This window comes from Schistocerca americana, chromosome 1 (assembly GCF_021461395.2).
Source record: "Schistocerca americana isolate TAMUIC-IGC-003095 chromosome 1, iqSchAmer2.1, whole genome shotgun sequence".
Classification (NCBI taxonomy): Eukaryota; Metazoa; Arthropoda; class Insecta; order Orthoptera; family Acrididae; genus Schistocerca; species Schistocerca americana.
Window position 1 is genome coordinate 1,117,253,067 of NC_060119.1, and position 144,179 is coordinate 1,117,397,245.

A 144,179-nucleotide genomic window follows, 5' to 3' on the forward strand; every position below is an offset into this window, starting at 1 on the left:
GTAATTGTAGAGGTCATTTGTTATTAACATGCATTCTGCATTGAGTTACTAAACATTAAGAAAAAAGGAAAGCTGGAGGTACAACTCTGTGTTAAGTGCACTACCTGCTTGCGTTTCATGCTTACATACAAATTCAAACAACTGCATTTTTCTTTTACTTTGACATTTTGTTCGTTTTGTTAGGTACTGTGCACTCACTGCGTACAATGATCCTGTCTGAATATCTCAGTTTTGTATTGTGGCTATGACTAGTGTTATACTGAGTTAAATCAGTATGATGATTATTATTGGTGGAGGCATTCGACTGAGTGATTACGGAGATTGGCAAATTGTTGTCACTCTGATGTAAATGAGGCTTAAGAATTTGTTTCCTGTGCGAGGCTTTAACAAAGCCCACATGAACTCTAGCAGGGATATTAACATTAGGTTATCAGTGCAGTGTTTACTTTGCCATAAATAATTCTCATTTTTTTTTTAGCACAACATACAAACACAGAAATTTGGTGTGATGTCATTCACAGTTTCACAAGTGCTTTGTTCCAATTGTATTTGAGATTTTAACCCAGTGGGTTAAGGACAACATCTGTTATCCTCAGCAGCGCCAGTTATCCTTTAAGCAGTCAAGACTGAAAATACAGGCACTGGTTAAAATGCACTTTACCAGTAGTGCACTTAGGTGCAATGATCTTAAGTTTTTCAGACAGACAAGATATTAACTTAAATGTACGTAATGAGAATTACTGTTCACTTACAACTCACCATAAACTGGAGTTTGATGTATATGTAAAAATTTAATGGTGTTTAATGGGATCTTATAAATCCCTCTTTAACTTCTGATTCCTTGATAGATTTTTTTTCCTTGCACAAGTGCAAACCACAGTGATATAATCTACGGTGATGGTACAGGTCAGGAAATAAAAGTCATCTGATCATTACATTCACCAAACCAATCCACGACATTTTCAGCCACAAGTTTTGGGATATTATCATATTAGGCAAAGCAACTCCCTGGCAGAAATATTGATGGTGCTGTTTGACAAACATTTTCATCTAAAACAGTTTTGCAGATGTTACCAATTACCTTTCATTTCAATACAACTGCAGGATTCACTGAAAACCTCTTATGACGAGCCAAAATATACCAAAGCTGCTGCATTTCCACAGCTGGAAAAAGACATTCTCAGTTGTATATTGCCTGTATGTACTACTACACACAAAACATTCTGAAATAAGCAACTGTGTGAAAGTAAATGCATTGGTCTGTCTTTTCATGTTTTGATTGGCAGTACTTCAGGTTTTTTACCCCTTGCATTTTATGCTGGCGTTCATAAGTATTACAAGGAATATGGATATAGCAGTTGCACTGTGAATGTTTTATTTACATTGTCACTAAGGCATGGTTTTGTTGCCTCTATATTCTCTTTTCACATGAATTTCAGCAGTGTATTTCATGGCAGACATCATCTTATTCAAGATAACAGTCATTTTAATGCCCTAAGGTCTGTTTAATTTAGTTTAGTTTTTCTTCCAGTTCTGTCTGCAGCCACTGTACTGTCAGGACATGAAAAGTAGTTCTGGCTCTCCATAGTGGAATTGTGAGCATTCTTATCATCAATAACTGACCATTTGCACTCATCTGTAAAACCCAACGTTACAGTAGTTAAAAATATAGGTACTGGCGGCTTATGACATTTTCATAAGTGTCCTACTACATGATAATGTCAGTGTGTTACAGTTAGCTGGAAAAATGATGAGATTATAAAATTACTGTCCCATCATGGTGACAGATGTAAGGCTCCTCTTTTCAGCTGTTTTAATTAACTTTGCAGCTATTGGACTCGAGTATGGGAGCTTTACATAGAGAACGTGCTTCGTTATGAAATAAACCTGACTATGTACCTAGTATGAACATGTCTCTCTTCTACTTTTCAATTATTAAAAATCTGTTCAGTTTTTTTCACTCTGAAATAACAACAGAACAAATTAATATTACTTTGTTTTCTTGGCCTTTTAACACATAACACACTTACTTCCCTTACAATGCCTAAACTCATCAAATCTTGTGTTATCAGTTAAGTTCATTTCACATTTATTCTAAAGTAACCATTTGTGTGTTGCATATCCACATTAATTAAATGGGTAATCACTAATCAGGGAAGCCTTTTCATCTTCATTCCACCATCAATATGTTTTTCCATTTAAGTTATTGATTAAAAAAAACACAATACTATTTGAACCATAAATCTTGTAGCTAATCCCACATGCCTTTCTGTGAAATAAATTTATTACTCAAATATTTGTTTTGTACAAACCATCATAAAATTTCAGCTTTTAACTGTACTTACTAGCAAATTCTTAATAGTATTTATCTGTGACACGGTTGTGCGTGACAGCTACATGCTGAAGTTCAACAATTCACTCGTGACCAATGGTGCTGAGCCATTGTCAGTGTTATACAGCTAGACAGTGCTCCCTCCAAAGAAAAGGCGTGCACAGCGTGGAAAATCCCAGAAGCCAGTGATAAGTAAGGAGTACAGTATCACTAGGTTTTAACATCAAAGATAGCAGTACTCATTACAAGTGCCTCGTTAGGTAATCAGATTCTTTTGTTCGACTGTAGTGGAATTCTGTTGGAATCTATGTTGTTTTTGTCTTTAGTATAGATCCACATAGGAGAGTATCTGTACTTTCTTGAGAGAGAGAGAGAGAGAGAGAGAGAGAGAGAGAGAGAGAGAGAGAGAGAGATTCTGTAACACAAGTTTTAAAGAATTTACTTTAAATACAGAAATTATCCCAATGACTTTTTCTTTCCACCTTCCCCCTCCTGCCGCCAGGATTCAGAGCACCACTGGTGTGCAACAATCAGCCGCTGTTACGCAGCAGTTTCCAATATTATGAAATATTTCATGTCTTTTTTTCCACAGCAGCAGCCACAAAGCAGTTTAAAGAATTTAATTTAATCATAGCATGCATAGCGAAGAGTTTATTTTATTACATTATCGATATTTACAATATTTTAGATGCAAGTTAGATACAGCGGCTTTGGCCTTGAAGGAAAGAATCTTAACAAACTGCCTATTGGCTTCTGTCTCGGGTTCTTCAGCCGATGTTCATGTGATGATTTTACTAACGTTTCGCCAGCATGAATGGTTGGTATTGTCAAAGCTTAACCCTCCATTGCCGCTGGTGAACTGGAGCCGAGCTCGCAGCCGCATACTATATGTATCTGGTGCGCCAACATCCGAGGGCTTCTCCGCAGTCATTTCCAGTGTGGTTCTCCTCTTGCTACCTGCGACGGTCGTTCGCTACAGCACAGGAAGCCAGGATGCATTTTCCTTAAGGCTTTCCTCTTTCCTGTTGAAGCTATTCAGGTATTTTTTTATTTCTACAGCTTCTCTGAACAAGTGGGTGTGATAGTGCTTCTCTACAGCCAGAACTTCTGTGTGAGCGAATTTTTTTACGTGGTTGGTCTCACTCAGTGTGTGCTCTGCCACGGCCGATTTCTTCACCTGCCCCAACCTGCAATGTCGCTTATGTTCTTTGATTGTCCAGTCACTCCGACATAAACTTTTCTGCATGTGCATGGTATGCGGTATATTCCCTACATTGCAACTGGGTCCCTTTTCTCCTTTGCCGATCTAAGACACTCTTTGATCTTACTTGTCAGTTTGAAAATTGTCTTTACACCGTGTTTGCGCAATATAAGGCCGTCACTCTGGGGATGTATGGCAGAAAGGCCGTACCTGACATATCTTTTTCTGATTTCTTACTTTACCGAGTTTTTTGGCTCTGTTACACTTCTAATATAATTTCTGGAGTACGCATTGCTCCTCAGAACACTTTCCAGGTGTTGCATTTTGCATCTGAGGTGCTGCGGCTCACATATTTGTCCTGCTCGAATTACGAGCGTATTAATCATGCCTCTTTTCTGGCTCGGATGGTGGTTTGATAGTTTGTGCAGGTATTGGTCCGTGTGTGTTGACTTTCGATACACACTGTGTTCCAGGTTTTCGCCACCCCTTGTGACCAGCACATCACAAGGGATGGCAAAAACCTGGGACATATAGTCTGCGGCCGCAAGCTCAGCTCCAGTTCACCACCAGCAATGGAGGGTGAAGCTTTGACAATGCCAGCTACTTGTGCTGGCGAAATGTCAGTAAAATCATCATATGAATGTCGGCCTAAGAACCCGAGACAGAAGCCAATAGGTAGTTTGTCAACAAGTGGCCACGAAACCATTAACAATTTTGTAAAGAATCTTAAAATATATAAATTGTTTAGGTGCCTTGTATGATAAAAGTGAATCCACCAACAAAAAGTAAATGCAAAGCCAGTATTTTATTCTCTTTATATATTCTTATCTCATTGGCTTGCCTACAGAAGTCTGATCAGTTATGGTTAGGGTTGGACAGAATATTGGTTCATAGTTTACTTCAGATTTAGGGATGCATGAAAACATGCAAGAAATAAGCAATGTACGAAACGAAAGTGTAGTCAGTACCGCAGCTAGTACTTTGCAGAGAGGTAGTGACAATAATCAGTTACAATTCACCCTATCGATGACTAGCAAGGATGTAGATCAGATAAGTCAGCCGGCACATACACTAATGAGTAGCAGGCTGCAAGAACTGTGGCATGCTGGAAGGGATAAGGAACTTGCCGAACAGATTAACAAGTAGTTTGAAAAAGTTAAAATAGAGATATCTAAAACGAAAAAAGCGTATTGCGAGCTACCAAATTTAGTCAGTAACCTTGTGAGTGATGTACAAAATTTGTAGACTGCCCATGCAGTTATTAAAGATGACATGGAAATGTTGACTAATCGTTAAGAAAATCTAGAGCTTGTGGAGAGGGAAACCACAAGCAAAGAAGGTAGAAACGAAATTTAATGATAACAAAGTTGTGGAACAGATTGACATTAAGTTAAAAGATGCTATACAGCAAGCAAGTAATGTTATAGCTTTCAGTAACGACAATGAAGCTGAAGCGAGCAAACTGATTTAGAACACACCAATGATGTGCCGTGGTACAGCATATTTCCAATTTGGAATGAAAAAGCTCACTTAACATGAAACCTGAAAGTAGCACTGCAATGGTAGCAATACCTACGGCAATGCAGCAAGTGCTTTTGGCACTCATGAACCACCATATGAATATACTACAGGGAGTTTTAGCCCACAAAGAGAACCGCAAATAACTGCTAATGTTATGGGGGCTTCATCTGTACCTAACATGGTGATAGAAGAAAGCCTCATCAAGCATGGATAATTTCAAATGTTCAATACAGAAAAGAAGTCTGTCCGTCGTGTTATATTTATCAATGGGTTTACGAATATACTACCTAATGCTTTGCTAGAGAAACAAAAAATCCAGTTCATTGTTTCCCATATAAAAGATGATGGAGTACTATGGGAAAAGGAGATGATAGATAGGTGTCACACTGTTGACCAATTTGAAAGAGCATTTTTAGCGAAGTACTGGTCGCATTCAATACTAGAAAGACTTAGAATGGAAGTCTACAGCCCTGAGATATACGATCCCAAACAGGGAATTTTATGAAAGTATTTTGAGAAATATATAAATGAGACTGGTACTGGGCCGAACCAATTTCGAATCAAGGTGTGATTAGGATATTGGAATTACGACTACCAAGTCACATCGAAGATAAATTAATAAATGTACCAGAAGATGATCTAGAAATGTATCTTCCTGTGTTAGATGCCACTGACATGGCACAGGAAGACACAAGAGCAAGCAGAGAGCATGGGAATAATCAGTCGTCTCTGAGCAAACACGAAAACCAAAATGCTCAATCTAACCAAGGAAATAATAACGAGAGGAAGTATGAACAACAACAAGGTAATGGTGGATGGCAAAATGGAAATGGTCATGTGCATTTCAACAGAAAATAGTGCTGTAGTGACAGATTTTTAATCCAGGTTATAACAACAACAATAGTAAACAGTGGAAGAGAAATAACAGAAATCAGTGGAATAATAATAACAACAGTAACAGTAATTATCCAGTACAGTGGATCCAGAGCACAGGACGACCACCACCACCACAGAATAATAATCATATATTGACAGTAGGAAATCAGGACAGAACGCAAACCTCAACCAACCACCATGGCCTGATCCAAATCATAATGTAAGAATTGTCGAGGTGAAGAACGAAAGTTGTTCGGACCCCTCGTGGCCATCAAACTAGAATTGACTGCAATAAGCTCCCCATTGTTGGTCGGTGGGCAGAGAGAGTACACACACCTTGACAATAATGACAATATACAAATGCTGAGGTACAATGATGGTATTGAGATGCAGAAAGATGTACTAATGGAACCACATAGATGCAAGAGCACTGGAGCTGAGATAAAGTAAGCAATAGTCAAGGCATGTATAGGCAGCATACCTGTGGAGGAATATATTGACACAGGAGCAATGACCAGTGTACTGAGCTATCATTTTTTTAAAGCCATAAGTAATCAGAAAAACTGCCCACGTATCCAGTGCACAACTGTAAGCCGACTAGAGCCATTTGTGCACAGGTACAAACTACTAAGTAGCATATCAAGGTGCAGGAATTTGGTAAAGAAGCCATGAAATGCTCATTTCTTGTGGTTAAGTGATTAATGGTGACCTGTACCCTGGGGTGTGACTTCTTACATGAGAGAAAGGCAGAATGGACAATTCAGCATAGTGAATGAAGGTAGGAGAATTGTTTGCTTTTTGTGCGAACCAAGGAGATACACGCCAAATACTGTCAGAGTATCCAAGTAAAGTGCAGGGGGCTGCAAATACTACGGATTAGCACCGACTTAACAGTTAGGATTTTTACTACTCTGACACAGTGGAAGATGATGCTCTTGGTACGATAAATCTGATTAAGTCCAAGGCAAAACAATTGGATTATTTAGATATGAAACAATAAAAGCAATCGACTCAGCTATTAAATGGTCATTTATATGTTTTTTTTTTCTGAGAAGCGTAGTGTAATTAAAGGTTATGTCCTTTGACTCATGGAAAAAAGATGCAGTTACCAAAGAAATAAGAAAAATAATACTACTCGGTATAATAGAACCATCTTTGTAGCCATACGTGATTTCCCTAAGTCACTTCAGGCAAATGCCGGGATAGTTCTTTTGAAAGGGCACGGCCGACTCCCCTCTCCGTCCGTCCCTAATCTGATGGGACTGATGACCCTGCTATTTGGTCCCCTCCCCTAAATCAACCAGCAAAACCCGTACCTGTACATAAATTCTTTGTGGTTAAGTATCTAAGCTCGATTTTGATTTAAAATTCAGTTACTGGCAGGTCCCACTTTCTGCCTTTATTTTTGAAGGTAGAAATTATCAGTTAAATGCTTCCCTTTGGCCCCAATGTGAGCTTGGGAATAGTTATAACCCCTTTGGATATAGTGTTAGGACCAGATCTACTTGACAGAGTAACTTCGTACGTGGACGATCTGTTAGTGGCCATCTCTATGTGTAAAGAACATGTTGACATCTTAGAAAGAGTATTCAGAAAATTTGCAGATGCTGGGTTAATAGCCAATCTAGAAAAATCCAAGTTTGTACATTCTAGTTGCTAGATTCCACCCAGAAGCAAGCCCAGTGGAACACATTGTTTTGTACACACTTATGCTTCTAAACAATATATGAGGTGGTCTGAATTGGTACCTGTATTTGAAAGCAAACTTACCACATCCAGTGATGGGTTACACACCCATTGAGCTCGCCTCTAATGTAATTGAATCAAATGAGTGTCTAATGCTATTGCCAAAATTACCAAGGCCAAATAAATCAAGAGATGAAAAAGTAAGAGAAGCTCTAGTCAGTTTGACTAGTTGTGCTCAAAAGAGGAAAGCAAGATATGATAAAAGACTGTGAAAAGGACAATTAACTACCAAGTAGATGACTTATTCTTACTTAGAAACCACCCTATGTCGTCCTTAACAAATAAGAGAAATAATAAGTGGCAAATGCTGTATGCAGGACCTTACAAAATTGTACATATGCCACACAACTGTAGCTATGTGCTGACAAATGTGGAGACAGGTAAGATAAAGGGCTTCTATCCATATAAGGATCTTAAAATGTATAGACAATGTGGAATCTTCATCATTTGACTGAAGCTGTAAGTTCTCATTGATAATTGCATTATTCATTAACTGTTTTGTATCAATTGTCTAGTGTATTTGTGCAGATAAGTTTGCAATGGACAGCTGGTCAACCACATATTACCTTTGAGAGTAGTAGTTATTATTGAGGATTAAGAAGTCAATGAGTGAAAGGGATCTTATGTTTTTTCTTAATTTTCTTTGGTTATTATTTGCAATTCAGATGTAATTCTAGTCCTTTGAAACAGTAGATATAGCAGTTATGTCAGATTTTCATGACTTGCTGTTATAAGTCCTTAAGTTGCAATCATGCTACGAAAGAGACTTTAATGAAATCAGTGGAGGAAATGATCACGTGTATAATGCAGTGGAAATAACAAACACCACGAATGATCTATGATGCTGTGATAATAAAACATGTAGGATCATCCATTTTAATTGTGTCATACTATTTGCACACACAAGTATTTGCTGATTTTTGGCACTGTGATCTAAATTTAACTTCACGATAGGATCTTCAGTTTGCTACTTGAGTACAAAGCAAGGTGGTCTTACAAGGATAAATGAAATCATAAAAATATGATTTAGTTTGAAAATAAGGTAGAAATATTGTAAAGTCAGGCCAGAGTCTTGTTACCAGTCGTAATAATCAACTGATCACACAAAACCTTGACATGGTGTGCTCTAAGTAATAACAAGGAAATACAAATAAGTATGTGCCTAGATGTTCACACACGAGACGTACTAAAAGTGTGAGCTGTGGCATATAAAGGAACATAACATCACAAAGCCATCAATCATGCTAAGCAGACATGAACTTTAAAACAAAGTATGTTGATGAAAGCAATTAAAAAGCTAACATTTGTAGTAACAGTGATGGTGAATTAACTATGGTTATTGAAAATTGAGTGTAATTTTGAACTTTAGCCATACTATGCACAGAAAAATGCCAGACGTTAAGAAGGTGATATGATAGTAGAACCAAAACATTGAATTCAGTGTGTTTGGAATGGACACGAGTTGCAGCACAGCAACAATGTAAATTTCTGCTTCGCTGTCGATTCTAGCTGAAATAAACAGTAAGCAGGTGCACGTGGAAATGTTTGTGGAACCACGTGTAGGATGCAAACCGTCAATGTGAGGAACGCTTATTAAGTGCCTGCATAGTGATGTGCATTATATTTTCACAAACATAACTAATTAATAACTGTTTTACAACCTATTTGTGAACTGATTTATGTAGTACGAATTAAAACAACCACATTTTAGAAAATGAAGGCACTAAATCCTCGCACAAGTGTAAGAGACAGTGACAGAAACTGGGCCTGTGCAGAACAATAAATAGTACATTAATCAAATTCTATCCTGCAGCAAAATAACATCTGTGTGGGGTCATAATTCTATACCATTTTTAAATTTATTTTCATGAACCCATTTGTGAGCAACATTTCAGACTAGTAGCAGCATGTCTGAGAGTTCGCAAACGTGCGTTCCAGCCAGACGTTGGCTCACCGACGACATTGGTTTCCAGCTAATGCACCACCACTCAACTCAGCGTAGACTTATGATGACATTCACTGACTGTAGTGATGCATCAAGACAATGCCATTCAAGAAAATATTTAAACACATCAATGTGCAGAAGCTCAAAGAGAGAATTAGACACTTTCACCATATAAGAACTTTTGGAAACAAATAACAACAAAAAACCTTTAATTTGAAAATATATTGATCACATTTGTGCCTACAGTAATAAATTCTGAATAAACTGCCAACACAGAACAAAAACCGAAATTAAGAAAAATTAAATCTTAACATTGTAAACTGAAAAACTTTTTGTCATGTGCTATGTAGTGTTGAGTTAATATCTTTTGCGTAACATCTTCAATCTGTTTCTGTAAAACTGTTTTAATTTCATGGTGATGTATGGCAAACAAAAGCATAAAATGAAAGAAATGAGTGGCATTGTCAGTCCCTTCCGCCAGGGTTTTCCTGTCGGCCCGCATCGAAATGGAGGAGCATCCAATGAAGATTAGTCCCCAGCATAAAGCATTCAACAAATAACAATGTAGAAATACATAAAGTTTTTAATCATTGTGACTACATAACACCAATGAAATCAACTCTAGACTCAAAGACAGTATCAACTCGAATATGTTTCAAAAGGTGTGTACAAACAATGTGTAATGTATGTGAATTTTTGAACTTGTGAAGACAAGAACTCATATTATTTTTGAAATAAAATGAGACTGAATGCCACTCACACAAACTGTGAATAAGAACAAAGATGAGGTGACTTACCGAACAAAAGCGCTGGCAGGTCGATAGACACACAAACAAACACAAACATACACACAAAATTCAAGCTTTCGCAACAAACTGTTGCCTCATCAGGAAAGAGGGAAGGAGAGGGGAAGACGAAAGGAAGTGGGTTTTAAAGGAGAGGGTAAGGAGTCATTCCAATCCCGGGAGCGGAAAGACTTACCTTAGGGGGAAAAAAGGACAGGTATACACTCGCACACACGCACATATGGATGGATATGTGCGTGTGTGTGAGTGTATACCTGTCCTTTTTTCCCCCTAAGGTAAGTCTTTCCGCTCCCGGGATTGGAATGACTCCTTACCCTCTCCTTTAAAACCCACTTCCTTTTGTCTTCCCCTCTCCTTCCCTCTTTCCTGATCAGGCAACAGTTTGTTGCGAAAGCTTGAATTTTGTGTGTATGTTTGTTTGTGTGTCTATCGACCTGCCAGCGCTTTTGTTCGGTAAGTCACCTCATCTTTGTTTTTATATATAATTTTTCCCACGTGGAATGTTTCCTTCCATTATATTAAACTGTGAATAAGAGTGTTCCTGGACTTCCGGGGGGCGAAATTGTCTTCAAATTTGGACATTAAACACTGTGTAATTTTTGTAACTTACTACTAAAATGTCTGAAATGTACAGTAATTATTTTTCATCTAAGACATAGTCTGAACAATCTACCATCCTTGACAACTGTAATTATAAATAATAATATCATTTCTTGTTCTATAAAAGAAGCAGTTGTAATAGCCGCTATTCTTCTCTCTGTCTTACTTCTGTTTTCACTATTCTTGGAGAAAGAGTCATTTACATTGTAATTGTTAATATATGTATAACATGTTAGCCTTGTTATTATTGGAAGTAACCTTCTGATCCCTCATGTCAATGTTTTATACACTTATAGCTGCCACGCCGCCAGAAAACAAGAACATCGCTGATATATAACAATCAGATGGCATTAATAGGCCATTTTGAATATGTCTTTTTCCACAGCAGCAGCCACAAAGCACTTTAAAGCATTTCATTTATTAATAGCTTGCGTAGCAAAGAGTTTATTTTATTACAGTGTCAGTATTTACAATATTTTAAATCCAAGTTAGATACAGCAGCTTTGGCCCTGACTAGGAACGAAAGACTCTTAAAATATATAAATTGTTTAGGCACCTTGTATGATAAAAGTGAACCCACCAACAAAACGTAAATACGAAGCCAGTATTTTATTCTGTTTGTGTATTCTTATTTCGTTGGCTTGCCTACTGAAGTCTGACCTCTATTATATGCAAGTTTACGTAATGTAGAGGCAAGCTTGGTTTTGGAATATCAATTAACAGACCCGTAAGCACTAATAAAATGAAATAATCACTGAGAGAAGTGTGTGGAATCCCAAGGGAACTACTTTGAGGGTGATTAGGTGTCCAACGTTCCAGATAATCCAGTTTTTTTTCACGGTCAAAGGTCGGATACTTTTCTAACAGACCTCGTATGTATGTAGGTGTAGTTCTTTTAGTTGCATTAATTCGGAATCTGTTTTCTGTTGAACGTGCTTGAGGTGTTGTGCTAGTTAAGTTTCAATGCCCTTAGGCTAACTGGGCACATCTGTTTATTAGTAGCATTCATCATCCACTACAGGCCTTAACAATGTTGGTCTAAGCAACAACAGAGTCCACATTGTGAGTATCTCAAAGAATAAATAAAGTTCTATTTAGAAGCATGATAGTGTGGCTTTGAACTGACAAAAGAAATACCGTCTGCAATGGAATCTGGACATGGTAACCAGAACAACTCACAAAAACTATCTGCAAACCATGTGAAATAGAGACGGTGAGTGAAACTATTACTCGTGATGAAAATAATACAAAACATTATATGAACTTGTAAAAAAAATGATTAATGGAAAATCTCATATTAAGATGTGAAGCAAATACTAACAAAGAGATAGAGGGGCTGGCCAGTACTTACCTCAGCTCAGTACAGCCGATATATTCACAAAACAGAACATACAATAAAAGACACAAAATATAAAACATAATAAAAAATAAAATAATAATAAAAAACACACAATAAAAGACACAAACCACTTCCTAGAACGCCTCAAATCCGTTCCCACTCCCCTCCCACCTGAAACCTTTCTTGTCACTATAGATGCTACATCCCTTTACACAAACATCCCACATACCCATGGTCTCTCTGCCCTTGAACACTACCTCTCCCAATGCCCACCCAAAGATCTTCCAAAAACTTCGTTCCTTATCACACTTACCAACTTCATCCTCACCCATAATTACTCCACTTTTGAAGGCCAGACCTACAAACAAATCAGGGGAACGGCCATGGGAACCTAGATGGCTCCATCCTAAGCCAACCTCTTCATGGGCCGCATGGAGGAGACTTTCCTGAAGACACAACAGCTGCTTCCCCTGGCCTTATATAGGTTTATAGATGACATCTTTGTGGTCTGGACTCATGGTGAAGAAACACTCCTTAATTTCCTCCATAACCTCAACTCCTTTTCAAATCTGAATTTCACCTGGTCCTTCTCCTAAACCCAAGCCACCTTCCTGGATGTTGACCTCCATCTTGTTGAAGCTCACATCCACACCTCTGTCCATATCAAACCCGCAAACAACAGTACACCTTCACTTTGATAGCTGCCACCCATTCCACATCAAACGCTCCCTTCCCTACAGCCTAGGTATTCGTGGCAAACGTATCTGCTCCAGTGACGAAAATCCCTCAACAATTACACCAATAACCTGACTAGTGCTTTCCTCTCCCGCAACTATCCTGCAGACCTTGTCCACAAACAGATCTCCCGAGCAATACATTCCTCCCCATTCAACAACAATGTTCCTACCCCCAGACCACACAAAAGCATCCCCCTTGTCACCCAGTATTATCCTGGCCTCGAATACATCAACAAATTACTCCACCAGGGATATGACTTTCTCAAGTCAAGCCCTGAAATGAGATCATCCCTTGACAATATTCTCCCCACACCACCCAGAGTTGCCTTTCGTCACCCTCCTAACCTCCGTAACATCCTTATCAAACACTACAATATTCCCAGAACACTTTCTCTACCCAACGGTTCCTACCCCTGTAACCGACCCCGCTGCAAAACCTGCCCCATTCATCCCCCCCACAACCACCTACTCCAGTCCCGCTACTGGTAAAACACACACAATTCAAGGCAGGGCCACATGTGAAACCACACATTTATTTATCAGCTGACATGCCTGCACTGCACAGCCTTTTACATCGGTATGACGACAACTAAACTGGCTGAGCGCATGAATGGGCACAGACGAACTGTCCGCCTAGGAGATGTCCAATACCCAGTAGCAGAGCATGCCGTCCAGTATAATTCTAGGGACCTAGGAACCTGCTACAACATACGTGCCATTTGGCTTCTCCCACCCAACACCAGTCCCTCGGAACTGCAGAGATGGGAACTTGCACTCCAACACATCCTTTCATCCCGCCATCCCCCTGGACTGAACCTACGTTAACCAACCTCACTCCCATTTACTCTTCAGTCTTCTCCTTTTTCCCTCTACTCTTTAGCCATTCACACATCTTTTCATCCTACATAGTTGTGTTCATCTTTATACGATATACCTCTTTACTTCTGTATGCATCCTCTTTGGTTTGAAGCTGGCACAGTACTTAACAGTAGAATATCTTTGGCTTCCCTCTGACAACCATGCCTCCATCCTTGCTACCCTTCCTGTTTACCTTTCCCTGTTGCTTCATAACCTGGGTTGTGAGTAACTGAATCCACTTTCCCTTCTTCCCCTCTCTCTTCCCTGATGAAGGAACAAAGTTCCGAAAGCTAGGAATGTAAATTTTATGTTCTGTTTTGTGAATCTATCGGCTGTATTGAGCTGAGGAAAGTACTGGCCAGCCCCTCTATCTCTTTGTTAGTATTTGTTTCACATAAAAAATGATTAAATAGTTAATAAACTCTCAAAAGTCAATGAATGTATAACAATGCAGTTACTGCCATCAGTCTGGATAGACACTGGTAATTTGTGTGTGTGGTCGTGTTTGTATTAGAGTGTGTGTGTGTGTGTGTGTGTGTGTGTGTGTGTGTGTGTTTCTATACATGGTGAGCAGGAATCTGTCCTTTTCACAACACTGTCGTTATTCCATCCTGGATCTTCCATTGTTCAATATAGTAATGTTTGACCCTAATCACAGTGAATGGCTCTGCTGAACTTTCCCCAAATTTAGCAAAACTATTAATGAAATATATGTTGAAGAAAATGTATTCTGGATCGAAATGTTTAATTTGTTTAAATGTCATTTATTATTTGTATTGTAATTCATTAATACTGTATATTTGACATTGTCTGTCCAGGCATGACTGATGAATGATGCAACCTGATAATAAATACTAATAATTTATTATTAGTATGTGATTTTTTTGTGAATCTCAACAGGAAAGGCCACTAGAGATGGTGGGAAGGAATAGACTGTATGCTCTCCAAAGGAACAGTTTCGGTATTTGCCTTAATTGACCGAGGGGAAATCACAGATTGCCTAAATCTATATTGTACAGGACGTGTAAACAGTCTGGATTACAAGAAGTATTCATTGATAATTCATTTATACTCTGGCCTGCTACAACCCTGAGTTCCTACTGTGTCTAAGTGCCTGATAGACAAGTGGCATCAGAATCACACCACTGTCTCTGATACTTTGCTGACAAAACCAGCTACATGCACCACCACAGCTAGTCATTTGGATGCATGAAACGTGTCATGTGGTGGTTGCTGGCCCTTTCTTGGAGTGCAGCACACAGTCTGGTCACACTGTTGTACTCCAGGTCCACTACAGAATGGACTGCTTTGTACTGTCTATTATCTTTTAGCTTTTTACAGAACAGAAGGCTTAGGCCAAATGTCTATAACTGTTCTTCTAGACTGGCCGCCAGTGAACTAAAATGCAAACTACCTTATCTCCATTTTCTTATTCCCTTATTCTATTACCACCTGGACTGGCTGATGCCCTTACAGTTCGGCCCAGACGACCCCTTGTGTATCCAGAGTACATAAATATATATACAAATTTCACATTATTTTACTCTTTTAATCCAAAAACTCCCTTCATATGCCTATCCTATTCCATCCTGATCAGGCTTCGCTTCTATGCCTGTACAGTTTGTCTGTGTGAGAAATTATATACTGGTCCTCGCGAAAGCAAGACAGCTGCCTTAAACACTGCGCCACCTTTGTTGGTGAGCCTCAAAAGAATGAATATCCTTTACCAGTACATACTGGAATATGGATAATGACCATTTTAAACAGCAAATTATCATCCTGAATTGCCTATTAAGATACTGTCAGTCTCACAGGTGGCACTGTGACACCAAAGGCCAATGAACCTTGAACCTATAATCAGTTTCCACAAAGTATAGTGTGTGCCATGTTTTGTGCTTTACTGAGCACCTTACTAATTCTGGTATAGAAAAACTTTTGATAGTTATTACTTAACATCATCATTTTGTAGAAAATATAAAGAAACAGGTTGTGCTGCCATCTACGTGAAAAGCAGTACCACATGTAGAGCAACTGGTGTGCAGAATTAATGTTTAGAATAATATTTGGAAGTGTGAGCCATAGAACTGTCTTCATATCTCACTAGCAACAGTACACATAGCACCTTGAGGGAACTTTAGTCTCTTTTTGAAGCAGTTAGAGGCTCTCATAATATACATACTCAAACACAGAGGAGATCGTCTCATATTCAAACACAGAAGAGATGTGATAGTGCTTGGGGACTTCAATGTAACGTTTCTAACAAATTCTAGAGACAGATCACACCTAGAAAATTTTATGTCCTCATATAATCTTGCTTCTGTAGGTAGCTTCCCAACTACAATCACCTCATGTACAAGCATACTAACTGATAACCTATTTATAGACTTGGCCATATTAGGTGATACAAGTACCAGGAAAGTCCTAAATGATCTAACTGATCATGATAGACAAAGACTCACTACTAACCCATACAAGTATCTATGAGAATGAAAGTGGCCTCCACTGGAAAATAGATGAAACTATCCAGACTTTTCAATCACACCTCCAAGATAGACTGTGTATAATTAGATAATACCAATTCCAAGTGCAATAATTTTCAGAATGAAGTGGCACTTATATCTACCAAAAAAGGATATAGAAGTCTCAAACCAAAAAGCTTACCATAAAGCCCTGGATAACCAATGGCATTAAGATTTCATGCAAAAGGAATTGAGAGCTGTATATCAACTCAAAAATTACGACAACCCCAGCCAGTTAAACCATGATAAAAATATTGTAAAATACCAAGTAAAGTTATTCAGAAGTCACAAAGTTTGTATCTATGCTCCAAAATTAATAAATCTAGTAACAAAATCAAAATTGTATGGGAAGTGATAAGGAGTGAGACTGGTGCAAATTGCCCTAGTAGGACCCAAAACATTGTACTCAACAATACAAAATCAAGAGCTTGTGGCACACATTTTTAATGAGCACTTTTTAAGTGGTACTGAGATAACAGGACACAATGGCTCCTTAGAAAAGGCCATAAATTCTTTACAGCAGATACTTATAGCCCCTAAGCAGTACACGAAGCAAGAAAAACCATCATTTCTTTAAGATGTAAACATGCAACTGGCGCTGACAACATTTCCAGCAAACTGCTAAAAGTCTCCTGTAATCAGATAGTCCTAACTCATATATTCAATACCTCTCTCAGACTAGGTTATCTTCCCTGACAGGATGAAGAATACCATTGTAAAGCCCATCTACAAAAAAGCAATGTCTTAGATGATACGAACTATAGTCCTCTCTCTATTTTGACTGCATTTTCTAAAGTCATCAAAAAATTAATACATTCCATGATAGTCAATCACCTAAAAAGCTTTGCAATAATTGGTAAAAAGCAGTTTGGAATCAGAGGAAGTATCATTGCAATCGAAGCTATATTTCCATTTACCAATAACGTTTTGGAACGTCTTGACAAGAAAACATTACCTGCTGGCATATTTTACAACCTGTCTAAGCCCTTCCACAGTGTCAATTGCAGAATACTTACATACTATGGAATATGAGATCAAACAGGCAACTGGTTCAAATTGTATCTTCAGGGCAAACATCAGGAAATAGTGTTAGATGATTATACCATACAGATAGCACGGCTAAAGGCCGACTGGAGAACAATACATATGGAGTTCCACAAGGTTCTGTCCTTCGTTCCCTGCCATTTCTCATGTATATTAAGGGCCTCCCTCTGTCCTCAAAGAAAACAAGCAACTCTACAGAGTTTGCTGATGACCCAAGTATTGTGATAGACAGTAAAACATCCACTAACCTAGATTTAAATGCCAACCCATTACTTGCAGATGTTCTGAACTGGTTCATAGTAAATTCTCTATCAAACCTCAGCAAAACTAATTAAATTCATTTCCATTCTCAACACAAAAGCCCACAGGAGACAAATATCGCACATGAGAGTCAGGAGATACAGGAGGTACATTGTGCGAAATTCTTAGGCGTCCATAGAGATAACAAGCTTAACTGGGAACATCACATCCAGCAAACCCTGAAAAAGCTTACCTCAGCTGCATTTGCCATCTGGAAAATCAACAAAACCAGAGACATCAATGTCTCAAAATCTGCCTACTTCCATTCACTTATGTGTTATGGAATAATCTTCTGATGCAATTGACCACTGTCGAAAAAAATCTTTGCAAGTCCAAAGAACATTGTGCGAATTTTGTGTAGAGTGCCTCCAAGAACATCATGTTGTAATCTTTTTGAGCAAATAGGGATATTAAACACTACATCAGAAGACCTCTTTTCAATCATTTCATTCATGCTTCACAATTCTCCTCAATATGAAACAAATGAGTCACTGCATCATCGTAACACAAGAAAGAAATGTGACCTGAAAAATTTGCCCCTGGTGCAAAAAGTAGTAAAATACACAAGTGCAAAAATCTTCAACACACTTCCAAGTAGCATTAAGCACCTATGAGGTAATGATATACTATTTACAAGTAAGCTAAAGAGTTTTTGCTTGAAAAACGTTTCTATTCTCTAGATGGACTCTTTAGCATAGAAGACATTTCCCATGTGTTTTGGTGTATTTCTGCTTTAATGTAGCTTGCCACTGTAACTGCATTAATTTGTGATCTGTAACTCAAGAAAGGGCTTTTTTACTTTATAATTAGCTGTTTAGATGATGTATGAATATTGTATCTTAACCCCTGTTTGTAAGCATAATTAGAACTTACTCATTGTGCTTTTTGATTATTACTTTCTAATTTGCATTCTTAATCTGTGTTTGTGGTTGTTAATGATATGAACATAATAATGAATTAAATGTTTTGACTTGATCTACTTACACACACTGCCAAGCAAAATGGATCTATGGAATATGTATCACAATTAAAAAAAAAAAAAAATTAATTTCAAAGATAGGAGGGAAATTCAATTTCTCAACAGCAGAGAAAGTGAAAGAAACAGTATAAAATATGCAACACCATCTTTAACACTTTATTTGGCAGAAAACATAACCTGAAACAAAAATAGCATTGAATTTGGCAATATCAAGGAAGCCTTAGGCTAAAGAGATGGTAAACAAATGCACCATAACAGAGAGCTAACTCTTAATTTCAGTTCATCGGCTTCCTTGGGATCATGTCAGCCAAAACTACTTGCTCACAGAATAAGACACTATCTAAAATCACTGACACACGGCACAAAAAATTCACACAAATGATTATACAATAGTGTATAGAGTGAACTATAAGTTACAGTTTTATGCTCAAAACTAATGTGAGGAACTTACATATGGAATAAAAGCAGCGTTTCACAAGAAAGACTTCAAGCACACATTCGAAATTTGGAATCTGTCACTCAAAATTTTCAGTTGCCTAGAAGTGTATATGAAGCCTCATAATAGTCACACCTTTCTGTAATTATAGTTAAAGAAGTGTTGTCAAAGTGCAAAACATTCTCCATCTAGTGTTCATGAATTATGTCAGTTCCTTTTAATGAGTTGGTATCATTAACCATAAATTCCACAAAGGTATTTCTGTGCAGGGATGGTGTTAGAATTTTTAAACAACAGATTCCAATGTGCTCTGACTATAGTAGATTTTATACATCACACTGGTACTTTCCTGGAGTAGTTGAGTGTGGTCTCCTACACTTTAGCACCTACGAACATGTGCTAGACATAAAACAGTGTACATCAGTTTATATCAAATGCTATTGAATTTAACATGTATGACAATTAAGTACAAAGTAAGAAACCCATATTGTTCTGGCATTGTCCATAAACATTAATGGCTCAAGATAAATGTTCCTTCATGAGTAATTATCATAAATAGTGTTTTGAGATTTCACCATTTTAATGAATTTCCAGTTCAGAAGAATTAACACCTCGGGCCACAATCTTTAAAACTATACAAGATCCCATATTTTACTTCATAATACAGTGCTGGCACTTTTGTGAGATTAAACCACATTTTAGTTGTTTAAATACTGTTTTCACTGTGGATCAGCACATATTTTGCTCTGTTTCTGGCATTTTCTTGGAATCAATGTTGATCAAAATTATGTATTCTTTCTGGAGCTGTATGCATCCACACACAGAATGAGCCACTAGAGATGGTCAAGAGGATCAACTGATGAATTCTCGGTTCTTGGCAAGAGCGACAAAAGTTGAACAAAAACTCTTAAAACACCAGTCTTAATTAACATACACCAAATGTGATAAAACACGTAATTGTTAACTATATCTTCAAGATGCTGTTTTAACTTCTACAAAATCATCACAATCTGAGAAAGTCATGACTCAACGTCCATGGAATGAGCGAATTTAACACCCTTTTTGCATAAAAGAAAACTGACTAATCTGTTTACCCATTCACATCATGTGTCAGTAAGAACGCAACCCTGTTCCAGCTCCTTAACTCCTTCATTTTCATTCTCTTTTCTCCTCCCTCAACTCCTCCACTTAAGATCGTACCATAAGCCAGGGTTACTTTAGCCCTTTGCAGGTAACTTTGGCCTACTTGTCAAAAAAAGTTTTAATTTTTTCCCTGCAAAAGTCAAATCATTAGCACATAATAAACAAGATAGTACACATTCACAATTTGCAACGGATGATCTAGACGGCTGTGAGCTTCATGATTTGAAACTGAGCTGGACTTGTAAGTTGAGGGTAAAATTTTTTGCAGTTGTTAGTCTTAAAAAAACATCTAATGAAGATAGCACACCAGTGAAGCTAAAAATTAGGTGAATGTAATTCTGCATTCTGCCTTTATTACGTAATAAGTTGAGAAACTGCCATTTGTGTGAAATAGAATTTAGATAACATAATTAATCATTCTGTAAAATGGTTCACATTTTTGCAAAATATCAGGTTACTTTAGTCTGGGCCAAAGTAACCCCAGCAATTGTTGTGGTTAAATATCTGTATCTCATAGACAGTTCCGTAACTGTGTCTTTCCATAGCAAACACTCCAACCTACAACAGTACCTCCATTTTGACAGCTGTGGCGTTCCCCTGCTTTATTTCTTCGTTGATAGTCCTCGGTGTCGGCGTACTGCGTTGTTATACTGGGTGAAAAATGGGGGTGGAAGTTCAAATGGCTCCGAGCACTATGGGACTCAACTTCTGAGGTCATTAGTCCCCTAGAACTTAGAACTAATTAAACCTAACTAACCTAAGGACATCACAAACATCCATGCCCAAGGCAGGATTCGAACCTGCGACCGTAGCGGTCTTGCGGTTCCAGACTGCAGCGCCTTTAATCGCACGGCCACTTCGGCCGGCCGGTGGAAGTTCAATGCTGACTACTTTAAATAATGACTTTCACACTTCACAACCCCCCCCCCCCCTCCCACCAATATTACACAGTTAATATGGCCTGTTCACTATTAGTTAACTTTTGATAACCTCATTAATATTTTTCAGGCAAACATCAGCATACTGCTACTGTAGTTTGCTGTTGAATATCTATGAGCAGTAAATTCTAACCACACAGTCCACCACTTCTCAAATAAACTGAACAGACACTGTCATTGTTTTAAAACACAGCCTATTTATGTTACACTAATTCCACTTTTAAGTTAAGGCATTATTGTTACTCAACTAATATAGACTTCCCATCTGAAAATCTGCCGTGGACTGACTGACTTGGGACCAAAAATCGGGCCTTTATATATCCTCACAATAACAGGCACTGAAACTACACATTGTTTGATGTTTAAGTTATAGAAATTACAATTAAAACATAACTCATTCAATTAACTGAATAATTCGAAAAATTCCTTCTTTTTAACAGTTTCTTCTACCACAAAGATCAGGCCGAATTACTTGTTTAAATAATGAAATTAACAGATACAGTTACGGAAACAATACTTTTGACAAATCTGGTAATTATTTTGGAATTAATTAAGGGCTGGTTTTGTTAACATGTTTTCGAGTAGAGCCAAATAAATACTTAAAGAATCCTAATAGCTATTCTTCCTAATTTTTATAATTATTAAAGAATTAATATCTGTTTATATGTCAATATCGCTGGGTATCTATATCTTATATGTCAACAATAGAATTTAAGTCATGAAACAATTACTGATTTCACCCAAAAATGATATGTTGCAAAAGATATTTATTAGGAAATTAATTACATATGCAAAGGGGATTCACTACAAGGGGGGTTTGGGTACCCCCTTCCAGCACAAGTTTCTTGGAACTAAGCAGATGGAAATTGCTTCTCCAACACATCCTGCACTCTCACGACCCCCCATGGCCCAAACTCTAAAAACACGAATCCACTGCCTCATCTTGTCTTTTCTCTTCTCTCTCCTCTCCACACCACGCCTTTTTCACCCATACTCTTCCTGCCCCCTGTCCTTGATATGGGTGTTCTCCCTTCCCTCCCATTTCCAACTCTCTTCCTTCTCTCCCTCTTCACCTTTCTCTCCACCCCCTCCCCCTCCAGCCTTTTCTTACATCTGCTTTTCTTGCACCCTCTGTACATTTTTTCAACTTGTTGTACAGCTGTGAAGTCATCTGCCCAAGACATGCCTCATTCCCGCCACCCCTTATTTGCATCCTTCCCTGCCACCTCCATCAGCTCAGATAACAGCTTTCAATAATCAAGTATCAATAATTAGTCTTTTCAAGGACACAGGAGTGTGCTTTTGGCTGGGAGTCTGGTTGGGCATGTGAATATGTTTACTATTGCCAGCAAAACAGCTAGTTCTCAAAAGCTAAGATGAATGTTGTTTTCTGATATGTGTTATTGTGCTCCACATATTGACCTGTTGTAGGGATGTGGTTGCCTTTCCCTTATTTTACATATTTCTCATAGCTAATACTGTTCTGTTTACCTCTCCTTTAAGACCTTAAACATTGCAATTCACCCACAGGATATGAAAAGACCATTGATCATGAAGCTATGTGAATTATAAACCAGAAATTTTGGAAGAATGCCTTGAAAATGTAAGATCAAGGCACAGTGAAGAGCTGCTGCTGCATACTCAGTTCTACGCAGTACAATCAAATGTAAATTAAAAGGACTTCATCAGAAACACAATGGATTTCCTACAGTATTTAATGATGCAGAGGAACAAAGTTTCATCCATCACTTAATACAGCTAAGTGAATGTACTGATCCAATTACTAAATTTGACTTTCGAATGACAGTGAAGGAGTAACTAAGAAGAAAAGGTGCAACTACTGACCCATTTAAAAACAATTTGCAAGGTTACGAACAGTGTAAATCATTTCTGAAAAAAACATAGTGAACTTACCACTAGACTTAGCAAAAACATTACGAAAGTTACAGCCATATTTTATGAAAATGACCTGAACAAATATTTGACCCATCTAGAAATTACACTTTCAGATGTTCCTGCTGGCAACATATGGAACTTTGATGAAACTAATCTGAGTGGGAATCCAGGTGTTCAAAGTGTTATATAAAAGGGAAACTGCAACCATAGAAAATCTGCTATCTCTATCACGTTTGGTGGCAGTGCAGTTGGAGAAAAGCTTTGTCTACTACAAAGCTGAACATTTGTAGAATACCTGGATGGAACACGGCCCCGGGAAGCGCGGTACAATTGTACCAGATATGGACGGTTGATAGTGTAGTGTTTGAAGACTGGTTTAAATCACTTGCACTGCCTTGGTTACGTTGTTTACAAGGACGAAGGTTTCAACTGGAGATAACTTTTCATCTCATGTAAGTGTATCAGTTACAAATTTGTGTCAAGAACATTAACATCAAATTTGTCTTCCGTCAAATTCTACTCACCTGACACAGCAACTTGATGCTGTATTCTTTTCTTCCATGAAGCGGGAATGAAGAAAGATTCTCAGGTCATGGAAAGACTCCTGCGACAATGTTCCTTCTCAGTTCTTACGAAAGATGTGATTATTTCTGTGCTATCAAACCTGGTATCTGCAGTTGAAGAAGATTTGAAAGCTGGTTGTAAGAAATGTAAAATTTATTCCTTAGACCCGGTGTGGGTAACCTTTGGTGCCCCACAGGTCTGATTCACATACTTACTTAAGCTCACGGGGAACCTCATCATTTGATGTGATACCAGTGTTCCAATTGTATAAAGTCAAAACAATAGTGGCCGTGGTGTTAATTTTTGTGGGGTATCACACCAATATGAATAGAACCTCCTTTCCTGACGTGCCACACTAACAAGTCACATCTCAAAACACAAGTTTTTACAAGTGCATTAATTTTATGTTTCACCCTGCGGCCTGCAGGCCTGGTTGCTCACCCATGCCATTGACAATACTCAGTTTTTGTCCTGAGTACGAAGATTTCATATTGTTGACAGTTTTGTTGTGGGAGACACATTTTTTAAGACATTTAACAGTAAACATAAAAGTGTATCGGGGGCGCATCAATAAGAAATTACAGAAGCAAAACTGATGCAACTACAGGGAAAAGATCACACCAGAAGACATAGTACAGCCCTGTCATAGCAGAGATGTAGCTGATACCATCAAAAGAAAAAGAGGAAGACCGTTCCAGATTGTTTTTAATGGCACAAGTCTTTGACAACACTACAAAAATGTACTTGAAATTTTTCTCTGCCACTATCCTTTGTGTTCTTGACACATGTAAACAGGCAGGTAAAAATTGGGCCAATGTAACCCCAGTTTACAGTGCCTAATGTTGTAGCCCATATAAGCACCAAAAATAATAATAAAGTTGCGAAGAAAAATGTTCAACATGTGAGGTCTGCAATGTTTACCAGAATTTTGATTGTATTATGTACTGCCATACCACTAAGATGGTAATAAACAGCCTATGTAAAAGAAGTGTATATACAACTTCACTTATGTTGCTAAAACAAAGAAAATTAAGAGTACATTAAAAGCAATTATGGTCTCAAAGCAAAATTACTGTAAGAAACATCTACAAAATGCATTATTAGTAGAGGAAATACAACCATGGAAAACGAAATGTGAGAATTTAAGTCATCAGAATAGGCAAAATAACACTAACTGTAAGTAAAGTCTATTCCACTAATTTTCCAGAGAAAAGTGAACATAATCACACAAAAAATACTAATATTCCTGGCAAAACAAACTGCTGCAAATCACTCACTCTGCTTCCCTGAAAGATGCAATAAGACATTAAGTGACATATGTGTTACAGAAAAGCCATTTAGACTCAATAAGAAAACTAAAAAAGGAAACTATATTATTGTCCAACAGCCACAGGTGTCACTTTTAACAGATGTAACTCATCAACCATGAGCCAATTTGCCTCTAGAAGAGGTTCCCAAAGAAGTTAATAACCATGTCAGAAATTCAATCTCAAAGACACTATCATTATCCTAGTTGAGACTAATTACACTGACCAAAATATAATTAAATTCAAGGCTGCTGTGGATAAGCTGCCATCAGTGATACATCATGTAAAACTAATTATGTGCATCACGTCATAATGACTTGATGAACTGCAAAATAAGAAACTCATATATAAAGTTAATAGGTCTGTTATAGATTCATTACAAAAAATGTTCATGTTACTGTTGTAAACAGTCTTTTTTTGTAAAGGTCGGGGACTATACCACAGTAGAAAATGACAGAATAAATTAAAGCAGAAACAATGAGTCCATAGTTACAATGCTTTCAAAGAGAAAAGCTGTGGAAACCCATCTTCTCTTCCATATCCAATGGTGATCACTGCCATATTAAAATATCTGTAGTGAAAGACACCAGTGTCTATGAAGCCAATGGAATAGTCTCATCGTGCTGCACAACTCCATGCACCATAAGAATAACAACTCAAACTCAAATTTACCTTCCAATTTGGATTGTGCTAAGACATATTTATCCGCTACAACCTGTATTTTATTGCAGGTTTCTACACCTCCCACTCAGAACTTGCAAGAAAATTCCGAAGACAAATCTGTCAGAAAGCCCAAAATAGATGCCGACAAGATTTTTACAACCGACATCAAACCAATCGAGGATCCATCGGCGTGGCTCATGCCTCCATGAAGAGGTTAGTAAATAATTCACTAAAGCCAACACAATGCAAATTTGTAATACCTTGCTAGCTGAACAGGTCTCCTCCTATTGTGTAATAGTTTTATATTATTCTTGTATTTCAATGTTTGATTTTAAAAAAATTAGGTAGTTGAGCTTGTGTCTCACTAAGAGAAAATATTGTTTTGTGTTAACGAACACTGGTTAAATGAGAACAGACTACAGATTTATCTGGCTAATATTAGTAAGCCTATCATGTTTTTGTAGAGTCTCATAATGGAGGTACCTCCGTTTATTTCAGTAGTGATCTTGAAACAAAATGTACTATCCTTAATGATAGTAATAACTGCACTGAAAGTGTATATGAGTTAACTGCTTTAATACGAGTACTGGTAGTCTTCAAACTGGTGGTAATGTGAGAGCTCCCAGAAAATAATATTTTTCATTTAGAAAAATGAAGCAAATACAATTTTCATTTTTTTGAGATTTCAATATGGACATAAAGATTGTAACCACAAAGCACATGCTCATGCTAGATGACCTCAGATCACTTACTATCATATCATGAGAGACTAGTCTAAAATCATTGCCAACAAATCCCACGTAGAAACATGAATCACTCATATACACATGGATTGTTAATGGTGAAATTATTAAAGCTCTCATATCACAGCTATATACAATAAAAGTGTCCTTACTTCCTACGTACTATTTCCAAAACTGTTGAAAGCTTCATTAATATTTAACAGTTTTGTCAACTTTTAAACATATTAAATAAGTGTTGTCCAAAAGCAAGTGTAAAAGTATGCATTGGTGGTTCCCACAAGACATGGAAACAGAGAACTTTGATAACTAACTTTTACAACAGATCACAGTACAGACTACAGTGAAACAGAAAAACTTCATTACCTTCAATCAATGATAATACACAAATCAGAAATCAAAGAAAGGTAAAAGAAAAAAAGGATTGCAAACAATAACTACATAGACTTAATATTACACAAAAGAATATGAATCACGTATTTATTAACTCTGTAATGTAACACTTATTCACCAAAAAGAATGAAAGTTTTAAATCTAACTTAAAAGAATGGGTGGACTTTTTCAATGTTTGCAACATGTTGCAAACACAAGAACTGCTATCCACAGTTGTGTTGGTACAGATCAATGGAAACATTGCTTATGGTCTGGTACCATTAAATGTCACTATATATGGTGTTAATGTTTGTTCATGTTCGGACATATTTGTGTCGCAGGGTATATTGCCTAATACAGTGGGCAAGGCAACAGGTATCACACACTATCTGGCCAAGGAGTGCCTCTGTAACGTACAAAGTTCAGGCTATAAAAAATAAAAGTTAAAGCATGACACCATCCAGAACATAGCTGTTGTGCTTAACTCCAGAAAAGAAACTGAGTTATCTGTTATTCTTTTATTTTTAAGGACATGAATCGCCCAGGTCATAATAACCAAGGTATTTTCTACAACCATCCTGGCCCAGGCCTGTTCATGAGGCAGCTAGGCAAGCTTGCCACATGGAAAGTGAGTGCTTGTGATAAGAATGGGACAGTAAGACATCATTATGTAGTGCAGGGAATGTGCAAACTGTGCACATTCTTCAGAGGAACGACCATATGTTAGGATCCTGTAGCTGTACATGCAAGCAAATATACTTATGGCGCAATACTTAAAGTGGAGAGTAACTCATTTTAAATCAATGTAAAGCAGTATGATGGCTGGATTAGGAACCTCAAAGTGAATGCCTGACAAACAAACATAAATTTACAGTTTGTCAGTGTAGGATGCCTAGCTGCTGCAGTTAGAATTTACAGATCTAAAGTGTGACAGACAGGTGTCTGATAAGTTTCACAATAAAGTCGGTTTCATAAACTGGTATAAAAATTTACCCCAACTAAATCTGCATGACTTTACAAGTTTGCAGTTATGAATGTGTCAATCTTTGGAGCTACATAAATTTTTCCACATTGAAGAGAACAAAATCTACCTACAGAATCTCACAGACAGGCTTCAACCTGAAAGGTTATCTTCAAATAAGTAGCGCTCAGAAAATTGTACCAGAAACTAACACTTTAATGAAAGGCAAGATAAATAGTATTCTATGTTTTATGTATACTGTAAGAATAAAATATTTACAAAATAAAAGCTTATGTCTGTTTAAACTTTGTCTGAAGAGGACATTCACCATGAGGCAGTATCAGCAGTAAGAAATGCCAAGCTTAGGCTGACCCATATTCTTTGCTTCATCAATTAAAAGAAATGTATGTTTCATTTGTCACTTCTCATCAATTCAACAGTCCTACTCCATAAATTTAGCACAGAAGGTATTAATTAGCCACCAAGAAGAGATACTCCCATGCAGAACTGACTGTAGTGGCTGCAGAACAGACTCATTGACAACAATTTTTTGTGCCGAGCTTACTCGTTCTGATCTCCTTTCCCTTCCCCCACTGTTAGTCATCAGCACCTGTCTGGCTGTTCACTGCTATGGCATGAACACAATACAGTTCACATGAGCAGATCACAGCCCCCTCGACAATCAGTGGCTAAAAATTATTTTTCTCAGTCAGAATTGTACCTTAGTGGATATGGATTCATGATGGAAAAGTGTCATCTCTCAGGAATACATACAATAGTGTCTTTGTCCCTCATGGTAAAAATCAATTAGGCAACTGGTTGAGGATTCTCATTTTTCTGAATTAGTTCAGTTACAGAAGCATCATCAAATACACATGAAATTGTTCCTCGGTAGGAAACATCATCATACAAAAAGTTTTAGTTAATGTCAACAAAGCATACAGCACAATGTTAAATGACCCTATGCAACTGTAAAATTCACTCCTACTAACAACAGAGCGTAGGACAGTATATGTTGTTGTGGTCTTCAGTCCTGAGACTGGTTTGATGCAGCTCTCCATGCTAATCTATCCTGTGCAAGCTCCTCCATCTCCCAGTACCTACTGCAACCTACATCCTTCTGAATCTGCTTAGTGTATTCATCTCTTGGTCTCCCTCTACGATTTTTACCCTCCACGCTGCCCTCCAATGCTAAATTTGTGATCCCTTGATGCCTCAGGACATGTCCTACCAACCGATCCCTTTTTCTAGTCAAGTTGTGCCACAAACTTCTCTTCTCCCCAATCCTATTCAATACCTCCTCATTAGTTACATGATCTAACCACCCATTCTTCAACATTCTTCTGTAGCACCACATTTCGAAAGCTTCTATTCTCTTCTTGTCCAAACTATTAATTGTCCATGTTTCACTTCCATACATGGCTACACTCCATACAAATACTTTCAGAAATGACTTCCTGACACTTAAATCTATACTCGATGTTAACAAATTTCTCTTCTTCAGAAACGCTTTCCTTGCCACTGCCAGTCTACACTTTATATCCTCTCTACTTCGACCATCATCAGTTATTTTGCTCCCCAAATAGCAAAACTCCTTTACTACTTTAAGTGTCTCATTTCCTAATCTAATTCCCTCAGCATCACCCGACTTAATTCGACTACATTCCATTATCCTTGTTTTGCTTTTGTTGATGTTCATCTTATATCCTCCTTTCAAGACACTGTCCATTCCATTCAACTGCTCTTCCAAGTCCTTTGCTGTCTCTGACAGAATTACAATGTCATCGACGAACCTCAAAATTTTTATTTCTTCTCCCTGGATTTTAATACCTACTCCAAATTTTTCTTTTGTTTCCTTTACTGCTTGATCAATATACAGATTGAATAACATCGGGGAGAGGCTACAACCCTGTCTCACTCCCTTCCCAACAACTGCTTCCTTTTCATGTCCCTCGACTCTTATAACTGCCATCTGGTTTCTGTACAAATTGTAAATAGCCTTTCGCTCCCTGTATTTTACCCCAGCCACCTTTAGAATTTGAAAGAGAGTATTCCAGTCAACATTGTCAAAAGCTTTCTCTAAGTCTACAAATGCTAGAAACGTAGGTTTACCTTTCCTTAATCTTTCTTCTAAGATAAGTAGTAAGGTCAGTATTGCCTCACGTGTTCCAACATTTCTACGGAATCCAAACTGATCTTCACCGAGGTCGGCTTCTACCAGTTTTTCCATTCGTCTGTAAATAATTCGTGTTAGTATTTTGCAGCTGTGACTTATTAAACTGATAGTTCGGTAATTTTGACATCTGTCAACACCTGCTTTCTTTGGGATTGGAATTATTATATTCTTCTTGAAGTCTGAGGGTATTTCGCCCGTCTAGTACATTTTGCTCACCAGATGGTAGAGTTTTGTCAGGACTGGCTCTCCCAAGGCCATCAGTAGTTCTAATGGAATGTTGTCTACTCCCGGGGCCTTATTTCGACACAGGTCTTTCAGTGCTCTGTCAAACTCTTCACGTAGTATCGTATCTCCGATTTCATCTTCATCTACATCCTCTTCCATTTCCATAATATTGTCCTCAAGTACATCGCCCTTGTATATACCCTCTATATACTCCTTCCACCTTTCTGCTTTCCCCTCTTTGCTTAGAACTGGGTTTCCATCGGAGCTCTTGATATTCATAAAGGTGGCTCTCTTTTCTCCAAAGGTCTCTTTAATTTTCCTGTAGGCTGTATCTATCTTACCCGTAGTGAGATAAGCCTCCACATCCTTACATTTGTCCTCTAGCCATGTTTGCTTAGCCATTTTGCACTTCCTGTTGATCTCATTTTTGAGACGTTTGTATTCCTTTTTGCCTGCTTCATTTACTGCATTTTTATATTTTCTCCTTTCATCAATTAAATTCAATATTTCTTCTGTTACCCAAGGATTTCTACTAGCCCTCGTCTTTTTACCTACTTGATCCTCTGCTGCCTTCACTACTTCATCCCTCAGAGCTACCAATTCATCTTCTACTGTATTTCTTTCCCCCATTCCTGTCAATTGTTCCCTTATGCTCTCCCTGAAACTCTGTACAATCTCTGGTTTAGCCAATTTATCCAGGTCCCATCTCCTTAAATTCCCACCTTTTTGCAATTTCTTCAGTTTTAATCTACAGTTCATAACCAATAGATTGTGGTCAGAGTCCACATCTGCCCCTGGAAATGTCCTACAATTTAAAACCTCGTTCCTAAATGTCTGTCTTACCATTATATAATCTATCTGATACTTTTTGGTATCACCAGGATTCTTCCATGTATACAACCTTCTTTTATGATTTTTGAACCAAGTGTAGGCTATGATTAAGTTATGCTCTGTGCAAAATTCTAACAGACGGCTTCCTCTTTCATTTCTTAGCCCCAATCCATATTCACCTACTATGTTTCCTTCTCTCCCTTTTCCTACTGTCGAATTCCAGTCACCCATGACTATTAAATTTTCGTCTCCCTTCACTACCTGAATAATTTCTTTTATCTCATCATACATTTCTTCAGTTTCTTCGTCATCTGCAGAGCTAGTTGGCATATAAACTTGTACTACTGTAGTAGGCATGGGCTCCGTGTCTATCTTGGCCACTATAATACATTCACTATGTTGTTCGTAGTAGCTTACCCGCACTCCTATTTTTTTATTCATTATTAAACCTACTCCTGCATTACCTCTATTTGATTTTGTATTTATAACCCTGTAATCACCTGACCAAAAGTCTTGTTCCTCCTGCCACCGAACTTCACTAATTCCCACTATATCTAACTTTAACCTATCCATTTCCCTTTTTAAATTTTCTAACCTACCTGCCCGATTAAGGAATCTGACATTCCACGCTCCGATCCGTAGAATGCCAGTTTTCTTTCTCCTGATAACGATGTCCTCCTGAGTTGTCCCCGCCCGGAGATCGGAATGGGGGACTATTTTACCTCCGGAATATTTTACCCGAGAGGACGCCATCATCATTTAACCATACAGTAAAGCTGCATGCCCTCGGGAAAAATTACAGCTGTAGTTTCCCCTTGCTTTCAGCTGTTCGCAGTACCACAACAGCAAGGCCGTTTTGGTTAGTGTTACAAGGCCAGATCAGTCAATCATCAAGACTGTTGCCCCTGCAACTACTGAAAAGGCTGCTGCCCCTCTTCAGGAACCACACTTTTGTCTGGCCTCTCAACAGATACCCCTCCGTTGTGGTTGCACCTACGGTACGGCTATCTGTATCGTTGAGGCACGCAAGCCTCCCCACCAACGGCAAGGTCCATGGTTCATGGGGGGAGGACAGTATAGTTCCCATCAATTACTCCCACACAATGGGAGATTTGGAGTAACTGGCTGAAAACACTTGCTTGTACAAATAATTATTGTAAGGAAGCCACGTCAAGTTGCAGACAGGCACAATTAAAAGACATTCACATATATATCTTCCGCCTCCCCCCCTCCCCCCCAATACGACCTTCAACTCCATCATCTCGGACCGTAATGCAACATCACATGGGATACAAGCAGTAATCTGGAGGGGTCAGGGAATGGGAACAGGCAGTAGCATGCAGGTTGGGAAAGAGACGAAGGCTGTCTGGTGGAGGAGCAGGGACTAAGGGACTAGACTGCCAACAGGAGCAGCATCACGATGTTTTGGAGCAGGGAGGATGGGGGGGGGGGGGGGGGGGGAAGGAGAGGAGCAGGGAAAGATGGCTAGATGCATTGGGAAAGGACTGCAAATAAACAGGGTGAAGGATGAGAATGGGGGGGGGGGGGGGGGGGGATGACAGGAGAGAGGGAATGGAAACTGTTTGGTGGTGGGTGTGGGGGCAGTACGTTACTGTAGGTTGAGGCTCGGATAATTACGAGAATGGAGAATGTGTTGTAAGGATAACTCACATCTGTGCAGTTCAGGAAGCTGGTGGGGGAGGGAAGGATCCAGATTACTCAGGTAGTGAAGCAGCCATTGAAATCAAGTGTGTTATGTTCAGCTGAATGTTGCACTACAGGGTGGTCTACTGTGCTCTTCCCCACAGTTTGATGGTGGCTTTTCATCCGAGTTGACTGCTGGTTGGTAGGTTGGTTGGTTTAAAGGCGGAAGAAGGGGCCAAACTACGAGGTCATCGGTTTCTTGTTCCTAATAAAACAATGCCGCAAGTGTGAGAATAAAACGGACGAAACATATAACACAAAAAGGAAAGAAAAGAAAAGCCACAAGAATGAAGGGAAGGCAACAAAGACTAAAAGGAAGAAGAGAGGACAAGAAAACAACAGAGAGACACTGGAACAAGAAGAGAGTAAAACACAAAAGCAGATTACAGTGGCTGGGCAACCACGAGAATAAAAAGGGAAAGCCAGCCACTCTGCAACACATTAAAACCTCCACCCTAAAAGCACTAGGATGGAGGGCACAGAGGGGCAAATGACAAGCGCTAAAACCTACGCAGAAGTATAAAACCCACTCTCACGGATAAAGCATAAAACTAAAGCTGCCATGGCGGCATGGTCACCCAACACCGAAGGCAGGGTGCTGGGAAAGTTAAAAGTCTGCCACAGAGCAGCTAAAAGTGGGCAGTCCAGCAAGAGGTGGACAACTGTCATTTGGGAGCCACAGCGACACTGAGGTGGGTCCTCGCGACAGAGTAGGTAACCATGCGTTAGCCACATATGGCCAATGCGGAGCTGGCACAGGACAACTGATTCCCTGCGAGAGGCCTGAATGTAAGACTTCCACATATTCATAGTCTCCTCAATGACACGCAGTTTGTTGTGCGTGCTGTTATGCCATTCCGTCTCCCAAAGCCAGAAAACCCTGCGGTGTAAGACAGAACGCAGGTCAGCTTCGGAGATGCCTATCTCCAGAAGCGGTTTCCATGTCGCCTGTTTGGCCAGCCTGTCAGCAAGTTCATTGCCAGGGATTCCAATGTGTCCTGGGGTCCACACAAACACCACGCAATGGCGGGACTTTTCCAAGGCATAGATGGACTCCTGAATGGACGCTACCAGAGGGTGGTGAGGGTAGCACTGGTCGATAGCTTGTAGGCTGCTCAATGAGTCAGTACCCATGAGAAATGACTCACCAGGGCATGAGCGGATGCACTCAAGAGCACGAGATATGGCCAGCAGCTCTGCAGTGAAAACACTGCAGCCAATTGGCAAGGAGTGCTGCTCAATATGTCCTCCATGAACATATGCAAAGCCTATGTGACCATCAGCCATTGAACGTTGGTGTAAACCACTTCAGAGCCCTGGAACATGTCAAGAATCGAGAGGGAGTGACAGCAGAGAGTGGCAGGGTTAACGGAGTCCTTAGGGCCATGCAAAAGGTCCAGACAAAGCTGTGGCCCAAGCGTACACCATGGAGGCGTACATGAACAGACCGAAAGTAGAGGTGATACAGGGAAGGACTCTAGTTCGGAGAGAAGGGACAGCACGCGAACCGCAATCGTTAGCCCCGATCTGGGCCGCCGATGTGGGAGATGGACCGCTGTGATCGAGAAAAGGAGACGGTAATTCGGACGCTCATGGGAACTATGAATGTGTGCTGTATAACTGGCGAGCAGTTGCGCACGTCTGATCTGCAGCAGAGGGACACCAGCCACCACCAGTACGCTGGTCGCCGGACTCGTCCTAAAAGCTCCTGTCGCTTATCAAACCCCACAGTGGTGCACAGGGCTGAGTAAACGCAATACTGAAGGCACTGCCAAACCATAAAACACACTCTCATAGTCAACTTGGGATTTGACAAGGGCTCTGTAGAGCTGCAGCAGCATAGAGCGATTTGCACCCCAATTGGTGTTGCTCAGGCAATGGAGGGCATTGAGGTGCTGCCAGCACTTCTGCTTAAGATGACAAAGATGAGGGAGCCAAGTCAATCGACCGTCGAAAACCAGTCCTAGGAATTGCTATGTCTCCACTACAGTGATGGATCGCCATGAAGGTAAAGTTCTGGATCCGGATGAATGTTACAACGCCGACAGAAGTGAATGACACACGACTTTGCGGCTGAAAACTGGAAGCTGTGGGCTAGAGCCCATGACTGCACCTTGTGAATGGCTCCATGGAGGCACCGCTCAGCAACAACAGTACTGGAGCAGCAGTACGAAATGCAGAAGTCGTCTGCATACAGAGAAGGTGAGACGAAGGGCCCGACAGCTGCTGCTAGATGGTTAATGGCCACTAAAAATAGAGATACACTCAATACAGAGCCCTGCAGGACTCCATTCTCCTGGATATGGATGGAACTATGGGAGTCACCAACTTGGACATGGAAAGTATGGAGCGACAGGAAGTTTTGGATAAAAATCAGGAGTGTTCCCCTGAGACTACACTCATACAATATGGCAAGGATATGACGTCGCCAAGTCAGGTCGTATGCTTTACGCAAGTCAAAAAAGACAGCAATCAGGTGTTGCCATCTGGAAAAGGCTGTTCAGATGGCGGACTCGATGGACACAAGATTATCAGTGGTAGAGTGACCCTGGCAGAAGCAGCCCTGATGTGGAGCCAGCAAGCCACGTGACTCCAGGACCCAACAACTTCAGACATACCATACATTCCAGCAGCTTACAAAGAATGTTGGTGACGCTGATGGGCCGGTAGCTATCCACATCAAGCGGGTCTTTAACGGGTTTGAGCACCAGAATGTTGGTGCTTCCCCCCATTGCGATGGAAAGACGCCATTGTACCAGATCCGGTTGAAGATGATGAGAAGATGTCGCTTGTAGTCAGATGAGAGATGTTTAATCATCTGGCTGTGGATGCGATCAGGCCCAGGAGCTGTGTCGGGGCACTGTGCAAGGGCACTGAGGAGCTCCCACTCTGTAGATGGGGTGTTATAGGGTTCACTGCAGCGTGTAGTGAATGAGAGGACGTTCCCTTCCAGCTGTCGTTTGAGTGTGCAAAAGGCTTGGTGGGGGGGGGGGGGGGTAATTCTTCGACGCAGAGGCTCGAGCAAACTGCTCGGCAATTGTGTTTGCTTCGGTACATAACTCATATCTCGCTATTTATGGTAACACCGGGGACAGCTGTTGGGGCCTGGTACCCGAAAAAAAGTTTGATCTTTGCCCAGACTTGGGAAGGTTGACGTGTGACACCCAATGGTGGAGACGTATCTCTCCCAACACTCCTCCTTCCATTGTCTGATAAGGTAGCAAACACAGGCACATAGCCATTTAAAGGCTATGAGGGGATCCAGGGAAGGGTGCCGCTTATGCCGCTATAGACCTGGCCCACACTCCTTAATTGCTTCAGCGACTTCCGGCAACCACCAGGGGACCACCTTACACCTCTGGCACCCTAAGGAGCGAGGGATCGCGTATTCTGCCGCAGAAACAATTGTGCTAATGTCCTGCTCAACCATCACACCGAAGTTACCATGTGGGGGAGATTCAGCGGTGACAGCAGGGGTGAAAGTTCCCCAGTCCGCCTTGTTCAAAGCCCATCTGGGCAGGCGTCCGTGCGCCTGACGCTGGGACAGTGACAGGAAGATGGGAAGATGGGGAAGTGGTCACTACCACATGTGCTCTCCAGTGGATAGATGGGAGAAGTCCTGGGCTGCAAATTGATAAATCAGTCGCCGAGTAACTAACATGAGCCACACTGAAATGTGTGGTGGCCCCGGTATTTAAGAGGCAGAGGTCAAATTGCAACCGTGAAGTTTCGACATCTCTGTCTCGGCCAGTAAGCATGGTACCACCCCACAAGGGGTTATGGGCATTAAAATCTCCCAGAAGTAGGAAAGGTTTAGGGAGTTGATCAATCAATGCAGCTAATACAAAAATGGTTCAAATGGCTCTGAGCACTATGGGACTTAACATCTGAGGTCATCAGTCCCCTAGAACTTAGAACTACTTAAACCTAACTAACCTAAGGACATCATACATATCCATGCCCGAGGTAGGATTCGAACCAGCGACCGTAGCGGTCGCACGGTTCCAGACCAAAGCGCCTAGAACCGCTTGGCCACACCGGCCGGCGCAGCTAATACATTCAGGGGTACTGTACCATCTGGAGGGGAATATAGATTGCTGACAGTTATTTCCTGTGTCGTCCTTATTCTGACAGCCACATCTTCAAGAGGGGTTTGAAGGGGCATATGTTCACTACAGACCGAGTTTAGGACATAAACGCAAATTCCACCCGACACTCGATTGTAGTCGCTATGGTTCCTGTAACATCCCTTATAGCCGCGGAGGGCAAGGGTCCGCATTGCTGGGAACCAGGTTTCCTGGAGGGCAATGCAGATAGCAGGTGTAAAGCTTAACAGTTGTCGTAGCTCAGCCAGGCGGTGGAAAAAACCGCCGCAATTCCACTAGAGGATGACATCGTGAGACTGGGAAGGCATGGAACATTCAATGAGGCAGTTTATGCCTCAGAGTCACCTGCTGCCACCGATTTATTGCCTGAGCAGTCTATATCCATTGTGTCTGAGGGTCCGACGAGATCTAGGTCCTCAGTGGACACCAAAATCTTCACCCCATCTTCAGCCACAGAGCTTGTAGGTAGTGGTGGTGTGGGTGTGATCACAATTTCCTTGGTCTTAGGAGTTTTCTTTTTGGATTTCTCTCGCTGCTCCTTGGTTTTCCCTGGCTTGGAGGACTTCACTGGCTCAGTCTCCGGGACTGAGAATGAGCATGAGGTCCTACGACCAGCTGCTTTTGGGCTCTTCAGCCACTGGTGGGTGTCGTCTTTCCCACTAGAAGAAACCTGGGAAGGGAGTGACCCAAGGGACCCCTTCCTAGCGAGAGAAGCTGAAGAAGACGTATGCTTCTGTGGCTTAAAAGTGGAGACGGACATCCCCAATGGTTGGGGGATGTTGCTCCCAAAGTAGCTGGTGTGGGAACAACAGGGAGGGAAATGCCCCCTGCCATCAAGGGGGCAGGTGTAGTCTTCCAACTCAGAGAGGTGACCTGGGTTGGCAGAACTGTTGAAGCGGCGGCGTAAGACGATGTAATATGCACAGGATGCAAGCGTTAAAATTTTCTCTCAGCCTCAGTGTAGGTTGGTCTGTCCAGGGTCTTGTACTCCATGATTTTCCTTTCTTTCTGGAGAATCCTGCAGGCAGGCGAGCAGGGCGAATGGTGCTCTCCACAGTTGACAAAGGTGGGGCACATGGAGTATTGGGATGTAATGGGCATCCGCAATCTCAGCATGTGATGCTGGAAGTACAGCAGGAAGACATACGGCCAAACTTCTAGCATTTAAAGCACCACATTGGCTTTATATCACACCGGTAGACCATCACCTTGACCTCCTTGGGCAATGTAAAACCCTCAAAGGCCAAGATGAAGGCATGGGTGGCAACCTGATTATCCTTCGGACCTCGGTGGACACTTCGGACGAAATATACACCTCGCCGCTCTAAACTGGTGCGCAGCTCATCATCGGACTGCAAATGAAGGTCTCTGTGAAATATGATACCCTGGACCATATTCAACCTCTTATGGGGTGTGATGGCTACAGAACAGCTTGTAACAAGTGAGTAACTCCCGTGACTGGGCAGAGGACGCTGTTTTGATCAAGACTGACCCAGATCTCATTTTGGACAAGCCGTCCACATCCCCGAACTTGTTGTCTAGATGCTCAACAAAAAACTGAGGCTTCATCGTCATGAAAGATTCCCCATAAGCTCTCGAACGTATAAGGTACCAGGGCGAATAAGATCCGCAGCCATCCTTAGCCTGACGTTCGTCCCTTGGCGTGGCCAGGGACGGGAAAGATTTGGGGTTGTACTTCTGTGCATTGAATTGAGCTCGTGATTGCTTAGAGACTGCTGGTGTTTCACCACCAGCAAGAGATGATGAACTAAGCTTCATCATGTGTCATCCGCCCTGATGCCACCCACTCCGACCATCGGCCCTCCACACGGGCGCCACCCAGCAGCAGCAAAGGCCACCTGGCAGGATGGCCATTGCCGGGAGTTCCGATACCCCAGGGGGATGTGCATCTGCCCCTTGAAATACATGTGGAGTTAATGGTGCAGGCATCAGCAGAGCAATCCCTGTGTGGTCACAGTGCTGGATATCAGGTGCAAAGAAGTCCATGGTCATCGTCGATGCAGAAATCGACACTGCATAGCGCATGGTGGAAAACGCACCCAGGAAGGTGTCCTCGCCCAAGAGATGGAAAGTGGGCAGGACTGCAATGCGACGACGAGGAAGTGGGCTAAAGATCTCAATGCATGATGGACACAATGCACCTTGTAAGGCACCCTTCCCCAATAGGCTCACTCTTCGGGAAAATTTTGAAGAGTGGAGTCAAACCCTACGGGGGACCATCACATAAAGGCCGAAACGTGTGAAACTCCTTTTAGTTGCCTTGTATGACAGGCAGGAATACCTTGGGCCTATTCTAATGCTTGCGTGTTTTGGTATTTAAGAAGTTTAGCCTCGCTTTTTGGTTAGCTGTACGTGTAAATTTAGGCAGTCTGTAGCTCAGTTGTCATTTTTTCTGAACAACCAGCTACATAGTTCATTGAGGTATCAGCATACCTTTGTTACATATCAGGAGGTTAACAAGCTGTTTACCTAGGTTTGACAGATTAGATGCCATAGGATGGGGAGTGTTCATTGCAATCAGAAAAATATTGTCTATATTGAGTTTGAAATGGAGTGTGAAAGGGAAGTTATATGGTCACACATAACAGGTATAGGTGAAACCTAGTTAATTGTTGGATGTTTTATTGACCACCCAACTCTGCTGTGACAGTTCTAGAGTTATTCAAAGAAAGTCTATGGTCAGTTGTGCACAAATACCCAGATCATGCAATAATAGTTGGAGACGACTTTAACCCATCTAGTACAGCCAGGGACATTAGTGAATTCATTGCAGGGGGTACAGACAGACAGTCTAATGAAGTACTTTTGAAAACTTTTCCAAAAACTGTCTTGCGCAGCTAGTTCGGCAGCCAACGTGTAACAGAATTTGTACCTTGAAGCTACAAACCAGCTGGACCTTATCAATGGCGTCAGTGTATAGATGATATCATAGCAACTATGTTACAAAAGTTAATGAATCAGTCAAAAGGGCTAGGAGAGCATTTCTGCTAGAAAGAGCAGATAAACGGTTATTAGCATCTCACTTAGACAATGAGCTGCAATCATTTAGTTCCAGAATGGTGACCATAGAGGAATTATGGGCAAAATTTAAAGAGATTGTAAATCATGCTCTTGACAGGTATGTACCTAGTAAGCATATTAAGGGCAGAAAAGACCCACCATGGTATAAAAATGAAATTCAGAAAATGCTGGGGAACCAAAGGTTGTTGAACTCTTGATTCAAGAGATGGCACACAAATGACAACAGTCACATTGTTGAAATATCTAGGCGTAACATTGCGAAGTGATATGAGATGGACCAACATGTGAGGATTGTGGTAGTGGAGGTGAAGGATCGATTTTGCTTTATTGGGTTAATTTTAGGAAAGTGTGGTTGGTCTGTAAAGGAGACCGCATACAGGATGCTAGTGCAACCTTTTCTTGAGTATTGATTGAGTGCTTGGGGTCTGCACCAGGTCAGCTTGAAAAAAAGACATCAAAGCAGTTCAGAGGGGAGCTGCTAGATTTGTTACCAACAGGTTCAATCAGTTTGCAAGGGTTATGGATATGCTTCAGCAGGTCAAGTGGGAATCCCTGGAGGGAAGGAGGGATGAAGACTTTTATTTCAAAGAACACTACGGAGAAAGTTTAGAGAGCTGGCATTTTATGCTGACTACATAGCGATCCTACTGCCGCCAACATACATTTTGCGTCGGGAGCACGAAGAAAAGATATGAGAAATAAGGGCTCATACAGAGGCGTACAGAGAGTAACTTTTTGCCTCACTATCTCCGATAGGATGAGGAAAGGAAAGGAAAGGAAATGAATAGTTGTGGTACAGGGTACCCTCCACCACGTACCATACGATGGCTTGTGGAGTATGTAAGTAGATGTAGATGTAGAGTTTTGAAAGGAACTTCCAGTTGGCAAAAATTGAAGAGTCAAATCTTTGCATTACAGGAACTGCTTTTCTGATGTGCTTCTTTCTTTACAATAAATTGCTCTACCACATTCATTAGACTTTCAAAATCAGATGGGGGTTGGGATCTTCGGGGGAAGAGACCGCACTGCGAGGTCATCGGTCTCATCGAATTAGGGAAGTACGGGGGAGGAAGTCGGCCGTGCCCTTTTAAAGGAATCATCCCAGCATTTGCCTGGAGCGATTTAGGGAAATCACGGAAAACCTAAATCAGGATGGCCAGATGCGGGATTGAACCGTCGTCCTCCCGAATGCGTCACAATCAGAGAGTGACATCTTGATACAGATATGAAGAGCAGCACTACCTTCCAAATTCAGTTCACAGAACGTATTATTCCTTCCAAGTCTTCCATACTATGTTTCCTGCCACCAAACACACTTTCGCTGAACACAGTGAGGATGCAATGTGACTACACAACCTGACATGTTTGCCACCCACTTCAGTTTAGCAGAAAATACGGTTATACGTATAGAAAGTTTTGTCAGTTGCCCAGCAATGACTGCTCCACACACTACAGGGTTTACCTTATTTCAAGTTATTATTTAGGTTTCCTGGTCCCAGACTTAACAGTGTGTTAACCATTTTTTATGTACATTTGCTAAAGTGGATGGTGGCCAGTACACTGAAGGTGAAGAGCTGCGGAACACTAGCTGTTATTTGTCAGTAGCAGGCACAACATGGGGATTCCAACACCATTCATAGTACTCTCCAGTTCCTAAACAATGATGAAGACCACATGGATGAATTCATCAAAGTCAACTTAGACATCAACCAAGGGATGCCTGTCACCAGTCAACCTATGAAGTGGTAAAAGGGGAAGGAGCAACAGTTGATCCAAAGAGCCAGTGCACTTTGATCTGTATGGGCCGCTCAGCCTGCAAGGGATACACAAGAGGCAGTTCCGCCTACAATAGAGGTGTACATGTCCCGCTTTTAACCCGCCCATGCTTGCCCGGTGGCCAGGCAGGCAGGCCGCCGCTCGTTGTCAACAGAACGGGCAGGCTGCTTCACTCCCAGCCAAGCCAAGCAGAACCCAACCCGGGCAGGCTGCGGGAAACTTGCTTGCCTGCCCATATTAATGCTGAGCTGCGCTACGCAGCCGTTTAGTCTGCGCGCGTCATTGTCGTATTATGAACGTTAATCAAAAGTTTTTATTTTATCTGAGCACCAGAAGACAAACCCCAGCATTATATATATATGTATTAATTTCAGGTAAAAAAAATATTGGTTTTATTTGTATATTCTTCCTTTACGCGTATATTTCGGGCTTCTTATCTATATAAATAAAATTTAATTGCCAAATGTGTTGATAAGCGTAAAACTCGAGAACGCCTGGACCAGTTCGGCTAAATTTTTTTTGCTGTGTTCGTAATTCTCAGGACAAGGTTTTTATGAAATAAAAATTTTTGAAAATCGACCGAAAAATTGGAATATTTGACAAAAACTGAAAGTGCGTTTTCATTGTGTCCGTGTGTTTGTATTGCATACAATCTCGATGAAATTTTGCACACTATACCTTGAAACCAAGAGGAAGGTCACACTCTACATAAAATTTCATATGGTGCATGGCAGAGGTTCCTTTACATAACGGAACTCGACAAATTGTACGTATTTATTCCGATCTTGATGAAATTTGGCACACTTGATATTCAAAGCAGGATGAAGGGCGCTGCCTGCTTAAAATTCTGAATGGTGCATGGCGGAGGGTACTTTACGTACACACTTCTACACCAACCTACAATTTTATTCCGATCTTGAAGAAATTTTGCACACTTGACCATCAAGAGGAACATCACTGTCTACATAATATTTCGGACAGTACATTGAAGAGAGTACCTTACAAAAGATTTTGACATCGTTTGCGGGTTACCATGAAAGTTCACTATGTACGCATGTTTCCATGGAGAAGGTTTTTGAATATACACTCCTGGAAATTGAAATAAGAACACCGTGAATTCATTGTCCCAGGAAGGGGAAACTTTATTGACACATTCCTGGGGTCAGATACATCACATGATCACACTGACAAAACCACAGGCACATAGACACAGGCAACAGAGCATGCACAATGTCGGCACTAGTACAGTGTATATCCACATTTCGCAGCAATGCAGGCTGCTATTCTCCCATGGAGACGATCATAGAGATGCTGGATGTAGTCCTGTGGAACGGCTTCCCATGCCATTTCCACCTGGCGCCTCAGTTGGACCAGCGTTCGTGCTGGACGTGCAGACCGCGTGAGACGACGCTTCATCCAGTCCCAAACATGCTCAATGAGGGACAGATCCGGAGATCTTGCTGGCCAGGGTAGTTGACTTGCACCTTCTAGAGCACGTTGGGTGGCACGGGATACATGCGGACGTGCATTGTCCTGTTGGAACAGCAAGTTCCCTTGCCAGTCTAGGAATGGTAGAACGATGGGTTCGAAGACGGTTTGGATGTACCGTGCACTATTCAGTGTCCCCTCGACGATCACCAGTGGTGTACGGCCAGTGTAGGAGATCGCTCCCCACACCATGATGCCGGGTGTTGGCCCTGTGTGCCTCGGTCGTATGCAGTCCTGATTGTGGCGCTCACCTGCACGGCGCCAAACACGCATACGACCATCATTGGCACCAAGGCAGAAGCGACTCTCATCGCTGAAGACGACACGTCTCCATTCGTCCCTCCATTCACGCCTGTCGCGACACCACTGGAGGCGGGCTGCACGATGTTGGGGCGTGAGCGGAAGACGGCCTAACGGTGTGCGGGACCGTAGCCCAGCTTCATGGAGACGGTTGCGAATGGTCCTCGCCGAATCCCCAGGAGCAACAGTGTCCCTAATTTGCTGGGAAGTGGCGGTGCGGTCCCCTACGGCACTGCGTAGGATCCTACGGTCTTGGCGTGCATCCGTGCGTCGCTGCGGTCCGGTCCCAGGTCGACGGGCACGTGCACCTTCCACCGACCACTGGCGACAACATCGATGTACTGTGGAGACCTCACGCCCCACGTGTTGAGCAATTCGGCGGTACGTCCACCCGGCCTCCCGCATGCCCACTATACGCCCTCGCTCAAAGTCCGTCAACTGCACATACGGTTCACGTCCACGCTGTCGCGCCATGCTACCAGTGTTAAAGACTGCGTTGGAGCTCCGTATGCCACGGCAAACTGGCTGACACTGACGGCGGCGGTGCACAAATGCTGCGCAGCTAGCGCCATTCGACGGCCAACACCGCGGTTCCTGGTGTGTCCGCTGTGCCGTGCGTGTGATCGTTGCTTGTACAGCCCTCTCGCAGTGTCCGGAGCAAGTATGGTGGGTCTGACACACCGGTGTCAATGTGTTCTTTTTTCCATTTCCAGGAGAGAGTGTGTGTGTGTGTGTGTGTGTGTGTGTGTGTGTGTGTGTGTGTGTGTGTGTGTGTGTGTGTGTGTGTATATATATATATATATATATATATATATATGCGTACATAGTGAACTTTCATGGTAACCCGCAAACGATGTCAAAATCTTTTGTAAGGTACTCTCTTCAAGATCATAGACATTTCGTTTAAAAGAAATGTGAATGTGTGTGTGTGTGTGTGTGTGTGTGTGTGTGTGTGTGTGTATATATATATATATATATATATATATATATATATATATATATATATGATCTTTTTGAAATTTGAGAGCTGTCTGACACATTCACAGTCATCGTGTTGGACAATTCGCGCACAGCAAATGTCGTTTAACAGTTGCAAACCATTTTTGGTTGAGTGAACGTGTTATATTGGCTGCAAAAAACCTTGATGTTAACGAAATGAATTTTCAGATTCAAAATATGACACCTGGCGAATTGCTGACATACAAGTCGGTTTATTTCGTTACTAACCAAGATGATGTAGTCAACTATCCTACGGAATTTTTAAATTCGCTGGATTTCCCCGGATTACTGCCTCCCAATCTGTAATTAAGTCGGATCGGCAATCATCTTGCGAAAGGTAAACCAGCCCCGGCTTGCGGGGAAGAAGTTAAAGAACAACGTAATCGAAGCCACAGTTTTAAAAGGAAAGTACAAAGGTGAGGACAGTTTGATTCCAATATCACTAAGATTCCGACCGACATGCCATTCGACTTTGAACAGTTATAATTTCCAGTGCAGCTTACATTTGCCATGTCGATAGATAAATCGCAGGGGCTGTTGTTATATGTTTGTGGCATCAATCTTGAAAATCATGTTTTTCACATGGCTATTTGTATGTCGCATATTGCCCTGTCGGGACACCTTCAACTTCATTTGTTTACGCACCAGAAAACAAAACTATCAATGCTGCGTATCAAAAAGTATTACAATAAATGCTACCTAGCAATATACTTTGACACTGATTCACTGATCACCACAAAAGTTGACAGATATATATGAGTTTTCATAGATAGGTGAAGAGGAGATGAACTGAGGTGGCGGAATCCAACAGAGAGAGGACGAGGAGAAGGATCGAGGGTGGGGGGGAGATGGGCCAAGGGATGGGTTCAAAAATGGTTCAAATGGCCCTGAGCAATATGGGACTTAACTTCTGAGGTCATCAGTCCCCTAGAACTTAGAACTACTTAAACCTAACCAACCTAAGGACATCACACACATCCATGCCCGAGGGAGGATTCGAACCTGCAACCGTAGCGGTCGCGCGGTTCCAGACTGTAGCGCCTAGAACTGCTTGGCGACTTCGGCTGGCCAAGGGATGGAGAGAGGGGGGGGGGGGCGGGGGTGGAGGTGATCAAAGAGATAGTGGGAGAGGACTAAATGGATAGAGAGAAAATACGGGAGGGAAGATGGACTACGAGAGTATGGAATAAATGAATGCCCAGGCAACGCAATGCAGTCTGTGCTGCACTTTTCAACACCGAAACGGATGGATATTTGTACTAAAGAAGTGAACCTCCACCCCCCAAAAAGAAGATTGGTCACCTCCCCAGAAGAATAAATTATGTACGCCCCTATTAACCACTGTACTGCAATGAGAACCAAATTAAGATTTTGGAAGTCTAGATTCTTTAACTTTAGTATGTCTCAGCCAAGTATGACACCAATTATATAAATATTTAACTACGTTTCCAGGATGTATTTTACTGGTTCTGTGAATTCATGCGAAGTTGGAAAAATCATTCTAAATTGCCAAAATGCATTTTAACAAAATCGAAGGACTTGTTTCGTATCCAGTTCGTCTAAAAACTATAGTACTGGGAATACAATGGCGACCCTGAGCCATTTTTCGCGGCTCCTACGTTTGCGTCATGAGAGTCCACACTTGTAGTCTAGGTCTGCATCATGAGGGACCATATTTCGGACCATCATGATGCAGACTAAGACGACGAGTGTTTACTTGCATGATGCAAATCTAAACGACGACTCTAGACCCTCATAACACAGACCTAAACGACGAGTCTGAATCCTCATGACGCAGATATAGACGCTGTGGAGAGTGGCTCAGAGTTTCCATTATATTCCTACTACAATACATTCATGGAAAAAGACGCTCTTCATTTTAGGAGTATTTGTAGTGTCTAGGTTTTCAGCATCTTGACTCTGCATGGGGGTTCCCCTTAATATAGAAATACAAGAATAAAATTACATTTTGCAATGTGTGTGGAACTCAACAAAATAAATTGTAATTTAAACTCATAATGTGTATTGCCTTACTCCACAAATGAATATTTTATTTTGCAGAACACTTTTCAACATAAAATCTTTACAAATTTTCCTTCAGTTCCCCTGAAAGTATTATTTAGGCCAAACCAGATACTCCTAAAAATATTTGGCTACTTTTGCAAACCCAAGTAACAGAAAATGGTTTACAAACATTAATTAATGTCACTTGGAAGGATTGAAATCAAAAATTTTAGTCTAAAATAAAAATGAACCGTATGGTGATCTTAATATAGAAATGGTAAACACAAGTAATGAGCCCTCAAGAACTTTTCTTAATTTATTAAGGTCCCTTAATCTGTACTGTACCATCCAGTGTCCAACACGTAAAAATTCATGCATAGACAATATTATTGTGAATTTTCCCCGTGGCAGCTACACTGTTAGCCTTGCAAATGGGTGCTTTGCAGACCACGACCCATTGCTTCTCAATCTCTTTAGTAAGCAACCAAATTCCACTAGTGTGCACAATATGACATGGGTAAGAAGACAAAAAGAAGAATACATTATGTCATTTATTCGTATACTAGAGGATGCAAGTTGGGACTTTGTCTATAAGTGTTCATCTGAGAAGTCTGATGTTGAAACTACCTTTGAAAACTTCCTTAAAAATTATGCAGAATTATGGTATTCATGCTCACCACTAATTAAAACCAACTCTTCTGGAACATATAAAAATAAAAAGCTGGAATGGTACACAGACGAACTGGTCCAGATAAGAAAAAACATGCTCGTACTATACACAGCATATAAAAATGCATGTAAACAAAGATCAGAGCAGGAGGGCACCTTTTATGCAGCATACCAAAAATGTAAAAAATTCTACAAACTTAAGCTGATACAGACAAAAAAGGCTGCTTATGAAGGGTACATAGAAGGTGCAACAAACAAGTGCAAGGCAGCATGGCAGATTGTAGCACAAGAAAATCCCACACGTCACACACATGAAACTCAGCTCACTCCAAGGGAACTAAATGACTACTTCATTAGCTCAACTAAAGAAATTGAAAGTAAGATAGAAAAAACAGATACATCTGCAAGCGATTTACTTAATGCCCTTCTACCAGTAGATCATGTCTTTAACTGGTATAGTATCACACCTGCTCAGATTAAAAGAACAGTCACAAAATTTTCAAATTCTAAAAGTATGGACTGCTACTGGCTCTCCAATTACATAGTAAAAAAAAACTGTAGACTCGATCGCTAAACCATTGGCATTCATATTTAATAAATGTTTACAGTCAGGAGTGTTTCCCGACTCCCTCAAAATTTCCAAAGTTATTCCAGTGTTTAAAAAGGGTGACAAACATCTTCCTAAAAGTTATCACCCAATCTCAATTGTGCCAATATTTTCTAAAGTATTTGAGTCACTTATGTACACTCAATTAAGTAGCTATTTTGAGACACACAACCTTTTGAGCAATAGTCAGTTCGGATTCCGACAGGGCAGAAATACCACTGCGGCCATCCTGGAAATTGTTGACCAGACATTAACAGCCTTTGAAGACCGGAATATGGTGTCACTGGTCTTGTGTGATCTGAGCAAAGCTTTTGACTGCATTCCCTTTGGCACCCTGGTTGCAAAACTAGAATTTTATGGTGTATGTAACCCAGCATTAGCAGTAATAGAGTCATATCTTCATAATAGAAGACAGTTTGTCTCAGTTAAAAATAATTACTCCCCTGTAGCAGCAGTTAGTACTGGTGTACCACAGGGCTCGGTTCTGGGACCCTTCTTCTTCATCATAGCCATCAATGACCTACCTCATCACATAAATAGTACTACCATATGCTATGCAGATGACACAACTCTCCTCACCTCACATCAGAACATCTCAGCTTTGGACAATAACACACAGGAATCACTCAAATCAGCCATCCACTGGTTCACATCCAATAAATTACTGTGTAACTCAGAGAAAACACAACAGCTTCTCTTAGGGTTACCCAAAACCATAGAAAACAAAACTGTAAAACTATTAGGAATGCATATTGATTCCAAACTTAATTGGGAAGAACACGTAAATCAGGTTTGCAAAAAGCTTTCAAGAGTCTCCTATCTCCTTTGGAAACTTAGGGACATGATTAGCATGAACTTTCTGAGAACAATGTACTGTGGACTCTTCCAGTCACATATTACATATGGCCTTCTCATATGGGGGCACAGCTCTCACAGTAACAAAATTTTGTTGATGCAGAAAAGAATGCTGCGCATAATGTGTAAAGTCGGTCCCACGGAGCACTGTCGTCCTCTCTTTATAAGGCTAAGACTGTTGACCATTGTAAACTTGTATATTTATATCTATGTGTTACACATTAAAAACAATGGTATGGAAGGTGTTGTCAGGGAAGAAATTCATAACTACAACACTAGAAGGAAGGCAGATTATGATATACCAAGACACAGACTAACAAAAAGTAGTAACTCACACAAAGTGAATACCTTAAAAATATTCAACAAACTACCGCAATCTGCTCGGGACATGCCCACAAAAATTCTTAAACAAAATTTGTACAATTGGTTATCTGACAATCCATTTTATTCTATGCAAGAATATTATGATCTGAGTAGCACAGAGATAAACCTGTAATTGCATAATTAACTTAATTAACTACTATATACTGTTACAAAATATTTCATATCTAATACCTTTGTATTTCAACTGTGTTAGGTAACTACTTTATTTGCCAGTGTTATGATGTGTTACGTAACTACTGTGTTTGCTACTACAATGTAACTCATTTTTGGTACCTTTGTATGTATCTGAAACAAGAATATGTATTAAGCATTGTAGTCACCTGCATAAGGTTTATGTTATTTGTAAGTTACTCATATGCTAATTATATCTATGCCTTATATATAGTGTCTGGAATATTAATATTATTTTATGTACTGACGAAGCCTATTTCATCTTGCATGATCAATGGCTAATAAAGAATCTTGAATGCATTACAAAATTTCTATCTCAGAAATTGACGCCCAGAAAGCACAAGAAAGAAATCTGCACTCTTAATTAGTAAATTTGCGCTCAAACTCATAGTTTCCCGTTTAATGTTCTACTGTATTTTCAATATGTCTGCTGATCAGTGTTTTAATTAATTATGACGAGATCGTTAAGTCTGTTTGCATTAAGACGTGATCGTTTTTCGCTAATTAGGTTTCCAGCGCAACTAAAAATTCTCTCACTAGACGCACTAGTGGCTGGTATATTTAATATTTTTCTTGCCACACACGCAAGTCGAGGAAGTCGTTGGGAGTTATTTTTCCACCACTGTAGAATATCTCCCTCGTTCACACAGTGTTCTTGCAAGTATCTGCTGACTTCATCATGTAGGAGAGGAGGCTCTTCTGCCCAGTCCTCAAATTTCGCCATTTTGTACGGCCCTGGATTTGTTTCTTGGTTGCTGGGATTGGGCACTTGTACTGAAACTGTACAGGTTCCAATTAATATTTGCAGAATAATGTGAAGATCGTACTACACATAGTTGAAATTATAATAGGTTTTAGATGATGCTATCAATTATCGTCCTGTAAAGTCACCAGAAGATCAAAACTAACTGCAGGACGATTTAAATAAGGTATATATTTTTGGTGTGAAAAATAGCAGTTGGCAATAAATAATGACAAGAGCGAGGTTATCCCTGTGTGTACTAAACAAAGTCCGTTAAACTTCGTTTACAAGATCAACCAGTCAACTCTAAAGGCTGTAGATTCTACTTAATACCTCTGATTACAATTACGACCTACTTAAATAGGAATGGACACACAGAAAATGCTGTAGGCGTTTTAATGACAAAACACTCTTTTGGAGCATTGCTACGAAGTTGGAGAGCCTTACTATTGACGGAAGAGGTCGAAAGAGTCTAAATAAGGGCAGCTGGTTTGGTATTATCGTAAAACAGGGGAAAGAGTGTCGCGGAAATTACACAAGAATTGGGGTGGTAATCATTTCAACAATGGCGTTTTTTGACGTGGCGCGATCTATATATGAAATTTCGATCACCAACTTACACCTCCGAATTCGAAGAGATATTGTTGAGTCCCATATACATTGGAAGAAATGATCATCAGAATAAAATACAAAAAAGCAGCGCTCAGACGGAGAGCTGTAGGTGTTCTATCCCGCGCGAAATTCGAGAAAAGGAGACAAATAAGTTGAAAGTGGTTCGATGAACCCACAACTAAGGACTTGCGTGTGTCTTGCAGAGTAACCATGTACATGTAGATGATGAATATATGCATTATCTTAGGAGCTTACCTTCAGCACACATCTGTCGTGCTGCTTGGTAAACTTCAATTTTTTCATCCTCGGTTAACTTTCTTAATGTGCGGTAGTTAGCCACCATAAACGCTGCAATTTTATGCAACATACTAACGCACATTTTCTGTTCTAGGAAGGCATCAGCGGCTTGTTTCAAAGGTTTCATGTCCTGAAAATAGATTTTCTCAACATACATATTTCACAAGTGGTTCTATAATATTCAGATGGAATAAAATTACAAACCTCTTCATCGTCATCCCGTACGGTACAGTGAGTTTTTAAGGCATAAAACCACGGTAGAACTAAATGTAGGGTTGGATCCTTGTCACTCTCTAGATCAACTGTGGCTTCTTTAAACGGCTTAAGAAATTCTATAAGCTGGCCAGTTATATGGTGGTCATAACCCAGCATCTTATCAGAGGCACCTTCATTATGTAAAACAGCCTTCACTGAATCAATCTGAGAATGGACTGATACAAGCATGTCAAAGTAACTATTCCAACGAGTTGAAACCCACTGCTTTAAAGATGAGTTCAGTCTCACACAGAGACCTCTTCTCTTGAAGTACGAAACCGTAGCCCGCACTGTATTGAGAATGGCTAATATATTTGGAACATTTTCTTTCAAAAACTGTTCGCTCAGAACATGTTTCAAGACTGTGTTTATACTATGAGCCATGCATGGAAGACGCTGATATACTTCGAGAGCTTTGACAATGTTACTGCCCTGGTCTGTGAAAAACGTAAATTTGGCAATGTCTTCACGAGAAACACCCATAGTTTCTAAGCCATCTTCCAACTCGTTTCGAATATTCGAGCCAGTTTTTGGGCAGTCAGGAAACGCAGAGCACATTAGTACATATTTATTCAAACGCCAGTCTGAATTTATGTAATGCATTGTCACGGACATGTAATGCACCCCTTTGTAATTGTCTGTCCATAGATCAATTGTACTGGCACATATACCAGAACGAATCGCATGCACTATATCTGGGAGCATTTTGCTGCGCACTTTATCAGCTAAGGTTTGAACTTTCCTAGCTACTGTCACTCGGGAAGGCATAACATTTTTAATATCAACTGAGCCATATTTTTTACCTATGTCGATCAGTGTCTGCCCTAAATTAAGAAATCCTTCTCCCTCTATACTGCTAAATGGTCTCAGGTCCTTAGCACACATTTCGACGCACTTTTCGGCCACTAAATCTTTGTCCTCTTTCAAGATATTTACGGAGTGAGGGAACTGCTTGTCAAATTTGCACACATGTCGTAACATACTCGAGGTTCCCGAATAAGTACTTAAGAGCTTTTTACATAGTTTGCATTGAGACACACCTACCGATTTATTTGAAGCGGCCTCATAAACACACGAAAACGTTTCCCATGCGGCACTTGTGCTCTGTTTCGTTACCAGCATGTATTCGCCAGTTGTCAATTTTTTTTCAATCTCACTAAAGTTCGACCTATTCATTGTGCTGCCTCCACCGTTGCGATAAATGAACTGCAGGCTAACTACCTGGCTACTCTAGTCACGGTAGCTTGACAGAGCAACCTGTTGTCAGGCGCAGCAAGCTGAGCGGGTCCCGTGAAGCTTGGCAGGCTTGCGGGAGCCCGTATCGCCCGCATTGCCCACTATGCCTCAGTACACGCGCACTCTTGTGTTTACATCGCGGCAGGCTGACCTGCATGAATGGTTGCAGAGGTGCTAGGGGCAAGCAGGCTGCAAGGGGAATTTGTACACCTCTGGCCTACACCTCTTGTTGGAAGAGACAATGTGAGTAACAACAGCAACACTCAGCTTACCAATAAGTGGCTGGTCAACATACATGAGTTACATGACAGTGGTTGTGTTGTGGGGTTTGTAGAGAGGATAGATTAAAAACATTGATAAACAATATCCAGCAGCATTTGGCAAAAAACTGAGGACTGCATGGCAGTAACATACAAAACCATACATTGAATGTATGGGAGCAACAGAGTAAAAATTAAGACTGTAAGTGCTGGGAATGCAAATGCCCTAATTAATGATGAAGTAATCTCTTTCAACAACCTAAAGCTAAAGGTGCCTGTACACTGGAGCAAATGAGCAACAGTTAACAGAGCTTCATAAGAGACACCATAAAGTTCTACATGACTGTGAATCCCAGGTATAAAAACGTAGTTAACAGAGCATTCACTTTGGTGTGAAAAGAGAGCACGCAGAGTTCTTTCATGTTCATTCAGCATTCGCAAGTGTTCACTTGTGTTCCACCAGTTGTCGGTCCTGGAGTGAATCGTCAAAGGAAGTTTGCATTCACCCCGCTTCAAAACTACCTTTGGTGTAAACAGCACAGAAAGCATTCACTTTTGTAGTTTTTTTCTTTTTTTCAATATGTGGAACTGAAACTCCTTGTTGCAGGAAATAGAGTGGCCAGATGATCACATTTCATTCCCCCCTGAAGTAAATTGATCCCAGAGGTGCCTGTGGGATCCAAGGTATCAGCAGTTTAAAATTCTGAACAAAAAAAGAGACACTTGGCAAGGAATTACCAAGATTCTTGTAATTCTGTCTGAGGAAGCAAAGAAGAAGATGGTATTTTTAATAGCTTCATTCCAACGCAAATGAAATAAAGCAGGTTACCAGTTCAGGCATGTGTGCCAGAGAAGCATACCACTCCAAGTGACTTGCTTTCAATACCACGTCTTTTCTGCTGGACAAATTTGACATAAGAAAAAGCAACTGCACAAAGGTAAGACATTCCATAAAAATGTATTAACAGTACTTTTGTTAATTTTCTTTAATAATGACGTTATAATCATTTATCTGTAGAGTGTAGTGTAGATTTCTGTCCGTGCAATTAACATTCCTATATCGAAATAATTTTGATAACAAAGCAGACAGTGAAGCTCTTTTGATAATATATGACCATGTGAACAGCATTTATGTAAATGGAATTCCGTGGGATACAATAACGCGATGGCTATGATCAGGTCTGATTACAACTCAATCCCTCACCCTTGGTTGGCCAACAAGCAACCGACACATCAATAAACTACAAAAAATAGTACATAGCCTGAAACAGTTCTCAAAATTACTTGATGTCGTACATAACCCATTGCAAGATAACAAATTTACTTGGGTTTGTGGTACCATATATCAATGTGTCTCCCTGTTTCTTTCACGTTGGGACAAATTAATGTTTATCCCAGTTTGTGCAAGCTTTTATATTTGTAATTTTATCTTCATAGTCTGTACAGGCACAATACTTCAAATATATAGTTTTGGGCATGAGGAACAAAATTTGGAATTTTCTATGTAGTTTCTTGTTATATGCATGGCTTCTACCAGTATATACTGTTACAGAGCTTTTGCTATTGTGTCTGTCCTCTTGACTGTGACTGTATAAGTATAGTGAAATACACCCAATCAAAATAAATAATTTTGTGTATGTGTTAACAAGCAAACATGGCGGGTTTAGCACTCTACAGGCTCATAAAGTGTTTTTAGCTGCATGCAAGGTTACACATTGTTTTCTACAGCTGTCTATGTTGGATTGCTCTCTGAACATAGAGACTCCTCTGTGCCCAGCTATTACCTCCACAAATTAAGAAATATTCAGTGTTGCCTCATATGCAAAATCACTATCAGTCATTTTAAAAAAATCTATTAAAATGTTTGATAGTGATTGTGCAACATTAGTAAACAAAGGAACATCTGAAAAGAAAGCGTGTAACCAAAGTACAAGCGGAAAGCACCATAAGTCATCTTATTTGGAAGGATAACAAAATTACATGGACTTTGAATACAAAGTGATCTGAAATTTGGCACTCATGTTGTATATGTGAATTCAAAGCAGAGAGCTGCCTGTTAGGTTTTAAGAACCCTGAACTCTTCATATTTTCAAGCTAAATTAAAAACTGAGTTGATATTTTGGGGAACACTACTTCAGTACTGTTTTCACTGGCTTGTCACCTGACCAGCTGCCAAGACCCAATCTTCCATCTTCAGCCTCTTTGTCAACTGTTCCTCTTCTTGAGTACAAGTGTCTTGAGCACTGGCTTTGAGTGAAACGCATTACAATAGGATGCAGAAATTTAATATGTACTGATACTTTGAGCTGCTCCATATTTAGGGTGTCAATAGAAATAAGCAAAACTCGCAATTAATCAAGAGTGTTTTCATATTGGTGCCGCCTTTGAGGGTGTACAGGATTTAGCAGTCTTTGCTTCATTTTGCATTCATATTACAGGATGTATACGCCTTGGGACAACTGGAAAATCCAGGAAAAAATCTGGAAATTTTTTCATCTGAGAGAAAAATCGGCAAAAACAAGGGATTTTTCATTGTTTTTGTTTTCAGTTAAATTTTTGTTATTCTGACTGGTAAAAACTGATACCCTAACAAAGAATTTTACTGTATCCTGCTACTAGAGAATAATAATGCATCAATAAAACATAAACAGGAGAAAAAAAATTAAACTTCAGTTGCAAAGGAAATGCATCATTTACAACAACAAAACAAAGTGCTAGTGTTTGTCAACAGCAAAATGTGTCAAAGGCTTTAGGACAAAGACTATGCAATACTTCATAACAACAAACTGCCTCTCATGAGCATGACATCACAACTGTTTGCATTAGGTTCATCTGAGCAGTTCCCAGCACACTCATGTACGTGCTCAGTTGAGTTAGGTATGTGCAGTACCTTCTGCCACTTCTGACTACTCGAAGTGTGGCTGTTAGCTGTATAAGCAGTAGCAACAAGCCAGCCAGATGCTACCCAGAAATATTTTTCTGGTGTGCCCAAGTTGTCAGATTCGTGCATAAGCAGAGCAGAGTTGTAGTGGGGAGGGGAGTAGCCTCCACGTGACCCATGTTTTCATTTACAGCTCTCATGTCAAATGAAAACAAAACTGATTTCAGTGGCTGGGAGCTATCAAGTAAATTAAAATACATTCACATGATTATAATGCAATGACATCTGTCTGTCCTTGAGGGATGGTGGTGTAACATGCTTAGTTCAGAGTCTGCAGCATCTGCTGTGGCTAAAAAGTCCCACTCGAGAGTGGCAGTCCCTACTGCAGTTTGGACATGTGAAATTGGAGGGACTTCGAACAGAAGCCGCTTTGTCTCTTCGCTTTGTCCTCTTCCTGATTTGTTCCTGTGTGCGTTCGTCCTCTGAGAGCTTGACGCCGTTGCGCACAGTTACTCGCCACTTGACACGGTCATCTGCAATGCTTTCCCAGCGACTTGGATTGATTCTGGTCTTGGTCAGGTCTCTCTTGCAGACACCCTTGAAACGAAGATGCAGTCGTCCCACTGGCCTCACACCATCCTGTAGTTCTCCGTACAGCAGTTGTTTCGGTATCCGTTCAGGATCCATGCGCCTGACATGTCCCAACCATCTTAGACGTCGATGACTCAGGAGTGCAAAAATGCTGGTTGTGCTTGCACGATGAAAGACTTCGGTGTTGGGTACTCTACCGTATTTACTCGAATCTAAGCCGCACCTTAAAAATGAGACTCGAAATCAAGGGAAAAAAAAAAATTCCCAAATCTAAGCCCCACCTGAAATTTGAGATTCGAAATTCAAGGGGAGAGAAAAGTTTTAGGCTGCACCTCCAAATCTAAACAAAGTTGGACCATTGTAATATGAGACACAATGTAGGTCGAATGAATGACGATACAGCTACAGTAGTTTGGTTCGAGTCGTAAGCTTGGCAGTTAAGCTTTACCAGGTAGCCATTGCTATGCGTCAGGCACTCCGTCCGTATTTATATGGGTACCCTTCCTTTTTCACATGCTTCGTCTGGTTTGAATTGATTGCTTATTTTTCTTTGATCTGTTAAGTGCCGTTCTCTTTGTTATAGGTGTTTACGTCACTAAGCTGAAAATGCATTATTTTACTGTGTCATGCATTGATGCATTGTTTGTCGCATTTTTATAATGATTGTTTACGACCTGTCACCGCTCGCGGCATGTCTTGCTTTTTTGTGTGCGCAACCACTGATTCCAATTTAAAAGAGAGAGAGAGAGAGAGAGAGAGAGAGGAATCGTCTCATTAGCGAAACAATGGCAAGAGACTGCTATTTGTTGTTACTTACACTGCTGCTTACTTTGATAATAATCAACAAGAACCAAATAATAGACTGTGTGTGATAAGTGCTGTGAAGGAGAGTTTAGTGAAAATTTTTTTTCGTTTGAAAATCTTTTCAGACGCCTCTTTAGTACATTACATTCTGCACAGAAATTAGAGTCATCTTAGATTTACAAATCTAGTCAGTTGTCGTGCTTCATTTCTGACTGTATCACTATTCGGTGTAAGAATAATACAAATATAAACATGGCATGATATGTATATTCTTCCGCGTTTGCTGTTGTCTCACTCTAGTTTCGTAGTTTATTAGGCAGAGAGGATTTAAATGAGATAGCAGCAAACATGAAAGAATACATGGCAAAATGTTTATATTCGTATTATTCTGATGGTGAAGAGATTACTGCATTTGATTCACAATTCATAAAAGTTCCTATTAGCAACCATCTCTTGTCACAAGTAGGAAAAAATTCAGAACGTAGAGTTGGCCATATTGACAAACATCCCAAACAGTCTTGCCAGTCGGATTTTCGTAGTACATTGAAAGGCTGCTGCATTCGAAGATGAACAATAAGGAATTTGTATTTACTTCATTGGATAATGTATGAAAATGCCGTGGTCAAAACTTGGGGCGGAGTAAAAATCTCATCTTCCACCTTAATTTATCTATTGACGCAGAGGTTTTGGCGCAAGTATTTATCTTTGTGCCTGCGAAGCATGCCTCTGTAGCGCTACATATATTCGACAGCAGAAGTTAATTGTGGCGGCACCTTCCAACATTTTACAGAACTTCCAGTTACTTTGCACTCGATTCTAAGCCGCAGGCGATTTTTTGGATTACAAAAACCGGAAAAAAAGTGCGACTTAGATTCGAGTAAATACGGTATCTCTCCAAGAGATCTGAAGGATCTTCCAGAGACAGCGGAGATGGAAGCTGTTAAGTCGAGATTCATGCCTAGAAAGAGTTGTCCATGTGTCACAGCTATAGAGAAGGGTGCTTATAACACAAGCGTTGTAGACTTTTAATTTAGTTTTTGTGGTAAGCAGTCCGTTGTTCCATACTCTGTTTTTCAATCTAGCCATGACAGATGATGCCTTTGTGATTCTGTTAGTAATTTCAGTGTCCATGGACAAGTTGCTACATATTGTGGATCCCAAGTAGGTAAAGTCATCAACTACCTGGAGAGGATTGCCATCAATGCTGATGGATGGAAGGTTGGTAGTTCTCTGTGGCATGATCTTAGTCTTTTGAAGGCTGATGAGTAGACCAAATTTTTCACAGGCATTTGATAATTTGTTGATTATATACTGCAGCTCATCTTCTGTGTTCGCTACTAGAGCTGCATTGTCCACATATAACAACTGTATTTACTTTGGTCTTGGCCTTGAGGTGAGCAATGTTGAAAAGATTTCCATCAGACCTCATATGTGGATACACTCCCTCCTCACAGTCTTCAAAGGCAAATCTGAGCAGAAGGGAAAAGAAAATGCCAAATAATGTAGGAGTTAACACACACCCCTGTTTCACACTGCTATTAACAGGGAATGCTTCTGACGTTTTACCGTTGAAGCAGATTGTTGCTTGTGTTCTCTCATGGAAAGAGACAATTAGAGAAGACTAAAATATGTTATTGGCTTCAATTTTATTTTATTTCCACATTCTTGGCAGTCAAACATTAATTGCCTTGCATAGCATTGAAGTTAGTTTTTTTGTTGGCTATTTGCTAAAGAAATTTGGCTTTTATTAATCTTTTCCACAGAGGCAGTCAGGTTATTTGTAAAATCTGGACATATGACTGTGCATTTTAAGCAGAATTATACATTTTAGTACGGTTTATGAAATTCCAATGCTCTTGGAATATCCTTCGATATCCTGTATTGTTTATATGACATCATGTAAGATCTCTTAATGCTATACACGTACGAACAGAGGGGCTGCCTACGTCATCGTAAGTGTGCATATGCAGTAACGCCTCTTTTCTGGCGCTCTCTGACTGCTGAAACGAATTCCAATAGATCACAGGAAAGTATTCCAAATGGTGATATGAAAAGCATTACTTACAAAGTAAATTTTGTTTTACGCAAGACGAATTATGTTACATGTTATAATGCGCTTTGAATTTCTGTAATCACAGAGCATTTTACTCTCCTTTAAAGCTTAACTCTTTCACTGCCAGCCACTCAGAAGAAATTTGAGCCCAGAAAGCCAGACATTCATGACATTATTTAAAATTTTACTAGCATTTTTGTGGGATGTTATTAACTTTTCCTATTTGTGTTTGCACTAATTAACAGTGGTATTGGTATTGGCTGACTACATCACGTCCTTTGCTCTGAATCTGTGCTACCATCAGCTGGCGAGATCATGTGTTGTGAGCTATGATTGGCTTACAAAAGCACATCGCAATCTTGATTTACGTGCTTTGGAAATTAACATGCTGCATTTGGTGGAATTCAAATATATACTTCCATAATACGAAAATATGCAGTGTACATGTTGCTGCACTTCAAAGATCTTTTTGAAACTTTTTTTTTTTCCTGGAGCTCATTTTCTAAAGTGCTGGGAAGTTCTACACTAGTGTATAAGAGATGGCGTCGAAGATAAAAGTTCTAAATGTGTCTCTCCACAAAAACGTAAATTTTGCGACAAAAAAGAAATCGTGTGAAAACTGCAAGGGCGAAATTACGAAGCTAAATGAAGGAATTAGTAGCCTACAGTTCGTAATCAATGCTCTGAAAATGGATATTACTAAAATTCAAGAAAGAAAAACTGAAGTCAACATGCCACGTTTTCTGCAAGATAGTTCAACAGTTTCTGAAAAGTGGACAAAGGTGAAGTGCAGCGGCTGCAAACAAAAAGTACAAGATAGATCAAGAGAATTGTGAAATAAATGTAAGCTTCGTGCAAGACAACTTATTTCACGTACTTTCCACAGCAGATTGTGGAAGTGCAGTGATTAGTGAAACACTGTGAAAAGCAAAAGGATCTTGTAAATAAGCCAGAACAAAAAAATATTCGTTGACGCAGAAAAATAAGAAATACGACGTAAATTTAGTAAACAAACATCTGCCAACATTATGTAGTTCTGATGGATTATCGGCTTGTGTGAAAAAGAAAGAGGAAATAAACAGCACAGTTAGGCCTACATTTTGTAGCTCCAAAACAATTACAAAAATCGAAATACATTCAGACAGCCAAACATAGCTACTGACTTTCGTAATAAAAGCAATGTGAACTTAACTTCCATGGTGAAACCAGGTGCGAAATTCTGCACAGCAACTGCAATAAGCCACGAAAAAATTCCCACATTAAGCAACAAAGACGTTGCCGTTTTCCTGGCGGGAACAAACGACGTCCCAAGAAATGAAAAACAAGATCTGATGCTTTCGCTAAAAAGGCGACTGTATGAACTAAGATGTACTAACGTCATTGTATTTTCAGTACCACATCGTCATGACCTAGCGGAATGGTCCTGCTTAACAAAGAAGTGGAAAGTGCAAATAGTGAGATGAAACAGATATGCTGACGATTTGAAAATGTGACTTTCATTGATATAAGCAAACTAGGCAGGAGATTCCATACTAGACATGGTTTCCACGTAAATAGATTAGGAAAAAATTTCGTAACTGCAAAAATAATAGAAATAGTAAATGCCAAAACGAAAGTAAGTTGTGACACTTCAAACGTAATTCCCCTCAAGGACAAGACCCACAAACTACTTGGTGAATCTGAAAATGAAGCATCACCACTAAAGACAAGTGTGATGTTCTGACATCGCAAGAAAACACCCCAAGTGCTAGCAATTCACAAGCATCAATGACACCGGGAGCTACACCAGCAGCAACAGCAGCAGCAGCAGCAGCAGCAGCAAGCAACTCACCATATCCCAGTGAACGACCTACAAGGTGCAGAAAACCTGTCCTTCTGGAGGATTTTTGGTACCTCAGCAGAGCAAGGAACGAAGTATGACACCACAAAATGTAAATACAAATGTAACCAGTTCTCATCCTCATCACCTGCAGATTCTAAGCTTAAACATTCAGCGTCTTAGAAATAAATCATTAGAACTTGAGGTAGCTATGAACAGTGCAAATATTGACTGCATGTGCATTGTGGAGCATTGGTGCAGAAGTTTTGAACTAAGTAGCATTAATATTCATCCGTTTAAGTTGGCAAGCCAATATTGTAGAAAAAATACAAAAAATGGAGGTGTATGCATATTTACCAAACCAAGTATCAGCTATAAAAGAAGGTGTGAAGATGAATCATTGAGTGTGGAAAATCATTTTGAAGCAGCAGCTGTGCAGTTGAATGAAATACAGCGAAAAGTCATAGTCATAGCAATGGTGATGCAGACATATTCTTTAACCTATTAGAAATATTGCTTAACACTCTGTTTACCGATAGAGCCACTGTAGTTGTGTGTGGTGACTTCAATATTAATCTTATGAGTGAAAGTAGGCTAAAAGACCAGTTCCTAAATCTGTTATGTAATTTCAACCTGCTTCCACACATACACACACCCACAAGAATAACAAATAATACAGTCAGTCTTATTGATAATATATTTTCAAATGTAGGACGCACAGAAGTTGAAGTAACAAATACTGATTTGGGATTATCAGACCACAATGCTCTTGTCCTCAAAATTCCTTCAAGGCCACAGAAAGAGAAAAAAAACACACTTCATGTATAAAAGAAATTTTTCTACAGAAAACTGTGTAGAATTCATAAATATGCTAACTAATGAGGCTTGGGCAGAAGTACTATCCCTAACAAATACAAATGATGTATATAACACATTTTCTTACATTTTCATGTGATATTTTGAAACGTGTTTTCCAAAAAAGCTGTCAAAAATCAGGTCACATGGCAATACAAAGCCAAGTTCTTGGATCACAGCTGGCATCAAAACTTCCTGTGGAACTCTAAAGAGACTAATTTCTAAAATGAAAACATCCACAGACCCACAATTCATAGAATATGTCAGGAATTACAAGAGGGTATATAGAAAAGTAATTGCTAAAGCAAAATTCATGAGTAATGATAGTTTTATAAGACAGTCTGAAAACAAGTCAAAAGCCATATGGGGTATTGTGAAGACTGAAATGGGGAAGAGTTGTGAAAACCAGGACATTAGCCTCAAAAATTTAAAAAATGTAATATTAATAAACAAGATTTGCCAAATTATATTAACAATTATTTCATAAATGCAACAACTTCATTAAGCTTAAAATTTACAAACGAAGAAAAACCTGAATATCCAAAAACAGCTTGTAGGATGAGGGTAGAGCCAACAAATGAGGGTGAAGTGTTGAAAGTGATACAAAGCTTGAAACCCAAAATGTCGGCTGGCATAAATGAGGTGCCTGTGTCAATCATAACAAGGACTGCACCACAAATCACAAAGCCCTTCGCACACATAGCCAATTTATCATACAGTGAAGGAGCTTTTCCAGAAAGGCTGAAAATTTCAAAACTGAAGCCATTATTTAAAAACAGCGACAAGTATTAGGTAAAAAACTATCGCCCAATATCTCTCCTCCCAGCATTTTCAAAAATATTAGAAAAACTGATGATGCACTGAATCAACAAATATCTAAATTACTATAATTTACTACACAGGAATCAGCATGGCTTCCAAGCACGTAAAAATACCGAAACAGCAGTAATGTGCTACACTGAACAAATAATCAAAAATCTAGAAAAAGATTTAGTATAGTAGGAGTAAACTTAGACCTCTCCCAAGCTTTCGACACTGTGAACCAGGACATTCTTTTATAAAAATTGGAAGTGTTGGGTATACATGGGATAGGAAAAAAATGGTTTGAATCATACCTAAAAAACAGAACACAGGGTGTAGGACTGACATCAACTTACTCCAATCACAAAATAAATTCAGTATCAGAGGCAAAAAATGTAGAAATAGGAGTACCGCAAGGCAGCATCCCAGGGCCCATATTGTTTCTTGTCTATATAAATGATTTTCACACCTCAGATGATGCAGACAAAGCAATAATATTTGCAGATGATACTAGTGTGATAATAAGTGCACCAAAGCAATTGCTACCAACAACTGCTGATAAAGTACTAAATTACATCCACTCTTGGTTCAAAGCAAACAGATTGACATTGAATGTAAATAAAACAAATTATGTGCAGTTTGGGAAAAGATGTCAAAATGTAAATCTCGATCTGGTGTGGCATGACAAAGCCTTAGACAGAGTGACATCCATAAAATTGCTGGGGATTCATGTGGATGAAAACTTAAATTTTAATGACCACGTAATAAAACTTGCACAGAAACTTAATTCAGCCTGTTTTGTCCTCAGAATTATTGCAAATGTTTGTACCTCAGAGGGTGCCAGAATGGCATACTTCGGCTATTTTCAATCTCTTGCCACATACGGAATAATATTTTGGGGTTCCACAACAGGGCGCCTAAAACAAATTTTTTTGTTGCAGAAGAGGGCCATCCAAATAATAACTCAGTCATCCACAGACACAATACAAACCCATACTCAAAAAACTTAGAATACTTACTATACCATCATTATACATATGCAAATGTGTATTGTATGTCAGGACCCACATTGCAGATTTTCAGACAAATGCCAACTTTCATAACTACAATACCCGTAATAGCGCAGCACTCCATACTCAGTGGACAAAAAGAACGAATACACAAAGGCATGTGAGCCATATCGGTGAAAAACTGTACAACACACTGCCAGTCAACATCAGGCAGTTAGAAGATGATAAAAAATTTAAAACAGAATTTAAAAAATTTCTAGTGCAACAGTGTTCTTATTCTGTAAATGACTATGTAGGTCAATAAATTTTTTTCTGATGGTATTTATAAAGGCACAATGGAAATACTCTATCTGTACCTAATCATTCATTACCTAATCATCCATTACATTTACATACTTAGAGGACAGCTGTTGTGTGATGTAAATATATACTTAAGCAATGTTGTGTATATAAGGACTTTCCGTTTAGGGACGACAAAACTAAAGCCTTATGAAAAACAGACTATGCATTTAAAATAACAAGCAGGGATGTATATAGGCTATATTAATTTCACTGTATTATTATTAACTTCACTGTACTATTTTGTTTTGTACTTTTTTACGTATATATTGTTTGTGTCCCATTTCTTTGAAATGGCTTACATGTACCCTTGACAACATCCATACAATATTTATTGTCAATGGATGGATAAATAAAATAAATAAATAAATTGATAAGTTTTACTGTTCCAAGGAAAAGCATACTGTCACTCAATAAGGAAAAAGTTTATTTTTAACATGGAAATCCAGGATTTTCTTTTTCGTTGTCCACGTATATACCCTGATACTAGCAATGTTTCTTCCACCCAAAATAGTCTTTGATTTTGTACATGTGAGAACTTGTTTGAAAAAGTCGTGTCAAGCCAACAAGATATGCTGCTGAAGAAATTGTGTAGAGGAAGATGAATGTAGACTTCAGGAGGTAGCAGAAGACAACTTGGGGAATAATGATGTTATTGAGGTATCACCAACATTAAGAATCTTTGTGCAACAACACTGTTAAAGCATGTGATGCAGAAAAGCCTAAGAGAGCAAGTGATTATTATGAAGAATATACAGCAGTGAAATTAAGAGAGTATACTACAAATGTACAAAACAATGACAGTATAAAATGAATGAACTGCTGGTTCAAGCTGACATGGGAAATTTGGTTAACAATCCCATGTAGTTCAGTGAACTTACATTTATCACGTGGTCAAATGCTACTGTATATTCATACTAGTATGAATAAAAATGATTCACAGTTTAGTTATTGTCTTTAACTGAACCTTTGCACATACATAAATACAGATTAATCACAATTGTCTTGTCAGGTGACTCACCCATCTGAGTTAAAATGTTGTGCAAATCTATTTTAAATTTATGCATGTTTCTTTGAAGATTTTCAAGGCACAGGTCTCACACATAAAAATGATCTCTTGTGTTCACTACCTTGCCACCAGCTGGCAAGAACCACACTTCAATTTTGAGTTTTGTTGTCAATTGGTCCTATTAGTGTGTACAAGTGTATCGAGCTCTGACTTTTTCTTAAAAAATTATGCAGATATGTGCATGCTGTCTATGAACTCAGAAGCAAAAGTTTTCTCAACATCAGAAAAACTGCAGGCGTAATTCTCAAAATGTTCACTACCATCCCCTAGCTCTACCGACTCTGTAGTTGAAAACACTTTCAACCAGCTGTCATGTGTGTTCACCAAAGCATGGTTTCAACATATACTCATGCAGGGCAAGTGCTTGGTCTCCCTTGAATGTTTAAAGCACATTTGTTGTTCTCCCTACTAGTGGCACCTCCTCTAGTACACCTAAAACATTAGCATCAACCTGTTTCCAAAACTGAAGTCTTTTTCAGATTCCACCATTTGACATGCATCCTTTGGGACTGATGTTTGCATACATTAAGTGGCTCCTAACAAAACTACACTGAAAAACCTGTCATAACTGTACTCATAAAAATCAGTTCCACTACTGGTAGGTGCACTAATTTCACAGTGCCCTCCATGCACATCTCCAAGGCAGTGTGACAAGTTCCTCAGGTCTTTATAAACCTTCACAGTCTGCAGCCATTCTCTTCTTTGGCAAGGAAGCTGAAACAACAGGAATAATTAAATTATTGTACTGTTTTGGCCTTCATATCTATAAATTGCACTTGTTAAGCAGAAATTGGACACACAATGCTTCATAAGTAGTATATCACTGATGAGCTTACTACACTATCTTGTAAGTGTGTGTTTGTATGTACGAATGTAAGTTTTTATCTTCATCACATGTTATCAATAGAAACTACAAGGCAGATTTTATTATATAAAACAGTGGTTCCAACATGGAGGTAATTATTCCCTGAGGCATAAAATGAATCTTTCTGAGGGGGTAGAAACCAAAAGGGTTTCACTTTCTCTCAGTCACAAAACTAAATTACTTTTGAAAGAATATTATTATTGCCCCTATAATTTGTAAGACTTTATTGATTATATAAGATACCAATAAAGTTTTTTTTCCAAATATTATCATTAAAGCATGACATGGTGTTGCAGAAATTACATCTAGTGAAATGAATGTCTAATCATCATCAGCTTTTTCACATTGTCCAATCTCTACAAACGTATATTCCGTTTTGTGCTATGCTTCTATGAGTGAGACATGCAAGTAACAAATGTTAAATATATGAAAATGTCTTGTCTGAGTTTTATGTAGTTCCTGGAATGCACCAGAAAGTCCTTCAATATTCACTTTGAAATGGAGAAACTAATTAATTGGTAATACAACAGACAGTAACTACATACCGGCTACTATGCTGCTCTACACAGTCAGACATGAAGCATTGGTATGCTTAAGTCTTCTGATTTCTGCCAGCTTGGAAAAGGAGATCCAGCAATCAAATGATTTACAAACATAAGTACAGTCAACACATTTTAACTGGGTTGGTTTTAGTTTGGTCTATAGGGTGCGGAAGAAGCAAGTGTCATTAGGTAGGGCAGTGGCGCAGCTTTCGTTTCTGAGTAGGAGTTGATAGCACTTGTGATGCACTGGGTATTGCTTCATCATTCATTCTAGCACACAGACTACCAAAACAAAGCTCAGGAAAAGAAACACTGAATTCTAGATATACATATCTGAAAGAGATTTTTGATAACAACATCAATGAAACATAAAGGATCTGAATAGACTCAGAGCATGACTTATTATGTGCATTTCCTGAGAAACCAAATATGAAGAGATGGTTAGAAATAAGCAGTACCATCCTGTCATTGATGCGTTAGTTCTTGGTTTAATAAGACACAAACAAGAACTAAATACTGTTTATCTTGAATCATTTCATAAATAAAAGCGATCAAAGAATTTTTTCTACTTAAGTTAAGGTTGACAATAACTTTTTTGGAGGAGGAGTGGGGGTAATTAGCTAATATTTGATTGCACTCAGTGGTAATGATCTCAGCTGTTGCTGAAATGTGAAATAAACACTCGAGAATGGTGTAACTGTCTCCAGTTGCTGAGAATCAGAGTGCAACCAGTTGCTAAGAGCCAGATTGTAAGTGCAACTCTTTCTTCAGGTAAGACTGCTTGTCTGTAGTTGTCCTGCTTCGGATTTTTTCCCTCAATACCAGTAAGCAGCCAGCAAAACTTGTACACTGACGTACATGCAAAATTTTGGCCTAATTAAGTTGGAAACTATAATTCAGTGACTAGTGCACTACCAGCACATGTCTGATGCTTCTGCAAAAATTCAAACCCCCCACCCCCCCCCCCTTTTAAAGCTTCGATTTTTGCATCACCAACAGTGCAGCTGACATACACAACACCCCTGTCTGTTTTTCATTGCAACTACTTCACTATGGCAGCATTCGATCTTATATCTGTGCATATGACTTTAGTGCCATATAAACAAAAATGCACTGTTTGCTTGGGTTCACACAATCAATGCTCTTCTCAGCAGTTTTCTCTTTCACTCGTCTAGAGTAAACACTTGTTAATTTATATTTATCACATGAGTTCTTAACTCTGTGTTACTCAAATTCTCCTTAAGAATAAATGGACTGATAATAACTAGAAAAAAGGAGTGGGGGGATAATTAGGACACTGCTTTTTTGAGGACGATAATCAGCAATGTTTTATATCTCCTTCTCTTACAGAAGAAACATTTGTTAAGTGGAATCATGCTAACAGTTATATCATTTACTCGCTCAGATCCCCCTCTCCCCCTTTTTTACGTACCTTTAACTCTAAAGTTCCTGAATTAAAGATTTTGATATGGGCATTTTATCTTATGTATGCAATGATACACAAACCTTGAAACTTCCTGGCAGATTAAAACTGTGTGCCCGACCAAGACTCAAACTCGGGAACTTTCGCCTTTTGCGGGCAAGAGCACTTGCCCGAGAAAGGCAAAGGTCCCGAGTTTGAGTCTCAGTCAGGCACATAGTTTTAATCTGCCAGGAAGTTTCATATCAGCGCACACTCCGCTGCAGAGTGAAAATCTCATTCTGGAAACATCCCCCAGGCTGTGGCTAAGCCATGTCTCCGCTATATCCTTTCTTTCAGGAGTGCTAGTTCTGCAAGGTTCGCAGGAGAGCTTCTGTAAAGTTTGGAAGGTAGGAGACGAGGTACTGGCAGAAGTAAAGCTGTGAGTACCGGGCGTGAGTCGTGCTTCGGTAGCTCTGTTGGTAGAGCACTTGCCCGCGAAAGGCAAAGGTCCCGAGTTCGAGTCTCGGTCGGGCACACAGTTTTAATCTGCCAGGAAGTTTCATATCAGCGCACACTCCGCTGCAGAGTGAAAATCTCATTCTGGATACACAAACCTTGTCTGGATGTTCGAAAAGCAATTACTCTCCATGATAAAATCTAACTGTTTCACATCTCCATGCAGACCTGTGGCAGGATGTAATTACGATAATTTCTCGATGCAAACGTTTTAAGCAAACTGAAACTTTAAGACCTGTACATTGTGTTTTTACTGACAGTGAAATTATCAAACCTAAAATTATTACCATTAACCGTGAACATGAATGTGGTTATGGGACGCAAGAATGGGGGGAAGGGGATAGTAAACGTCAGAACACACAAAATTGTTTGGAATGGGCAGGCAAGTGTGCTTACTCTATACCAGTCTAAATGAAGATTATAGCAAGTCCATAATACTAGAATTATGTTTGTGATAAACACTCACTACACCTCTCCTTTTACCACTAGAGGCCTGGCATAAAGTAGGCAATGTTGTCAAGCAGTTTCGACAGCATCTCCGGTGGACAGCTGTTGGTTTCTGGCAGCTGCCGCGTCAGGCAAATGAGAGGGCCAAGAGCACACAGAAGTGAGTCCAGCAAGACAGATAGGCTACCAGAAACAGCAATTTGACCCTCATGTTCTTTCAGGCGTTCACCAATAATGCCGAGTGATTCCCCGAGCAACTTCAGATGAGCTGCCACGTCCACAGGCTGTGTGCCAACGACCTTGTATAGGCCGGGTCCCACTGCAGGCTCAGCTACCAGTCCCCGCCCACCAGATGCTCCTGCTGCAGCTCCAGCCTTTGAATCTGCAACCTGTTGCTGCTGTTGCTGGTGGTGGCGTGCACTTCCACTTGATGCTGATGTACCTGCACTACTGCGTGAACCACTTCCAACTGCGCCAGTCACTGACATTCCTCCAGTAGTAGTGCCACTTTCTTGCCTAGCGGCTGCCCCTGATGTTGCACCCGATAATGAGGATCCACCACCAGCTTTATTGATGAACTTCGAGCGGGACCCAGAAGTCCGCCAGCGACCACCGTCCGTCTGCTGACTTGATCCGCCAACTCCTTGAGTTACAGAACTCTGTGCCGATGCATCTGATCCAGGCTTGGTCAAAGCGACACGTTTAGCACGCCTTTTCCAAGCATACTTCTCGTTGTTGGGTACTGTTGCCCAGAGCTCACCAAGACGCTTACTAATAGTAGCAAAGTCTGTGTCGGGATTAGCACGCAGTATTTCCTGCCTAACCTCCTTTGCCCAAAGCATGTAGGCAGTGAACCGTGTTTTGCCTTTATCCTTCCGTTGTGCTTTAGTACGTCCAACTACACGGCCATCTCGCACCACAAGTTTCTTCTTAGTTGATTTCTCGAGCATATACAGTGACTGACCTCCACGAGATGCTGTTCCTGAGCCTGAAGGTCCTTCATCACCTGTCCGGCTGTTGCTTTCATCGGGGATGGCTGTTGTATTACGTTCTTCCACAAGTCGATCTTCGTCAGATGCTGCTTCATCATCAGAAGATGATGAAGAACTGGAACTGGACTCATCATCTTGAACATCTCCTGTGAACTCATCTGAACTTGAATAGATATCATCTCCCCCATCATTTGACAAGGTATCACGATGATGGACACCAGAACTGGATGTTGTGCGGTCTGAGTGTAATGTGGACGATGCCCTGCCTCGCCCTCTGCCGCCACTGCTACCAGCAACAGGAGAACTAAATGAGTCGCCACCACGTCGCCTATACCGATTGTCAATATCATCAGGCGATTCAAAATCCATCAATTTTGAAGACTTCTTGCGAACTCGACCTGAGCGCGAAACACCTGTCACCTCCAATTCGTCTTGCTTAGCTCTTCCTCCAGAGGTCGAGTCCATGTCGTCATCAAATTTCCTCTTCAACATTTTGGACATAGCTTTCGCACTGAAACAAAAAACATACTGTAATTAGTGTTGCAGATGGATCAACGTGTACCAGAAAGAAAAGCAGGTACGTAATGAGCCCTGCATTTATTTGTGATAAAGTACTGGTAAGTTATTACAGGCTGTTTCTAAAAATATTTTGTGTTTATGTCTCTGTTGCAGTCCATTCGATTTAGGCCTATGGGAAACAGAACAACGTAGAACGAAAATAACAAACAACTGGCAACAGAATATTACTTAAATATATTACTTTTAAGTAACTATTTCTTATTTTTGAAACTGTTTTGAAATCTGACCCTTTTCAAAGTTCACATCCTGTCCTGCTCATGATGCAAATGAAAGAGACTGGTTGTGAGCTTATGTTATAACATGCAACAATAACACACAAATCTGCTTCATATTTCCTTTTCTACAGTTGCTTCATTAAATGAAGGGTCTTGAACAGTGTCTACATTTGAACAGTTTGCCACTGCCACTGCCATTAAAGCAGGGAAGAAGTGGTGTACTTATTATGTGCAAGTTTTTCTTTACTGTTTTCAAAGAAAGATGCTGAAAGCAAACACAGGTGTCCAGCCTACATTATAACAGATCTGTCTTCTTATCAGACAGAAAATCTAAAGAACTTTTGGTTCTTCCACTAAATCAATAAAAAGACTGAAGCCATCTGTTCGGACATTGTGACCATAATGGCATCAAAATGGAGGATGTCACAGAGAAGGTTGAAATACTAAACTCCTTTTTACAAAACTGTTTCACTGAGGAAGATCACACTGCTCTAAATAGTCATATGAATGTCAAAATAACAGATCACAAAATACAGAAAATCAACTGAAATTGCTCAACAGAGAAAAGGCCACTGGTTCCAATGGGATACCAATATAATTCTACATAGAGTATGTGAAATAACTAAACTCCCTTCTAGCAGTAGGTTACTGGAGAGAAAAACATTTCTAGCGATCAGAAAAAAATGCAGGTCATTCCCGTTTTCATAAGTCATCAAAAAGGTGCATAAAACAATAGGCCTGTATCGCTGACATTACTATGTTGTAGAATTTAGAGACGGGTTTTATGCTCGCATACTAGGACATTTCTGGAGACCGAAAACCTCATTCTTTAGGAATCTACATGGATTCCAAAAAGAATCCTTGTGTGAAACCTGGTCGCTCTAATCGCCTACAGGATCAAGAAAACAGCAGCGTCCATATTGATACCATATGCCTTGACATCCCAAAGGCATGAAGGGTCCATAACAAACAGAACGCAGCATGTTAGTCTCAATGGCAGAAACTTTCACATATAAAAGGAACCTCAGGTGCATCCCTAAGGAGCGTTATAAGACCATTACTTTTCGACACTATACATAAATTATCTAAAGGGTAGTGTCAGAATTTCCATGAGGTTTTTTGTGGACGATGCTGTAATATACAGAAAAGTTGCAACACTAGAAAATTATAGGAAATTGCAGGAAAACAACGCCTGATACATGGCTGGACACTTGGCTCTCAACTTAAACAACATTGTCCCTGGTCTTCACGGGATCAGCATCTTATTCTGAATTAGGCAGTATGTTGAATAGCAGAGGGTGGCCAGATGCCCTTCCTGTAGTCGAATTTGTGTACCACCATCCGTCTGTGTCTAATATTATCCCACGTGAAAGTGTGCAAACTTCTTCTAAATGTTTGCAAATAGTGTAATTGATATGACACATGAATATCAGCCTGATATTCATTCACCTAGTCGAATGTGGGAAACAGACTACAAACCACATCCAGGCAGCTAAGCACGTTCTCCCTCATTGTCAATCCAGAAGGCAGATCTGATCTGGGCCCAGAAGTGGCATGCTAACACATGAGGCTATCCAGGCAGATCTATAAACAAATATAGCACACTGCAGATGATGAGGTGGAAAGATCCATTATTGAATGATTACAGAATTGCAGGACAATCACTGGAAGCAGTCACAGCCATAAAATATCTAGGAGTATGGTTATTGAGCAATTTAAAGTGGAACAACAACATTAAACTAGACAAAAAAAAGGTTCAAATGGCTCTGAGCACTATGGGACTTAACTTCTGAGGTCATCAGTGCCCTAGAACTTAGAACTACTTAAACCTAACTAACCTAAGGACATCACACACATCCATGCCTGAGGCAGGATTCGAACCTGCGACCCTAGTGGTCGTGCGGTTCCAGACTGTAGCGTCTAGAATCGTTCAACCACTCCAGCTGGCTAAGACAGACACCAAACTGAGATTCATCTGAGAGATCCTCAAGAAGTGTAGTCCACCCACAATGGAGGCCACTTACAATGCCCTCATTGGCCCAATACTGGCATATTACTCACTGGTCTGGGATACTTACCAGACAGGATTGACAGAGGAAATAGAGAAGATCTGAAGAAGAACAGTGTGTTTCACAACAGGTTCAATTACTAATTGCAAAGGTTCACAGAAATTCTCAGCAAATTCTAATGGCTGACACTACAAGATAGGCTTCAAATTCAGAAAGAGTATGTTCTTAGAAGAGACAAATCAATATATTGCTACCTCCTCCGTACATCTCACAAAAAGGCTATAAGGTGGAACTAGAGAGATTTGAACTCACACAGAAGCTTACCAACAATTGTTCTTCTTGCAAATCATATATCACTATGACAAAAAAGGAGGGCACACAGTACAATCCTCCCCCGCCCCCCCCCCCCTTCTCCCTGCACCCTTCCCGAGTCACCATCAAGTAGCTTGCAAAGTATAGATATAGAAGAGTTATGGGCAGCAGTGTTATGTGATACGGAGAACTCAGTATGAAAGGAGCAATCTCGGCCTTATATATTTAATGCCCCTTTTTGTGTGGAGTAGCAGTAATGTTTAACATTGATATAGAAACTGGATGAACACTTAAATGTTTCATTAAACCAAAACTGAAATTGCCATATTAATCAACAGATTTTCATAACAAGAATGTTGATTGCTGAAGATTAAATTTCCTGAGTTCTACCCAGTAAGGACCTGAGAGGAAAATAAAATCGATTGACATAAAAATTAAATAAGAAAACACACCCATAATTTTCACAAATAAATACTACAGAACATGATGATATCATACAAAAAAATGCCTCCTTCAGGACTTTCGCTATCATTCCATTATATGTCCATGCGTGTGTGTGTGTGTGTGTGTGTGTGTGTGTGTGTGAGAGAGAGAGAGAGAGAGAGAGAGAGAGAGAGAGAGAGAGAGAGAGAGATGTATGAGAAAGGCAGTGGTGTGTGCCTGAGAGGCTATGTGAAATTCTAGATCAGGCAGTGAAGTCACTCTATGCAGTTTACCACTACTGGTCATTTCCTCTCCTGTTCCACTCACAACTGAGCAATGGAGAAACAGTTGTCCATATGCTCCAGTACGAGCCTTAATTACTCGTATCTTACTTTTGTGGTCCTTACATAAGATGTACGTCAGAGGCAGCAAAATCATTCTGCGTTCAGCTTCATATGCTGGTTTTCTAAATTTTCTCAACTGCGTTTCTTGAAAATGTCATCGTATTGCCTCCAGGGATTCCCATTTGAGTTCACAAGTATCTCCATAATACTTGATCAGAACTAGTAGTAAAGAAATCTAGCAGCCTAGCTCAGAACTGCTTTAATGTATTTATTTAATCATACCTGGTCGAGATCACAAACACAGAAGCACTAATTAGAACTATTCATACTACTGTTCTGTACATGATTTCCTTTATAGGTGAGTTACACTTCCTCTTAAAAACTCTCCCAATAAACCAAAGTCAACTTTTCCCTTCCTGCTACCATCCTTATATGTTTGGTTCATTTCATATTGCATTGCAACACTGTGCCTAGATATTTAATCAATGTGACTGAGTCATGCAGCACACCACTGATACTGTACTCGAATGTTGCACAACTGTTCCTCCTAAGCATGTGCATTAACTTACATTTTTCTAACTTTAGAGAAAGCTGCCATTCATCACATCAACTAAAAATATTGCCTATGTCATCGTGTAGCCTCCTACAGTCACCCTAAGATGTACCTTCATTTTCACCACATCATCTCATCAAACAGCTGCTTACCCTGTGTGTAAGATCATTGATGTATATATAGAACAAGAGTAGTCCTATTACACTTCCCTGGGGCACTCCTGATGACACCCTTGTCTCTGATGGACATTTGCCATTTGGGAGAACATACTGGGTTCTTCGCCCAACTCAAGGACCTGGGAACCTATTCCATAACCTCTTACCTTCGTTACTAGTTTACAATGGGGTACTGTGTCAAAAGCTTTCCTGAAATCTAGAAATATGGAATCTGCCTGATGTCCTTCATCCATGGTTCGTAGCAAATGTGATGAAAAGGACAAGCTGAGTTTCATATGAGAGATGTTTTCTCAATACATGCTGATTTGTGGCCATATGCTTTCCCATCTCAAGGAGATTTATTATATTTGGACTCAGAGTATGTTCAACAATTATGAACAAACAAATGTTAAGGATATTGGTCTGTAGTTTTTTGTAAGTCTGTTCCTTTACCCTTATTATGTACAGGAGTCATAAGAGTGGTTTTTTTCCCCCCCTCCCGTCACCTGCAACTTTGCACTGGGAAAGATATTCACAATAAATCCAAGCTAAGTAAGGGACAAGTGCCATAGAGTACTCTATGTATGTAAAACCGAATTGGGATTCCATCCATACCTGGCATCTTATTTGTTTCCGACTCTTTCAGTTACTTCTTTATGCCTTGTACTATGTGCTCCACATGGTATTCTGTACATATGTTTGTACAATCCTCCGGGGCATGAATGACTTCTTAAACACAAAATTTAAAACTTCAGCTTTTCTTTTCCTGTCTTGTACTGGCAAACGAGACTAGTCAACGAGTGACTGGACAGAAGCTTTTGAAACACTTACCGATTTAATGCAGGACCAGAATTTTCTTGGGTTCTTGGCATGATCTTTTGCTAAGGTATGACTGTGGAAGTTGCTTACATGTTAAACATTCTCAGTTTTCTTGCCGTGTCAATTCTTGATAAAATCTCAAGCTTTCGATGATATCCTCCATCGTCATTCTGAGGAGCAACTGACTGTCTTCAGTTGTGGAAGTTACTCTTTAAACATCAACCTTTTTATAGATGCACCAACTCCTACTATCTTTTGCTTGTTTTCATTTGCTCATTCTTTTTTGAACTGAGAGTGCAACAGTCTCCACTTTTTCAGCATTTTCTGAATTTTGCTAATAAATCACAGTGGGTCTTTTCCATCCTTAATCTACTTGCTAAGCACATACTTCTCCAGAGTGTGATTTTTTATCAGTTTAAACTTTGCCCATAGCTCTTCTATGTTCACCATACTTGAACTAAATTATGTCCATTGAATGTCTAAGTGGAATGCAAACAACTGCTTATCTGCTCTTTCTAGCAAAAGCATTCTTTTAGCCTTCTTGATGGATTTATTAACTTCAGTAAACATCACCACTATGATAATATCATGGTAACAACTCCTTGTCTCTATACTGACACTGTCAATAAGGTAAGGCAGGCATATTTGTAGCTGCAAGGTCTAAAATACTGTATAACTCCACTTTTACGTTACTGGAATTAACATTTTCCCGACGTTGATGACATTTTTTATCGGTCTCATAAAATTTCCTATGCCCGCAATGTTAATTTGCAACCGATTTTGTGTCAACATATTTATAATTTTCCCACGGTTTACAGATTACAAAAAAACGTTTGTGGAGAAAAAATGACATTGGCATGATGTTGGCCATCCAGTAGAATTTACAAATATGATTAAGTTTCTTGACACCAGAGCACTCTACTCAGCAGATCTCAACCAGTAAACATGTAAAAGTTGGAACAATTCGTGCCATATCTATAACCACAACCATTTCTAAACTGCCTCTACTGTGCAAACGCAGTTTCGTGATTGTTGTGATCATTGTGATACCTTTGTCGAACCATATTTAGCATGTTTCAGCATATGGCCACTTGGAGCACTAGCTGACGCCGTCATTCACTTTGAGTTGCTCAAACGTTTTTAGTGTGAATACAGCGCCGGTTACGTATTTTACTCACGCTGCACAAAACGTGTATCGAGAGTTTATTCTCGTTGTCAAGTGTAGTATTTACATTCGTATTTTTTTATGATGTTACACGAACAAACGATGTGAGTGTTAAGTTTGCGTGTGTGTGTGTCGTTTTCTACATAACTGATGAGGCACAGTACCTCATACCTCAAAAATATGACTACAGTGCAAAAGACGCAGAATCACACATATTCAAACACCACACAAAATACTTATGTACATATTTGCACTTGACAACGAGAAAAAATTCTCCAAATGCGTCGTGCTAAGCATGAAAAAATACGTAACTAGTGCTGTATTTCATTATTTACATAATGAATTACAGCTGCTGGCTTTCAAAAACATAATTATGCCGTATGAAACTGAGGCAAACGTTCATACTTCCCAGACAGTTATCAGTTCCAGTAACATCAGCAGTTTTTGTTAGATAATAAACCTTCATTAGATAATAAACAATCTCCTGACAAGTCTTTTGATGCCTGTTATGTATACATAACACATAAAGTGCCAGGGGGAATCCTGTACATAACTTTTACAGCTTAAAAATTATTTCCCACATTTTACATCATTTTTTTTAAGCCATTGAAAAGTGTAAAAGTGGGGTTTCACTGTATTTCCATTACATTTGGGCTGTCTGACTAACTGCTCAAGACTCGGGAACCATAATCGAAACTACTTCACAAGACTGCCTGTCTGTAACATCTGATTTAATCCATATATGTCCCACTCTGTACTTGGTAAGTTAAAGTCGCCTGGATATTTCAGCACTACTGACCGTAGACTTTTTTTAATGATACTAAAAATGTCACAGCAGAAGCAGATGGCCGGTAAATACATTATATAATTAGCTTGAGTTCACCTAGACCTGTTACATGTGTTCAGATAACTTCACAGACTCAATTTTGACCTCGGTAAACACAATATTTTTGGCAACTGCGATGAACACTTCCCCCTTCTATGGAGTCTAATCTGCCTTTTCAATATACATTCCATGTCTCGGTAAATATGTAGGAGCTTTCTTCTTCGGGTTTCATCAGCTTTTAGTTCTGAGAATAATTTGAATGTGACATCTCTCCTGGAGAGTAGTAAATTTAGGACCTTTGTTGCAAATGCTTCAACAATTTGCTATTAAAATTTTGACAGTCAAAGTGTCATTACTTTGTATGCTGCCTGTTTGCTCTTTGCATATCAACTGGCGAACATTCATTAAAGGACCTAAAAAACTACCTCCCAGCCTAAAAGACCCCTATGTGCACTCCACAAGTACTCTGCTACCCGACTAGCTGCTTCATTTGTGTAGTGCACCCATGACCTCTCAAGATGAGCCCCACAATCCTCCCACACTACAACGCACGTCCAGAAATCTGCAGTCAAAACCATCATGGAATCGACACAGCCTTTTGTTAAGACCCTACTTTCATCTCCAAAATGATCAACTCTGGGTATGATGCTGCAAATTGTGAGCTCTGCTTGAACCCCGCAAGGAAGGTCAGCAGTCTTCACCACTTCTGGTAGCTGCCCACGTAAATGAAGATGGCCACAGAACACAACCAACAGACGTCATTAGGGCTGAAATGAGCCACAACTTGCACACGAGTGCACCCTGCTCGCTCATAGCCGCAAGCAGGGCCTCCTCCCCATCTCAGATGAGGCTTCCACCCTGGTAGACATACCTTGTGCACACTAGACTTCTTTCCAATGCTGGATGGTATTTCCATCAGGAACTCCATAACGCAACTAACATTGGGGCTTCCAATAACAAGCAATCCCCCCCCCCCCCCCCCCCCCTCAACCTGCTTCGATCCTGCTGAAGGAGTGGCTACACGTTCATTCTCAGGATGATTGGGGGAGAGGCCAGACACCCAGCCTGCAAACTGACTCTCTGCTCAAGCAGCGGGAATGTGTTACAACCTGCCATTCACCCAGCAGTGAGAATGGGTCCACTGCATCAGGTATACTGCAAGGCACCTCAGCAGCAGAGCCTGTCACCAAACCAACAAACCTGACATGTCACATGCGATGCACCAGATTCACTGCCATTGCTACATCCAAAGCAGCAGTCTAAAGATGGCTCACCACACCCAAAAGCGTCTTCAGCTGTTAACGAACAGTGACACACTGCTCCTGCGACCGACATCACACATCCTATCCCTCCTAGTACAACTAACTTAAGAATTAACTATAAATGCACAAAGACAAAAGCTAAGTATTTAACTTGCTACTTTCCTAGTGTGTCACCAACGGAGGCTGGCACCTTACTGAGCTGTGTAGTTGGTCATTCAAAAGAAATGACAACTCCACTACAGGCTGCATAAATCTACATTTTGCAGTTACTGAAATGACAGATTACAATTCTTAAATACAAAAACATACTAGGTATTAAGAATTAAACTATGAAAGCTCACAGAAAAAGCTAAATATAATATGCTACTCTACTGGTGCATCACCAATTGTAGCTTGATACTGACTTAGGCTGTGTCGAAGTATCACCATTAGGTATGTGGCAAATTAAAACAGGTAGTGTGAGTTAGAGATGACTCCACAAGATAACTAGTACAAGAATTAACAGTAAATCCAATATGGAGGGCACATATCTTGCAGTGAATGGGATTACAGAGATAAGGTCCAGTGAGTACACTGTTTCATTTGGGGAAGTTCAAATAAGTGTCATGCTACTGCCAATCAGTGTATTTTACACATCTTAATATGCATAAACCCCCCACCCCTCCCCCCTCATCCTTAATCCCACAACCCTCCAGACACCACTACTCATTGTTCCATATCCATTACCACCTTCTTATTTTTTTCACTACTACTCTGTCTACACTTCAATTAGATTTATATGTCTACGAACTTTCACCCATTCTCTTTTCTCTGCAGTCGTCTCCATCCCAACCTCTGCATCCCTATCTCCTTTCTCTTGTGTCTAACATGCAGCTATCCATAGCAACACTGCAGCATTACCGCTATGGCATCACTTTTTGATTATCTTTCACTACACTGTCTCCTTATACCTTGCCCTTTGATTCATCTTCAATTCAACCAGAAAACACAAAGTTTCCCATGGAACAACTCATATTTGTTCACCTGATGGAGGTAAGAAACCCTACCAAATTTTAGCATTTCATCTCTCTCTGTCTGCATCTTATTGCACTACAAAATCTGGAATTTTTTTCATTTTTTACGTTTTGATAGCAAAAACGACACTTGTTAACATTTTGAAAATAAATAACCATTTTTTTAAGCATCATCAAAAAACTGTGAAATTTGGAGTCTGTTTACTCAATAGCAAAAGGATTGAAGAAAAAATATCTCATGCCTATAAGTAACACCATCAAGGCAGGAAAAATATGTGCTCTTACAAACATTTTGGAATTTATTCTGCAAAAAACACAGTTCACAATTACATCAAATATTACATAAAACAAAAAGGATACTTACTTTATCCCCTCACCCCAGCACCCCTCCCCCCCCCCCCCCCCCCCCCAAAAAAAACAGAGAACACATCAGCAACCAGGCTAATAAAATTAATGTATTTTGATCCACTGTTATTTTTTAACACAGAACAGTTTTTAACTTTTGTTTTGAGAATGTTAAAAAAAACAAAAAAAACTGACTGATTTTTTTAAACAACGCTATACAAAATAAATGTAATTTATAAAAGTAAGATTTTTTTCTTAAGTGTTGAAACACTCCTCTGAAAATTGCTAAAATCTTCCAGCTGTGGTTTCACAACATTCAACAACAGCAAGCACATGAGGAATGGGAACTGGACAAGTATCCTCTCATTTCGGGCAATGGAATGATGGTGAAGGTCCTGAAGGATGCATAAATGATACGGTAACATCATGTTCTGTTTATTTAGTTCAAAGATTATCCCAAAGTACCTCACGTTAGAACATTTACAAGCCACGTGTCTTGATGGGATCACATTTTCTTCTCTCCAAAGGATGCCAATATATTCCCTAAATTATGCTTCATGCTTGGTCCTACATCACTAATGATCTTCCTTGCTTCCAGATTACATACCCAATCTAATGGCTTAAAGTTATGAAAACTTCTGGTTCAAGAAAGTGTTTGAAGATCAGCAAAGCATTTTATAAGGTACGAATGTGTGTTATTTATAGACTCTTCTAAAACAACATTAAACATCGGTGAGCAGTGACCTCCTACGATGCTCTTGGCAGGACAATTTCTGTGTTGAAGTTACACACTCTGCGGAGTCCTGGTTGGCTAGCAACCTCTATTTAGGATGGCCACGGCTCACGAGGTGAGACTCGGTCAGGGGCAGTGACGGAGACTCTGTCGGGGCAGTGACAAAGAAATGGTCGGCAGCAGTGACAGAGAGAAGACAGCACATGGAGCATCACAAGTAGTCAGTCAGCACTTGGTGTCCTGCAATGATGCACGGTGTTGACATTCTGGCACCTGGGTCTGGCAGCGAGAGGAACTGGAGTGCGGAAGCACTCACCGGTCAACATAGGCTCTGTTTAAGAGTCGTGTCTATGTTGAATCCCGAGAAGAGTGCGAGAGTACAACCTGGCGTGGGTGTTAACAATGAGCTCCTGGACTAACTTTAAATGGTGAGCCATTTTGTGGTGGAACTTTTGGATGTGACAGCTCCATGTAGCCACTGTGATTTTCACTGGTCGTTCCTTAAACCACTTGGACATGGCTCCAGGATAATCGGTAATGCAAGTCCATATAACTGCGCTATGCCCTGGTTCTGTTGCATTTATCTTGAATTAGAAGTGTGGCCAATATTTGGTGATTCCTGTTTTTATTACTAGGTCTACAACTTTGCTTCCGCCGTTTTTTCTCGGAGTTCAGGGCTTTATTGTGAAACACTTACAAAAAAATCATGATTCATAGTATTGCCCGTCACTGGTCACTACATTCTCCCATCTTTCAGATAGCACACGAATCCCATGGCAGAAGGACTGGGCATCTTTTGTGGGGATCCATGAATCGATTCAATTTTGCACTTTTTCATATGATCGGAAGTGCTGGTCAGCCACACTGTATTTCACTGATCGAAAAAGGTGGTAGTCAGAGAGAGCAACGTATAGAGAATATGGCATGTATATTTTGACAAGTTTTGTGACATGAGGTCGAGCACTGACCTGCTGCAAAATTACCTTTACGTGTCTATCTCTGTTTTGTGGCCGTTTGTGTTTTGGTGCTGGGCTCGAACGCATTCATTGCTTTCGATTATGATGTCCTGTGACTGTCTTCATCTATTTCAGTAGCTACGAAAATGTTCTGTCTTCCACTGCCATGCTGGTATTTGGCATCAAAATCACCGTTGTTAAGGTGTTGAAAACATCCTCTGCATGTTCTTCCACTAATAGTTCCCTCACCATTCGTCTTACCCAGCATTTTAAGAGCCACAGCCGCAGATTTCTTCATGTTAAAGCAGAAAATTAAAACTTCCCGCAAATGGTGAGAAACGGGAACGTAAGTTGACGTACTTAATCAAGAATAACCTTATGATGCAATCACAAATTGACTAATATTTTTATGGCATTATGTTTACAGATGCCTAAGCTTAGTGTATTACACCTATGGCCAACCACCCGAACCCCACTTGCTGCTACTGCCGTCTACTGTAAAACAGCGGAAGCAAAGTTGTAGACCTAATATTATTGTTAATATGTTAAGTGGTCAATTATATTAATTGAAGTTTATTCTCTGTATAAAACTTCAGCCACCAATTTTAATTAGAATTGTAAACTTCTTTCTTGATGGCAACTACAACAGTAACAATTTTGCACCGTCAAACAGTGCTTTGTATTTAAGGTTGTGTGTGGATTGTCAGGTCATTATCACCTTGAGCTAGCTGTGGTTTATAAATTTATCAAGTTAAATTTCATGTCATTGGAGATTGTTTAATGAACTATTGCTTTAACAGCAACTGCAGTTGTCATACTATGATTTGTAACATCTCTTCCTGCATTTGGCACTACCCAGTGCTTGGCTGTTGGTTTTAGTATTTTAGTGACCTATATATTAATACTGGGTCTGTGTGTTCTGGAAGCCATTATTGATGTGCACAGGCCCTCCTGCCTGTTGTTGTCACTTGAGCTCTCGAGCACAGAATTCTGACATGAAGCTGACGTGGACACCAAATGTCGAGAATGTGCTGATTACTGAGTAGATCTTTCAGAATATCATAACATCATATTGCCAAATATTGTTCATGATAGTTAATTAACGTCTTTATGAAATCTTGCTATTTGAGTTTTTTTGAAACCTAAAAGCTTTTACAAATCATTATTTTTCATATTTACAAAGCGTGATAATTGACTTAATTTCACAACTTCTGAGCTCAGATCTGCAGTTATGTTACACTCGTGTAAAGCAATTTTTTTGTTAATTTAAAGTTGGGGCAATAAGGCTGTTTTTCTTTTAATTTCTTTTGAATTATTCTCATTTCTTTTATGTAATTGAATAATTGGTGTAGATCACCATAATTTGCAAATGCTAATTAATCATTGTGTTGTTACCAGGGCTCTGTTTTAATTAATGTGGTGAAAATAAATTTTTGTATCCCGAAACGGGGTCAGCATTCCACTCCAGCAGCCCATGTGCGGTGCTTACTAATCCTATACCTTACCAATTGGTGATGTTAACATAACAACTCTGATGCAAATAGCAGCTGATTTCTTAAGGGTCTTTGTAAAATTTCCTTTTGTGCTAATCTTTTAACTGGCCCCTCCATGCCATCACACTCATTTTTTTCCATGGCTTGTTGCAAAGTGTGCATTCATTTTTTCCATGCCTAGTTGCAAAGTGTGATCATTCAACACATATATTAAAAGCATTTTGATGAAGATACAAGTTTGTAAAATTACTTTTATTGGTCAATACAGTCATCACAACAACAGTGCATTACCTTCTTTAGCATTTGAATGTGTTTCTTTGATGAGTTTAGGCACAGTTTCTTGCATTTTGTGCACCATGCAGACACCTTGTTTGATGTCATCAGGTGTAATGCAAAGACATTTAACAAATGATAGTCTCCTCAGGTTTCCTGCCGGATGCTAAAATCAACATGATTTGATACTTCGGTTATCCATCTGTTCACCATCTTCCGGAGAATGCTGCTGCTGCTGCTGCTGCTGCTGCTGCTGAGTCCCACTGAAAACTAATGCCCAGGGTGCAAATTTTTATCCAAACAGGCCTCCATACGATACACAGCGAATGCGCAGACCACCACAGATGCTCTGTGTGTGTGTGTGTGTGTGTGTGTGTGTGTGTGTGTGTTTGGGGGTTTACAGGTGCTCAACAGCGAGGTTACCAGTACCCTCACAAATATTTTTAAAAAATGAATTTGAATAAAAGGGGCTAAAAATGGTGTCACACCAGAAGGAGTAAATCTACTAAATGACACTCACTCACGCATCACCTGCATTGACCCACACCATCACTCCATCTCACTCGCCATAAAGCAAAGGAGAAACAGTGAAAGGTGCTATATCTGGGATTACGGGCAGCAACAATATATCACACTCTAGGAGTACTTTCAAACACTTGGGATGGCCGCACCAACGAACACTGTATTTTGTTGTGGGATAGTACAGGGTGCCAACCCAAGTGTTTGAAAGTAGTCTTCGAGTGTGACACATTGGTGTTCAACTAAGGATGGTGTTACCAGAACAGTCTTGGAGAGTAGCAACTGCCGTGGGTGGGGCATGCACCCTGTATGTATGGAGGCCTATATGGAATAATGATCTGCAAGCTTGGCATTAGTCTTCAGTACAATTTAGAAGCAGCAGCAGCATCTTCTGAAAATAGCGGTCTGATGGATTGCGAAAATACTGAATTGTGTTGACTTTAGGATCCGGCAGAAAACCTGAGGAGACTATCAAGAATTATTATGCCAAGAAAGACTACAATGTCACATATTTAACAAATCTTTCACATTCAGTATTTTTTAGATTAATTGTAATATGATCTACAGCACAAGAGTGTCCAATGTTGTCATTATCCTGGTTAGTAAAAAAGTAATTTTTTTCTACATCCACTAATGCTGTGGCAACATTTACATCAGATAACTGTTTAAGTGTCTTTGATGATTTTGATTGGTAGAATGCAGTGTAAAAATGTGTGACAATCTTTCCCAATTTAGATGAAAGATTCCAAATATAAAGTCCACAATGTTTGCAGTGCATACGATCATTCATGTTATGCCAGTTAAAATTTATTAAGGAAAATAAATGGTCTCATTTCCATTACAGTTTTACAAAATTTTCTTTTAAAAATTTAGTAGTTTTTCTTTTGGAGGGCATTCAATAACAGCACCATAACATACAAGTTTTCATATACTATTATATTTGTGATATCTTTACAGCTCTCTTCAAATGGTACTGCATTCATCAGTAACATTATGTTCCAATGAATGACACAGACACATACTGAGAGAGAACCACTAGCACCTGCTAAAACACACGCTTCAGGGCAAGCAGAACTCAGTGTAGAAAAACTTACTTTACTGGCGGAGGTCCCTGCAGGAGGGCTCAAATTTGCTTTACCATGCCACTACTGCGAATAAAAAGTAAGGCACAATCAACAGAATGCCTGTCATTTGCTAAGACAACTGACAAAGTAGACGGCAAACATAGACATAAATGTAAACAGTTAAAAAATGGGCACTAGGTCAGAAAGTGGCACACTGTCAAGGGTTGAGGGCAGTAGGCACAGAGTTGGTCGTCACTTAATAAATTGCAGTGACTAAAACGACAGTGTCCTATATGTAGCTGGGCTAAAATGACCTCCTCACAATGTGAGGGCTGAGGGGAAGTCGACCACACTATTGGGAGGGATTCAACGTCCCAGAGTTTGTTCCCCTGGAGAGAAGACCATTGTGGACACCAAAGTGATACTACATGTCGACAGACAGCAACAGGAAACTCATCTGAGGGAACAGAATGACTAGCAGGCCCAAGGAAGAAAGCTGCGACTTTGCAACAGCATCAGCACCCTTGTTCCCTGGCATGCTGACGTGACCAGGAACAACACGTTGCCTCCCCCCCCTCCCCCCCCCCCCACACACACACACAGTAAGCTTGTGGAGATATTCTTGGATCTGTTGTACTAAAGGGTGCACTGAGGGATGTACTGGGTGGCCTGATAAAGGGCGTAGAGCTCCAAGGTAAAAAATCGAGCACTGGTCAAGAAACTGATACTGAAAAGGATCATCACCTAGCACAATGGCACACCCAACACCTTGGTTGATCTTAGACCGTCGGTGTAGACAAAGACACTGTCCCCAAGCTGTGTGCAAAGTGCAAAAAACTCACTGCGATACACCAGGCCAGTAGTAGTATCCATAGGAAGCAAAAGGAGTCCGAAATGAATGCATACCTCAGCACAATGTCAAGGTGGTTAAGAGCTTGCACCCACGGAGAACATGGCAGGAAGCATAAAGCAAAGCTGCCGAAGCAGCATACAAAAGTGAACTCTGAGAGGTAACAGAGAAGATGGGCGCAGCCCATATCGGATGTCAAGGGAATCATCAAAAAAGGGAGCATAGGATGGGTGACGAGGCATAGAAGATAGACGGCACACATAACAACTGAGGAGAACATCGTGCTGATAGGAGCAGCAGCCTTAGCAAAAAGACTCTCGATGGAGCTAATAAAAAAGGCCTCCCTCAGTGGCTACACATATCCCACAACGAGGGATAATGTTAAGACGATTTGAGATAGACGGACATGTGGATGAAAATACAATACACCCATGATCCAGTTACAAACAGCCAAGGGACCGGTATAAAAGGAGAAGGGTGGTCCGATCTGCTCCTCATGAGGTGCCACATAAACTAAGTAGAACATTGAGGAAGCGAATACAATGAGATGCCAGGTAAGACATGTGGGAAGACCAACAGAGTTTCCTATCAAACATGAGTCCCAAGAATTTCATTGTGTCAGCAAATAGAAGAAGAAATGGGCCGAGATGTATACATGGGGGAAGCAACTCCCAGTGCAACCAGAAGTTTATACAGACAGTTTTGTCAGTGGAAAAGCAGAAGCCATGGTTGATGCTCCACGATTAAAAATAATCAAGACCTCGCTCTCAAGACGCCACTCAAGTGGACACATTCGTTGATGACTTTGCAATCTATTGCAGCTTCAATGAAAACAGAGCCTGAGATGCCTGGCAGGAGACAATCCATAACAGTGATAATGGCCATCGCAAATAAGATGATGCTGAGCACAGAACCCTTGAAGCCCCACTCATACATAATACGGAGGATATCCGTCCTCCAAATCAAAAAACACAGCCACAGGTTGGCACTTCTGCAAAAAATTGTTAACAATACGTGTTGACAGGACGATGACATGATCAACTGCAGAGCGGTGTCTAGAGAATCTACAGGGTGTTTCAAAAATGACCGGTATATTTGAAACGGCAATAAAAATTAAACGAGCAGCAATAGAAATACACCCGTTTGTTGCAATATGCTTGGGACAACAGTACATTTTCAGGCAGACAAACTTTCGAAATTACAGTAGTTATAATTTTCAACAACAGATGGCGCTGCGGTCTGGGAAACACTATAGTACGATATTTTCCACATATCCACCATGCGTAGCAATAATATGGCGTAGTCTCTGAATTAAATTACCCGAAACCTTTGACAACGGGTCTGGCGGAATAGCTTCACATGCAGATGAGATGTACTGCTTCAGCTGTTCAATTGTTTCTGGATTCTGGCAGTACACCTGGTCTTTCAAGTGTCCCCACAGAAAGAAGTCACAGGGGTTCATGTCTGGCGAATAGGGAGGCCAATCCACGCCGCCTCCTGTATGTTTCGGATAGCCCAAAGCAATCACACGATCATCGAAATATTCATTCAGGAAATTAAAGACATCGGCCGTGCGATGTGGCCGGGCACCATCTTGCATAAACCACGAGGTGTTCGCAGTGTCATCTAAGGCAGTTTGTACCGCCACAAATTCACTAAGAATGTCCAGATAGCATGATGCAGTAATTGTTTCGGATCTGAAAAATGGTGCAATGATTCCTTTGGAAGAAATGGCGGCCCAGACCAGTACTTTTTGAGGATGCAGGGACTATGGGACTGCAACATGGGGCTTTTCGGTTCCCCATATGCGCCAGTTCTGTTTATTGACGAAGCCGTCCAGGTAAAAATAAGCTTCGTTAGTAAACCAAATGCTGCCCACATGCATATCGCCGTCATCAATCCTGTGCACTATATCGTTAGCGAATGTCTCTCGTGCAGCAATGGTAGCGGCGCTGAGGGGATGCCGCGTTTGAATTTTGTATGGATAGAGGTGTAAACTCTGGCGCATGAGACGATACGTGGACGTTGGCGTCATTTGGACCGCAGCTGCAACACGGCGAACGGAAACCCGAGGCCGCTGTTGGATCACCTGCTGCACTAGCTGAGCGTTGCCCTCTGTGGTTGCCGTACGCGGTCGCCCTACCTTTCCAGCACGTTCATCCGTCACGTTCCCAGTCCGTTGAAATTTTTCAAACAGATCCTTTATTGTATCGCTTTTCGGTCCTTTGGTTACATTAAACCTCCGTTGAAAACTTCGTCTTGTTGCAACAACACTGTGTTCTAGGTGGTGGAATTCCAACACCAGAAAAATCCTCTGTTCTAAGGAATAAACCATGTTGTCTACAGCACACTTGCACGTTGTAAACAGCACACGCTTACAGCAGAAAGACGACGTACAGAATGGCGCACCCACAGACTGCGTTGCCTTCTATATCTTTCACATCACTTGCAGCGCCATCTGTTGTTGAAAATTGTAACTACTGTAATTTCGAACGTTTGTCCGCCTGAAAATGTACTGTTGTCCCAAGCATATTGCAAAAAACGGTGTATTTATATCGCTGCTCGTTTAGTTTTTATTGCTGTTTCAAATATACCGGTCATTTTTGAAACACCCTGTACATTGGGTATTGGTGAGGAGATTCCAAGACTCGAGCCACCACACCAGTTAACCATTAATCATACATTCCAATATCTTTCAGGCGCCACTGGTGAGGGAAATTGGGCAGTAGCTGGAAGGTAGGTGTTTGTCCTTACCAGGCTTAGGTATGGGAATGACGATGGCCTGTGGCCAGCGACTAGGAAATGTGTCACCTTTCCAAATATGGTTATATGTATGGTGGAGAAAGCGTTGGCCCTTGGGAGATAGGTGTTCCAATATCAGAACATCACCTGCTCCAGGAGTGGATGACCAGGATGAAGAGAGTGCATGTTTAAGCTCCCTGATAGTGAAAGCAGAATTGTAACATTCACGGTTCTGGGAGGAGAGACATATTGTCCTTGCCTCTGTCACCTGTTTCAGAGGGAGGATGGTAGTGGGAGCAAGTCGAAATGTCTGCAAAACATTGCTTAAAGTGTTGGAGATACCAAGAGGATCTACAGTGACATTGTTCACTATGGTCAGACGAATAACTGGGAAATTAACCACAGTTCTTGAAAGCCAACAGAGGTTACCCGAAACAACAGAAGACTGATATAAGTGTTAAAAGAGCTGTGAAAAGAAAGCCTACTAGCTTTCTTCTATCCCTGAAAATGTGGCGACGCCTTGCAAGTATCTGTTTATAATGGATGCAGTTTGCAATCATGGGATTGCACTTAAAAACATGAAGAGCTCATCTCCGTGCGCAGACTGCATCATGGCTTACCTCGGTCCACCAGTGGATTAGGCATGTCGTGCAAGGAAGACGTGCAGGGTACGGAACATTCCGCAACAGTAAGGACAGCATCTGTAAGGTGCTCTACCTCATCGTCAATGCAGGGAAAATGGTGTTCATTGAAAGTGGCCAGTGATGAGTACAGCTGCCAATCAGTTTTGGCAAGCTGCCAGTTGGCTGGACACACATATGGGATAGGCATTAGCAAATGAATGACACACAGGAAATAGTCACTCGAGTATGTGTTGGAAAGAATGGACCACTCGAGATGACAAGCAAGCTGAGCAGCACCGATCGAAAGACCCAAGTGGGAAAAGGAGTGCATGGAATCAGAAAGAAATGTGGGTGTACCTGTGTTCAAACAGATTAGATTGAGCTGGCTGAAGATATCTATAAGGAGAGTACCTCTTTGACGGGTGGCCCAGAAGGGGATGGTGGCCACTGAAGTCACCGAGCAGCAAAAAGGGAGGAGGAAATTGAGCAATAAGTTACAAAATATCTGTCCTGGTGACAGCAGAAGACGAGGGTGAGTAGGCATTGCAAAGAGAGAACTTGAAGGGAAATATGGACAGCAACGGCTCAAAGCTGGGTGCGCAAGGAAATGATGTGACTATATCTTCTCGAATGAGCAACATGACTCCCCATGAGCCAGAGGCCGTGCCTCAGAGGGGAAGGACAAAACGAACTGAAGTGTGGAAGGTGAAAGTGATAGTGAGGGTGTAGTTTTGTTTCCTGGAGGCAGAAAATAACTGGACAGTATGATAGTGGAGCTGTAATTCAACCCTACTGGAGCCGATGCCACAAATGTTCCATCGGAGAATAACCATATCCAATGATGGACAGAAGATAAGTCAAATAGGGAGGGTAGTCACTGTGGTGGCTTCCCAATGCCAGAATTCGAACAAACACTGCGACCAGGTTCAGAGGCTGGAGAATCCTGGACCATTAGTTCGACAGAGGTGTCAGTATTTGCCTTTGGCTGGCTAGCAGACTGGTTGTTGTTGGTGCATCCCAGTGAAACGGAGGACTGCTGGGTGAGTATATCGCATGGTGACGCCACTGAAGAAGAACTCCGAGGTTGAGAAGGGGAACAGTGTTTGCCTGTTTTGACTGCTTAGAACCTTGGCGTTTGTCAGGTGCAGACCCACATGATGGCTGGCTAGATGTGAGCAGAAAGTCATCAAGACAGTACATCTTTTTGGATTTCCATGCTTCTGTTTGTGAGGCATGCAATTTTGCAGGCTAAGGCAAAGGTTTGTTGGTGTGGTGTGGTGTGCACCCGTAGCAGGGGGTGGTGAGAGTGTGACCTTGGAGCTGGACGATTTCACAGCCATGACACTGAACTGGAAGTTGCAAGTCTGCACTGCCATATCCTTCATAGGTCAGGGTGTAGTGAGACTGTAATATAATTGGCAGAAGGTGGTGTACAAGGTATGCGGCTAGCCAACATTTTCTGAGCAATGTGAGTGGGAACCTATTCCTTCATCCGAATCTCCTGAATGGCTCTCTCACTGAGGTAGATTGGACAATCATGGAGGAAGCAGCATGATCACCATTGCAGTTGATACAGTGAGGAGAAGAAGGGTGGTCACTCACCCTCGCGAGCTTCCCTGCTGCAGGTTAGGCATTTGGCTGAATTTTTACAAGACTCACGTGTTTGGTAGTAGCACTGACATTTATAGCAACGCGTGGGATTCGGGATACATGGTTTAACAGTAATAGCTTAATTTTTGACAGAAGTACCACATGGTCAAATGTGAGGTATAGAGTGCAGGTTGGCAGTAATTCTTCATCAACCCTTCTTATGATGCAGTGAACTGCAGTCACTCCCTGGTCAGTGAGACAGACTGTTATTTCAGGCTCAGTCAAGACATCAAGCAGCAGCTGAATGTATATGAAACCATGGGAGGAATTTAGAGTGTGGTGGGCCTCTACTTTGACAGGATAGCTGTCGAGAAGAGTAGCATTAAGCAGTTTCTACACTTGAAAAGCTCTATCCATCTCCAAAGGCAAGGACCCATTAGGCAACTGAGATGACAACTACACAGGATTGGTAACGACATCTACACCCTTCTGAATAAGAAATCTATTAACTGTTGTGAAACTGTGATCATCTTCAATGTGTGACACCATGAGGTATCGGCGTGCAGCTGAGAGAGGCACTGATTCTTTTAACACAACTCATTTATGTTTCTGAGATAAGCAACTCACCATGGGCACTCCTTCCTGCTGATACCCCCCCCCCTCCCCTCCCCTTCAGGGGGCAGGGCCTCACCCGCTTTAGGTGATTGACCACACCTCCTTGACTCCAGACAGAGGGACCAGCTCAAGCAATCAATCCTTCCTGGGCCTGGCCTGTACCAGCTGGTATGTACGAGCCCTACCTGTCAACCTGGCGCTGGGAATTTACCTGTCAACCTGGTGCTGGGAATTACACGTTACCCAGTCACCTTTTAAGTATCAAACCTTGGGCCAGCCTTCATGAACGCACAGGAAGGAGGAAGGAAGAGGAGGAAGAAGAAGAAGAAGAAGAAAAGGCAAAAGAGGGACATCAAATACCTAAGCGGAGGAAGGGTAAGAAAAGGAAGGATGGGGAAAGGAAGATGGGTGGACAGGATGAATTCATACACAGTTTTACCAGGAACAACTTGGTCACCAAGGGAGAGGCAAAGAATAGCAAGATGACAGACATGCAATGCGGAAAGGGAAGTAGCACTGCAAAGGCGGGTGGAGTGGTGAGCCCCCTGGTGGAACTGTAGTTTCTGGTTATTCGCTTTTAAAATTTGAATAAATTTCATGTAAACTGCCTAAATTCAACAATTTTCTTTCAAATTGCTTTTTCCCTGTGATTTTGACATCTTTTCAGACCGTTCATCACAATGGTAAATATTTATTACTAAATCAGCTGCTTTAGAATCAGTTTGTACCCTCTTTTCATATTTGGTTCTGCTGAGAAATCTTTATCTTTAAAACAATTCCTTGCTTGCTGTGCCAAATTTTCACAAACTTTGAAACTATTTTGAATTTTGTACTGAGACTAGTTCAGTGTCACATACTGTCAGCAACTGAACCTGTCCCTTTATTGCACCTTGATGCGAATTGTCTCTTATGTAATCAATCAGCAAGGACATATCCCTTAAAGGCTTGAAGATCTTAAATACACTAACCACTCTGTGGTACTTTTGGATAGTCAAATGGTTCAAATGGCTCTGAGCACTATGGGACTTAACTTCTGTGGTCATCAGTCCCCTAGAACTTATAGCTACCTAAATCTAACTAACCTAAAGACATCACACACATCCATGCCCGAGGCAGGATTCGAACCTGCGACCGTAGCGGTCACGCGGTTCCAGACTCTAACGCCTAGAACGACACGGCCACACCGGCCGGCTTTTGGATAGTCATTGAACTGAACACAACAGAATATGATGTTATTGCACAATTGATGGATCCTTCTACATCATTCCATTTGTCCAAGAGAGTGTGTCACAAGACTAGTTGATAGTCTTCTGAACAAAATGTTATAAGTGTTCATAAACTCAGCCAAGCACAGACACAAAATATCAATTCTGGTGCACTTTTATCAAAACATTTATTTAAAACAAACCACAGAAACTTAAGTAGACACGCTAAATAGTTGCATTGAGTTGTAATATGACATGTATTTGAACGAGGGCAGATACAACTGCTATGGAAGTCCAAGCTCAAGCAGCAAATAAAGCGTCGCACTGCATCTTTTTTCATTTTGTTCGTTGTTGATCGTTGTCTTTGGTCGTTGCGGACGTCACATGACATCCATTCAAGTTCGTTTATTGATCCTTCCACTCAGTGTTTTTATTACAGAGGCCAACCAGCTCTCTGACCGAACATGCTGAGCTACCGTGTCGGCTGCATCAGAGAGAGAATAATCACAGCACTGCTGGTGAACATTGTGTGAACTCGTTTGATAACTACAAAGAATAAATCACCTGACAGCTAGATGATGTATGCCACTACACCAGCCCCCTCGGAGAAAATGGAGGGTTATTCATGAATTGCAACAGGAAGCATATGCACCGTCCAGAATGAACTCAGTGCTCTAGTTGAGTTTCATCTTCCAGTGGAGGTTGCTGTACTCGATGGGCAGACTATGGCTGGTTACAATGTGCAAGTGTTTGTGGTAATTCTGGAAACAAAAAGGCTGGCTTAACCTGGTCAACTGAAACAGTACAGGGTTTGCTGTTATTCTAAATCTCAATGATTCTTTCACCTCTGCCAACGACACACTGAGGGCCCATGTAGCATAACGTCTGCACGATTGTAACTCATGGAGCACATTGCTGTGTGAAGTTCCAGGCTTGATAAGCCTGGTTTTGAATCATCTGTTCCTTCAGGGAGGAAATACAATCTGTTTGATTGGTGTCAGCATCTCAACTGCACTTGGATCAATAAACTTGTCAAGCAGTCACAGTGTTTCACTATAAATGAGATCAGCCAATGAACAGTAGAGGTCGGGTTTGTAAGTGCTTTGCAGACCAAGCAAGACCAATGGTAAAGCTGTTGTCCAATTTGAATCAAGTGACATGAGTGTGACTTCTAATGAACAGCACCAGCGTTCTATCATGCCATCACTAATCGGGTGATAGCTTATGGTCTTCTGCTGTATGGTACCTCAGAATTTGCTCAGCTGGGCAAATTGTTCAGCCATGGTCTGTTGTGATATGTAGTGGACAAACAAAGAGTGAAATCCAGTGTGAAACAAAGGTGGAGAACAGTGTTTCTACTGAAATATTGTCAAACGATATGGCTCCAGGCCAGGGTGTAATATAGTCAGTTGCTGTTAACAGGTATCATTTACCATTCAATGGAGGCAGTGGTCCTACTATTTCAATGTGAAAATGTGTATATCTTGTGTTGTGTCAATGAGATTTCCCATAGGTGTATTTATGTGGTGAGGCACATTACTACGTTGATACTGAACACATGCATGAGCTCAAGCGTGACAGTTGAACTGAAGATCTGATGCCAGGGTTGCATAACTTGTGAAGGCTCTCAAAAACCTGTCTGCAGAATGAGGAACGTAGGATCAGATGAGATCTCTTGTCAGATACTTCACAGTAAAGCTCTACGTTTGTGGCAGGAACAATGAACAGTTTTAGCTGAAGGCTGGAGGAAGCATCTGTCAGAATGTCCTGATGCTCATACTCCGACTCTTGTGCTTTGTCGAGTTGAGCAAAATCTATCACATTCATTATGTTATTTATGTGGGATATGTCTTCTATGTTATCAATTCCTCATATGTGGCATACACCAGTGCTGAATAATGAAGCAATAAATTCCATCTGATTATGTTGTTGTTGTGAGCATTTATTGTATTCTGTCTGAAAGCACAGATGACTGGTTTGAGGTCAGCAAAAATTGTAAACACCCTTGCCTCCAACCGTGAGCAAAAGTGAAACTTCCTGGCAGATTGAAACTGTAAAGTTTGGAAGGTAGGAGACGAGATACTGGCAGAAGTAAAGCTGTGAGTACCGGGCGTGAGTCGTGCTTCGGTAGCTCAGATGGTAGAGCACTTGCCCGCGAAAGGCAAAGGTCCCGAGTTCGAGTCTCGGTCGGGCACACAGTTTTAATCTGCCAGGAAGTTTCATATCAGCGCACACTCTGCTGCAGAGTGAAAATCTCATTCTGGTGAGCAAAAGTATTTGATAGCTTCACATACAGCAAGAAGTTTACAATCAAATGCCCTCCATTTCTGTTGTGATGGAGAAAGCTTGTGTTAATAAAACACCAGTGGCTGGTATGCACCAATTACATGCTGTTGCAATGTTGCACGGATTGTGGTTTGGCTTGCATCCATTATCAGCACAAGGGGTGCTTCTAACACGGGATGTGCTGCATTTGCTATACTTTGTTCAGCTGCTTCAAAATCAGAGCTCATAGCTTCCGTCCACTGGGTTTGCATTTTCCCCGTGGTTTTAGGACCAGACAATACTGCAGTTAATGGTTCCTTTTGCGGCTTCTCACAGTGAAATCCTCAATACTGTTTATAGCTTTCCAGGAAGTGGAAATGACACTGCTGGAGAGATAAGATGGCCTAAAAAGACAATTTCACATTGGCCAAAAACACACTTGGAAGATTTAATTCAACCCCGTACTGGTCCATATGTTTAAAGATTTTGGCAGGTGTTGTTGGTGTTGCTCTGCCATGGCAGAAAAGACAACAATGTCATAGACACTGTTGAATAAGCATCTGCAGCTGATTTCGTAGTACATCTGCGGCCAACAACTTGACCATAGAGACACACAGCATGCAACACACAGATTTGGGTTTAGGATTATGCTGCACTTTTACTTGCAACTTGATCATAGCAGATGTGACTGAACCCATCATCAGGCACTGAGCCTACAAATCTCTGCCAGGTCTGGGCAGGACTGCTGAAGCTGAATGTCATGAACTGACTCTTGAAGAGGTCAAATGGGGTTATTATAGCTGTCTTCAGTATGTCCACATAAGCCATAGGAATTTGTGTGTGTGTGTGGGCCTTGATACAGTCTAGCACAGTAATTTTAGTTGCACCATGTGAGGCACAATTATGGTCTATCATCAGTGGTCCTGGATAATGATCTGGTATCATTCTAGCATTAAGGGTGTGGTAATCTCCATGTGGATGCCATGCTTCGTGGGCCCTAACTGTACAGGCAACGACCGTGGATTACTAGAAAATCGAATGATGCCTTCCTTCAGCAGAAAATTGAATTCTGCCTTGGCAATAACAACAGTCCAAGGTAAGGCATCTCAGCCTACAGGATATTGGTGCACCCACAGCAGTCTAAATGTAGTACACACTGCTGTGGCCTACCTCTTTTGGAGCGTCTGGAGGTTATGTAATACCTGCCAGCTGCCCCAGCAGGTCAACGTATCTGCTACCTGCCAAGTGAATAAGCTTGGTGCTGTGCTTCACTGCACTGTGTCAAAACCCAGAAACAGCTAGGCCAGTGATGCTATGGATGAGACATGAATTGGTAATGTCCAGCTGCAGACAGTATTGCGCCGGAAGTCAGCCCTGATGATGGGTTCAGTCACATCTGCTATGATCAAGTTGCAAGTAAAAGTGCAGCATAATCCTAAACCCAAATCTGTGTGTTGCATGCTGTGTGTCTCTATGGTCAAGTTGTTGGCCGCAGATGTACTACGAAATCAGCTGCAGATGCTTATTCAACAGTGTCTATGGGTATATACATAAATCATATCCTGTGAGCACCACATACTACTGTCCTGTCTTCTGATCTTTTATGAACAGATGCAGGGATGGGAACTGGCAATCGGGTGCACCTACATCAGATTGTCATTGCTATTTGGGAAGGTGTGAGTTGAAGTGCATTTACACACCTAATAAAACTTCGGAAGACAGTAACATATGTCAAATGACCTCTGTGCTGTGCCACACTCTGCTAAGAAGTTTGTGGAGGAACGACTTCTCTACCTTCTATGAAAGCATCCTCTAGCATTCCGGCTAGAGAATAGCTTGCTGGTTTGTTTGTTCAGGGCGTCAACCTTTTTCGCAAGCTAGTCATAAGGCGCACACATCATTGTAGCTGTCGATACGCTGTCGCTGTTGCCCACCACCGCAGCTATATCGAATGGGGATGGCACAATTGCATCCTGAATTCTATCAGCCAGACCCACTATAGCACCTAGTGGCATCTCTGTCTGGGATGTTATAAGAACCTTACTTGAGCCAGCAGCCGGCAGCTCCACAAATGCACAGCAGTGCATTCAGTACCATACTCACATTGAACCTCCCATGCAGATGTCAGAGATACTGAGACGGTTTTCTGTCTCCGATGTCTTCCTGAGTAAGTAATTGCATCTCACACTGCTCCTAAGAGTTGGACACCTTATGCATCAACTCTGCCTCAAGCTGCTGCAAGTGGTGTAGTTATTATATCATAGACTTCTGCAGCGACGATCTTGTTCGCTAACCACTAGAGCAAATTTTGTGGAGTCTGTTGTTACTACAGCGCAGAGAAAACTTTCCTTGACTTGAGCAAATGTAGGGCGGGACTGTGTGGCCAAAATGGGAGTAGCCACACTGCAAATTGTGATATGGTGGGTATTTCCATAATCTCAGAAAATTTTGAATCTTGAGGAGTCAGTCTTAATTCTTCTGGTAACTCAGGCTTATTCACACTGACTACATCACATTGGCATCACCGCTGTCTGAGCCAAATGTTATAAGTGTTCATAAACTTAGCCAGGCACAGACATGAAATATCAGTTCCAGTGTACTTTGATCAAATCATTTAAGTAGAGCAAACCACAGAAACTTTTACACAGTCACTAAATAGTCATGTTGAGCTGTAATCCGAATGTAATTTGGAATAAGGGCAGATACCACTATTACAGAAACTCACGATCGAACAGTAACTAACTGCAGTTCTACATCAGAAAATCAATAGTCGTAAGGCATTGCATTGCAGCAGAGAGAGAATAATCACAGCAATCCTGGTGACTGGTGTGTGAACTCGTTTGATAGCTACGAAGAACAAATCAGCTGAAGCTTGTTGACGATGTGTGCTGATGTATGCTGCTACAAGAGGATATTTGGCCTGTTCCCATTCTTCAGGTGTTTGCTGTTGTTGAAAAAACTGGAAGAATTTAATTTTCAGATGAGTGTATGTGCTCTACTCAGAAAAAGTTACTCTTGTCAATTATGTCGTTCTATGTACTGCTATTTAAAAAGACATTAATTTGACCTTTAATAAGTTTAATAACTTAAAATTTCAGTTACCAGTACGTCATAAGTATATTATCAAGATCCTTGAAATTTCAATGGTTTATTTTATGTCCTTAGAAAAAAATTAAAAACTATTGTGTGTTACAAAAACAAAAAACAACAAAGGAACAAAAACTTCATTAATTACAATACTTTTCTCAAGTGAGAGCCTGTGTTTTGAGGATTATTTTGAAATAATAATAATAATAATAATAATAATAATCAGGGTTATACCTTTCTCTTTATGTGATATTTGATGTAATGGTCAATCCTGTGTTTTGCAAAATAAAATACAAAAGTGAAAGTATGCTCTCCTCAGTGGACACCGCCTTACAGTAGCACTGTCCGTGCAGGTGAGGGGGTTTGCGTGCTCTGGATCCTGAGGGCTATGCCGGCGGTAGCTTAGCTACCAGCAGGGTCACCCATGCCGGATTGGCCGAGGGAGAGGAGTCAGACAAAGTGTGTCCCACTGGGCCTTTTCACCTATCTCAAGCCTGTCCTTACCCTGTCCTTGTCCTGTCACCTCAAATCATAACAAAGCATAAGGGGGTACTCTTAGGCGTAGGGAAGCCAGCCGTGCTAGGGGAGTAAACCCTTAAAAGAAAATCGGGCAAGTCTGGAGGCTCTTAGGTGGCAGCCCCACCACCAGACTAGGGAGCTGTAGGCCAATCACCAGCACTCCCAAAAACAAGGATGACGATTTTTCGTATGAAAAGGACAATGAAAATAAGTTTCTGGAATATTAGAACATTGAGGGAAGCCAGCAGACTGAAACAGGTTACAAAGGAGGTGATGAGTTACAGGCTGGATTCTCGGACTTAGTGAGGTGAGATGGCTAGATTTTGGAGAAATCCAAACACAATATGGATACACCTTTTTATACTCTGGACCCGCTGGAGAGGATGCAGAAATGGAGTTGGACTTTAGTTAACCAAAGGACCGAAAAAGAGCCTTATGGAATGGAAACCGGTTTCAGAAAGACTACTGACAGCACATTTTAAGACAAACATTAAAAATGTCACTGTCATCCAATGCTATGCTCCTACAGAATCCTCAGATACTGAAAAGAAAAAGAACACTTTACCTCTCCTTAAGTGACACCATTAAAAGTACCAGCAAGAAAGACATCTTGATTATTATGGGAGACCTAAATGCAAAAGTAGGAAAGAACAATGAATGCCTAGAGCATGTAAAGGGAGTCCATGGTATCGGAGAAATGAATGAAAATGGGGATATGTTTAGAAATTTCTTTGCCAGTCACAATTTGGTGATTGGAGGTACATTATCCCCACACAAGAATTGCCATAAGGTTACATGGATATCCCCTGATCACAGAATGGAAAACCAAATTGATGACATAGCGCTAAGCAAAAAATTTAGAAGGTCGCTGATGAATGTAAGAAATAAACGTGGGGCTGATGTTGGCAGTGATCACCACCTCATTGTTGCAAATTTCAGACTAAAAATAATGGCTACAAATAGAAAGTTCGAACAACGAAACAAAAAATAAGATGTGGGAAAACTTACAATAACAGCAAACAAGAAGGTTTCTGTATTGAGCTAAGGAACCGCTACAAGACACTTCAAGAAGCACAGGAAAATTATGAAAATAGTGTTGATGATACATGGACTCAGATTAAGGACGTCTACTGCAATGTGAGCAAACAGGTGCTTGGTGTTAAAAACCATCTGAAAAAGATTGGATGTCTAAGCGTACATGAAATTTGATCAGCTGTAGGAAGGAGATTAAGGCAAAATTAAATATGCGTAAAACAAGACAGCAGAAAACTCGAATGCAAACTGAGTATGCAGCTATTGACTCTCAAATAAAGAGGAGTGTGAGGAATGATAAGAGAAAGTGGATGGATGAGCAACTCTAAGAGCAGAGACAGCCGCAGCAAGGGATGATGCAAAAGAACTGTACCGCATCACTAGAATGTTGTCCAAAAAAGGTTTCAACAAGAACAGACCTGTGAAAAGCAAGGAGGGTCGACTGTTGATGACAGAAGAAGACAATCTTAGAAGGTGGAGAGAAAATCTTTCTGAAGTCTTAAACAGAGAGCAACCTGATGAGAGGGAGAGGCAATGGAATTTTCCAGATGCCAGTGACAGAATCAACGTAAACACACCAACTAAGACTGAAATTAAAATAGCTCTCAAAATAAGTAGGCATTGACACCACTGTAAATCTACTGCATCCATTGTTTGAGACAGTATGGTCAGAAAAGAAAATATCAAAGGATTGGAAAGATGGGCTGATTATTAAGTTGCCAAAGAAAGGGGATATTAACAACTGTAATAACCAGCGCGGCATCACCCTCCTACTTGTACCAAGTAAAGTACTCTGTAGATTGATGCTAAATCATATCAAGGACTCAGTCAAGACTCGACTGACAGGGTGTATACATGGAGAAGGAAAAAAATTTCCCGGTCGAAAATACACTTTCTCCCAAGTGAAAATACATTTTTTTCCGTGTTAAGTGACAGTATACTTTTCCTCGGCACTGTAAAACTTATCAGTCCTTTGATGGTTTATGGTTTTATACACCGGCACTTTAGAAAATGAAACTCAGGGGGAAAAACACATTTTGGAATGATCTTTAATGTGCAGCAACATGTACGCTACATGTTTTTGTGTTACGAAGGTATAAATTCGAATTCCACCGAACACCGCATGTTACTTTCCGAAGCATTGAAATCGAGATTGCGATGTCCTTTTGTAAGCCAGGCACAGCTCATGTCATGTGATCTCGCCCAGCTTATGACAGCATAAGACACGTGATGTAGTCACCCAATAGCAAGATCACTCTTAAGTAGCGCGAACACAAATAAGAAAAGTTAATGCTTTAAATTAATATACATATTGTTGCTAAAAGAAAAGCAAAGCTTTCACATATAATATTGGTCTCTAAGATTAATAAGCTGCAACAGAAGTGAAGTTTCCACATATAATGTTGACCTTTTTTGCGCGTGTTACACTTTAAGATACATCACATAACTGTGGCAGTAAAATTTTTAATAATGACATAAATGTCTGATATGGGTTCGAAATTCTTCTAGATGGTCGTTCCCAAAGAATTGATTTTTAAATGAGAGTCAAACGCTCTGTGATTTAAGAAATTCGTCGTTCATTCTCACACATATTTCATCTTGCATAAAAGGAAATTTACTTTGAAAATACAGCTTTTCAAACCACCATTCGCACTACTTTCCCGTGACCAGTTAGAAATAAGTTCGTTTCACCAGTTTCCAGAGAGCGCCAGATAACAGGCGTCACTGCGCTTGCTCAGCTACGATGACGCAGGAAGCCCGTATTTTCGTACGTGTAAAACATTAAAAGATTTTGCATTAAAACGAATCTAATGTAAACAGCTCACACGTCACGCTCATCGGAGGCAATTTGTTGTTAAGAAGCACTGCATAGTCTTCCTCAAGCCTTTGACACGCTTTGTTCTTGGCAGACGATTGTATGAGCACTGTGTTTTGTTGTTGTATATGGTGCATTTCCTTTGCGACTTAAGTTTTATTTCCGTTTTTTTCTCTCGTTCATGTTTTGTTGCTGCAGTATTATTCTGCAGAAGCGGGATACAGTAATATTCTTTGATATAGTATTGGTTCTTATCACTCAAAATCACAAAAATTTAACTGAAAACTAAAACAATGAAAAATTCCCGGAATTCTAAAAAATTCCTGGGTTTTCCCCAGTAGAAAAAATTCCTGGGTTTTTCCCACATCTCCCGGTTGTCCCGAGTCGTATACACCCTGACTGAGAAAAGATCATGCTGGGTTTAGAGACCACAGAAATTGTGTCGATCTCATCAAAACACTGCGTATAATACTTGAACAGAGTGCAGAACACACTCTACATTTATTGGTTTTGAAAAGGCATTTGACTCTCTTAATAGGAGAGATAAGTGGCATACCTTGGAAGAATATGGAATACCATCAAATATATTATGTATGATGGATATGAATTTAGGGTGCTACACAATGGGAAACTTACTAAATCTATCCAAACAAATGCTGGGGTGGGGCAGGGATGTATTCGGTCACCTACCTTGTTCTTGTTGGCACTGGACAGCATAATGAAAAGAGTTGGTGGCAGGAGAAGAGGTATTCAGTGGGGAATGCAAGACAGGCTTGAAGACCTCGACTTTGCTGACAATATCTGTCAGCTCTTGCAAAGATTGTGTGACATGGAAGAAAAGTCGGAAAAACTAAAAGAGGAAGCAGAAATTGCAGGACTTAAAATAAATGTTCAGAAAACTAAGGAAATGCGAACACAATCTGAAAACAAGCAAAGCTAACAGTGTATGGAAAGGAATTGGAACAAGTAGACTCCTTTGTATATCTAGGAAGCACCGTCTGTAAAGATGGAGGGGCCGAGGAGGATGTAAAGGGTCGGATACGGAAGGCAAATGGAGCCCTTGTACAACTGTACCCTACCTGGCGTAATAAGAACATCTCAAGATGAACCAAGCTGCGCTTGTTCAAAAGCAACGTAAAGTCAGTCCTCCTGTAAAGTTGCGAAACATGGGAGGTAACAAACATGATTGTAAACCAGCTTCAAGTTTTCATAAACCAGTGCCTTCGGCAAATTATAAATGTGAGGTGGCCAGACGTTATATCAAATGATGAATTGTGGGAGATGACAATTCAGCGACCAATCCGTGAACAAATAAAGGAAAGAAAATGGAGGTGGATTGGTCACATTATATGCAAACAACAAGGAGCTGTTGAAAAGGCAGCAATGGATTGGAACCCACAAGGAACATGTAGACGTGGCTGTCCGAAAAGACATGGAAAAGAACGGTGGAAGAAGAAGTTCTGAAAGTTAGTAAAACATGGAGTGAAGTGAAATGTTTGGCTGCCAACAGAACAAGATGGAAGGTCTTTATTGCTGCCCTATGATCTGACAGGAACAACAGGAAATAAGTGAAATAAGTCAAGTAAGTCAAGTCAAAGTATGCAGTTTTTTCCTGTCTTGATGGCTTTAAGTAAAAGGCATGTGATTTTTTTCCCAACAGTACTTTACTATAGTGTGCACAATTTCCAGATTTTACACTCTTCAGATGATACATGAAAATGTGGGAATTTATTTTCAATAAGTTAGCAAGTGTCATTTTTCGCCTTCACAATGTTAAAAACAACAAAATTCTAAACTTCGTAGTGCAATAAAACATAGACAGAGATAGTTAATATGCTAAAATTTGGAATCATTATTTATCTCTATACAAAGAACCAATAAGTGAAGTTTTATCAAAATTTTTGACTGACTGGATGACTTGGCACAGGGTTAGCCGTGTTTACTTCACCCACTACACTCAAAATGAGCCATAGTGCCCAGACAATGACACCTCTGTGTGGTACAAAGAAAAATGCACATCCATAAGTTATGCTATTGGACTGAAGAACTTAATTTATTTTTACAACTAAGCTCAACTCAGATCTGTGTAAAAATTGATAAATGCTAATCTTCACTAATTTCAATATTTTCCATCCAAGATTGTAAAGTAATTCTAGATATTCATAGAAAACACATGAGAAGCAAATAACGAAACTTGTTCCAACTCATTTTTCAACGTTGGTGTGAGCCCTTATTTCCTATTTTAGCCTATGTCTGAGTAGCTTGTTAAAAATCTTTGCACTGCAACATAGGATTCCACTACAAACAACAGATGATGGATGGATATTAGTGTTTAACGTCCCGTCGACAACGAGGTCATTAGAGACGGAGCGCAAGCTTGGGTGAGGGAAGGATATCGGCCGTGCCCTTTCTAAGGAACCATCCCGGCATTTGCCTGAAGCGATTTAGGGAAATCACGGAAAACCTAAATCAGGATGGCCGGAGACGGGATTGAACCGTCGTCCTCCCGAATGCGAGTAACAACAGATGACCAAGATGCCAGGTGGCTAAGTATAGGAATTATGACAAAAGTTGTGTACACAATGATAAGTTCATCCTGGTAAATCATTCTGGATAGTCAATGTATGAAAATCTGTAGACTATATCACATTTTTCCATATTGTTACACAAATATGCCTCTCTTACTTTTTTTAAACAGTTGTTTAAATAAAATTCTTACCATATACATTTGAAAATATGGAACTGAACTCTCAAAATTTAGCTTTGCTTTTAAAGAGTATTTAACCATTCAAATCGTTGGCAAACTAAAAGTGGAGCCATAAAATATGAAAAATGTTTATAGTACAATCAAGAAGCCTCAAAAGGAAGGAAAAGAGGAGGGGCATTCAGAAAAGGGTAGAATTGAAGAGAGAATTAAGGAAGTACTAAGTTCTGTTTTAGAAGTAGCCTACTACTGAAGGCTACGAGCATTTCACTGATAAAATGTATGTGCTGCCTTTCAAAGTGTTGTAAGAGTTGAAAGACTGTTTCTCAATAGCTAACACAAATAGGTACAACGTACATTTCATAATGCAAACCACGATTAAAACTGCGAAGGTTTTCCCCCTGTCAGAATAATTTGTGCTAAATAAAATGTAAATTTCGTGTGACTAGGGCCTCCCGTCGGGTACACAGTTCGCTGGGTGCAAGTCTTCCGATTTGACGCCATGTCGGCGACTTGCGTGTCGGTGGGGATGCAATGACGATGATTAGGACAACACAACACCCAGTCCCTGAGCGGGGAAAATCTCCGACCCAGCCGGGAATCAAACCACGGCCCTTAGGATTGACAGTGTGTCATGCTGACCACTCAGCTACTGGGGGCAGACGTAATTTGTGCTGATACACAATTTTCAAACAAAAAGGGAGAGCATGTGTGCAATGAAACAATTTTATGACAATGTGCCTGACTCATCTACTGCACAGACTACAATATAAAGAACATGTTTGTCATACAGTAGGCTAACTTACATTCTAACAAATGACAATAACTGTCTCCAGGAATAAACTTAATGAACTGAAGTGCTAACCTGTGCAGTGAGCATAAACAACAATGCATTTTCTGTAATGTGGATAACACATAGTAACCTTCCACAAATCCTAAGACGAAGGTTTTGATCCTACCATACAACTGCTGAAAGACATCTATCATAACCGAGGAAACTGAATTACATAAAAAGTGCATCCAACAATGCCTTTACCCCAGCCCACCTGCACTTACCAAACAGCATAAAACGGTATACATAATCATCTTCTTTATTCCCGTGAATAAACTACATTTTCATGCTACATTACATTTATCGTTTTTCATGGATCCCAGCTATAATCCTTGTGAAGATATTCATCGATGGAGTAGAAGGAGTTGGCCAACAGAAAGTTCTTTAATTAACTCTGAAACCAATCCTTATCACTTACAAGACCTTTGATATGCTCTGGTAAGTTATTGAATATACAAGTATGCATGTATTTGACTCCTTTTTGTACTAATGTAAAGTTTTTTATAGTCCTTATAGAGAGTGTTTTTGGTTCTAGTATTATACTCATGTTTTGCACAATTTTGAGCAAAAAAGAGACATGTTGGAAATGACATTGAACATCAATGAGTATATGTACTGAGAAGTAGTAGTTAGAATACCAAGAACACTCAAAGACTGATTTAAAAATTTCTTAGTTTGTGCTTACTAAATCTCAGTTCTAGCTTCTTAGGTCTCAGATGAGTATTCGTTTCAGTTTACAAACCGAGACCTCTGTTCTTGGGTCTCAAATTTTTGTATTTTGTTTCCATTCTGTGCCTCCACCTCTTTTTACAGGCATTTGGGCAAATTCATTGAGCTCTTCACTTTATTGATAGATTCTTACAATATACTGTGTATTTGTAATAACAAGTACATAATGTTCCATTAATTTTTAAAAAAAATGGTTATTAAAATGAAAGAGGGTAAAATATTTTGAAAACAAGTTCTGTTCAAAATAATTAATTTGTTTTAAGATTAGTAGGGTAGTTGGCAATAATATTTGTGGGTGTCTCAAAAATACTTGTGAATGCCACTACTGGGTTCTGTCTGCCCATGTGTGGTATCACTACCATAGTGGAGGTCGCAGGTTTGAATCCTGCACAGGTATGGATTTTAATAAGTGCCGTTACTAGGTCCTTGAACCAGCATCAAATTTCAATTCAATAAATTCAAATGTAGAAAAAAGTTACAATACAAACAACGCATAATGTGTGATGAGTAATTTCACAGTGATGAACAGATTTAAATTCAGGTATATTTCTGCATATCTGTGGAGGCTTTGATCAGTATCCACACTGAGCCTGAAAACAAAAACTCTGTGATTATTACACTGCCACAGCACATTTAGGAAGGTAGTCACATGAATCAAAAAGGACCAATACTCGTGTCAAGTATACAATTTTTGGGGCTGCTACGTCAACTGATAACATGTCTCTTGACATTTATCTTACCATCATTTATTATTATGGTTGGATGGGTCAAAGACTGAAAAACAGCATGGAGTGGAAACCTCTGAGGAGAGGAGAGAAGAGGTAATCACCTACAAAAGCACCTCTTTTCGGTGTGTCAATCGCTGTTAATTATTTCAAGATTCTTAAGAAAACACTATCAGTTTCACTTTGGTATATAGGCCCTACTACATAAGTGTTATGTTCTAAAAAAATTGCTAGTATTTCTGCAAGACGATTTACTACTTAACTACTAATATGACGTCGACAAGGGCTGAAATTGGTAACCTTGAAATGATAAACGGTGACAGACACAGAATTTTTTTTCATATATTTTCCTTACAAATAACAATGTAATGACGCTCTATGCTGACAAGTATGTGCAGTTTTGAAAAATCCTACTTTCAAATGCAAAGGCGGCTAAGTATGTACAGTAGACGATTATAATTACAAAGGTGGGGGAGTATGCTGCAATATTATTTGTTGTATATTCATTCCCTTCTCGGTTTTTCGCACCTCTACAACAGGGCACTTCAAATATATACATATCACTCTTAAAGGCGAAAGAAAAAGATTCTAGACTTAGGTTTAAACCTCGCACCTTGAGATTTATGGTCCAACACACTGAACACTTATTTCATATATGGAAGAAGTCAGAGCGTGCGTCTGCACACAATATTTTAATTACCCTTTCATCATTCATTCGCTTCTATGTTGGAACCACAATGTAAATCAATACTGACTTCAAAAATTACAGTTATTGATCATCATCATCATCATTATTTAAGACTGATTATGCCTTTCAGCGTTCAGTCTGGAGCATAGCCCCCTTATAAAATTCCTCCATGATCCCCTATTCAGGGCTAAAATTGGTGCCTCTTCTGATGTTAAACCTATTACTTCAAAATCATTCTTAAGCGAATCCAGGTACCTTCTCCTTGGTCTGCCCCGACTCCTCCTACCCTCTACTGCTGAACCCATGAGTCTCTTGGGTAACCTTGCTTCTCACATGCGTGTAACATGACCCCACCATCTAAGCCTGTTCACCCTGACTGCTACATCTATAGAGTTCATTCCCAGTTTTTCTTTGATTTCCTCATTGTGGACACCCTCCTGCCATTGTTCCCATCTACAATAAATAATTTGTTTTTGATTACGGCATTATGAAGTAGCATAATACTTATATGAACGACAGTTCAATCGTAAAATTGGTAATGCATAACTGCAAATATTATAAAAAAGGTATCAAATACGTTGAAACAGCGTTCCCTTTGTATTTGGTTCATTTATATATTCAAACGTTGCTCAATGAAAATCTATTTTGTGCCTGCTGTCTAGTGCGAAAAACCATTTGAAAATATTATATTACCACTTCTTAACTGCATATTACGGGCAGTCTGAGTTTTTGTGACTAACTTAAAATCAAATTACCTGCGACGTCAGCAAATGACAACAAACTGCTATATGTTATTACAACACATTCACTACACAGTGTCCATAACACAAAGTTCCGAAGTTAGTGAAACTACGCCTCCGCAACATTCAAAACACACAACTGCGACTCATCAAAGACTACCTCAGGAAAAATATTTCAATACCATTAATGAAATGATATCTAAACCACTAAGGTCAAAGGACTTTTAATTAAAAAAAACCTACCGACCCTAAAAAATTACTTTCCATCTGTGTCAGTATTTTTCAGGATACATCTGTTTAGGGCTTCGTGCACCTGTTACGTTGATTTACCGCAAACAAAGAGCAGAACAAAATCTGTAAAATTTTATAAATATATTTCATACCGACACTACCAGGCAATTAGTTCAAACGAAGTGAGTGTCTGTTCGCATATAATTTAAAAGGTTCAAAAATATTTTACGACATTATAAGGTAAACTGGACATCGCTCAGAAACCGATTACAAATATTTAAGTAAAACGTTTCGCTTTAGAAACAAAAAAAGTGTTCTCCAGGACTGAAAATATAAATTTCGAATGTACATTTCCAATAACTCTCCAAAATAAAAAACTTCAAACATCAGTAAACACTTTTTGGGTTTGATTCTAGAAAACTTCGAATATCAACTACACATTTCTTTTGCTTTTCCGAGGAAATCAGCCGAAATGCCACAAGAAATAAACAGTACCCAACATACAACCACTACCCCTCTTCTCCGAGATTCAAGTAAGAGAGAACTAACTAAAAAAGAATAGATAACAGTAAGGTTAAAAGCATGTAGTTATCTGTTTGTAAGAGATGCTGGAAGTGATGGCCAGTGGCCATCCAGTATCACTGACGTCTTGTGATGACATAACCAGCAAACACACAGGAATTCTGCAGGCGTGATTTTGTTAATATCTCTATTAATCTTCCGTGTGAAAGAATCGTCACCATACACTTTACTTTTTCGTGTGCCCATTAACCAGAATCACACAATGTCAAGTCTCAGGACCTTGGGGGCCAGAGGACTCAACTCACCCTTCAGGGAACATGTTGGTGATGTTGGCCATTCTTTAGTTTCACCATCTTGTCAGAATACTACATACAGTTTCTCTGTATATGTTACACTGAAAAGCCAAAGAAACTGGCACATCCGCCCAATATCCTGTAGGGCCCCCGCGAGTATGCAGAAGTGCTGTAACATGATGTGGTATGGTCTCGACTAATATCTGAAGAAGTGCTGGAGGCAACTGGTACCATGAACCCTGCAGCGCTGTCCACAAATACGTAAGAGTACAAGGGGGTGGAGATCTCTTCTAAACAGCACATTGCAAGGCATCCCAAATATGCTCAATAACGTTCATGTCTGGGGCGTTTGGTGGCCAGTGTAAGGGTTTAAACTCACAAGCAATTCTGGATGTGTGGTGTGTCGCATTGTCCTCCTGAAATTGCCCAAGTCCGTTGGAATGCACAATGGACATGAATGGATGCAGGTGGCCAGCCAAGATGCTGTCAGGGTCGTATCTAGACATATCAGAGGTCCCAATTACTCCAATTGCACACACTCCACACCATTACTGAGCCTCCACCAGCTTGAACAGTCCTCTGCTGACATGCAGGGTTCATGGATTCATGAGGTTGTGGCCATACCCATATACATCCATCTGCCTGAGTACAAATATTTTACGACATTATAAGGCAAACTGGACATAGCTAATAAACAGATTACAAATATTTAAAAAAAAAAACGTTTCGCTTTAGAAACTCGTCCGACTAGGCAACATGTGTCCAGTCACCGATATTCTAATATCGGTGTTGGCGGGCACATAATCGAGACGTTAGTTCGAACACAACGTCCTGCACCGGCAGCACTTATGGACGGCTATAGACACAACATGGCTCAATATATCTGCAGGAGACTACTAATGACTTGTTGAGTCCATGCCACCTCGAATCGCTTCACTACGCCAGACAAAACTGGTCTGACACCATATTAGAAGATATCCCATGACTTTTGTCACCTGAATGTAATTAACGAATACAGAACACAGAAGAATATATTCAAAAAGAACTTAAAAGTAGTTAAGTACTGGATTAGTGCTAGTCTAAATCTGTCTCTATTTGCATGGAAGTTCTCCCTCTGTCACTTCATGGAAAGTCACAAAAAAACAAAGAAAATAAGTCAACCACTACTACCGAACAAGAGTACCTCTGGTAGATGGTGCAAGAATCGTTTGGTAGTTGTGAAACGTTAATGCAGCAGTCGAAGATCTTGATTGTTGCATCAGTCCCTAGAGAGATACGAAGTGTCGTCCATACTTCTTGCAAGAAAGTTCACTCTGCATCCGAGACGTGTTCTTTGTTCTGCCAGTGAGTCTGCTTCAGATAGTTCTACTTGTACCTGAGGCTGAAGCTGATTTCACTGCGGAAACGTAGATGATTCTTCCGGAACCATATATGCAGGTTTTACTCTTTCGATTGAGACTGTAGTAGCTTTACTATTACATGTGGTCCTCTATAGAGAGGTCATAGCGATGGTTTCACTCTGTCTGTACATAACATTACATGCATGCAAATTTGCATGTTTGCAAGTGAGTGTCATGACTATACAGGGTTATTACAAATGATTGAAGCGATTTCACAGCACTACAATAACTTTATTATTTGAGATATTTTCACAATGCTTTGCACACACATACAAAAACTCAAAAAGTTTTTTTAGGCATTCACAAATGTTCTATATGTGCCCTTTTAGTGATTCGACAGGCATCAAGCCGATAATCAAGTTCCTCCCACACTCGGCGCAGCATGTCCCCATCAATGAGTTCGAAAGCATTGTTGATGCGAGCTCACAGTTCTGGCACGTTTCCTGGTAGAGGAGGTTTAAACACTGAATCTTTCACATAACCCCACAGAAAGAAATCGCATGGGGTTAAGTCGGGAGAGCGGGGAGGCCATGACATGAATTGCTGATCGTGATCTCCACCACGACCGATCCATCGGTTTTCCAATCTCCTGTTTAAGAAATGCCGAACATCATGATGGAAGTGCGGTGGACCACCATCCTGTTGAAAGATGAAGTCGGCGCTGTCGGTCTCCAGTTGTGGCATGAGCCAATTTTCCAGCATGTCCAGATACACGTGTCCTGTAACATTTTTTTCGCAGAAGAAAAAGGGGCCGTGAACTTTAAACCGTGAGATTGCACAAAACACGTTAACTTTTGGTGAATTGCGAATTTGCTGCACGAATTCGTGGGGATTCTCTACCGCCCAGATTCGCACATTGTGTCTGTTCACTTCACCATTAAGAAAAAATGTTGCTTCATCACTGAAAACAAGTTTCGCACTGAACGCATCCTCTCCCATGAGCTGTTGCTACCGCGCCGAAAATTCAAAGCGTTTGACTTTGTCATCGGGTGTCAGGGCTTGAAGCAATTGTAAACGGTAAGGCTTCTGCTTTAGCCTTGTCCGTAAGATTTTCCAAACCGTCGGCTGTGGTACGTTTAGCTCCCTGCTTGCTTTATTCGTCGAATTCCGCGGGCTACGCGTGAAACTTGCCCGCACGCGTTCAACCGTTTCTTCGCTCACTGCAGGCCGACCCGTTGATTTCCCCTTACAGGGGCATCCAGAAGCTTTAAACTGCGCATACCATCGCCGAATGGAGTTAGCAGTTTGTGGATCTTTGTTGAACTTCATCCTGAAGTGTCGTTGCACTGTTATGACTGACTGATGTGAGTGCATTTCAAGCACGACATACGCTTTCTCGGCTCCTGTCGCTCTCGAGCGCTCTGGAAGCAGAAACCTGAAGTGCGGCTTCAGCCGAACAAAACTTTATGAGTTTTTCTACGTATCTGTAGTGTGTCGTGACCATATATCAATGAATGGAGCTACAGTGAATTTATGAAATCGCTTCAATCACTTGTAATAGCCCTGTAGATTAATTGAATATTAACGATATTAAGCAAACGTATTATAAAGTCCTAAGATAAGCACACCTGCTTGTTCTACTTAACGACAGAGGTGGACAGGCGCTCTGTCACACAGGTGCTCTGAGAGTAGATGAGGCGCTGAGAATAACACCAGTGTAAAGGGTAAACACCAGCTGGTTGAGCCACAAGAATCGTATGTCCGGGAACCTTCAAGTACGCCATGTCAGAAAGTTCCAGCCAGGGACTCTGGCTACGAGAATGAAGTACACACGAACTCAGAACCTTCCAGGAGAACAAAAAATAAATTGGAAACGAGGGGAAAGCATATACACAGCATTGTACCGAAATAAGAAAGACCTTCGAGAGGTATGTAAAAGGGGCAACAAAGGCAGTATCAAAGCAGTTCAGGCGGAAGTCCAGTACAGCAGGAGATGTGTATCCAGTGAGCATCAAGCAGCAACTGGATGCAGTGAAAGGATGGCAGCTATGAGTAGTAGCCACAACAGCAGTAGATGCAGTGATAGAATTTCACCTATGAGAAAGCAATAATTCAGCAATGCAGAAAACGTTTGATTCATCTTTTCATCTTCTCGAATGAAGACAGTTTGCCTTTGTCTCAAATAGTAGTGTCTTGTTTTCAGTTTTTAGCAGGAACAACTAGCTGCAGAAGCACTTGTCTCCTGTGGAATAGTTCAAGTGTCCACTGAGTTAATAGATGGCAGAATGAGTGGCTGCAACAGTACTTGTGTTTGAGTTAGGTTCCGAAGATACTGTATCTAACAGTGAGTAGAGCCAAAAGCAAAGTGGCTCTGGTCTCATAGTAATAAAAGAAGTGAAAGGAGATCCAGCTGATGAAGCTAGATGTATATATTTGTTACATGATTTACTGGTCAGACAGCTCACATATATAAGTGAGTTTAAATTTAAATAAACGACCAATCCTTACATCACCTGCACAGATTAGCACCCCTGTCAGGCTTCTCCTCTTCTTCTGCTCGCCGGAACCACAAACCTAAAGCAACCATGGAGGCTCTACTGTCTCTCAACTCCACTATAAAGTTTAGTTATGGAAACAAACAAACCCCAATATCGTCAACGTTCTGACTACACCAAGCAGGCCACACCAACCCTCCATCGCTACATTAGCAGAAGTTTTCATTTAGCTTTTTTCTTTACTTTTTGAATAGCAGCTAAAAATCAATTTCTGTGCCAAAAACTAGAAAAATGTAACTTACTAAGCTAAAATGACAGCACCATAATTGATGGAAGTAATAATGAAACTGTACCAACTTTGACTATGATATTGTACTGTAATAAACGAACAGAAAATTAGGAAGAGACAGTTCATAGCCGCTATCTACCATTAGCTCCATTGGAAAAAATTCGGGAGGTGAAAGTTTAAAAGTTATTGGGCTGATAATGTTATACGGTATAAACAGATTATAGACTTACTTAGAGAAAAACTGAAATCATTGTCGGTCTTTCACTATCATCGATATAAATAATTTTGTAGTCATAAAGGGTGTTAGATGAGCACTGTTGCAGATGATGGAAGCACTTTTGGAAGTATGTTACGCTCTGTTACAGAATGTGCCCTCATTCTGTCCATGTCTACGTCTACTTAGTCCTCAGATGGAGTTAATGACTACAGGCAGATTGTTTTTCGGTCGAATGTCTTGCGAAACTGTGTAAAAGTAAACATACTTGGTTTAATAATTTAACTGAAAGCCCATGTTTCATATTCGAAGTTCTGTTTTGTGCGCTACCAGCTGTATCATAGAAAACCACATGGTGAATATCTGAGATAGTTCTCCATATTTACGTAATTAAAAATTAAAAACAAAGAGTAGAAATCGTTTCTGAGCAGTGTGAAGTGCTGAGTATGTTAGAATAAGCTTTAATGACTTTCAAAACTTTCGTCAGAATATACTGCTCAGTTAAATGACAGTAGACTTTTTATTTATCACTGTTATTCCTGATTCCTCCGAATTATTCTTAGAGTATTAGAACTTTTATTTCAGTTTCAATGAGCTGAAGTATGGAGCTTTGGACTGATGATTATTGAGCAGCCTTCTGGTTGTCGCACAAATAATTTCAGGCCATTGTAAATTGGCTATGGTATCCAAAACTCGCACAGGACTACAAAATATTACAACTTTTAAAAGTGATAAGGAGAAATCCAAAATTTTTAGGTGCCCAGAGCGGCATGATGAACCACCAGCTGTATATCACCAGCTGTCCATGTGATCACTGACCTCGATGTATACATGTCACAAGCACAGATCATGGATTATGTGCATGGGACACGGAGCTACACACATAGCGCAGAACTTTCAAATCCATAGCCTTTTTTATAGCACAAGGCACGATACAAACATGCATGCTGTAGCAATGCTCGCCAGCTGGTGTGTGAAGGCAGGCAGGATGTGGTCTTAATATTCACAGAAAATGAACGCAGCATGAATACCTCATATATTGTCATACTTGTGTATTTATTTAATGAAGAGTGAACTATTTTGCCAGTAACTTTATTTAAATATTAATTACAATTTATAATACAAAATCATCTTAATTTTAGAAATGGTCAGTCACATGTGTTACTTGACACCAACTTTGTAAAAGAATCCTAAAAGATGTTTCTGACAAGCAGGCCTAAATAATTGTGTAAAGCGTATTTACTGGCAATTTTATTCTCAATGCACTTGCACAAGAATACTAGCTTATTTGTTTATGGACAAACCTTTATTTATATTTGTCATGAATAGTCTGAGTGTCACCAAATGTTTATAACATTTCTTTGTTTAACCTTTTCGGTCACGAATTATTTTTTCTTGAAAAAAAATCGTGGCTTTGCTATCCAGTTCTTCGAATTAAATTATCATTTTTCGGATGTATGAAATATTCCGAGGTGCCCCCCAAGAAGGGTACAACGCGTCCCCAAATGAGGACATTGTGTTCAAGTGGGTGCCGTATAAGTCGAAAACTCAAAGTATTTTGTTTGATTTTATTTCATCAAAATACATAAATTACAAAAGGCTTACTTAACGATTATCTACATAAACTATGGTTGTACCCTTGTGGAGAATGATAATCAAAGAAACAACTTTTTTCTATCCAGACATAAGTCAATGTTACATTTTGCACAATAAAATTTGATTTTGCAATCCAGTTTCTTGCACCTGTCAAACGATTTTTTTGTCACTGAACACTGTAAGATACCCAGCATTGTCGAAATGAACATCAGCTTCTGGACGAACTTGCACATTGACTCATTTTGAAGTACTTGTAGATGACATTAGACTTTCACTAGTGGGACACCCCTTTTCCTGGCAGCTGGCTTACCTATTTTTGTCAGTACTTTGATCACACTTGCCCTAAAGCGAGGCAAATCAAGTATCTTATTTTTAGGAACATCTAATTCTGATGCGTTTTTCTTGTACTCTGTCCATGCATTTACACATGCAATATCAACTGCATGAACCAACATGGCTGTCGAAAATCGTGTTCGGTTTCAAAAGCAGCATGTTGTCTTCAGGTGCAACCGCTAAATGCCCAATAGGCATGGCTTTCGCCCTGCCATCTCTGGGCGCAAAGCATATGAACAGACATCAGACTTACCAATCTAGACATTCAAAGCTACCTTTCAGTCTGTTACGACTAAAATGGGTATTTTTCTTATTCAGCTTTAGACTGGCTGTGCTGTAACAAATTCATACGCAACAATAACATTCTCGCTGACAATGTGCTGTCGTTTGGATGGGAAGAGTGTTTCGTGATTATCTCAGTGTTACTTATCATGCAGTTAGCGGGCTTTGCGTTTAGGCTACTCAGCTTACAGTATACCTTATGGTATAAGACGTCTATGGACTGTGTAACAAATTGCAATATTTCTAGGTATGAACATTGATTCTCAGTTGAAGTGGTGTGAAAGCACAAAAGTACTTGCAAACAGAATGTCATCAGCATGTTATGACCTTAGAATCCTATCATCAGTGTGTAACATTCGGTGTCTTGCAGTTACAGATTATTCATGTGTACACTCAATTCTTAGCTATGGCATTCTTTTTTGGGGAACAAACGCACAAAATATGAACACAATTTTCAAACTCCAGAAAAGAGCCATAAGAATAATATCCAGAACTATTAGTCAAGCTCATTGTAAAGATCTGTTCAAGACACTGGGGATTTTAACTGCTGCGTTTGAATACATTTACCAGTCAATTGTACACATCAAAAATAACATTGGTAATTACTGCACAAACAGCTCTGTCCGTGACCGTGCAACAAGAGACAGACTCAACTTACATTTACCAAGAAAAAATTAACATAAAACTCAAAACAGCATTTCCTAACAAGGAATAAAACTGTACAATAAATTACCAAAAGAGATTAAAGAAATTGAATAAAATACACTTATTTAAAAAGGCAGCTAAAAATTACCTGTTATGCAATACATTTTATACATTGAAGTATTACTTAGATAAAATAGAGTAGGTGTTTGATAAAAAAAATGTTATCAAATAAATAATAACAATAATGACTATAAAACATCCAACATTCCACATAACACCTTCACTTTACGTTTTTTTCCCTTTTTTCCCGTTTTGCAAATACTTACCCCCAAGCTAGGCAGAACACAATACTAACACCTCTTCTTCTTTCTGAGCTCAACATCTCATTCATTATGGAGGGGTGCTGACTCAGTTTCTCAGCATAGCAAATGGGAAGTTGCGGTATAGAAAATGGCCCAGAGATCACTAGTGTGTGTGTGTGTGTGTGTGTGTGTGTGTGTGTGTGTGTGTGTGTGTGTGTGTGTGTGTGTGTGTGTGCGTGTGTGTGAACTCTTCATTAAATAAATACACGAGTATGGCAATATACGAGGTATTTGCGCTGTGTTTATTTACTGTGTAATTGTGGAGAATACAATTCAGATAAACATTTGCATAATGAGAAGATATGAAAAAATAATGAATCAGTAAATAAAATAGATACCAATATGTAGCTTTCAGACATTATAGCTATAATGCAATGCTATCATCTGATATATTGTATGTTATAATAGCATGAAGCATTTAAAAGTTGTTAATTCAGAAGTTCATTGTGAAAATATTTATTCACTGTAAAATATTAACTTACATATTGTGTAAATGGATGCACGCCATTTCTCTTGGATCGCAGATTTGCTTTAATGCTTGACTGTGAATTATTACAGTTTCTCAAAGAGCTGCAAGAAACCATCTTTCAGCTTGTCTGACACTTCGCTATTTCTTGGAGCACTGTCTGTCCTCTGTCCTCTTAAGTGACTGTCCATCATCAAAATTCCCCATACTGGGATTTACCCCCATGTGGCCCTTTGATAATGTCCTTGCACCTGAAGTGCTCTCAGGCCTGAGGCTGCACAAGTTTGCAAACATATTCAACTCACCTCATACCAATTATAGGTGGCCGATTAGCACGCCTACTTATGCTTAACGGTACAAAGGGGAATGACTGAGATATTAAATTTATTTTGTCTACCATCTGGAAGCCAAAAACAGGAAAGTCATCTAACCCAAAGATGTTTTGTGCCAATGTGAATTAATCACTAACAATGTAAGTTGCCATTTCACATTCTTATAATGTACTGAAGCAGAGAAGTTCCCCTTTCCATGGAATACACTGTTTACTGTAAGGCACAACTCGATGTAGTGGCTGTTGCAATGCAGGGCAATCAAAGAGTCTGTATGTGTCTAAGTAAGTGAGGCTGATCGTTGCTCCTGTGTCTATCTAAAACACAGTTGCTCACCCATCGACAGTCAGTGTTAGCAGAATACTCTATGGAAATGCTTCTGGGACGTTACAGATAGCCTCCAACGCTGGGACCTCTGACGCCTGCCCGGTGTCTCGCCAGCTGTCGCAAACTGATGTCAAATATCACAGTCCTTGACATACTCCACACACTACGCCTACCTGTGGGCAATCATGTCTAATATATAACACGACAACTGTGAGAAGACCACCGGCTGGCCCATTGAGCGGAAACACATGCAGAAGGAGAGCAATGGCTAGACCCTAAAGAACATCACGCTCGAGGACCACAACTCTTTGACTTATTTGTAACCACCATGATGCTGTGGCCGAAGGTGATGAGTGTCATGACATTACCACATGCAAATTGTCAAAGGAGTGACGATACGGCAACTCAATGAAGCACATGGTCAACTAGCCAGCCCTATGGGTCATGGGAGGGGGGGGGGGGCTGTTTACCATGTGTTTCTAACTTCACCAGCTGCAAATTATAGGAAAGCACATTACTTGCTACCACCATACAATCTGGGCAACATTGGCTAAGCAGAAGTTGGGTAAGGCCAGTCCCCTAGTTTGGACCCTGTGATCAGGTGCTATGTGGAGAAACATATTCCAAATTAGCGAGTTCACATACATAATAGCACACTAGGGACATCCGAACTGACACTTGCTCAAGAGATCTTGCAAATCGCTCCAAGCTGCATATGACTGTCCAGGGTGCTTGTTGTGCTGGTTAAATTGCAACCAGGCAACTGGGGTCTGGTGGTGAAAATACTGCTACAGTAACTGACAGAGTACCTAGAAGTGAAGTTTCTTACACTCGTTCGTGGACTTCGAATTTTACATGATTTCGTACAACCCTACAGTGTTGGACAACAACAAGTCAGCTTTACCAGTGGGACTGCCTATATGCCTTATCTGGAAGTGCGCCAAGAACCATTGCAGGTAATTTTTCCACCTTTTCGCAGACTTGTTGAAGCCGGCAAACAGCTTTGGGGGTTGGGGGCAGCAGGGAAGAAAGCTTCTCTGCAGGCACTTTGCCTGCCACCATTATAACGTAAGAACAGAGCAATTCCGCATTCTGTTTGAACAGTTCCTGCATGTACTCATGCTACAGCTTTCATTGGTGCTCCTGGAGGCATAACTGCTACTGTCAGCATTGCAAAATGCCAGATCCACAGTAGCCACAAATTAACGCTATGAAAAAAGAAAGAAAAAGAAAAGCGTCACACTTCTAAGAATATCCGCTGTCGCCTTTTTTGTGTCTGCACAGGTCATCACAATACCGCAAACCCATTACTGTCAGTATAAATATAGCTACACTAGGTGACAGTGGCTTGACTACAAAGCTGGGGAGTTGCACGCAGGAAGAGGGAATGAAACTTGATGTGCGAGTCATCTACAGAGAAGCAGATTTTCCGAGCATCGCATAGAGATGAGCCTGGATATAAACACCAAGTGTGACCATCGCGAGCGACTGAACAACCATATTTGGGTTCGGGTAGAAAGGCAGCGGAGTTGGGGCTTGCACCACGAACTTGATGTCATACATCCTCTGGCAGCCAATGAGCGTTCACTACTTGTGCTCTTCTGTGAACATCATAGCCAATGCGAGCATTAAATGTGATTGTAGTGAGTTATTTGTTGAATTTTTATTCCATATGTTTGCGTGTTGTCGTGGCTGGCGAAAAATTCTCCATAAAAAAGCGAGGATATAATTATAGGATAACGCCTTATTCAAGCGTGGACAGGGCAGCTCTTATGCTGTTGCCGGACGAGGAATCTTTAACACTGCCTCTACTTTATCAGGTAATGGACGCGACCTTTCCGTTGAAATTCGGGTCCAAAAATGTCACTTCCAGTCGTCCGAACACACATTTTGACACGTTCAGGACGATACCATGCGCACTCAGGCGCTCGAAGACCTATGCCAGGTGTTGCTGGTGCAATTCCGGAGTGTCAGAGTAGATGGGAAAGTCATCAAGGTAAGCAAAACACTAAGACATGCCATGTAGGGCGGAGTCAATAAACCTTTGCCACATTTGGGCTGTATTACAGAGGACAAAGGATAAAGAGGCTCTCAAACAGACCTTAAGGCGTGATTATTGCTGTCTTTGGCATGTCTTCCTCCGTTACCGGAATCTGTGTGTACGCTTTGGCGCAGTCAAGGACGCTAAACACACGTTTTCCACTCAGAGCATGATTATAATCTTCGACATGAGAAACCGGGTATCGGACGGGAACGATGCGAGCATTCAGGTAATCGCCACACGGTTTCCATGCGCAGTTCTTCTTAGGGACGGGATACAGCGGGGATGACCAGGGACCACTACATGGACGCATAAGCGTAGCATCAATCTCGGCTTTGGCGATAGCGTGTCTGTCTAGAGCTAAGCGTCTAGGTACACACGAAACCGAAAGCGCCTGCTGTGGTATTGATATAAAGAACGATGCCATGACAATCCTGATCAGGGGCCCCCGGGGGCCTTGTGAGTGCAGGAAACTGGTCGAGCAGTCTGGCACACTCGTCTGATGTTCGTCTTGATGAGTTTGACATCGCAGCTGGCCTCATGGCGTCGGTAAGTGGTCGCTGACAACCCGGTGACTCCGCATCGGAGACAGGTGTCGGCGATGTCAGGCAGCAGGTGTTGGTGGTGGTGCAGGTCCGCACCAATAATTGGTTCTGCGACGTCTGCTACGATTAATTTACAGATATCGCGCGGCGTACTTTGTACCATTAATCAGAAAGTCTGAATTATTCGCTGTTGACCGCTTGAAGGTTCTCGGCGGGCGATATTTGTGCATCCTACCCCTCGGCAGAATTTTCAGATCGGAGACGATGTCTATCAAAAATTTACGGCCCAACTTGCGGTCTGTTAAGAACAGGCGGGTAGAGGCGCAGGTAGGCGCGTCGATTTCTGCTTGCTGTTTGGTATTTCCGTACTCGCAGGGTAAATTACATTTTTGGGCTTCATCTACATCTACATCTACATGATTACTCTGCAATTCACATTTAAGTGCTTGGCAGAGGGTTCATCGAACCACAATCATACTATCTCTCTACCATTCCACTCCCGAACAGCGCGTGGGAAAAACGAACACCTAAACCTTTCTGTTCGAGCTCTGATTTCTTTTATTTCATTTTGATGATCATTCCTACCTATGTAGGTTGGGCTAAACAAAATGTTTTCGCATTCAGAAGAGAAAGTTGGTGAATGAAATTTCGTAAATAGATCTCGTCGCGACGAATTACGTCTTTGCTTTAATGACTTCCATCCCAACTCGCGTATCATATCTGCCACACTCTCTCCCTTATTACGTGATAATACAAAACGAGCTGCCCTTTTTTGCACCCTTTCGATGTCCTCCGTCAATCCCACCTGGTAAGGATCCCACACCGTGCAGCAATATTCTAACAGAGGACGAACGAGTGTAGTGTAAGCTGTCTCTTTAGTGGACTTGTTGCATCTGCTAAGTGTCCTGCCAATGAAACGCAACCTTTGGCTCGCCATCCCCACAATATTATCTATGTGGTCTTTCCAACTGAAGTTGTTCGTAATTTTAACACCCAGGTACTTAGTTGAATTGACAGCCTTGAGAATTTATCGAGTAATCGAATTCCAACGGATTTCTTTTGGAACTCATGTGGGTCACCTCGTTATTTAGCGTCAACTGCCACCTGCCACACCATACAGCAATCTTTTCTAAATCGCTTTGCAACTGATACTACTCTTCGGATGACCTTACTAGACAGTAAATTACAGCATCATCTGCGAACAACCTAAGAGAACTGCTCAGATTGTCACAGAGGTCATTTATATAGATCAGGAACGGCAGAGGTCCCAGGACGCTTCCCTGGGGACACCTGATATCACTTCAGTTTTACTCGATGATTTTCCGTCTATTACTACGAACTGCGAACTTCCTGACAGGAAATCACGAATCCAGTCGTCTTTATAACCATCTTATCTCAAATAACATACTGTCAAAGTCACAGTTTGGATTTCTAAAAGGTTCTGATATTGAGAAGGCTATCTTCACTTACAGTGAAAATGTGCTTAATTCATTAGACAAAAAATTGCAGGCAACTGGTATATTTTGTGATCTATCAAAGGCATTTGACTGTGTAAATCACAATATCCTTTTAAGTAAACTAGGATATTATAGTGTAACAGGAAATGCTGCAAAATGGTTCAAATCTTATATCTCTGGCAGGAAACAAAGGGTGTTATTAGGAAAGAGCTTGATACATGTCTATCAGGCATCATCCAACTGGGAACTAATTACATGTGGGGTCCCACAAGGTTCCATTTTGGGGCCCTTACTTTTTCTTGTGTATATCAATGACCTTTCATCAGTAACATTACCAGATGCCAAGTTTGTTTTGTTTGCCGATGATACAAACATTGCAATAAATAGCAAATCAAGTGTAGTCTTAGAAAGATCAGCCAATAAAATATTTGTGGACATTAATCACTGGTTCCTAGCCAATTCTTTGTCACTAAACTTTGAAAAAACACACTACATGCAGTTCAGAACTTGTAAGGGGTGTCCCAAGAGTATATGTCTAACATATGATGACAAGAAGATAGAAGAAGTGGACAGTGTTAAATTCTTGGGATTACAGCTTGATAATAAATTCAATTGGGAGGAGCACACCACAGAACTGCTGAAGCGTCTTAACAAATCTCTGTTTGCAATGCGAATTTTGTCAGACGTAGGGGATATAAAAATGAAAAAGCTAGCATACTATGCTTACTTTCATTCCATAATGTCATATGGGATTATTTTTTGGGGTAATTCATCAAGCCAAGCTAAAGTTTTCCGGGCACAAAAACGTGCAGTAAGAATTATATGTGGTGTGAACTCAAGAACATCCTGCAGAAGCCTGTTTAGGGAACTAGGGATACTAACTACAGCTTCCCAGTATATTTATTCCTTAATGAAATTTGTCATTAAAAATATATCACTTTTTCAAACCAACAGCTCAATTCATGGAATCAATACTAGAAATAAGAATAATCTTCACAAGAATTTACAGTCACTTAGTCTTGTACAAAAAGGTGTGCATTATTCAGGAACACACATTTTCAATAACTTGCCAGCAGCCATAAAAAGCTTAACAACCAATGAAATTCAGTTTAAGAGAAGCCTAAAGGATTTATTGGTGGCCAACTCCTTCTACTCCATTGATGAATTTCTTAGTAAAACCAACTGATTTGTATATAAGTACAACATAACTTCTGCACAATTTCAGTGCAGTGATGTGTTCATTGAAAATTTGTGTGTGTGTGTAAGTATAATCTGACTTCTGCACCATTTCAGTGCAGTAATGTGTTCATTGTAAATAAGTATTACAGTAGTTGTATTACATGTTTATTACCTTATAAATAAATAAAAAACGTTTTTTATTTTAAATTCAGTGCATTAGTATTTGTAAAATGACTCTTAGTGTTCATTAAAAATGACGATCATTCCACTTGGGACCTGTGGAATGGTACATTAGCTTATTTGTTTTAGTTGTAAATATTTGTCATGTATTGTTGTTTTTCTGACATGTTCCACATCCAGGAGGACCTCCTCACTACGGATCAATTGGAATGAAAGTAAATCTAATCTAATCTAAACAACTGAGACGATACCCCTTAGGCCCGCAGCTTGATTAGAGGTCGCTTGTGAGGAACGGTGTCAAAACCTTTCCAGAAATCTAGAAATACGTCTCCTAAACGCCGATGATGCCAACGCATGTCGTGCATTGGCGTGTCATCCTGATGTGGAGTATTGCGCGCAAAGGGGCTGTGCGATAACGGTCGGCAATCGTCCTTTGCACCGCGATCGACGAGAAGCTCGCTCAATAGTTTTGTCAAGGCTTCAACTTTGTTACATAAGCCGTTATTCAGTTGTTGCTCCAGTGCCCTTACCTTCTGGGATAGTGTATCGAAGTCGCGTCGCACATCTACTGAGGTACTCACACTGATTACCGCCGAGTCAGTATCGGAGGCAGACAAGATAGCGTATGGATACGGTTGGCTAGGGCAGCTACGTTATCCAAGGAGACATCCGTCTGCGTCGCTATTATGGCTTTGACTTGCGCCGGCAGTTTGCTGCTCCACAAGATATGCAACAATGCTTCGGGAACTGTATTCGCATTCACAGTACTTCGCAGGTAGCGTAAGTACTGCGAACTCTTTTCATATTCGACGCCTCAGTGCTTGAGTACTTGGCGTACTCTATCCTCTTATGAAGCAGATACGCGGCGTATGAGCTCAGTTCGCAATTTGACATACACTCCTGGAAATAGAAAAAAGAACACATTGACACCGGTGTGTGAGACCCACCATACTTGCTCCGGACACTGCGAGAGAGCTGTACAAGCAATGATCACACGCACGGCACAGCGGACACACCAGGAACCGCGGTGTTGGCCGTCGAATGGCGCTAGCTGCGCAGCATTTGTGCATCGCTGCCGTCAGTGTCAGCCAGTTTTCCGTGGCATACGGAGCTCCATCGCAGTCTTTAACACTGGTAGCATGCCGCGACAGCGTGGACGTGAACCGTATGTGCAGTTGACGGACTTTGAGCGAGGGCGTGTAGTGGGCATGCGGGAGGCCGGGTGGACGTACCGCCGAATTGCTCAACATGTGGGGCGTGAGGTCTCCACAGTACATCGATGTTGTCGCCAGTGGTCGGCGGAAGGTGCACGTGCCCGTCGACCTGGGACCGGACCGCAGCGACGCACGGATGACGCCAAGGCTGTAGGATCCTACGCAGTGCCGTAGGGGACCGCACCGCCACTTCCCAGCAAATTAGGGACACTGTTGCTCCTGGGGTATCGGCGAGGACCATTCGCAACCGTCTCCATGAAGCTGGGCTACGGTCCCGCACACCGTTAGGCCGTCTTCCGCTCACGCCCCAACATCGTGCAGCCCGCCTCCAGTGGTGTCGCGACAGGCGTGAATGGAGGGACGAATGGAGACGTGTCGTCTTCAGCGATGAGAGTCGCTTCTGCCTTGGTGCCAATGATGGTCGTATGCGTGTTTGGCGCCGTGCAGGTGAGCGCCACAATCAGGACTCCATACGACCGAGGCACACAGGGCCAACACCCGGCATCATGGTGTGGGGAGCGATCTCCTACACTGACCGTACACCACTGGTAATCGTCGAGGGACACTGAATAGTGCACGGTACATCCAAACCGTCATCGAACCCATCGTTCTACCATTCCTAGACCGGCAAGGGAACTTGCTGTTCCAACAGGACAATGCACGTCCGCATGTATCCCGTGCCACCCAACGTGCTCTAGAAGGTGTAAGTCAACTACCCTGGCCAGCAAGATCTCCGGATCTGTCCCCCATTGAGCATGTTTGGGACTGCATGAAGCGTCGTCTCATGCGGTCTGCACGTCCAGCACGAACGCTGGTCCAACTGAGGCATCAGGTGGAAATGGCATGGCAAGCTGTTCCACAGGACTACATCCAGCATCTCTGCGATCGTCTCCATGGGAGAATAGCAGCCTGCATTGCTGCGAAAGGTGGATATATACTGTACTAGTGCCGACATTGTGCATGCTCTGTTGCCTGTGTCTATGTGCCTGTGGTTCTGTCAGTGTGATCATGTGATGTATCTGACCCCAGGAATGTGTCAATAAAGTTTCGCCTTCCTGGGACAATGAATACACGGTGTTCTTATTTCAATTTCCAGGAGTGTATGTAACAGCCTGTGGCGGGGATTTAATGATGTCTGGGACTTCCGCTGCAATTGACTCACTACGAGTGCAAACTTCATGGAAACTGTGTTTACTCCAGAGCATTGGAAGTTTGCCTCCACTAGCACGAACTGCAAGGTGGAACTCGTTGGCCAGAAGGGCAATAGTCTCGCGGCATGTCTCGAAATATTAAGGGCATCATCCCTCACTTTCACACGGCCGGGAAATATTCTTCATTGTTATCATACTCCTTTGAATACGATCACGTCAAGGTCATCCCTGTGCGCAAGTCAGCCACAAACTAAATGCATGTTACGTGTGAGTGCGATAAGAGGAAAGAGCGCTGGCAACTTATTTCGTTGCAGCAGTTTTTACTCCCATCTACACTAGAAACAATGGCGTAAAGGGAAGAAGAACATTTATTGTCGAGAACTAATACATTAATGATTTATCGTCAAGTCCGATAACAAGAGAGTAATAGGCTACAATATAAATCACAGTATTTCACCGCGACACTCTATTCGGTATGGAACAAACGCGCGGACAGCGGGGCGGCAAATGTCCGAACCTCTCTGACTGACATGACACTGGTGATAACTTTAGATGCTAACATACTTATACTATGGACATAAAAATTGTGTTTTATGAAACTATAACCTAATTAATTGTATTTCGGTGGATAAATGGTATTTTTGGATTATGTTGTCACATGAGAAATGTGTATATGAAGAGAGTAATAGCAAAACAACTATGAATACCCATGGATAAAAAATCCTCACAACACAAATAGTTTGTGATTTTTGTTAATTAACCTATATCCTAACACAATTATGATGCTGCAGATGACAGGCTATCCAGTCAACATAAAGGAATGTTCTACAAACAACAAAAAGCTGTTGGCTTAATTGTAATCGCCATTGTTATGTTTCACATATCTGAAACTATTTTATATACTACCGGTGTACTGGAAAATATTTGGATGAAGAAACCGAAAAAACCAGGGTAACCCATTTGCATAATGTATTAAATATTGTTTGCTGATACTGTATCCAAACACTGAATTTAGGCCTTGAGAATTCATATGTCCAACAGAAAAGTCGAGTCCAACAAACAGGCAAAAAAAAAAAAAAATATAGAAATCGGTCAAACTAAAACAGGAACATTGGAACACCAATAATATTGGATAAAACATTAAGAGATTTTACTCAAAATTTGTTATCATAAATCAGGTGTATGTGCTATAGATGCTGACGCTCTAAGAGATACTGGCGTCATCTGAATACAACAAAGTCAATTCAGATTGCATTCGAAGGAGAGGACTGTTCGAGAACACAGCTGTTGGTCATCAAAATGGCACAGATTTTTTTTTTTAAAATGATACATCAATGAAAGTAATTGTAATCTATTTTTCACTTTAGTATTTTAATTTTTCCCTTTATTACGAGGGCTATCCACAAAGTACATTACGTTTTGGAATTAAAAATAAATAAAGTATTGGAATTTTTTAAATTATATACAGATGAAAGCCACACTTAAATACTACTTTTCTACATAGTTGCCATTTAAATTAAGGCACTTATCGTAGCGATGGACGAGCTTGGATATTCCTTCGTCGTAAAATTCGGCCGCCTGCGCCTTCAACCACGTGGTTACCTCTTCTTGAAGCTGTGCGTCGTCATCAAAACGCTGCATAGCCAACCACTTCTTCATTGTTGGGAATAAGTGGTAAGCCGCTCGGTGCCAGGTCGGGACTGTACGGCGGATGAGGAAACAACTCCCACTTAAAAGATTCGAGAACTTCACAAGTGGTATTTGCCGAGTGGGCCCGGGCGTTGTCGTGAATCAGCAAGATCTTTGAGCCCAACTTTCCCCTTGCGCTTGTTTTGTATTGCTCTTCTGAGGTTGTGCAGAGTTTGGCAATACCTTTGAGAGTTTATTGTAGTGCCTCTTTCCAGGAAATCCACAAAAATCACACCTTTTCTGTCCCAAAAGACAGTCATTACGTGGTTGAAGGCGCAGGCGGCCGAATTTTACGACGAAGGAATTTCCAAGCTCGTCCATCGCTACGATAAGTGCCTTAATTTAAATGGCAACTATGTAGAAAAGTAGTATTTAAGTGTGGTTTTCATCTGTATATAATAAAAAAATTTCCAATACTTTATTTATTTTTAATTCCAAAACGTAATGTACTTTGTGGATAGCCCTCGTAGTTTGTTGTGGGCATCTTGTTCGTAGGAGGAATGATGCATTGTCCTGGTTGGCCCAGCCTTGTTAGACCCAGAGAAACGCAGCTGAGCTTTTCTTGGAATGGAAAATATGATACGTCCACTCAAAATTACTGTCAATACATATGCCCAGGATATTAGAAGTTATCACACTCATCAAGTCTTGACAATTACATTTATGGTTAACCTATTCCCTGCAATTTTTTGTTCACATGAAAATGATTGCACTTGTTATGTCTGCATTTATACAGAGTCAATTTGCACCAAACCATTTTAGAATGTCTCCAAGAATTATTTATAATAGCCTCAAAATTGTTTTTGACTGGTTTGATAACCATACAATCATGTCATCAATGTAATGTGTTAACTGGTTCCCAAAACTAGCACAGACTGGACGAGTGTTAATAAAGGTGACGAACAGGAAGGGATGAAGCACAGAGCCCTGTGGGACTCCATAATTGACATCGTTCCACTTGCATATACAGCTTTCCATTTCTGACATTCAACAAAAATTTCTGCTTTCTGTTATTTAGATAGAATTTAATTCTACATAACCCACAAAACTCAGATTTCCTTGAAATAATCTGATGTGTGACGTCAAAAGTTTCAGACAGATCACCAAGGGTTCCAGTATGCAACATTATTCTTCTAATTATTTCTAAGGTTTGGTTGGTAAATGAGAATATGCCATATTCAGTTGATATACCACGCTGGAAATCAAATTAGATTTTGTTCAGTGAGTTGTGTATTCTTAAGTGGTCAAAAAATGGTTCAAATGGCTCTGAGTACTATGGGACTCAACTGCTGTGGTCATGAGTCCCCTAGAACTTAGAACTACTTAAACCTAACTAACCTAAGGACATCACACACATCCATGCCCGAGGCAGGATTCGAACCTGCGACCGTAGCGGTCGTGCGGTTCCAGACTGTAGCGCCTTTAACCACTCGGCCACTCCGTCCGGCCTTAAGTGGTCAACTGACCTTCAGTGAACAAGTTGTCAGAAGCATATTAGAACGGAAACTGAATGATAACTAGTTGCTTCCATTTTATCACTGTTTTTACAACACGTTTTAACGGTGGCATACTTAAGTCCACGTTTTTGCGATTCATTAAAAGCATACCAAAGTTTCCCACTTAGAAGATGATAAAACTGTCTAAGAATTTTGACAGGTCTGTCATCAATGTCAGTGGAGTTTTTAGTTCTTATTTCTCTTATTTCCCGTCAATTTCATTTACAGTGACACCAGTGACATTTGAAACTGTACATGACATCTGAGGGACACGTTCTTTAAAACAGCGCCAAGGCCTCATCAATAGAGCTACTACACCCAGTTTGGGATGCCGTTAAAAATGTCTTCTACTTCTTCAGTTTTATTAAAAATGATACCATTGTGTTTCACTACGCTGAAGTTACTCTGGTCTGAATTTTCTACTGTCTTCTTATTGTACACCATATTTTGTAGGTCTTCATGATAAGTGGTTGATAAAAAATATGAAATTATATAATTATTCACAAAAGATATAAGTGTTTATATCGTCTCATAATAGTGAGATGTCATGTTTTACTGTAGATGATGTTTAGTTATGCTTCACTGTTATATAGTAGTACTCTAGATGTGTTCTGCATACTCTTATTATCGATGTGGGAGGCCCTACATTCCTGTACTGTATACGACATAGCAATCAGTCGCCCAGTGCAAATAAATTTTTGAGTCGTAGCTAGACCAGTTGGTTCCATTAACATTTAACCCATCTTGCGTGTATGCTTTCTCTTTCGCAGTATCAACTGTAGCAATTACATTTAAATATAGACGATATGCAGTATCTGGAAATGAAATCCAGTATTAACTAGTTGCAGAATACAGTATTCTTATTTGTGAGACACAGGAGATATAATCATACGAGCGGTACAAACTAGTATATTCGTCGTGAAATATTTATCATTACTTTCAAATGTTACATTTCACTGTAAATAAAATGTGTTCTCTTTTCGCCATCGTTATTTTGTAGTAGCGAACGTCTTTGTTATTTACCTGCATCAGTTGAAGGTCCAGTACAAACTATCTAGAAGGCAGTGACATAGGTGAGAAAATGGCAGTCATAAGGGAGACTAGGTTTAATGGAACAGTTCCTACATTATCGTTAAATAGCCCATCGAAGTCTACAGAAGCCGAAGATGTTGATCCAAGGCACGACGAGCTTCACAACATTCAAAGTATGATTCGTCTGACCCGCGAAAATATCGACGCACTCAACGCAAAATTCGCAGGTTTTCAGCATCCTCCGTCAATGTATCTGACAGAGTACCAAGAATTGACCAGCAAACTTTACGAGTTCCAAGCAAAAGAACACGAATTAATCGAACAACTTAGTAATGGACGTGAAAGCCCGCAGGATATAAGTGAACGTAGTGGTTTCAGTAACAATAACAGTGGTTGTGGTGGTGACAGTTCTCCAAAACTAGTACCAAGATCTCCTCTTAAGTCAGTGGTGCGTGCCCATCTACCTAATCAGCAGAGAACAACAGTGCAAGTGAGACCAGGCCAAACTCTTAGGGAAGCATTGGCGAAAGCGTTAAAACTACGTAAGCTCACTCCCGAAATGTGCGTAGTGTACAGAGGTCAAAGTAAGATTTCCATTCCATGGGAGGCAGACATATCCTCATTGGAGGGCGAAGAAATCACCGTTGAAATTCTAGACAGGTTTTCAATTACGACAAGTATATCTCACAATTTTGTAAGGAAAACGTTTTTTTCTCTGGCATTTTGTGAGTGTTGTACACGCTTGCTGTTCCAAGGATTTTACTGCAGGACTTGTGGTTACCGCTTTCATCAGCGATGCGCTACTGGTGTTCCAGCATTGTGTCAACAGGTGCGCATGCAGGACACGTACTACCGCATCTTACTAGCCCAGAATCCTGTGACATCTGCTGGCATTTTGCAGACTTCATCAGATTTTGGTTCTTCGCATGTGTCAACACACTCCCAACGCCAGTCAGTGCCTCGTCGTCACCCTCCAGCATTGGGTGCTCGAGAGAGATCCAGCTCAGCCCCCAACGTTTGTTACAACCTTGTGGGTCATGGTGTGGAAGGTCCATTGCTGGATGAGTTTGCAGGTCGTGTGGCACGGTCGGCAGTGGGTATTCACCAGGGCCTCGGAGGCACCAGTGGACAAGGTGCTACATGCAGTCCTGGTGGCAGTCCAACAAAGCCATCCCACAGCCAGAGTGCCCAGGCTTCTCCAACAAATACTCTTCGACCATGGAGACCACGTGCACGTTCTGCCGACGAGAGTGGTAACAAGGTGAGACCTCCACGAGAATCAATAGAGGATTGGGAGATTCCTGCGGACGAGATTCTCATTGGTCCTCGGATTGGTTCGGGTTCCTTTGGAACTGTATACAAGGGACATTGGCATGGTCCAGTTGCTGTGAAGACACTCAATGTGAAAGATCCCACACCTACACAACTACAGGCTTTCAAGAACGAGGTGGCTGTCCTGCGGAAGACTCGACATGTAAACATCCTACTTTTTATGGGTTGTGTGAGCAAGCCACAGCTGGCAATAGTTACCCAGTGGTGTGAAGGTTCCAGTTTGTACAAACATTTACATGTGATAGAAACAAAGTTTGAGTTATTGACTCTTATTGAAATTGGGAGGCAAACTGCGCAGGGTATGGACTACCTCCATGCAAAAAACATTATACACAGAGACTTGAAGAGCAACAATATATTCCTTCATGATGATCTCACAGTTAAAATAGGTGATTTTGGACTGGCCACCGTCAAAACAAGGTGGTCTGGATCACAACAGTTCCAACAGCCCTCAGGTTCTATTTTGTGGATGGCACCTGAAGTTATCAGAATGCAAGAAGATAGCCCTTATAGTTTCCAGTCTGATGTCTATGCCTTTGGTATTGTGCTGTATGAACTGTTGGCTGGTCAGTTGCCATACTCTAACATAAATAACAAAGATCAAATTTTGTTCATGGTTGGTAGGGGCTATTTGCGACCTGATCTCAATAACTTGCGATCTGATACTCCTAAAGCACTTCGTAGGCTTACAGAGGACTGTATCAAATTGAACAGGGATGAACGTCCTCTATTTAGACAGATTCTTGCTTCATTAGAAAGTGCTCTTCAGTCATTACCAAAAATACACAGATCAGCATCAGAACCTACCCTGAACCGTACTCAGCTTCAGTCAGATGACTTTTTGTATATGTGTGCCTCTCCTAAGACCCCGATCAATTCTCAATTTGGAGCTTTTCCATTTTCTGTTGGTGGTATCATTTAATTGTCTTTGACTGTAGTAAATTTCTTTTCCTTTTTCCCCTTTACTATTTTTTTTTTTTATTTTTTTTTATTTTTTTTTTTTTTTTTTTAACTTTTCTCGATTGCTGTGTAGAACAACATAGCTTTCCATACTAAAATAACGTAAATCATTTGAATATGACTGTGGAATTATTTTTCACAATTGTCTTCAACAGTAGAATGTTCAGAGTAGAATTTAGCAATTGTGCCTGCACAGTACTTGCATATATGCAATCTTCCTCATCTGCCAAAGAATTGTGATAAACGAATAGATCTTTTGAATAATTCCTAAAAAACCAGTGCCATTCTAATCTCTCAGTATTTATGCCAGCAAGTTGGACTTATAAAGCTAGGATTTTTCTTGTCAAATACCTAGTATGTAGTAGTGTGCATGAATTCTTTACTCTTCTTCAGTGCTATTTCATTGCTTGCTAGCTACATTTTCTCAAAGCACTAGTTAAGACATTTCTGTATGAATGTATTTAAGGAGGTAAAAATGCAGTATAGCCCATCCAAGGGCAAGTACTTTGAAAAGTTAAATTGCATGCATAATTATATTTATTATTCATAAATAAGACAAAAATTATTTACTGAAAATTAAAATGTGGGACGAGAAGGGACATCTTAATCTGTTCGGCGGATTGTAGTGTGTTAATAGATGAAATTGTGTACAACTATCTTTATTCATAAATCCTTTCATTCTCTCACTGCTGAACTGAGAGATAAAAATGCAGAAAATGGCATTGAGTCTTAGTAAATATGAAGACTGTTGTTTATTGGTCATCTGAAGTGCTCCCTCAGGCTCAGAGGTAGTTATAATTGCAGAAAATACCAATAGTGTGTGTGTCACTTGTGTCCATCACACTACTGGGGGCCCATTATCTTCCCACATTTTTAATGATCACATTCTTGAGTTGCATTATTTGATTTATGTGACAATGGTGTAAAATACTGCTACACTGAGAGTTCATAATAGATTAGAACAGATAGCTGGTCTCTTGTTTGACAGCTTATAAGTGAATGCCAGATACAGGATATGAAATGAAAACAGGACACATTTTTCTCATAACTCTCCCTTTAGGAATTTATATGATGGGATTAATAAAGAGCCAGTGCTATCATTTGCATTGGCAGCATGTGTGTTCCAGCATAGACCTAATGTTCATAAGATTATGCGGATTATAAAGAAATATATTTATAAGGAACAAAGGAATTTCACTGTAACTGTATCTATTTTGAGATATCTTACACTGTTCAGTTCTGCAGAGGAATTTCTCTGTAGTCTGTTGTATATGTGAAAGAGTTATTTATTTATAGTGTAAGTGATATTTGCAGTAAATGTTATGATATAGAATTTATCTTTTTTTTCTGTCAAAGCATTCATTTAGCAGGTTCATCCACAAATGAGCCTTCAACTTTTTTTAAATGATCATTTAGGTTGTTTCATTTTCTCATCTGTAAATATCACAGGTTATTGGAGTTTCCTATTACTTGGATAGTGTCTTCTTTTATGATGTCCTGTAATCTTTCTAAACAAGTGCTGAATAATATGGTAAAACACATAAATGGAAACTTTTTCTGCCCTTGACACACTTTGCAACAACAGAAAAATATGGATTAGCTGAAAGCAAGTGTACCATACAGTTGCAAAACATATTCAGTTTAGGCCAAATATACAGAAAACAGAGAAGGGAAAAGGAGGCTAAGTCACACATCAAGTGCTAAATTGCACTTATGGTTCCCTCTCACATTTACCAGTTAAGAAAATGTATGCCACATTTGAAGACTTAGATGTTTATCTGCTGAACTTAACTCGGTGATGGATTATTCATTTTAAGCAGCCTGGCTCATTTTTAACTGCAATTGTGTTTCATGCTCTTGTATTTCCGTCAGTTGTGCTGAATTTTTGATTGAATGCTAATATTAAATATTCTGGTTGTTTGTAACTATTTCATTATATGAACTAGGATGTTTTCACAGTAGCTTAAACGACTATGAGCACATTATAAAAAAGTCTTCAATGTGAACTGGATTGACTGACAGTTCCAAATGTCATTTATTTGAGACAGTGTATTGATACTTTTTTTGTCTTTCGCAAGATATGTTGCGTATAGAGGTAATTTTATTTTTTCCATTGTAATTGCTTATCAGTGAAGTTTAGATCCCTGTGTATGATTTTGAGCACTCAGTGTGTAGTAAAATGCAAATGTAGATTGCACCTTCAGCAGGCTCTGAAACTAATGTTACAGGACTGTGTAATTCTTAGATAGCTAATTTATGCAATTGGAAGAGGTTTCATTAATATGTTGAAACACAATGTTGTGTAATGTATAAAGATGGATGTAAAATGCAGATTCTGCTTGAAATCTTTACCGATAAACAGTTAAGAAAACATTTTGGCTTTTTGCTGTCTTAAGGACATACATCTTTTTGTGTTTAGGGATTGGTGTAACAAATACTTCTTGCTTTTCCAAGAACTGTGATATTTGGTTACTTGCGTGTTCCGTATATCATAATTGTGACCTCTTGATACGATGTAGAACAAGCTACGGTAAACTGTCAATGGAAAAATACGGCATTGTGTTGACTACTTGCATGATTGTCATAAGCTATTTCTGTCCTCTCACTGAAAAAGTGCAAACCTTTTTCAGCACAAAGATTTCAAGCAACAGCATTGAATCTGATTTTATTCCTGTACTGGGAACGACTGCTTTAGTGGACTCAAAATGTGGAGCTCATCAGGTCATTGCTTAAATCACAAAACCTAGTATCTGTTTAGTGGACAGTGACCTGCTATTTATCACATGCCAATGTCTCTGGTATCTGTTTATTGGATGGTAACCTGCTACTTATCACAGTATCATTGTCAAGTGTGCAATAGTATTTATAAAGGGGTAACACAGACATTTTTTGTTACATGTGGCATGACAGCTCTACAGTAAACACATTACAAAGTCTCAGTGGATGAAATGGAAAGAAATTTGCTCCAAGTTTGCTTCAATAATTGCAAATCACTTGTAAAGCACATTTTAATTATGTTGTCAGTCACAAGTCTTTTTTGTCAGTCATCATTGTATTTCCATATAAAGAGGAAGACTTAGGAATTTGATCAGCAACACTGCTTGGTTCATTTATTTGTAAGGAGGATAATGTATTAAATACTGTTCTTATTTGTATATAAATGAGAGGTGGAAACTGTGACTCTTCGTTTATAGTTATGTATAATTAAATATGAATAATATCAGTCCAGACATGTGCTTTAACCTGTGAGCAAAGGCATGTGAGTAAGATTTATTAGCAAAATGCCAAATTTTGTATGTAATGTTACTACAGGATTGCTGGAAATTGTGAAATTGCCTCTTTAAAGTAAAATACCATTCTCTGTGCAGCTCACGGCTGATAACCTTCAATAGTCAAGCATGTTGTGTTCATGGTATATAAGTTGCAAATTATTTTGTGTAATGTAGGGAAATTTTTAGGTACAGTTTTAGATGTTCAGTTTATGCACTGTTCCTGTGGTTCTGTATTTGTCTAGGCACAGTAATTTCTATTGCTGAAAACTGCATATGGAGTATATCTGTGATGCTTTCAGTAATGCGCATTCAAAACGTTATGTAAGCACACTTCTATTCACCATCCTGTTTAAAGTCACTGTTACTGAGTACTTTTGAATCTAAATCGATTATTGTGAGTGTGGCCGAACACACTCTTGTCGCTTCTTCAAGGCTTTAATTTTCAATCATGTTTTGCATTTTGAGAGCCCCAAAGCCAAATATTTCTTAGAACAAATTTATAAATGCAGCTGAAGTGGAAAATATTTCTCTAGATCTAATTTGCCATGTAAGACATCATTGCCCAGGTAAATGTTTCTTACAGCTCTAATCATTGTTTCATTTAATAATAAAATTTCTTATTATTTTAATTCAGAAAACTAACCACTGAACAAATGCTCTACATTTGATAAAGAATTGCACATTTTAGTATTTACTGCATATGGTTGGGGTACTACTAAATGAAAACACTTTTGATATAGTCAGTGAGACTGTACGATACAAGAGTAAATCAGTTTTCTGTTCTGTACTTACAGATTAAATTCTGTATACCTTATAAAAAAGGGAAATAAAGTTTCCATAATTTATTAGCTCAGTTTATGGCAAAGTCGTCTCCCTGCTGTGTCAGGAAAGGATTTTTTCATTATTTTTGTTTGTTTATTGACGTATGCGTCTGCCTTTCGCAATAGATGAAAGACTGAAGTAAACTTGAAATTGGGGAAATTTTGCTGTTGCAGTTGGTCTCATGTTTGATAGATTAACAATTAGAATTTACAGAAAGAGCCGAAAGATGATATATCACTCTTTCTGCATTACATTGAGTATAGAAAAAATTAAAACTTCATTATTTTGCTTTTATCATCCCAAAATCTTGATTAGGCCCACATATTGTGTTTCCATTTTAATCTTGACAGTTTGCTTTACAATCTGTCACCCAGAGGTCCTGATCATTAATTAACTGACTGAAAGATTGAAAAAATGAGGGGTTTTAATCAGAATCTGTATCCATATTTTAAATAAAAGTTTCATATATAAGTATCTTATGACATTGTGTATTGTTTAAGAGATTAATTTGTAGAGATGCAGAATATGAAGAGAGACTGCAATACACTGGGTGCATCACAGTTTTTCATTTTTTTCTTTACTTTAAAATTTAAACTAAATTTTATAGGTTTTCACTACTTACATTAAAGTTTGATTTGAACTGTGATCATGATAAATGCTCTATAAAGAAGGAAGCACAATATGAAGTAAGACTAGAAAAACAAACCAAAAAAGCCAAGAATGAGAGGTACAGCTAGACTTTCAAATGCAGAGTTTGTGGTTAGTACTCAAGGCAAATTGGACGGAAGGTGTGCTGTCATGATTCTACTATCTACTATTGTCATGATTCTACTATTGCTGTCTTTCTCTTGGTTACAATAATTTTATTTGGTGTATGACATATGAAAAAGAAAAATTAATTTATACAATGAAAGAGTTTACTCTGTTACAAGTCTGCTATTGTTCACGGGCTGCTGCTTTCTAAGTAATATTATGAATTTATTTCCATAAAAGTTAACTAATGCCAAATTATTGATGTATTTTATTGCCAGAGAGGGTAAACGTGTTTTAGTGGTGTCACATAGCATTTAACTTCAGTACAAATAGGAATGTGCAAAATAGAGTTCTCATATCTATAGAGAAGTTGAGTGTTGCATGAGGCAGTAGTTGAGAAATATTGTTTTGATATACATCTTTCCAAATATTACCCGCCTCCTTGCACCACCCTTAACTTCGTGTCGCATTCATTCTTTCTTACTCAGAAAAAAAGTGCTGGTAAAAAAAGTAGCACTTTCCACTGGAATCTACCACAAAGTGCCATTCTGTCTTCTTCTTCTTCTTCCCCCCCCCCCCCCCCCCCCTCCCCAGCTTCATGCTGAGTTCTGAGTAGTTTACCTCATGGTGTACCTTTATTCTTCTTTTTATCTACAGATGATGAAGGAACCCAAGCCTCTTGCACACCTAGACACAGTTTTTCCCAGAAATTTGCTAAGAAATTTGTCTCTAACTATCAAGCAGTCACATCTGAAAGTATTTCCTTGCAGAGACAATTCAAGAAAAGTCAAGCTTATGATGCACTCAATATAGGCAGCATTTCGATGAGGATGTGGACAGAATGTTGTAATGTTTTTGAAATTACTGAGTATTAAGTGTTTCAGAAATTTTACATGTACCAGAATATAAAAGAAATGCAAGTGATTGTGCAGTGAGTTAATTACCTTATTTAATATTAATGTATGCCGTTGGCATTCATATTTTCAATAAAGTTTGCTCCCATGAACAGCATCTGCTCAGTAGTTACCAAGTTTGTTAAAGAACAACATACACATAGTACATATTAAGTGGTATACTGGCAGTCTGCTGCACAGCACTACCTCACTTGGTGGAGAGGTGTAGTGGTCCGTCTGCATATCATTATTTATCCACTGTTTGCTTTCTATTGCAAAAGCTCCAGTTTCTGTTTGGACTAGGTTGGTCAGCACGTATGCAGACTGAAACCACAAAAATCTTGCTTTACTGTAAAGTATGTAGACATCAGTTGTTCATTCCTATGTATTTAATATGTTATAGAGAGATGTGATGCTTGGCTGTGGCAGTAGTCCGTATAACATGGACAGAATCCTAAAGTATAGTGCGGGAGCAGAATACTGTAGAAAATTTGCATGCCTTTGATTTCTGTTGTGGACAAAACTGTTGGTTTTATTGTACGTCATCAAATTTGTAATAATTTATGGAGTTACTTATTTTCATTAGTCTTTAGAAACAACTTGGAAATGATGTCACAGGAATTAATCATTGTCATTTATCTTGTATTTCAACCCACTTCAACATAAAATATAACTATGATTAATAATAAATATGGTAAAAATGGTGTCCTTTTAAGTATTTCTGTGCAGGAATTATTAATTGTGTACCACTGGTGAATTGGAAAGCTGGTACATGCTTATGTAGAAATATTCAGTAATTTATCTTTTGACATGATGTGTTACTTGCTGGTGGTATTGTTCTAATTTCTTTGATGGATAGCATCTATGATTGTTTTATGGCCATGAAAACAGACTGACATGTTAATGAATGTTCAATTTACAAGAAGAAAAAATGTCTTTCATTCCTTCATGCCTAGCGTGTGCTGTGGACATTATTTGTCTATTGATGTAGAAGTGGTGTTGTGATAAAGAACGTTGTATATAGCAGCAGGAATGCTAGTATTATTTTTTGGGTAGGCGGATTCAAATGCAAATACTCTCAAGTTCTGTGACTTTAGTAGTATTTAAGTGGCCCTTGTCACGGTACTCCTGTACTCTCGTGTAAAATGTACATAGTGAAATGTAAATAATGTATTTAGTGAAGTGCTGACTTGTGGTAAAATCTCTGTGTGCTGTGAATTTTTTATTGTTAGGAGGATACTAAAGTAATTGAGTAAGTTTATTGACTGTTTGTTGAAGGATAAATTTGTTGCTTTCAATATCTATTTGATGGCTCAGATGACAAATGATGGAACAGCAAGCATAGTTACATTTCTGAAAAGCTGTAGCAAATGAGGGGTTAAGTTGGCCGGCCAGCCATGCATTTTGGAAAATGCTAATATAATATCTTTATAATGAACCACAGAAAACTGATTTAAACCAAAATTAAATATTTTCCCAGTTACTAATGCCAAACATACATGTTTCGTGTGATCGATCTTCTGGGTGTGTGGGGATTGAAAAATTGAATAAGAAGCCTTTACAAGGTTAGACTTTGAATGGATCCTTGTGAAGTTTTCAGGTAATAAAGCAGTATTTTGGAAGAGATATCTGGATTTAAGTATATATTACAGAATTTTGTTTCCTGGAAAACTATTTTGTTGGCTCAGCACTGTAACAGTTATCATTCATTTTGTATTATCAGAAGAATTATTCTTGAGCTTTGTGTTGGAATTCTCTGGTGTTTTTAATGCATCTGTACATTATTTCATATGCTGCACATCATTTCAATTGTCACACACCCCATATTCAAATAATATTGTTCCATGGCTTCAGTTGTAGCTAACAAACACTTTTTGTGATGTCCTAAAGGGTAGTAAAGCACTAAGTGGTGGAATTGGGTTAATGCTTGCAAAAATAAATATGTCTGTATAACAAAAATCACCAAGGTTGCAAAGAAGAGACGATTTTGGTAATTTGTGGAGGATTAACTCCTTTCTTTGCAGACTTTGGTATCCTGGGCATTTTTACCCATAGTTCCTTCACACATTTTACTGTCATGGTTCCTTCATACACAGGTGAATTTACAATTTGTTTGGACAATAGATTTTAGTTGTGAGTGATTTACTGTACCGCCTAGAAATGTTTTGTTACTTCCAACCACTGTTAAAGAGATTGGAGTTCTCATTAACTAGACTAAGCACTATAATTTGTGGTTCACAACCTGTTTTGAAATGCATAACTGTAATTTTTGTGGAGACCGAGATGGTGGTTTCATTTTGTGCACCACACTTGGTATATAACAGTTACATTCTATAGGGAAACTTTTACAGTATGTGTATATTTGCTCCCTTTTGTATTGGGTGCCCTTTCAATCTTTTCCATTTATAACAGAAATTAATATGCTGCTGTTTCATGAAATAGGAATAATTGCTGTAACAAAAACAAGAAATGGTTACTCAGGGTATTTGTTACAACTGGACGTTGTTGCAGAGAAATGCAGAAGGTTGTCTTAATGCAATGCATCTATGGGAATTTTGATCAGATCAGTTACCACAGAATAATCAACCAGTCAGCTTGGAAGTAATGGAGGGTATTTTTCACATATCTAAAAACAATTGTGTTTCACGTGAAAAATGTATATGCTTTTTATCTGTGCAATATTTAAGTACAGTTTTCAAAATTTGCATGGATTCTTAGATCCGCATAGGAAATTGTATAATTTTTCATTTATTTAATGATATCACTATTGCCATTATTTTTATTTAATTTATTGGATCATGTTGTGTAAATATATTGGTATGAATTACTCAGTTTAGTGTACAAATTGTTTATAGTGAACAGTGACTTGAAAATGCTTAAAGTGTTATCTCAGATTGTGAGTTACATGGAGATGTTAGGATAACAGTAAAATACTGTGGAAGTACAAGTCGTATATTTATTTAATTGTTGTATGAGATAGAGAATATATATCTGTCTTATTTTAAAACAATTATCCATGCTTCTGATAGACTCTGCAAATAAATTTTCTTTACAGAAGATTAATTGCTCTTTCACACTTATTACACAAAGTAGATTATGTTGATTTAGAAGCAGAATGCATGGAGATAAGGAAAAGATGAACATAATTTATTACTTTAGGGAAATTTCAAGGACATGAGTTGTGTGCAGAGGCTTGTGCATCCAGCCCACCTGCCTTAAAATTCCTTTAGTTATAAAATTTTGTCTTTCAGCCAAAACAATAAACACACACACACACACACACACACACACACACACACACACACACACACACACACACTGGGGCATAAACTTCTCATTTAGGCTTTTCCGTACAGTACAAGCTTGCGGAAGATGCATCCGTATTGCTCCTGCATATTTAATAATGCCGTCCACCCACCTTCCATTATGTTGCAAGAAATGGGGTGGTGGCTAACATACTGGACTTGTTGGAGCAGGGTTCAAATTCTGTCTGGCAATTCTGATTTTCATAGCTCCCCTAAAACTCAGTTCAGGGAAATGCTGAGATGGTTCTTTTCTGAAGGATCTCTCTCTCATTCGAGCTCATCCTCACCCTGTCTCCACACATCAAACTTCCTTTGTCGATTTTCTATCTAGTTATCTGGCTACATGTTCTGCCTACCTCCCTTTCATTTGTCACAATTGTCTCATACAAGAGTTGTTTGCTTTCTTTGTCTCTCCTAGTCTAAGAAAGTGGAAGCAGACATGAAGGGAAAAAAAGGAAACACTTGGAACTCTTTGGGTACAGTAAGAATTTGATTTGGTTACATGTTGAACTTAATTTACATACCAATATTGCAGTTTATGAGCATGAAATTATTGGTTTTCACAAACATGATGAGACCATGGCTCTTTACAATAGTAAACTTGAATGTGTTTCTGTAAAAGATTATAAAAAGGAATGTTAAGAGTAGTATCATGTTTGCAAGTAAAAGTGGGGAAGGACGTGTTATGTATTGGTGAAACAAAAGGAGTCCTCAAGTGGAGTGTGATGTCCAAATTAAAAAAAGTGATATTTTTAGTGGAAATCATTATTAATAACTCTCATATACAGCACATCACAACTGAAAAAGAAATTTAAAAAGAAAGTGCAGTCAAGATACACACACAGTGTTGTAGTGCTTGATGTTTACACGCAGATGAATGGTTATTCAAAACTCACAATTTATTAATAAAAAAAAAAAAAATAGCATTTACTAACCTGATCTGCAAAGGGGACAGTGCAAACAAAAAGAGAAGGTAGTGGTTATCAGGTAGTTGAAAGGAAGAGAAACATCTATTTTCTACATCACATCTTTATACTTATTCTTCTTTTCTCCTTTAAAAATAAATAAATAAACAACAAAAAACTATCATAAATGAAAAGCACCAGTTTGCTTTTGTTCTACAATATTGTAGAACAAAAGCAAACTGGTGCTTTTCATTTATTATTATAATGTTGTTCTACCAAGAACTGACGGAAGATTCTGTTAATATGAAAAAACTATCATTTAATACAACATCACAGTTGTTTCTCCCATCCTAGCTTCCAAATTCTCCTGTCTTTCCAAAGGCCACCTGCAAATTCCTCTGTGATATAACTCTTCTGACTCCCTCTGTCCATGTTATTTTCAGACATTTTTGTCTTCTGTTAGTTGAAATCTGTTCCATGTTCTCCATAGGCCATATGTACTCATCTAATTGGAGTACAAGCCCATACCATATCAGGCATTTTGCTTCGGTTGTATCCATTACAGTGGTGCCCAGGTTCATTCTCTTACATAAGTCTTCATTTTTAATTTTATGCTGTATTGTGAACCTATAGCACCACCTCCAAAATCCCATCTCTATTGATGATAAGTGCTCTTGATTCTTTCAGTTACTTTCCATGCTTCTGATCTCTCAACTTTTTACGATAGTTTTAAATAACTTTTTAAATTTTTTATAATTTTATTTTATTTTTTTACATGATAGAACTGACCACTGATTTTATTGTGTAATTAGTTGTGTTACTGCAGTGAAGGAAGCCACTGTAGCACAGAATGCAGTGCATTACCTATTTATATGTGTGATCTACCAGACAAAGGTGAAGCAAAATGTGACTCCCGTAACTTCCACACAAGGTTGCTGTAAACTGAAATGCACATTTCAGCAGGCTTCAATCTTAAGTAAATGTTATTTGGGCCCAGTTTATCAAGGTCTGCATCTGTTACAAGTATCGAGTAACAATGTTCAAGATGCTGGGGAGGAGGGGGCTGTGTAGAGATTGGAAAGGCAAGCTCTGCCTGGAGCACAAGCTGCTGTAGCAGAGGGAGCAAGCTCCCACCTTCATCACACAGTGCAGCAACTATACTTGGGGTTCTTACAAAACTTCTATAAAAGTAGACTGACATATGGAGATAATCGCTCTTAAATATAATGAGTAATTAAGACTAAATATCCCAATAGGCACATTCAGTAATGGCATGTTCTGCTACAAACTAAACAAATAAATAAAAGGATTCAGTAATGACTACTACACTAGTAATGCACTAGTTATTGTTTGATGCTAATCTGTCAATGATCAGAGGCAAAAAATACTTAACGGCCCATTTTCTAATATCAATTTAGAACTAGGCAGCTGAGGGCACAAGAAAAAGTTGGATGTCTGTTGTAGATCAACATGTCAAATAAATTTATGAAGACACCAGCACAAACCCATCTATGTGACTGGTAGGTATTGGCTGCCTCATCTTAGATTTCTCACAGTTAGAGTAATATGGGTGTTATAAGGAATAGGGACACCGAAAGAAAGGGGGATAAAACAGAAAACATTCATTGATACAAAATGGCAGTGTAGCTGAGAATGTTTATGAACACAGATACCTAGAAATTACTGAATTCTTGAATAATGAAGTAACCAGAGCACTGTTCGTTCAATCCCTGTCATACCCAATATCTTCACTAGATCTGTTGTAGCATAATTTCTTTCGAAAGACAAAGCTACTGGAATGACTATATACTCAGTTGTGAAAGTTTGTGTGTGTGAGGGGGGTAGCAGCTTTTACAGCACAATGGGGAACAATCATAATCCTTCTTCACCAGTACATAAGAAAGAAACTTCTCAGATATGAAGGCTGTAAATAAAATAGTGGAAATGTAGTCTCGACACTCACAGGAGATCAGAATGTGCAAACAGGATATGGAAGCAGTCAGAACGCACTGTCATCAGTTGTAGTGTGCATCTGAGGGGCATTCAGTTGGGAGTGGTGGTAGTGTGTGGTGGAGAAGTGAAGATTGTCGTTTTCACCATTCTAAAGTATGTTTGCAAAAAGTGACCAATGTACATAGATTAAAATCGAGGCTTCTCATGGCAAAAATGTATTGGAATGTTAATCGAAGATTACGTGAAGCCTGTGGTGAGAACACACTACTGTATAGGACAGTTGCACAATGGGTCAACATGTTTCATATCGTGTTGGATGACAATGAATGATGCAAACAGTGTTGAGCTCTTATTGCAGTGCTGGTTTTGGAAGCTCACAGAACATCCTCTTTACTCATCAGACACGAGTCCTTGTGACTTCCACCTGTTTCTGAAGTAGAGGGGATCCCTCCAAGGCCACTAATTTCAGGATGTAGCATCTGTACTTCATGCAGTAGGGTGCTCCATCTCTGTCATCAACAGAGAATACCTTGCCAACATTCCCCAACATTTAGCAAAACGTTATAGACATTGCATGTGACTACACTGAAGGAATGTAATGCAGTTGTACTCGTTAGTTCATTGAATATTACGTTCTATCATTGTTGCCACTACCTTATTTACAGATGTCATAAGGAAGATGAGCTCCTCATATAACTGCAGCAAACTGAAAAATTTAAAGATATTTTTGTAGAGGTGTTATGCATAAGACAACATCAATTCAGAGTTACAGAAGTGAACAGCACCTAGATGGATGTAAGGTTAGTATCACATCATTGTAGGCATAATATAAGGAAAGGCAGAGTGCCTTATACTCTACAAGTGGGGTTAAGACCCACATCATAAACGTAAATGAGTACTGCACTCGA

At 40.1% G+C, this 144,179-nt stretch overlaps 3 protein-coding genes across 4 annotated transcripts; 1 reads left to right on the forward strand and 2 right to left on the reverse strand.

Annotated features, from left to right (window-relative positions):
* Window positions 1-20,456: 20,456 nt before the first annotated feature.
* LOC124596796 lies at window positions 20,457-51,669 on the reverse strand. The gene is made up of 3 exons (XM_047135896.1): window positions 51,016-51,669; window positions 50,770-50,941; window positions 20,457-20,512 (listed from the first exon to the last, which is right to left on the reverse strand). The coding sequence occupies exons 1-3, from the start codon at window positions 51,667-51,669 to the stop codon at window positions 20,457-20,459; spliced, it is 882 nt and encodes a 293-aa protein (XP_046991852.1).
* A 12,301-nt stretch (window positions 51,670-63,970) lies between these two features.
* On the reverse strand, window positions 63,971-107,517 carry LOC124618931 (HMG box-containing protein 4). 2 transcript variants are annotated; one of them, XM_047145388.1, is made up of 3 exons: window positions 107,384-107,517; window positions 68,581-70,059; window positions 63,971-65,498 (listed from the first exon to the last, which is right to left on the reverse strand). In XM_047145388.1, the coding sequence occupies exon 2, from the start codon at window positions 70,047-70,049 to the stop codon at window positions 68,595-68,597; it is 1,455 nt and encodes a 484-aa protein (XP_047001344.1). In that variant the 5' UTR covers window positions 70,050-70,059; window positions 107,384-107,517; the 3' UTR covers window positions 63,971-65,498; window positions 68,581-68,594. The 2 variants fall into 2 exon arrangements, with proteins under 2 accessions (XP_047001344.1, XP_047001343.1); XM_047145387.1 differs by having other exon boundaries at window positions 68,576-70,059.
* A 21,605-nt stretch (window positions 107,518-129,122) lies between these two features.
* On the forward strand, window positions 129,123-131,361 carry LOC124550903 (raf homolog serine/threonine-protein kinase Raf). The gene has a single exon (XM_047125688.1). It carries the CDS (start codon window positions 129,126-129,128, stop codon window positions 131,328-131,330), a length of 2,205 nt encoding a protein of 734 aa, XP_046981644.1. The 5' UTR covers window positions 129,123-129,125; the 3' UTR covers window positions 131,331-131,361.
* The last annotated feature ends 12,818 nt before the right edge of the window (window positions 131,362-144,179 follow it).

What these genes read in the sequence shown, in the direction of transcription:
- LOC124596796 (XM_047135896.1), bottom strand. Translation starts at nt 51,669, where the DNA reads ATGCATTACATAAATTCAGACTGGCGTTTGAATAAATATGTACTAATG. An exon ending in TACGGGATGACGATGAAGAG is followed by an intron (nt 50,942 to 51,015) that starts GTTTGTAATTTT and finishes ATCTATTTTCAG; the next exon opens with GACATGAAACCTTTGAAACA. An exon ending in ACGACAGATGTGTGCTGAAG is followed by an intron (nt 20,513 to 50,769) that starts GTAAGCTCCTAA and finishes TGACTTTTGCAG; the next exon opens with GGAAAAAATTAAAACTTTTT.
- LOC124618931 (XM_047145388.1), bottom strand. Translation starts at nt 70,049, where the DNA reads ATGTCCAAAATGTTGAAGAGGAAATTTGATGACGACATGGACTCGACC.
- LOC124550903 (XM_047125688.1), top strand. Translation starts at nt 129,126, where the DNA reads ATGGCAGTCATAAGGGAGACTAGGTTTAATGGAACAGTTCCTACATTA.